This window comes from Somniosus microcephalus, chromosome 4, assembly GCF_052327205.1.
Source record: "Somniosus microcephalus isolate GS21.2 chromosome 4, FLI_Smic_1.0, whole genome shotgun sequence".
NCBI lineage: Eukaryota > Metazoa > Chordata > Chondrichthyes > Squaliformes > Somniosidae > Somniosus > Somniosus microcephalus.
The window spans coordinates 182,416,531-182,553,014 of record NC_140990.1 but is presented as its reverse complement, the minus strand read 5'-3'; the positions used below and the strand labels follow the sequence as shown (position 1 = coordinate 182,553,014).

Genomic DNA, 136,484 nt, shown 5'->3' with positions numbered 1-136,484 from the left:
CCCCTCCTCCCCCTCCCCCTCCTCCGATCTCCCCTCCCCCTCCTCCCCCTCCGATCTCCCCTCCCCCTCTCCCCCTCCGATCTCCCCTCCCCCTCCTCCCCCCACTCCTCCCCCTCCGATCTCCCCATCCCCTCCTCCCCCTCCCCTCCTCCCCCGATCTCCCCTCCCCCTCCCCCTCCGATCTCCCCCTCCCCCTCCGATCTCCCTTCCCCCCCTCCCCCTCCGATCTCCCCTCCCCCTCCCCCTCCGATCTCCCCTCCCCCTCCCCATCCCCTCCTCCCGCTCCCCTCCTCCCCCTCCGATCTCTCCTCCCCTCCCGATCTCCCCTCCCCCTCCTCCTCCCCCTCCGATCTCCCCTCCCCCTCCGATCTCCCCTCCCCCTCCTCCGATCCCCCCTCCCCCTCCCCCTCTGATCTCCCCTCCGATCTCCCCTCCCCCTATCTCCCCATCCCCTCCTCCCCCCTCCCCCTCCGATCTCCCCTCCGATCTCCCCTCCGATCTCCCCTCCCCCTCCTCCCCCTCCGATCTCCCCTCCCCCTCCTCCGATCTCCCCTCCGATCTCTCCTCCCCCTCCGATCTCCCCTCCCCCTCCGATCTCCCCTCCCCCTCCTCCCCCTCCGATCTCCCCCCGATCTCCCCTCTCCCTCCCCCTCCGATCTCCCCTCCCCATCCTCCCCCTCCGATCTCCCCTCCCCCTCCTCCGATCTCCTCTCCCCCTCCTCCGATCTCCCCCTCCCCCTCCGATCTCCCCATCCCCTCCTCCCCTTCCAATCTCCCCTCCCCCTCCTCCCCCTCCGATCTCCCCTCCCCCTCCTCCGATCCCCCCTCCCCCTCCGATCTCCCCCTCCCCCTCCTCCCCCTCCGATCTCCCCATCCCCTCCTCCCCCTCCGATCTCCCCTCCCCCTCCGATCTCCCCTCCCCCTCCCCCTCCTCCCCCTCCGATCTCCCCTCCCCCTCCCCCTCCTCCGATCTCCCCTCCCCCTCCCCCTCCTCCGATCTCCCCTCCCCCTCCTCCGATCTCCCCTCCCCCTCCGATCTCCCCTCCCCCTCCTCCCCTCCCCCTCCGATCTCCCCTCCCCCTCCTCCGATCTCCCCTCCCCCTCCTCCCCCTCCGATCTCCCCTCCCCCTCCTCCCCCTCCGATCTCCCCTCCCCCTCCGATCTCCCCTCCCCCTCCTCCCCCTCCGATCTCCCCTCCCCTCCCCCCCTCCGATCTCCCCTCCCCCCTCCGATCTCCCCTCCCCCTCCTCCTCCGATCTCCCCTCCCCCTACTCCCCCTCCGATCACCCCTCCGATCTCCCCTCCCCCTCCTCTCCCTCCGATCTCCCCTCCCCCTCCGAACTCCCCTCCCCCTCCTTGCCCCCTCCCCCTCCGATCTCCCCCTCCTCCCCCCCTCCGATCTCCCCTCCCCCTCCTCCCCCCCTCCGATCTCCCCTCCTCCCCCTCCGATCTCCCCTCCCCCTCCTCCCCCTCCGATCTCCCCTCCCCCTCCTCCCTCTCCGATCTCCCCTCCCCCTCCTCCCCCTCCGATCTCCCCTCCCCCTCCTCCGATCTCCCCTCCCCCTCCTCCCCCTCCGATCTCCCCTCCCCCTCCTCCCCCTCCGATCTCCCCTCCCCCTCCGATCTCCCCTCCCCCTCCTCCCCCCTCCGATCTCCCCTCCCCCTCCTCCCCCCTCCGATCTCCCCTCCTCCCCCTCCGATCTCCCCTCCTCCCCCTCCTCCCCCTCCGATCTCCCCTCCTCCCCCCATCTCCCCTCCTCCCCCTCCGATCTCCCCTCCTCCCCCTCCGATCTCCCCTCCCCCTCCTCCCCCTCCGATCTCCCCTCCTCCCCCTCCGATCTCCCCTCCTCCCCCTCCGATCTCCCCTCCCCCTCCTCCCCCTCCGATCTCCCCTCCCCCTCCTCCCCCCCTCCGATCTCCCCTCCCCCTCCTCCGATCTCCCCTCCTCCCCCTCCGATCTCCCCTCCCCCTCCTCCCCCTCCGATCTCCCCTCCTCCCCCTCCGATCTCCCCCCTCCGATCTCCCCTCCCCCTCCTCCGATCTCCCCTCCCCCTCCTCCCCCTCCCCCTCCTCCGATCTCCCCTCCCCCTCCTCCCCCTCCGATCTCCCCTCCCCCCCTCCGATCTCCCCTCCCCCTCCTCCCCCCACTCCTCCCCCTCCGATCTCCCCATCCCCTCCTCCCCCTCCCCTCCTCCCCCGATCTCCCCTCCCCCTCCCCCTCCGATCTCCCCCTCCCCCTTCTCCCCATCTCCCTTCCCCCCCTCCCCCTCCGATCTCCCCTCCCCCTCCCCCTCCGATCTCCCCTCCCCCTCCCCATCCCCTCCTCCCGCTCCCCTCCTCCCCCTCCGATCTCTCCTCCCCTCCCGATCTCCCCTCCCCCTCCTCCTCCCCCTCCGATCTCCCCTCCCCCTCCGATCTCCCCTCCCCCTCCTCCGATCCCCCCTCCCCCTCCCCCTCCTCCGATCCCCCCTCCCCCTCCCCCTCTGATCTCCCCTCCGATCTCCCCTCCCCCTATCTCCCCATCCCCTCCTCCCCCCTCCCCCTCCGATCTCCCCTCCGATCTCCCCTCCGATCTCCCCTCCCCCTCCGATCTCCCCTCCCCCTCCTCCGATCTCCCCTCCGATCTCTCCTCCCCCTCCGATCTCCCCTCCCCCTCCTCCCCCTCCGATCTCCCCTCCCCCTCTCCCCCTCCGATCTCCCCTCCCCCTCCTCCCCCCACTCCTCCCCCTCCGATCTCCCCTCCCCCTCCTCCGGTCTCCTCTCCCCCTCCTCCGATCTCCCCCTCCCCCTCCGATCTCCCCATCCCCTCCTCCCCTTCCAATCTCCCCTCCCCCTCCTCCCCCTCCGATCTCCCCTCCCCCTCCTCCGATCCCCCCTCCCCCTCCGATCTCCCCTCCGATCTCCCCATCCCCTCCTCCCCCTCCGATCTCCCCTCCCCCTCCGATCTCCCCTCCCCCTCCCCCTCCTCCCCCTCCGATCTCCCCTCCCCCTCCCCCTCCTCCGATCTCCCCTCCCCCTCCCCCTCCTCCGATCTCCCCTCCCCCTCCTCCGATCTCCCCTCCCCCTCCGATCTCCCCTCCCCCTCCTCCCCCTCCGATCTCCCCTCCCCCTCCGATCTCCCCTCCCCCTCCGATCTCCCCTCCCCCTCCGCCCCCTCCGATCTCCCCTCCCCCTCCGATCTCCCCTCCCCCTCCTCCCCCTCCGATCTCTCCCTCCCCTCCCCCTCCTCCCCCTCCGATCTCCCCTCCCCCTCCTCCCCCTCCGATCTCCCCTCCCCCTCCGAACCCCCCTCCCCCTCCGATCTCCCCCCTCTCCCCCGATCTCCCCCCTCTCCCGATCCCCCCCCTCCGATCTCCCCCCCTCTCCAATCTCCCCCACTCCTCCGATCTCCCCCCTCCTCCGATCTTCCTCCCTCTCCCCCCCTCCTCCGATCTCCCCCCTCTCCTCCGATCTCCACCCCCTCTACCCCCCCTCCGATCTCCCCCCCTCTCCCCCCTCCTCCGATCTCCCCCCCCCTCCGATCTCCCCCCTCCTCCTATATCCCCCCCTCTACCACCCCTCCACTGATCTCCCGCCTCTCCCCCCTCCTCCGATCTCCCCCCCTCTCCCCCACCTTCTCCGATCTCCCCCCCGCCTCCGATTCCCCCCCTCCTCCGATCTCCGCCCCTCTCCCCCCCTCCGATCTCCCCCCTCTCCCCCGATCTCCCCCCCTCCTCCGATCCCCCCCCTCCGATCTCCCCCCCTTCAATCTCCCCACCTCTCCCCACCCCCACTTCGATCTCCCCACCTCTCCTCCCCCCCCCTTCGATCTCCCCACCTCTCCTCCCCCCCCCCTCCTCCGATCTCCCCCCCTCACCTCCGGTCTCCACCCCTCCCCGGTCTCCTCCCCTCTCTCCCCCCCCCCCCCCCACCTCCGGTCGAAACCCCTCTCCCCCCCCCCTCCAGTCTCCACCCCTCTCCCCCCCCTGCCCGCCCCGGTCTCCCCCCTCCTCCTATCTCCCCCCCTCTTCCCCCCCCTCCTCCGATCTCCCCCCTCTCCCCCCCTCCTCCGATCTCCCCCCCCTCTCCGGTCTCCACCCCCTCTCCTCCCCTCCTCCGATCTCCCCCCCTCTCTCCCCCCTCCTCCCATCTCCCCCCCTCTCTCCCCCCCTCTCTCCCCCCTCCTCCGATCTCCCCCCCTCTCTCCCCCCTCCTCCGATCTCCCCTCTCTCTCCCCCCTCCTCCGATCTCCCCCCCCTCTGATCTCTGCCCCCCTCCTCCGATCTCGCCCCCTCCTCCGATCTCCCCTCTCTCTCCCCCCTCCTCCGATCTCCCCCCCTCTGATCTCTGCCCCCCTCCGATCTCGCCCCCTCCTCCGATCTCCCCCCCTCTCTCCCCCCTCCTCCGATCTCCCCCCTCTTCCCCCCCAATCTCCCGTCTCCCCCCTCCTCCAATCTCCCCCCGTCTCCCCCCCTCCTCCAATCTCCCCCCTCCCTCCGATCTCCCCCCTCTTCCCCCCTCCTTCGATCTCCCCCCTCTTCCCCCCTCCTCCGATCTCCCCCCTCTTCCCCCCCTCCTCCGATCTCCCCCCTCTTCTCCGATCTCCCCCCTCTTCCGATCTCCCCCGTTCCTCCCCTCCTCCGATCTCCCCCCTCTTCCCCCCCTCCTCCGATCTCCCCCCTCTTCTCCCCCTCCTCCGATCTCCCCCCTCTTCCCCCCCTCCTCCGATCTCCCCCGTTCCCCCCCTCCTCCGATCTCCCCCCTGTTCCCCCCTCCTCCAATCTCCCCCCTCCCTCTGATCTCCCCCCTCTTCCCCCCCTCCTCCGATCTCCCCCCTCTTCCCCCCTTCCTCCGATCTCCCCCCTCTTCCCCCCCTCCTCCGATCTCCCCCCTCTTCCCCCCTCCCATCTCCCCCCTCTTCCCCCCCCCTCCTCTGATCTCCCCCCTCTTCCCCCTCCTCCGATCTCCCCCCTCTTCCCCCCCCTCCTCCGATCTCCCCCCTCTTCCCCCCCTCCTCCGATCTCCCCCCTCTTCCCCCCTTCCTCCGATCTCCCCCCTCTTCCCCCCTCCTCCGATCTCCCCCCTCTTCCCCCCTCCAATCTCCCCCCTCTTCCCCCCTCCTCCGATCTCCCCCCTCTTCGCCCCCCCTCCGATCTCCCCCCTCTTCCCCCCCTCTGATCTCCCCCCTCTCCGATCTCCCCCCTCTTCCACCCCTCCGATCTCCCCCCTCTTCCCCCCCCTCTCCGATCTCCCCCCTCTTCCCCCCCCCCTCTCCGATCTCCCCCCTCTTCCCCCCCTCCGATCTCCCCCCTCCCCCCCCCGATCTCCCCGCCTCTCCCCCCCTCCTCCGATCCCCCCCTCTCCCCCACCTTCTCCGATCCCCCCCTCTCCCCCACCTTCTCCGATCCCCCCCTCTCCCCCACCTTCTCCGATCTCCCCCCCTCCTCCGATCTCCCCCTCCTCCGATCTCCCCCCCTCCGATCTCCCCACTTCCCCCCTCCTCCGATCTCCCCCCCCCTCCGATCTCCCCCCCCTCCGATCTCCCCACTTCCCCTCCTCCGATCTCCCCCCCTCCGATCTCCCCACTTACCCCCTCCTCCGATCTCCCCCCCTCCGATCTCCCCACTTCCCCCCTCCTCCGATCTCCCCCCTCCTCCGATCTCCCCCCTCCTCCGATCTCCCCACTTCCCCCCTCCTCCGATCTCCCCCCTTCTCCCCCCTCCGATCTCCCCCCCTCCGATCTCCCCCCCTCTCCCCCCTCCTCCCCCCCTCTCCACCCCCCCGATCTCCCCCCCTCTCCCATCTCCCCCCCCTCCACCCCCATCTCCGATCTCCCCCCCTCCACCCCCATCTCCGATCTGCCCCCCTCCACCCCCATCTCCGATCTCCCCCCCTCCACCCCCATCTCCGATCTCCCCCCCTCCACCCCCATCTCCGATCTCCCCCTCTCCACCCCATCTCCGATCTCCCCCCTCTCCACCCCCATCTCCGATCTCCCCCCCTCTCCACCCCCATCTCCTATCTCCCCCCCTCTCCACCCCCATCTCCTATCTCCCCCCCTCTCCACCCCCATCTCCGATCTCCCCCCTCTCCACCCCCATCTCCGATATCCCCCCTCTCCACCCCCATCTCCGATCTCCCCCCTCTCCACCCCCATCTCCGATCTCCCCCCCCTCTCCACCCCATCTCCGATCTCCCCCCCTCTCCACCTCCATCTCCGATCTCCCCCCCTCTCCACCCCATCTCCGATCTCCCCCCCCCTCTCCACCCCCATCTCCGATCTCCCTCCCTCTCCGATCTCCCCCCCCTCCACCCCCATCTCACCCCCGATCTCCCCCCCCTTCCCATCTCCCCCCCCTCCTCTGATCTCCCCCCCCCTCTCTCCATCCCCTCCTCCGATCTCCCCCCCCCTCCCCACTTGGGTGAAATGTTGTGTATTCTGTAAAAATGCCATCAGTTGTTTGTTTTGCATAAAAATTCTGATGGCAACTTCTGCAGTTGTGGCGTGTGTCATTTTGCGAATGGGGCTGGAGATCCTCTAATGCCAAGAAGGGAAGGGAAAAAAAGGCCTCCCATGCTTCTGGTAGATGCCTCAGTTGAGTAAGCGCTGAGTGAAGCTGGCGAGAGGGGTTTCGCAGGAGGTCACACTAGAGATGTGTGTGAGGCTCCAACCTTCCACAGGTGTGGTTAAGCCTGGTAAAAGTTGCCCAGGCCTGAAACAACAAAGTCCTGCCACCTGCAAATGATGGCTGATCAAATCTCCTCTTTATTGGTGGAGCTGCAGCTGATAGTCAGCAAGCCAATAGTGCACACACCAGGTTTCACAGGCGTGATCCCCACTAGGAGTGTTTTACGTGGGAAAAGGGTTAAACAGGCAAGGGCCTGTTAAAATGGGATTATGAAGGCCAATGAGTGCTGTGCGGGACTGATTCGGGACCATCAGACACACCTGGGTTAAAATGGCTAGGTGTCGGGAACCAGGCTGTTGGGGGGGGGGGGGGGGGGGGGGGGTCCCGGCCCCCAGGTTTTGCGATTTTAGCCCCCCACACACCTCAAAGCCCACCTAACGGCCGAGTTAAAATCAAGCCCACAAAGTGCAATACCTGTACAACAACAACTTGTGTTAATATAGCAGCTTTAACAGAGTAAAACGTCCCAAGGCGCTTCACAGGAGTATTATAAGGCAAAAAATTTAACACCGAGTCAAATAAGGAGAAATTAGGGCAGGTGACTAAAAGCTTGGTCAAAAAGGTAGGTTTTAAGGAGCGTCTTAAAGGAGGAAAGAGAGTTAGTGAGGCGGACAGGTTTAGGCAGGGAATTCCAGAGCTTAGGGCCTAGGCAACAAAAGGCACGGCCACCAATGGTTGAGCGATTATAATCAGGGATGCTCAAGAGGGCAGAATTAGAGGAGCACAGATATCTCCGGGGGGTGGTTGTGGGGCTGGAGGAGATTACAGAGATAGGGAGGGGAGAGGCTATGGAGGGATTTGAAAACAAGGATGAAAATTTTGAAATCGAGTCATTGCTTAACCGGAAGCCCCGGTTTTCCCTCACCCTTCGTTACTTTATTTCTCAACCTAAAGGCTGAGGAGGTAATCTGCTTCCCAGCCAGTCAATGGGAGCATCCTAAGAGTGACAGGGAAATTAACTCGCCTTTCTTCCCTTGCCTGCTGCGGAGTGGCAGCGGGTGAGGATGGAAGTGGCCCACCTCCACTCTGCAGGAACTCACCGCATAGGTGACCAGTGCTGCAAACTTACATCCTGCCAGTCAGGACATGGGTACACATAACCCGCACTTAACAAATTCCAGCATAAGTCATCAATCAGACTAATCTGTTCCCTCTTTGTAATCCAGCGAACAACGGGGCTGAAATGTTAGTAACACTAGCTTGAGTGCTCAAAAGATTAAAACAACGGAAAGGCATGTGAATGGGCCTTCAAATTTGGAATTAAGTCTTTATTTTCGTTCCCAAAATCCTCTGCCTTGTGCTGTCCAACAACAACAACATTAATGTAGTAAAACGTCCCAAGGAGCTTCACAGGAGTGTTATAAGACTAAAATTCACACTGAGCCACATAAGGAGATATTAGGACAGGTGATAAAAAGCTTGGTCCAAGAGGTAGTTTTTAAGGAGCATCTTAAAAGGAAAGGTTTAGGGATGGAGTTCCAGAATCTAAGGCCCAGACAGCTGAAGGCATGGCCGTAGGAAATGGGGGTGCACAAGAGGCCAGAATTGTACGAGCGCAGAGATCTTGGAAGATGGTAGGACTGGAGGTTACGGAGACAGGGAGGGGAGAGGCATCAGGGCATTCGTAGAGAAGAATGAGACATTTAAATTGAAGGCGTTGCTGGACCAGGAGCCAATGCAGGTCAGTGATGGGTGAATGGGACTTGATGCGAGTCAGGATACGGGGTGCAGAGTTCTGGATGAGCTGAAGTTTATGGAAGTGTAAGGTGGGAGGCCGGCCTGGAGAGCACTGGAATACTCAAGTCTGGAGTTAACAAAAGCATGGATGAGGGTTTCAGCGAAGATGGGCTGAGGCGGGGTGGAGACGGGAGATATTACGGAGGTGGAAGCAGGCGGTCTTGGTTATGGAGAGGATATGGGGTCAGAAGCTTACATTTCCATGGATGGCACAAGTCAATCAGCCTGCCGACACTCACACGTGAAGAACTAGAGGGGCTCTGCCAGTACTGGTGGAATCCTGACCCAGTAAAGTCAGCACCTTCAAAGAGGAGAGAAACTATGGGGGGGCGGGTGGGGCAGGGATAGAGCAAGAAACAAGAGTCACTCATGAAACAGGGTCAACTCCAAATAATGTGGGAACATCACAAGGTTAAATTCAAGACTGTGCCAGCCAAACGACTTATGAATCCATGGGCATGAAATATTCCATCTGAGGAAGTTATGATTAGCCATCAATTTCTTTTTTAAGATTAAGTATGGGTTTTGCCATTTCAAAAATCCAAGTATTACTGCAGGTATCACACTCTGCATCCTGCAAAACATTATGCTACAAAAATGCCACAACACATTAGGAAATCACAGGACACAGCACCGAGGAAAAAAAGCAGTGATATCTCAACCTGTCAGCCTTAGCTCAGTGACAGCACCCGGAATCAGAAGATTGTGGGTTCAAGTCCCACTCCTGAGACTCGAGCCCATCATTTATGCGGACAGTCCAGTGCAGTACTGAGGGAGCGCTTCACTGTCAGAGGTGCCGTCTTTCAGATGAGACATTAATCAGACTCTGTCATAAATAAAAACAGAACATTTAAACAGTGACTATAATTCAGAAGTACTTCATTGGTTGTAAAGTTCTGAGGTCGTGAAAGTAAATGCAAGTCTTTCTTTCTTTTCAATGGCTTTAAAATTGGCAGAGAATTACAATCGCCAAACAGCATTAAATATGCACATAAGTGATGCGGAACAAGTAGAGAAATCAATACAGCAAAACCATCATGAGATTATACAGCCCTTCCATATTATTCTTTTGGACCTTAAAGTAAATCCAAAATTGACTCCCAACGTAATTCTCCTGCATTTCAATGGCCTCTTGATTTCACTCAACAAATCCGTGCACATTGCAAGCCTCACAATGCAAAGCTACAGGTCAATTTTGTGATCTCAGCACAAGAACTGCAGGCTGCATTGCACAATGGTGAGCAGGGCTTATTGAATATTGCACGCCTAGCTTGTGGACATTGGCCCAGAAATTCGGGTCCCAACGCGTGAGTACGGACGGAGTGCTCACGCGTGGACCCGATGGAAGTGCCGGTTTCTTGCACGCACTACGCATGCACGGGAAACCGGCATTTCCGATCCTCTGAACCAAGGGGTTCAGAGGTCGAACGCGTGCGCGCGGGAGTCTGCGCCTGCGCGTTGAACTTCCTCTTTTTTTTTTTTACAGGTTTTCCTGTGCGTGAAGGCCTCTACTTTTTGCACATTTAAAAACCAGGCGTAAGGACTTCATTTTAAAAGGTAAGTGGTCAATTAATTAAAATTAGAATTTTTTTCCCACAGGTTTATTATTTTTAAATACTTTACAGTAAGGTAAGTGTATTTTTAGCCCCGATTTTTTATAAAATTATTTTTTTCAAAAATTTAAATTATTGTTTAAAATAGTTATTTAATGTTATTTATAGTTGATTTAAATAGTGTGATTTTTTTCCAAAATTATTTTAAGGTTAAGTACTGTTTTGGGTGCCCGGAGTTTTCGTGAGTTTGACAGTTCTTTCTGTCAAACTCATGAATGGACTTTTCCCTCCTCCGATTGGTTGCCCAGTGCTCACGTGATCCCAGCCGACGCATCGCACTAACTATGCCGCTGGATCATGCAAGCACAGCGCGCCGGGAGCTGGACCAGGCCACAGACAGGAAATCCACGCAGGCCCAGGCCTCAACTGCCGGCGCGCTAGGTAAGTGTAGGTCGGGGGCTTGCACCCGTGGGAAGCCCCCGACCCGAATTTCTGGGCCATTATTTACACAAGTTCTTTGCACTGCTGCTGCCGTGCGCATGTGAAATGGCAGTGGGGGGTGGGGGGCAGGGGTGAAGAAATGACGGTCAAGGACGAAAGGTCAGGGAGGCAGCAAACAGTCCGTCAGCAAGTGGCGAGTGCGGTCCTGACTCCCTATCTGATGACTGGCACAGAGAATGTGCTGCTGCGTAAGGTGGGTGCAAAGAGGGTTGCTCTGTTGAAACTCAAGAGGATGGCAGTGCACCATGCCTGGAAGAAAAAGCCAGCCAGCCCCAACGCATCTATCTGCGGGACATGAGAACAGATGCAGAAGATAGCACAGTTTAAGGAATGTAGCAAGGTAAGATTACTCAATTCTGCCATGTACAAAGTAAATGGATCAAGATTCCATGTCACAAAGAGCAGCCCAAGAGCGGACCTGAATTAAAGCAGTGGTGAGAAGATAAAGTGCGGCCCGAGAGTGGACCTAAATTAAAGCAGCGGCAGCAGCACTGGCGAGAGGATAAAGAGCAGCCCAAGAGCGGACCTGAATTAAAGCAGCGGCAGCAGCATTGGCGAGAGGATAAAGAGCGGCCCGAGAGCGGACCTAAATTAAAGCAGCGGCAGCAGCATTGGTGAGAGGATAAAGAGCAGCCCAAGAGCGGACCTGAATTAAAGCAGCGGCAGCAGCATTGGCGAGAGGATAAAGAGTGGCCCAAGAGCGGACCTGAATTAAAGCAGCGGTGAGAAGATAAAGTGCGGCCCGAGAGTGGACCTAAATTAAAGCAGCGGCAGCAGCATTGGTGAGAGGATAAAGAGTGGCCCAAGAGTGGACCTAAATTAAAGCAGCGGCAGCAGCGGTGAGAAGATAAAGAGTGGCCCAAGAGTGGACCTAAATTAAAGCAGCGGCAGCAGCGGTGAGAAGATAAAGTGCAGCCCGAGAGTGGACCTAAATTAAAGCAGCGGCAGCAGCATTGGTGAGAGGATAAAGAGTGGCCCAAGAGTGGACCTAAATTAAAGCAGCGGTGAGAAGATAAAGAGTGGCCCAAGAGTGGACCTAAATTAAAGCAGCGGCAGCAGCGGTGAGAAGATAAAGTGCAGCCCGCGAGTGGACCTAAACTAAAGCAGCGGCAGCAGCATTGGCGAGAGGATAAAGAGCAGCCCGAGAGCGGACCTGAATTAAAGCAGCGGCAGGAGGATAAAGGGCGGCCCGAGAGCAGACTTGAATTAAAGCAGCGACAGTGAGAGGATAAAGAGCGGCCAAAACCCAGGAGAGTTCAAAAGCAACGGGAGCGGAACGAGAGCGCCAAAACCCGGGAGAGTTCGGGAGCAGCGCGAGAGCGCCAAAACCCGGGAGAGTTCGGGAGCAGCGGGAGCGGAGTGAGAGTGCCAAAACCCGGGAGAGTTCGGGAGCAGCGGGAGCGGAGTGAGAGCGCCAAAACCCGGGAGAGTTCGGGAGCAGCGGGAGCGGAGCGAGAGCGCCCAAACCCGGGAGAGTTCGGGAGCAGCGGGAGCGGAGTGAGAGTACCCAAACCCGGGAGAGTTCGGGAGCAGCGGGAGCGGAGCGAGATACAAAGAACCGGTGAGTGTAAAGAAGTAAAAAGTAATCGAAGTGTGACATCACCAGAAAGCAGGTAAGTGATTGGTTAGTGAGTATTTCTCTATTTCTCACTTTTTTCCCCCAACTTGAGTGTCTAAATTTAAGTGCCTTGGCGTAGATTAAAAGATATAAGTGTTCCAAATTTTAAAACTAATTAATTAATTGAGATGGGAGACCAGGCAATGTGTTGTTGTTGTTGCATGTGGGAGCTCGTGGACATCATTGAGGTCCAGGGTGACCACATCTGCAGCAAATGTTGGCAAAATACTGCGGATGCTAGAAATCTGAAATAACAACAGAAAATGCTGGAAATACTCAGCAGGCCAGGCAGCATCCGTGGAGAATGAAACAGAGTTAACGTTTCAGGTCTGGGACCCTTCATCAGAACAAATGAGTATTTCCAGCATTTTCTGTTGTTATTGCAGCAAATGTTGGCTGCTCAAGGAACTTCAGCTCAGAGCTGATGAGCTGGAGTCCGAGCTTCAGACACTGCGACACATTAGGGAGGGGGAGCATTACCTGGACACTATGTTCCAGGAGGCAGTCACGCCCACTAGAATAATTACTTCCAATTTGGCCCAAGGTCAGGGACAGGAGGGTGTGACTACAAGCGAGGCAGGTATTGAGATCCAGGAGGTAGTGGTGGAGGAGCCTCAGCCCTTGGCCTTGTCCAACAGGTACGAGATTCTTGCTCCCTGTGTGGACGAGGCCAGGGACTGCAGGGAGGATGAGAAAACTGACCACAGCATCATGGTACAGGGAGCCATTCAAGTGGGGGGAGCAAAAAGAAATGTTGTAGTGATTGGGGACAGTATAGTGAGGGGGATAGATACTGTTCTCTGCAGCCGAGAGCGTGAGTCCCGAAGGCTGTGTTACCTGCCCAGTGCCAGGGTTAAGGACATCTCCTCTGGGCTGGAGAGAAACTTGGAGTGGGAGGGGGAAGATCCAGTTGTCATGGTCCACGTAGGTACCGATGACATAGGTAGGACAAAGAAAGAGGTTCTGCTGAGAGAGTATGAGCAGCTAGGGGCTAAATTAAAAAGCAGAACCACAAAGGTAATAATCTCTGGATTACTACCTGAGCCACGAGCGAATTTGCAGAGGGTAAATAAGATCAGAGAAATGAGCGAGTGGCTCAAAGACTGGCGTGGGAGAAATGGGTTTCAATTTGTGGGGCACTGGCACCAGTACTGGGGTAAGAGGGAGCTGTTCCGTTTGGACGGGCTTCACTTGAACCATGCTGGGGCTAGAGTCCTGGCAAATCGAATAACTAGGGCTGTAGAGAGGGCTTGAAACTAAATAGTGGTGGGGGGAGGATCCAGGTGAGCGGGAAAATAAAAAGTCAATGAGAAATGAGAAAGCAATAGAGCAGGCTAGAGATAGGGGAAATAATAACCAGAGTGTGACAGGAAGGGGACAGAATGTTTAAAAATAAGAGTGTAACAGAAAAAAAGGCCAAAACAAGGAAAAAATGGTAAAAAGACACAGTTCAAAGCTCTATATCTGAATGCACGCAGCATTTGTAACAAGATAAATGAGCTGATGGCACAAATAGATACAAATGGGTATGATCTGATCACCATTACAGAGACGTGGTTGCAAGGCAACCAGAGCTGGGAACTGAATATTCCAGGGTATATGATAATTCGGAAGGATAGAAAGAAAGGAAAGGGAGGTGGGGTGGCTTTGTTGGTAAAAGATGGGATCAGTGCAGTGGTGAGAAGTGATATTGGCTCCGAAGATCAAGATGTAGAATCGGTTTCGGTGGAGATAAAAAATAATAAGGGTAAAGTGTCTCTGGTAGGCGTAGTCTACAGGCCCCCGAACAGTAGCAATGCTGTTGGACAGAGTATAAATCAACAAATAATGGAGGCCTGTAATAAATGTACGGTAATAATCATGGGTGATTTTAATCTCCATATTGATTGGACAAATCAAATTGGCCATGGTAGCCTGGAGGAGTTGTTCATAGAGTGCATCCGGGATGTTTTCCTAGAACAGTATGTAATGGAACCAACCAGGGAGCAGGCTATCTTGGATCTGGTACTATGTAATGAGACAGAATTAATAAATTATCTCACAGTAAAGGATCCTCTAGGAAAGACTGATCATAGCATGGTTGAATTTCAAATTCAGTTGGAGGGGTGAGAAAGTTGTATCTCAAACCAGTGTCCTGATCTTAAACAAAGGCAAATATAATGGTATGAGGGCAGAACTGGCAAAAGTGGACTGGGAAAACAAATTAAAGGGTAAGAAAGTTGAAATGCAGTGGTGGACATTTAAGGAGATATTTCATAATTCTCAACAAAAATATATTCCAGTGAGAAAGAAAGATTTTAAGAGAAGGGAGCACCATCCGTGGCTAACTAAGGAAGTAAAGGATGGTATCAATTTGAAAACGAAGACATAAAATGTTGCCAAGATTGGTGGGAGACCAGAGGATTGGGAAACTTTTAAAAACCAGCAAAGGATGACTAAAAAAATAATAGAGAGAAGATGAATTGAGAGAGTAAGCTGGCAAGAAACATTAAAATGGATAGTAAGAGCTTCTACAGGTATATAAAAAGGAAGAGGGTAGCTGAAGTAAATGTTGGTCCCCTAGAGGTTGGCAAACGGTAACTAGTGGGGTGCCACAAGGATCGGTGCTGGGGCCCCAACTATTTACAATCTACATTAATGACTTGGGTGAAGGGATCGAGTGTAATGTAGCCATGTTTGCAGATGATACAAAGATGGGTGGGAAAGCAAGTTGTGCAGAGGACTCAAAGAATCTGCAAAGGGATATAGACAGGCTAGGTGAGTGGGCAAACATTTGGCAGATGGAGTATGATGTGAAAAAGTGCACTTTGGCAGGAAAAATAAAAAAGCTAACTATTATTTAAATGGAGAGAGATTACAAAATGTTACAGTTCAGAGGGACCTGGGGGTCCTTGTGCATGAAACACAAAAAGTTAGCATGCAGGTACAGCAAGTAATCAAAAAGGCAAATGGAATGTTGGCCTTTATTTCAAGGGGGTTGGAGTATAAAAGCAGGGAAGTCCTGCTACAACTGTACAGGGTATTGGTGAGACCACACCTTGAGTACTGCGTACAGTTTTGGTCACCTTATTTGAGGAAGGATATACTTGCATTGGAGGCAGTTCAGAGACGATTCACTAGGTTAATTCCAGAGGTGAGTAGTTTGACTTATGAGGAAAGGTTGAGCAGGCTGGGCCTATACTCATTGGAATTTAGAAGAATGAGGTGTGATCTTATCGAAACATATAAGATACTGAGGGGGCTCGGCAGGGTAGATGCAGAGAGGATATTTCCCCTCATGGGGAAATCTAGAGCTCAAGGGCACAGTCTCAGAATAAAGGAACTGAGATGAGGAGGAACTTCTTCTCTCAGAGGGTCATAAATTTGTGGAATTCTCTGCCCCAGAGAGCTGTGGAGGCTGGGTCATTAAATACATTTAAAGTGGAGATAGACAAATTTTTTGCAAGTGAAGGGTTATGGGGAGCGGGCTGGGAAGTGGCTTTGAGCCCTAGATCAGCCATGATCTTATTGAATGGCGGAGCAGGTTCGAGGGGCCAAGTGGCCTATTCCTGCTCCTACTTCTTATGCTCTTATGTTAAAGACTTGCTCTTCAACCTGTTCACCTGTTCCAAATCCTCACAGAACTTTTACAGCTCCGTCATTGAATCGCACTAATACATTCAAGATGTAACAGACAACTGAAAGTCTTGTCAAACTTTCATCTTCCAAGGGCTTTGTATATCAAATCATCCCACTTTCTCATTTCCATGCCGCCCCCCAGTGGCATAATTTATGCTGCTAATACCCAGCTCTATTTCTCCATCACTTCTTTAGAGCCCATGGACAACTGAGTAGTTTTGCTTAAAAGAATCTGATGGTATAAAGTTTAAGGCAGTTAGAAGATGTCTGCTGGTCGGCCTTAAGGAGACAGCATAGATCTGCGATAGCCTCCTTTGTGAAGTGGAGTGGCAAACACAAGTCCCGTTTACACATCACCCCTGTGCTAGTGACTTCCCGGTCCGGCAACGCCTCGATTGTAAAAATTTTCATCCTTGTTTACAAATCCCTCCATCGGCTCGCCCTTCCCCATCTCTGTAACCTCCTCCAACCCTCAGATTTCTGCATTACTCCAATTCTCGCCTCTTGTGCATCTCTTGATTTTTATTGCTCCATCATTGGCGGCTGTGCCTTCAGCTGCCTAGACCCCAAGATCTGAAATTCCCACCCGAAATCTCTCTGCCTCTCCACCTCTCTCTCTCCTTTAAAACACTCCTTAAAACCTACCTGTTTGGTCACCTGTCCTAATGTCTGGTAACACTTCTGTGAAGCACCTTGGGTTGTTTTACTACATTAAAAGAGCACAAATGCAAGTTGTTGTTGGTCGCATCCTCAGTACTTTCCAACATTGAGCTTGCACAGATGTACTGGCTACAGAAGAGTTTTATTAAACTGCCTTTTTTTCCTGCTAAACCTTGCAGGTCTGCAAATTTTGACTGGATCCTGGAAAAAGGCCAAATGTAGAAAATGCTTGGGCACTCCTAAATCGTACCCTTACTCCCCAGCCCACACACCTTGAGTATTACCCCACAGGAAAAGTGGTCCAACCGTGGCTAACAAGAGAGGTTAAAGATAGTATTAGATCAAAGGAAGAGACTTATAATGTTGCCAAAAATAGTAAGCCTGGGGATTGGGAGAATTTTAGAATATGAGAGTAAACTAGCGAGAGACATAAAAACAGACTGTAAAAGCTTCAATAGGTATGGAAAAAGGAAAAGATTAGTGAAAGTAAATGTGGGTCCCTTACAGGCTGAGACAGGAGAAATTATAATAGGGTATAAGTGGAAATAGTAGAGAACCAAGGGTTCAGCGAGAATGAGGAACTGAAAGAATTTAGTATTAGTAAAAAAATAGTACTGGAGAAATTAATGGGACTGAAAGCAGATAAATCCCCTGGACCTGATGGCCTACATCCTAGGGTTTTGAAAGAGGTGGCTGTAGAGATAGTGGATGCATTGGTTGTCATTTTCCAAAATTCCATAGATTCTGGAACGGTTCCCGCGAATTGGTAGCAAATGTAACCCCACTATTTAAGAAAGGAGGGAGAGAAAACAGGGAACTACAGACCAGTTAGCCTGACATCAGTAGTGGAGAAAATGCTAGAATCTATTATTAAGGATGTGGTAACAGGGCACTTAGAAAACAATAATAGGATTGGGCAGAGTCAACACGGATTTATGAAAGGCAAATCGTGTTTGACAAACCTGTTAAGAGATTTTTGAGGTTGCAACTAGCAGAATCGATCAGGGGGAACCAGTGGATGTGCTGTATTTGGATTTTCAGAAGGCATTCGATAAGGTGCCACACAAGAGGTTATGAAACAAGGGCTCATGGGATTGGGGGTAATATACAAGCATGGACTGAGGATTGGTTAACTGACAGAGAGCAGGAATAAACGGGTTATTTTCAGGATGGCAGGCTGTAACTAGTGGGTACCGCAAGGATCAGTGCTTGGGCCTCAGCTATTCACAATCTACATCAATGATTTAGATGAGGGGACCAAATGTAATATATCCAAGTTTGCTGATGATACAAAGCTGGGTGGGAATGTAAGTTGTGAGGAGGATGCAAGGAGGCTTCAAGGGGATATAGACAAGCTAAGTGAGTGGGTCAACATGGCAAATGGAATATAATGTGGAGAAATGTGAAGTTATTCACTTTGGTAGGAAAAATAGAAAAGCAGAGTATTTTTTTTAATGGCGAGTGATTGGGAAATGTTGGTGTTCAGAGGGACCCGAGTGTCCTTGTACACGAATCACTGAAAGTTAACATGCAGGTACAGCAAGCAATTAGGAAAGCAAATGGTATGTTGGCCTTTATTACAAGAGGATTTGAGTATAAGAGTAAAGGCATCTTACTGCAATTATATAGGGCGCTGGTGAGACCACCCCTGGAGTATTGTGTACAGTTTTGGTCTCCTTACCTAAGGAAGGATATACTTGCCATAGAGAGAGTGCAACAAAGGTTCACCAGACTGATTCCTGGGATGGGGGATTGTCCTATGAGGAGAGATTGAGTAGACTAGGCCTATATTCTCTAGAGCTTAGAAGAATGAGAGGTGATCTCATTGAAACATACAAAATTCTTACAGGGTTTGACAGGGTAGATGCAGGGAGGATGTTTCCCCTGGCTGGGAAGTCTAGAACCAGAGGTCACGATCTCAGAATAAGGGGTCGGCCATTTAGAACTGAGACGAGGAGAATTTTTTTCACTCAGAGGGCGGTGAGTCTTTGGAATTCTCTATCTCAGCGGGCTGTGGAGGCTCAATCGTTGAGTATATTCAAGACAGAGATCGATAGAATTTTGGATATTAAGGGAATCAAGAGATATGGGGATAGTGCAGGAAAGTGGTGATGAGATAGAAGATCAGCCATGATCTTATTGAATGGCGGAGCAGGCTTGAGGGGCCAAATGCCTACTTCTGCTCCTATTTCTTATGCTCTATACTGGATACCAATTCATATAGCTCCACTTCAGAACATTTAACTCAGGAAACTTTAGTGATCTCTTCTTCATCTTCAATAAATTATTAGATGATGCCATAAGGAGCAAAGGGGAAAGAACATAACTGTGGCAGAAGTTGCAAATAAAGAATGAATTCTAGTTTCAGATGAAAATATCACTTTAGGTTCTTCTCCGGGGATGAAATGCTGACAAGAAAAATTAAACTACTTCAGCATAGGAGTCGTCCCATGGCATGTTATAAATGGCAATTGTGAATAAGCATGAACAAAGGAGAGAGATATTGGAAAATGAGGAGCAAAACTTAGCTCAAGAGATGGGTTTTGATAAAATGTTTGAAGGTAGAGACAAAGAGCTCTAGGAAGAGAGTTCCAGAGAACCAATGCAACTAAAGGCTCTATCACCAATGGCGGGGCGAAGGGAGGGATGACCAGAAGGCCAGAATCGGACAAGCCAAGCAGTCAGAAGGGCTAACAGAGATGGAAGAGTTTGCAAAACTTGGTGCACAAGTCGGTGGGGAAATTTATAGATAAAACAAGGATTTAAATTGAATAGATCGAGTACTGGACAAATCGTAGTCTGTGAAGAGGAAGATGAGAGACCAGCAAGGAAAGTTGAATTTGGAAATGACAGAGGTATGTATAAATGTTTATGGGGCAGAAAGACTGAGGTAAGGGTGGAGGGAGGCAATGTTGGAGATGGAAGTAAGCAACCTTGGTGATGGGTAGGATGTGGGGTTTAAAGCTCAGCTCACTCTCCTTCGTGGAGAGGAAGTAAAACGAATATATTCCTGCCCTCAGCCCCCAAGGACCATTTGCAATGCATTGATCGAGAAGTAACACCACCAGCTGAAAATACATCCCACCTTCTCAATCAAGGATAACTATAATGTAATGGTGAAGGGGATGGCAGAGCAAGAGAATAATCTGAGTTTGTTAATTCAAACAAGTGACTAGGTCTTCAGTTGATCACCAATAGCTTGATAATACATTGAACAACAGGAAGGCAGGAGTTATTAAGAGGTAATACATACCTGGGTTTGCAAGCGATTACAAGCCTGAGTAATGAGATGCATCGCTCCCGTCTGCTGTCTATACCACAACCAGCTGTTATTTTGTACAACGTATACAAATTCCTTCTTTATCCACCTACCTCCTTATATACCGTATTTATAATATGGAGCTGCTTCTAAAGGAAACAATCCTGTAGTACGTGCCAGTTCCCTTGGTGAAGACTTGCATTTCTATAGCACCTTTCACGACCTCAGGATGACCCAAAATGCTTTACATCCAAAGAAGAACTTCTGAAGTACAGTCACTGTTGTAATGTAGGATACGTGGTAGCCAATTTGCGCACAGCAAGATCCCAAGTGATAATAAGCAGGTAAATTGTTTTGGTGATGTTGGTTGAGATATAAATATTGGCCAGGAAACCAGGGAGAACTCTCCTGCTCTTCTTCGTATAGTGCCATTGGATCTTTTACATCCACCCTAGAGGGAAGATGGGCCCTCGGTTTAACATCTCATTTGAAAGACAGCACCTCCGACAGTGCAGCACTCCCTCTGTACTGTACTGGAGTGTCAGCCTAGATTATGTGCTCGAGTCTCTGAAGTGGGACTTGAACCCACAACCTCACAGCTCAGAGACGAGAGTGCTACCCACTGAGCCTCGGCTGACACCAGTACCAAGTTCTGCAACAGTGGGACACACAGAGACAATATTTGGGCGTGCGTTATTGCTCAAAAGTCACATGCGTCACATTCAAAAAAAAATCATTCTGGTTGTGGACCTTCCCAGATCTTGAGGCAAGGTCTCCCCAGGCCAGCAACATTATTATTGCTGGTCTGCGCGGGCTCACATCCAGAATCAAAAGGGAAGATCTGCTGGCTGCCACTTGCTCTTGCCTCTGGGAGGTACAGAACACTGCCTACAATAGCAGTGGCATTGGAACACAGGAACAGGAATAGGCCATTCAGCCCCTCGAAGCTGTTACACCATTCATTCAGATTATGGCAAATCTGTACCCAACTCCATTTACCCACCTTGGTTCCATATCCCTTAATACTTTTGCCTAATAAAAATTTATCAATCTCAGTTTTGGAATTTTCAATTGACTCTCAGCCTCAAAAGCTTTTTGGGGGCAAGTGTTCCAGATTTCCACTACCCTTTGTGTGAAGAAGTGCTTCCTGACATCACTCCTGAACGGCATGGCTCTAATTTTAAGGTTATGCCCCTTTGTTCTGGACTCACCCACCAGAGGAAATAGTTTCTCTCTGTCTACCCTATCAACTCCTTTTATCATCTTAAACATTTCAATTAGATCATCCCTTAATCTTCTATACTTAAGAAAATATAAGCCTAGTCTATACAACCTGACCTAATTTAACCCTATTAGCCCCGGTATCATTCTGGTGAATCTGTACTGCACCCCCAAAACTGAATGCAGTGCTCCAGCTAGGGTTTAAGCTTTATATAACTGTAACATAACTTTCACCCATTTGTATTCCAGTTCCCTTGAGATAAAGGCCAACATTCCATTCGCTTTTTTATATTATTGCTAGATAATTACATGACAGAGTTACTTCTAATGGCCTGCTGGTCATTGGAGGCAACCTTAACCTTGTACGGTATGCGGAGCATTGAACAATATTGGGCACGTTGGCTACCAGCATGTGGAACTGGTTTGTTACAAAGCACACTGCTCTTCTTCGCTCTGAAACATCAGGCCCATCAGAGACCCCTCCCAAAGCGAAAGGTGCAAAATGACAGGAGAATAATCAGGCAACAGCTTCAAATTTTATCAAAAAGTAAAAGAGTGTGAGATTTGCAATGCAGCAAAATTATTTAAGAAATGCACAATGAAGCACTGCTTATTCTCTTCATCAGCAAGACATTTATAACTCACCAGTGATAAGTTAGGAGATTGCCCTTTGAGCAGAAAGAATCATCTGTCTCACAGCACCTCATTATACATCATCTATCAATGCAGATAAATCACCATTTTTTTGGTCAGAGGGTGGGGCAGCAAAATGTTTCAAAACTGCAATAAATTAACATAATACTGTGGAAGTTAAATGTGTCTCATTGTTCTCAGAATGCTGCAAGATAGTAAAGAAGTGTTATTATAAGAGTCTGTGAGATAAGCAACTGAGAATTACACCATTGTGTGACTGGGTAGGGTGGTATTACAAGGTTGTTTAGTAATCAGCTCCATGCAGTATTGTACATACCTCGAGTTAGAAGGGATAAACTCCATAAGCACTTATCTTAACGAATGTCCTGTGTAACATGGATATCAACCAGACTTATTTTGGCACAGCAAATAAACGACAGCTTGTGAAGGCTGCAGACTTTGGAAGTATCGAGCCAGTATACTTCCAAAGTCTGCAGCCTGCATGGGCTGCCCGGACACCACATCCTCCTATTCCTTCTCCCTCCCCATCAACACAGTCTTCGATTCCTTTCTCCATGATGTACTTATCAAGCCTCCCCTGAAATGCATCTATGCTATTCGTCTCCATCGAGATAAAAACAGAGCGAGACAGGGCCCGAGCGAGACAGGGCCCGAGCGAGACAGGGCCCGAGCGAGACAGGGCCCGAGCGAGACAGGGCCCGAGCGAGCCACAGCCAGAGCGAGCCACAGCCAGAGCGAGCCACAGCCAGAGCGAGAGAGAGCGCGAGAGAGAGAGAGAGAGAGAGAGCGTGAGCGAGAGAGAGAGAGAGAGAGCGAGCGAGACAGAGCCAGAGCGAACCAGAGAGAGGGCGAGAGCGAGCGCGAGAGAGCGAGAGACAGAGCGCGAGGGAGAGCGCGAGAGCGAGAGCGCGCGAGCGAGAGAGAGAGCGAGCGAGAGCGAGAGCGAAAGCGAGAGAGCGAGAGAGACAGAGCGAGACAGAGCGAGCGAGGTGGAGACAGAGCGCGAGAGCGAGGCAGAGCGCGAGAGCGAGGCAGAGCGCGAGAGCGAGACAGAGCCCGGAGAGCGAGACAGAGCCCGGAGAGCGAGACAGAGCCCGGAGAGCGAGACAGAGCCCGGAGAGCGAGACAGAGCCCGGAGAGCGAGACAGAGCCCGGAGAGCGAGACAGAGCCCGGAGAGCGAGACAGAGCCCGGAGAGCGAGACAGAGCCCGGAGAGCGAGACAGAGCCCGGAGAGCGAGACAGAGCCCGGAGAGCGAGACAGAGCCCGGAGAGCGAGACAGAGCCCGGAGAGCGAGACAGAGCCCGGAGAGCGAGACAGAGCCCGGAGAGCGAGACAGAGCCCGGAGAGCGAGACAGAGCCCGGAGAGCGAGACAGAGCCCGGAGAGCGAGACAGAGCCCGGAGAGCGAGACAGAGCGCGGAGAGCGAGCGAGCGAGAGCGTGAAAGCGAGAGAGAGCGAGAGAAAGCGAGAGCGAGAGAGAGAATGCGAGAGCGAGAGCGAGCGAGAGAGCGAGCGAGGCAGGGAGAGGGCGCGAGCGAGGCAGGGAGAGGGCGCGAGCGAGGCAGGGAGAGGGCGCGAGCGAGGCAGGGAGAGGGCGCGAGCGAGGCAGGGAGAGGGCGCGAGCGAGGCAGGGAGAGGGCGCGAGCGAGGCAGGGAGAGGGCGCGAGCGAGGCAGGGAGAGGGCGCGAGCGAGGCAGGGAGAGGGCGCGAGCGAGGCAGGGAGAGGGCGCGAGCGAGGCAGGGAGAGGGCGCGAGCGAGGCAGGGAGAGGGCGCGAGCGAGGCAGGGAGAGGGCGCGAGCGAGGCAGGGAGAGGGCGCGAGCGAGGCAGGGAGAGGGCGCGAGCGAGGCAGGGAGAGGGCGCGAGCGAGGCAGGGAGAGGGCGCGAGCGAGGCAGGGAGAGGGCGCGAGCGAGGCAGGGAGAGGGCGCGAGCGAGGCAGGGAGAGGGCGCGAGCGAGGCAGGGAGAGGGCGCGAGCGAGGCAGGGAGAGGGCGCGAGCGAGGCAGGGAGAGGGCGCGAGCGAGGCAGGGAGAGGGCGCGAGCGAGGCAGGGAGAGGGCGCGAGCGAGGCAGGGAGAGGGCGCGAGCGAGGCAGGGAGAGGGCGCGAGCGAGGCAGGGAGAGGGCGCGAGCGAGGCAGGGAGAGGGCGCGAGCGAGGCAGGGAGAGGGCGCGAGCGAGGCAGGGAGAGGGCGCGAGCGAGGCAGGGAGAGGGCGCGAGCGAGGCAGGGAGAGGGCGCGAGCGAGGCAGGGAGAGGGCGCGAGCGAGGCAGGGAGAGGGCGCGAGCGAGGCAGGGAGAGGGCGCGAGCGAGGCAGGGAGAGGGCGCGAGCGAGGCAGGGAGAGGGCGCGAGCGAGGCAGGGAGAGGGCGCGAGCGAGGCAGGGAGAGGGCGCGAGCGAGGCAGGGAGAGGGCGCGAGCGAGGCAGGGAGAGGGCGAGAGCGAGGCAGGGAGAGGGCGAGAGCGAGGCAGGGAGAGGGCGAGAGCGAGGCAGGGAGAGGGCGAGAGCGAGGCAGGGAGAGGGCGAGAGCGAGGCAGGTTCAGGGCGAGAGCGAGGCAGGGACAGGGCGAGAGCGAGGCAGGGACAGGGCGAGAGCGAGGCAGGGACAGGGCGAGAGCGAGGCAGGGACAGGGCGAGAGCGAGAGCGAGGCAGGGACAGGGCGAGAGCGAGGCAGGGACAGGGCGAGAGCGAGGCAGGGACAGGGCGAGAGCGAGGCAGGGACAGGGCGAGAGCGAGGCAGGGACAGGGCGAGAGCGAGGCAGGGACAGGGCGAGAGCGAGGCAGGGACAGGGCGAGAGCGAGGCAGGGACAGGGCGAGAGCGAGGCAGGGACAGGGCGAGAGCGAGGCAGGGACAGGGCGAGCCAGAGGGAGGGACAGGGCGAGCCAGAGGGAGAGCGAGAGCGAGCCAGGGACAGAGCGAGAGCGAGCCAGGGACAGAGCCAGAGACAGAGGGAGAGCGAGCCAGAGACAGAGGGAGAGCGAGCCAGAGACAGAGGGAGAGCGAGCCAGAGACAGAGGGAGAGCGAGCCAGAGACAGAGGGAGAGCGAGCCAGAGACAGAGGGAGAGCGAGCCAGAGACAGAGGGAGAGCGAGCCAGAGACAGAGGGAGAGCGAGCCAGAGACAGAGGGAGAGCGAGCCAGAGACAGAGGGAGAGCGAGCCAGAGACAGAGGGAGAGCGAGCCAGAGACAGAGGGAGAGCGAGCCAGAGACAGAGGGAGAGCGAGCCAGAGACAGAGGGAGAGCGAGCCAGAGACAGAGGGAGAGCGAGCCAGAGACAGAGGGAGAGCGAGCCAGAGACAGAGCGAGAGACTGAGCGAGAGCGAGACAGAGCCAGAGGTTCCACTCAAGTTGTTCCATTGCTCAAATAGATCTTTTTCTGTCACGCACAAAAATAAAAACATTTGATGATTTAGTTTATTTCCAAACTCAGGTTATGGAGAAACCGCTTCCATAACCTAGCCTTGCTCATTTAATCAACAAAAATTATAGGCACCTAACAAAATTCTGCAATTTGGAATGTAATTTATTTTTTTTCAAAATCATCATTCTTCTAATTAATAACTGAGCAGCCAATTCCATATCAAATGTGGAAAATACTGGCAGTTCTATTTTACAGTAGCAGTTTTAAAACCAATAATACACTATAAATTAGAGTGATCAGATCGACACACCACACATACAGATCAGACATATCAAGAGAAAAAGACAATTACATGATCGAATCTCTCTGAAGTAATAAAGAACAGAAAGTGCTGGAAACACTTAGCAGGCCAGTCAGTGCCTGCGGCAGAAATTCGAATGGAGTAAGGTCACTGTACTTCTCCAATACCTCAGTGGGTAAATTGCAAAGATGGAGTAAAAAAAAAAGAGCATAATGAAAATAATCTCATCAAGGATTCAGACAACAAAATAAAAACACTCAAGCTTCACACTTAGTGTTCAGGACATCATCGGAACCAGCCAGGAAGATTTATTTTTGTTGGAATCACTCCCGTGTCCTTATTTGAACGTGCTGGTGACAGTACTCACCACTTTGAGTTCTGGCACAGATCGGCTAAGCGTCCACTCTTGGCTGTTCACAAATGCATCTGCAAAACACAAGGCCATAGCCAAAGTTAATAAACTCTGAAAACCAAGAGATGCAATATTTGAAAAAGGCTAAGCAACATTAAGACTGCCCTTTGAAAATATTTCAATTTTGGGAGCAAAGATGGGAAGAGGCTGGCAATTGTTATACAAGGCTTGCTAAGTACTGAATCTACACCCCCATCCTATAGGCTAACCCCAATCTTCACATAACTCATTCAACAAAGTTCGGCATTTCCCCCCAAAACTGATATTCTCTGCCCATTTTTACAATGCGAAGTCTGCACTCCACAAAACTGAAATGAACGAAAATAGCTGATCTTAAAGTTTGCTCACGATGTTACAAAACACAAGATCTGTGTTCAGTGTATAGGGCAGGGTAACGGGTTTCCTTCCACAACTCCCCACGCCCCAAGTTTCTGATCTCAGCTGTGGTGTCAGAGCAAGTCAGTAGAGGTCAGACGCTTTCTCACGAGAGAATCAGTCCAGGCACTCTCGAACACCTGGCTCAAGATCATGGCTCGGGTGCTCTCTGCATACTTTTTCCTAGTACTCAGCACAAAGAATTTCTTCTACAGACAAGTCCACGATCCCCTTAAACTGAAACATGACATGCACGAACTAATCTGGAAGGTAGCATAACCCAAGTGAACAATAATCCCACTGATGCAAAAACAAAAGACAGACGTGCATTCTCTGCTCCCGAGGAATTAATATTAAACTCCCCTACTCTTCTTCAAATAGTGCCATGGGATCTTTTACAGCCACCTGAGGAGGCAGATTTAACATCTCGTCCGAGAGATGCACCTCTGACCGTACAGCACTCCCTCTGGGAATGTTGACCTCAATTTTGTGCTCAAGTCTCGAGTGGGACTCAAACCCACAAGGTGTGAATGCTACCAACTAAGCCACATCTGAAACATTTTATAGGACCATCAGAAAAAATACCAGACCAAAAAAAACATATTCAGTGAAAATGGTGATTAAAAACCTCTACCTACCCATAGTGCAAATTAAAATGTGTAAAGAACATCTTAAAACTATGTACAGCAGCTCAAATGTCGTTATTTGAGTCCCGTTTCTAATCCATAAATCCACACCAATGGTTGTAACCATCTTCATTTACAACAATGACCCAGGGTCCATAATAGCAGCCCCAGACACAAAAATGTTAAAAGCTGCCAGGAATTTCCCCCCCCAAAATCAGTCAACTGCCTGGCAAAGTGATTCGAGAGAGGAGCCTTCATACTGGTTCCCAATTATACTGACTCTTTTCCTTGAAGACACAACTGGGACAACAGGAGATCAAAAATGTGTCGTTCACAAATACCGCCGTCAAAAAAAAGATAGGTTTCAAAAACACACAGACTGTTCGACAGGTTTCCCTAATATAACGTTCATACGTGTGAAACTAAGCAACTGTCAGAGGAAATGGTAACTCTCCCCCCTCCCTCCTGGGTCAACAATCCCAAACCATCAGCTCCGTCTCCTTCTGGCAGCCCAATAATCAATATTAACTCTAACAGATGGATGAACTTTGCATCGCACACTTGATAGGCAGTTTATCGAGACAGAGGTGATGCACCTGCCTTTGAAGTGGGAGCCGACAAACAAGCCAGCATTGTGAATATCCTCTATAGACCTTCTGGGCCCAGCAAGCAGTAACCACTTTAAAATAATCACCAGCCTGCCAGCAACCATAATCTAAAAGAAATATTATAAGTGTGGTCTTCTATGATTTGAAACGAGACAAATCTCCAATCCGTCGCAGCCAGCATTGGCAGAGGTTATGGCATGGGTCTCTCCTACTCGCTCCCTGTGGACCAGGAGACTGTGGGGTAGCCTATTGTTCCTATTTATGAGAAGCCAGCAGAGAATTAATGCCTTTACCAACATAGCTGGCCCCTGTATTGGCAAAGGAAATAAGACTAGATCACATTCTATTACAGAGACATATCCCTTGAGTAAAGTAAATGGGTCAAATTATAGAGACTGATGAAGAAAAAAATATACTGTGGAATAATACAACCTGACTCGAAGAGTTTGTTAATGAATGTTCGTGCACAAATTGAACCCTTGGGCTACAAGTAATGGTACCTATTCATGTTAGAGATATCATATAGTGCAGGAAACGATTTACAATGGAGAGGAAAGTACTGCCAGTGAACACACTTCATTACAAAGCCATTACAGGTGGCTGGGGAAATCGAGCAGCCTTCTCAGTGAACCATGTGCAGGTTAGTGTAGTCTATGCTCTTTATGTCGTGACTAGCCTGATACCTGAGTCAGGTTTGAATTCCCTCCTGAGACAGATCCAGTTAATCTAAGCACAGCTCTCCCCAACAGCTGGTCACTTGGCCGGGAACGAAAGCAGCAAACATTTCCAATTAGTGTCACATTACAGTAACAAACTGCCACACTGATCTGCTCCCTCATTCAAGAAAATCAAATTGCTGTTTCAACGTATGACACCGTGTACGAGAAGTGATCTTTCATTGTGACTCACTTCATGCCAAGACAGAATATTTTCCAACCATTAATGACATGTGTAGAGCTAGGATCAAATTGCGCAAACACTGTTTTAATGCTGCAGGACATTCTTAAAATGCCAATAATAAATCAGGCAACAATGAATGCTTTCATCAAGGGCCCGTGGCTGAATGGGCATGTGCTGGCAACAGCAACAACTTGCATTTATACAACGCCTTTAATGCAAGGATAAACACATCCAAGGCACTTCACAGAGGCATAAGGAGAAAATGGATACTGAGCCAAAAAAGGAGCTATTAGGAGGGGTGGCCAAAATCTTGGTCAAAGAGGTATGTTTGAAGGAGGGTCTTAAAGGAGGATAGGCTGGAATTCCAGAGCATGGGGTGTAGGCGGCTGAAGGCACAGCCACCAATAGTGGGATGAATGGAGGGGGGGGAAAGAGATGCATGAGAGCCAGCATCAGAGGAACGGAGAGTTTGGGAGAGGTTGTAGGGCCAGAGTAGGCTAGAAATATAGAATGAGCTGAAGTGTGAAGGATGGGAGGCTGGCCAGGAGAACATTGCAATAGTGGAGTCTGGAGGTGACAAGGGCATGGATGAGTGTATCAGCAGCTGATGAGCTGAGGGAGTGGCAGAGACCAATGATGTTACACAGCTGAAGTGGGTGGTCTTTGTGATGGAGAGGAATGGGGTTGAAAACTCAACTCAGGGTCGAGTAGGATGCTAAGGTTGCAAACCGTCTAGTTCAGCCCGAGACAGTGGCCAGGGTGTAGGGGGGTGGCGTGTGCCCAGTCAGCTTCACCTGACTGTCTGAGCGGTTCGAATTGCTCCCACACCCCTGGGTTCTAGACACCGGACTTAGGTACAGGCGGCGATACAGAAAATCGAGTAGACAACTGGTTTGGTACAAGAAAACTGCAATTTTTATTAAAGGCACAATAAAACACAATCTTACTGAGAATTACTGATATAGTTACAGGTATAAACAATTACACTTATATGGGAATGGGGAACACACGGCACATCGAAGGAAACAAATAGATTAAAAATCCCCTTATCCTACCCCCAATACCTAACTAGATTAAGCTACGAGGGGCCAGGAATTCATGCTCACCAACTCGAAACCTGTTGATTTAACTGATTGTGGGTTTTGAGGTTCACTCTTGTTGTCCTTTGGGGTTTGTCATTGCCACGTGGTCACAGGACGCGGCGATGGAGTTGTTTGTGCGACGCACCCTCCTTTTCCTCCGTTAACGTCTTCGTTGGGTACTTTGTCACGATGGGTCTTCTTCTTCTTCGGGCGGTCACCGACGGTATTACTGCGGTTGGGGTTTGGTTGGCGGTTTTTACCGTTAATGATTTTCCTACCCAAGCTTCGAACGCCAGTTTATTCTTAATTGGACTTTACTGTCCATGCATCAAACGCCAGCTTATAACTAGGCCGTTTGTCTTGATTTCACTATCCATGCTTCGAACGCCAACTTATTCGTCAAACGCCAGCTTATAACTAGGCCGTTTGTCCCCCCCAACGCGTCTTTCCGCTGCCCTTCTCTGCCTTTACCAGTTTTACCGTTTTCCTTGTCTCGTCTGTTTGTGGCCCAGTGTGTCCTGTGCGTCTTCGAATTCGGGTCTCGTTCTCCTCCCACGTTTGGGTCCCGGTGTAGTAATGGGCGTCCTTGGTGTCGAGCGGCGCAGGGAGGGAGAAGAGGGCCCGCCACGAGGCACGAAGCGACAGCAAGAGGCAGGAGCCCGGAGCAGGAGGCAAGCGGCGAGAGATAAGAGCAAGAGAGCAATCACTACCGATGGGCCTACAAATATACCTGGTTCTCCACCCCTTATCTGCGCGCCAAATCAGGTCAGTCCTTTGTCTAACTTTTGGCGGGCTCGTTTAAAATGATTACAGCCATTTACTTTAACAACTTCTGGGGTCTCCTTGTTTAATGGCTTCGATATCCTGGCTGTTTGTCATTGATGAAACTTAATTGGGTTTCCTGGCTTGGCAGCTACCTGTGAGCTGTTACCGATTATTTATGCAAAGAGTTGATGGCCTTCAGATTAGGGCCATCCTGACTTGATCTGTTCCAAGGTGAAGAATGCATATTCTGTGTTTACCTAGCTGTCTGGCTTTACAAAGTCTTTTCACAGATTCATGCATGTTAGGTTTCGTTTCAGGGCCTGCCTTTTTGCAGGGCCTTGCTTTTAAAAGCCTGTTGGTTTTGGTCACGAGGTCTCAGAAACCATTTTGGGTACCCTTTTTAATAACTTGTCCATACAGGGTCCCTTTATCCATAACTTTTCGGGGAATGTGGGAATTTTGAGAACCCTACAAGGGATGTTGATAAATCAGTGGCGAGGGATTAACAAGGACCTACAAGTACTTCACCTACATGGATGAAAATTGCCAGTTACAACTATGTATTTGAAATTAAATTACAGATCAAAGACAAATTGAAAGAAAGAACCAACTTGTATATGTATAGGACCTTTCACGTCCTCAGGACATCCCAAAGTGCTTCTTAGCCAATGAAGAACTTATGAAGCGTAGTCACTGTTGTAATGCAGGTAACGCAGCAGCTAACCAACGCACTGCAAAATCCCACAAACAACAATGACCAAATCATCTGCTTTGGTCTTTTTAGTTGAGGGATAAATATTGGCCAGGACACTGGGTAAACTTCTCGGCCTGGAGTTTCTGCTCGGTTCCGCTGGTTTTTCAGCCCAAACGTCCAAAATCAGCCAAACCAGAACAAAAGATCGAAGAATTTTAAGCACAAAATAAGGTCCAGTGAAAATCGAGTTTCCACAACCTTTTGTGCTAGTTTAAAAACATCGCTCTCGAATCCAGCCCTGCCCACAAAACTGGCCATGCCCAGAGGTCGAATGAATCGCCACAGTGAGGTTCCACTAATTGTGCTCATTTGCGGCCCTTCGATGAGGCTCTTAAAATTAAGATTTTTTTTTTTTTTTTTTTTTTTTAGGCGCGAGGACACAAAAGGCAAGTTTTAAAAGCTTTTTTAAAAAATTTACTAAGAAACTGTGCACCAATGTAACTAGTAAATGGTTCTATATAGTTTTTTTTAAGTAATTTTAGTTACTTAAAATTGAGTTACTCACAGGTGGTGGACTAGACACCGATTAAAAATGCTTAGTTTTTGGTGATAAACCTTTTTTCAGCTGTATTAATAAAACTGCAGCAGGTTACTACTCTTAAATACATCAAGGAACAGTTTTAATGCAAATTTTAAAAAAAAATTACATTCTAAAACGCTGCCCGATTGCGCTGGGTCATGGAAGATTTTACATTTGATGATATGCAAATGAGTTTGAATGGAAAATTGAGGGAAAAAACACACTTGTGAAAACTAGCGCAATTTTGAGCACAATGTGTGGCCGGATTGCCGATTGTGCCCAAAGCGAAAACTCTTGGTCCTCTTCTTTGAATAGTATGGTGAGATCTTTTACATCCACCTTAGCGCCTTAGAGCGTAGATGGATGGGGCTCAGTTTAACGTCTCATCCGAAAAACAGCATCTTCTTCCATGAATGATAAGTGAATCTAATGAATAAGGTCAGAGAATGCGGAGTCAGGGGAGAAGCAGCAGAATCGATTGCTAGCTGGCTTCAAGATAGAAAGCAAAGAGTGGGAGTAAAGGGTAGCTATTCACAGTGGCAGAAGGTGGGTAGTGGTGTTCCACAAGGATCAGTGCTGGGACCACTGCTGTTCACGATTTACATTAACGATTTAGACTTTGGAATCAAAAACACAATTTCTAAATTTGCGGATGATGCCAAATTGGGGGGGGGGGGGGGTAGTCAATACTGAGGAGGACTGCAACAAATTACAGGAAGACATTAATAAACTTGCAGAATGGGCAAATAATTGGCAAATGAAGTTCAACACAGATAAATGTGAGGTATTACATTTTGGTAGGAAGAATAGGGAGGTCACTTATTACTTGGAGGGTGCGAGTCTAGGTGGGGTAGAGGAACAAAGGGATCGCGGAGTACAAATACACAAATCACTAAAATTTGCGGTTAGCAAGACCATTAAAAATGCAAACCAAGGTTTATTTCTAGAGGGATAGAATTGAAAAGTAGGGAAGTTATGTGAAACCTGTATCGAACCTTGGTTAGACCACACTTGGGAGTACTACGTGCAGTTCTGGTCGCCATATTATAAAAAGGATATAGAGGCACTGGAGAGGGTGCAGAGAAGATTTACAAGGATGATACCAGAAATGTGAGGGTATACATATCAGGGAAGGATGAACAGGCTAGGTCTCTTTTCTCTTGAAAAAAGGCTGAGGAGTGACCTAATAGAGGTCTATACAATTATGAAAGATTTTGATAGAGTGGATAGAGAGAGAATGTTTCCACTTGTGAGGAAGAGCATAACTAGAGGACATCAATATAAGATAGTCACCAAGAAATCCAATAGGGAATTCAGAAGAAACTTCTTTACCCAAAGAGTGGTGAGAATGTGGAACTCGCTGGTTGACGTGAACAATATAGATGCATTTAAGGGGAGGTTGGACAAGCATATGAGGGAGAAGGGAACAGAGGGTTACGCTGATAGATTTAGATGAGGAAAGACAGGAGGAGACTTGAGTGGAGCATAAACACCGGCATGGACTGGTTGGGCCGAATGGCCTGTTTCTGAGCCACATATCCTATGTAATGCTATGTAATCCATAGTGCAGCAGTCTCTCAGTAGTGCACTTAAGTGTCTGGCTAGATTATGTGCTCAAGTCACCGGAGTGGGGCTTTAACCTACAACCTTCTGACTCAGAGGCAAGTCAACTATCACTGAACCATGGCGGACACTTCAGCAATGGAATATATTTTTAATTTGTACTGCTCTAGCAGGTGCCATGCTGTGTGTAGCTCAAGCCTTTATACAGATCAAATACAACCTTTTTGCTCAGGCTTTTTACTGTACATAACACAACTAAGTACCTACAGAAGATAGGCAGGCGTTAATTTAAGAAATGAGAAATTCGCTCTTCTTTAACACGTGTCAATTACTGTCAGTTTCTAAATATCTGCACAAACGAGCACAAAGCAATGAGCAAATGTCATGGCCAAATACAATTGAAGAACCATCCGCACACTTAAACATAAACACTACTGGACTGCTGAATCTATCCATTAGTCCAGCGGATAAGAACATAAATTGAAAATAAGAGTATAGTACTGGGAAAAGCGCAGCGGAATGGACTGAGTGGACACATCTTTCAAAGAGCTGGTACATGCAAGGTGGTCCAAATGCAGTAAGATTCTATGATACTAAGCCTGTTCCTTCCACGTGCAATCCATCAGGGACTTTACCCAAATAATATAATCCTCTGGGAAAATCTCTCTCTCTACCGCATTAAATCAACCAAAAACCTAGAATATCTTATAACCTTATACCCTATATTGTTCAGTCCAGACTCATTTCTTTCTTTGGCATTTCCACTTTAAAAAAAGAATTTTCTGGCAATGTTTTCTCCTCCCATTGTGAAATCATCAACTCCCTTGATGGAGTCCAGTCCCATTGGTAGATCATTCTTCACGCGTGAGCCTTGACAGCAAGTGTTCCATATTGGAGGTCATCACAGCTGAACTTGATCCTGCCCAGCCTGACATTCACACACATGCACTTCCAGCAACAGCTAGTAGATGAGGAGCCAACTCCCATGCTTCGTTTTTCTCTTCTCTAACCCATGGTAAGGCAGCCACTAGTAGTGCCCAACAACTACTATGCCCCACTAAGGTTTGACCTTACCATGCTCAGAAACCATCATCCTCTACGAAATATTTAATCATCTCTATTAGTTTAAAGTTTCTGCTTTGGGCATAATCGGGAAATTGTGCCCAAAATTGCGCTGATTAGGTTACAATTTAAGTTTCCGATAAAAATGATTTGCATAATCACAAACGTAAAATCTTCCATGAACAATGCAATTGGGCAGCGTAATAGAATGGAATTGTTTATTTTTTATGTTTTATTTTGCATTTAAACAATATTCCTTGATGTATTTAAGAGTTTTTTCACAAAAACTAAGCATTTTAATTTAAAAAGTGTCCAGTCCTCCACCTGCGAGGAGTCCAATTTAAAAATCACTGAAAACGACTTAAAAAAAACTATACTGAACCAGTTACTACATTCATTACTAGTCAGTTTCTTAGTGAATTAAAATATTTTTTGATAGGAACAAACTTTTAAAACCTGCCTACTAGTGCCTGTGTGCCTATGTAAATGTGCATAACTTGAAGAGCCTTCCCAAACCAGCGTAATCGGCAGAATCTCGCAATGTCGGCCTGGGGGCGTGGCCAGTTTTGTGGACAGGGCCTGATCCAGCAAATTGAATCTTCAACCAGCAGAAAAGATAGTGGAAAACACCAACGTAAGTGGTTTGGGATGCAACTCACTTACGTTTAAAATTCCCCGATCTTTGCGCTGGTTCGGCCGATTCTGCCCGGATTATGCAGATATTACTAGCGTAAACTCGACCCCATATCCTTCAATTCCATTATTAACCAGATAACCACCCAGTTTTTTTTTTATTTGTTAAGTGACATATTAGTTACTCTTACTTGGAATCTGTTCCATATATCCAGTAAGGGAAAAAAAGTGCTTCTAATCTTGAATCTTACTTGAAGTTTGTTAATTTTGCACTTGTGTCCTCTGGTCCTACACGGACAATCTAAGGTAAATAAGCTTCTTTCACATCAAAATTTCCAATCTCTCATCTCTTTAAAGACCTGGATACTGCCCCCTCAATTTTTTTCCAACAAAAACCAGCTCTGTTCTGTGTCTCTTCTCATAACTTAAGAGTCTAAGTCCAAGAATCATCCTTGCAACACATTTTTCTGAAGGAAAGGTTCCCAAAATTGCCGTGTTTTAAACGTGATCGCACCAGTGATCTATCAATTTAATCTACTTCAACTAGCAATGAATGGCTTTAAGCTGCATGCTAGCACTTGATTATGGGTTGAAATGAACCCAGAACAATAAAGATGGCAAATTTATTACATCAACTAACCAAATTTTACCATACTACAGGTATCCATCACGAGACCCAAACTCTTTCACGCCACCTGCACGATGAGCTTAATGCATACACAGAAAGAAAATAGAATTTAAAATTTTCAAAAATGGGTTTTATTTTGAATTATCACAACCACCAAATTATTCTATCACTGGCTACCCTAAGCAACTTTTACTATAAAATGCTAGGTAAAGAACGTTTCAGTATTAGCAACCCAGGTCCGTCAATCAGAGTTAAATCGCATTTACTAATCACTGTGCTAGAAGATTATGCAGCCACCAGAAATGTGCTAGATTAAAGCTGATCTGTAAACTAATATGACCTTTTTTTTTAACATGTGCATACAGAAAGACTGCGTTTCAACAAGGTTTCGATTAGTGGACTAATAGACCAATGCCAATAGTCTGTCACTGCCGTTGCAATATTTTCATAATTCAAAATGTGCAATGTAGTTAAATGCACACTTTGTGGCCACTGGGCAGGCATCCATTTTCAATGTTTCACAACAATCTTCCTTCTAACTAGATCTGTAAAAATCCCAGGACTGTTGCATGGAGCTGGCTCATACACAAGAGATTTGAAGAACATCTGCTTTCTCGTGGCCCAAATACAATCTTGGAAAGTTGCTGGCTCTAGTGCAGTGCAGTGCTAGGTAGTAACTGGCACAACGTTACATCTACATGGCAATGACAGCAAGCCACTGAGCCAAACAATGACAGGCTAAGACTGTGCACAGCAAAATTAGTGCTGTATGTGTGATGCATCACCTGCCAATTGTGGAGCCTTACCTACACAACAGGACAGTGCAGATATATTCCCGCTGCAGTAAATAAGGATTTACAAATCAAAAAGCACATTTATGGATATGCAAAAGTAGAAATGCAATGCATCGAGATTGAATTTCATGAAGTATATCAAGAATAACTTTGCCAAATGTTGGGCGTTTCAAAACAGGTTCAAACATTACCTCAACATGCCCAGTCTTTAATACTGGGACTGCAAAGTAAAAATCTGATCTCCAAACCAAAAATAAGCTCTTGTGTTACAGCAAAGAGCTACACATTTAATAAACCACAGATTGCCTCAAGAGAAGAGCCTATTGTCCTATACATTTTGTGAAAGAAGGTTTGTCACCATGCTGAAGGACTGAGAATAGGGAGGGGGGGTAAGGAAAATTATTTTTATTGCCTCAGGCATTAATCTTACATTGTGACTAGATACTGGATTGCAGGGCTATTCTACACCATAAAGACCAATTTTTACCATATGTCATTATATAGTGTATATTATAAATTGAATTTAAATTGAAAACTTTGCTACAATTAATAAAAAATGTCCCTAATCAATGGGATCCATTTTCCTAGACACACTTCCCAGTTTGTGCTGCTGTAGACTATGTACAAAGTCCCCAAATGAACATTAATATAAGGTTCTCCAAGGTCAAAAACTGCAGATCGCCAGTTGGAGCCCATCGTCAAGGGCCAAAATGGTACATCGCCGTGCTCTAGGTCAGAGTGCGGCTGCAAAACCCAGCTCACGAAAGGGAGACATAGTGGTGTGTGTTAATGTAGGTCGCATATTAATGCCTCAATGTTCAGAGTTACAATATGCGCACAACACTGGTTGGTGCCCATGATTACCTGCAAAGCAAATTTGTATCTCAGCCAAGGCTATTGAGAGCAGGGTGAAATGGAGGTAGAGAGGAGATGGTTTCTACATTGTTAGGCTTTGGTTACATATATCTGGTTGAAGACCAGCAGAAACATTGGAATAGGTCACAGAAAAAAAAAAAGAACTTGCATTTCTGCAGCGCCTTTCATAACCTCAGGATGCCCCAAAGCATTTTACAGCCAATTAAGTGCTTTTGGTGTGTAGTCACTGTTTAATTTCGGAAAAGCAGCAGCCAATTTGCGCACAGCATGCTCCCAAAAACAGCAATGTGATAATGACCAGATATTCTGCTTTGAAAGATAAATATTGGCCAGGACACCAGGAGAACTCCCCTGTTCTTCTTCAAAATAGTGTCATAGGATCTTTTACCTGAGAGGCAGACAGGGCCTCAGCTTAACATCGCATCTGAAAGACGGCACCGCCAATAGTGCAGCACTCCCTCGGTACTGCACTGAAGTGACAGCTCACTCACAGTATGTGCTCACGTCTGTGGAGTGGGACTTTAACCCAGAACCTTCTGACGCAGAGGCGAGGATGCTACCCACTGAGCCACGGCTGACAAGTACCTATCATATATATTTCACATATCTGTGAAACAGTGTATGCACAAAATAAACCCGAGTGGGAAGAAATATCTTGAAAAATATGTGAATTGATAAATAAATGAAAGAACTATGTTTGGTTTTGAAGTTCTCGAGTAGCAGCACATAAAAGCATAATTAGAAATACCACGAAAACTAGAATTTGGCGGCATTCTACTGCTCAAGGCATATGAAAATAGTACGCAGTCAAATAAATACTGGTGCCTTTGTTGGTGTGCTGTAACATCCCAATACTCTGTAGGCTTTGTCTCGGCAAGTGACAGCCATCTTGTAAAAATAGCCAAAATGTATGATTTTTACACTAAATACATTAAATGCCAACCCTGGCTTGGCTTTAAACAAAAAGAGGTTTTCAAACCGAGATTCCTGGGCCGCAAGAGATCTTCAGGTATCTGTATATTTTTGGTTACGAGCAACATTTTAATGTTGCTGCATAATAAAAAAACATTTTTGCAATGATAGCACTGTTTTTCTCTTGCGTAACTGACCTTGCCATTTGGAAGTTAGGGATGGGGTTCCAAGGGAGTGCGTCAGTAAAGGTTTCCTCACACACAGTTTTGAAAACCACTGTTCAAAACAACAGGGTGCATAAACAAAATAAATCGGAGCCAGCCCAACCAAGGGAAATATTAGGTGCCAAATTATTCTGTCCACCCATAAGGACATATTGTATTCATTAAGTGTGCTATTTCAAAAATCCCAATTAAATCTATAAACTCTAGTGCAGGATTAGCCAAATAGAGAAGTGGTTGACTCAACTAGCTAGTGACATGGTACCTGGCTAAAAAATAAACAATGTGTAAACTCATGAAACATTATTCTAGTGTTATAAGTCAGGGCAAATTGTGCACAGCTCGCCTACAGACACTTAAATCTCAGCCGTTTTCAAAGGCAAGTCATTAGCAAGTATGTTACCATGGTAACTGTACAGTTTGGCAAACTGAACACATATGCTTTCATCATCACAAACCTCACTTCTCTCAAATCTTCAGAAACATTCAGGCTGCCTCCAGTAGGTTTCTTGATAAGACTGGCCATCAGACGAGCGACACGGCATATTCACATGACTCGGATGTCGATGTAAAGGCTCAAGATAAGATTTTGGTTTTTTGCCTGAAGGTGTCTCTCATCCCGACCGCTAACTCTGTGCAGCTTTTGTTTCCCACTGAGACCCAGTTATGCTCATCAGACATGCAGAGGGCCCAGGACGCCTTCCCAGCATGGGATCAGCCATAAGCTTACTCTGAACCACGCCAAGCGTATGAAGAGGTGCTAATTGAAGTGTCTCTTCATTTCACCCTATTTATTAACCTGTTACCGTTTAAAGCAACCTTTAATATCATGGATGCCATGGTAACTGAATTTGAATTTCTGATCAACTCCGCCCCAGCTCCCAAGCATCGTAAAATCGTTAAAACAGAAAGGATCAGAAGCCATACTCAAAAGATATTAATTATTCAGAATAAAATAAAGCCACCTTGAAAATGATTGAGGTTTACGAAGAATCCCAGATCATTACATAACGACAGCTATTATTTTCCAACAATAGTGGTATAACATCACAAATGCTCTCCAGCTTGAGCTGCATTTAAACAAATTGATCTCATGCCATTTACACATGAGAATATTGCTGGATTCTTACTGCAAAGAGCATCAAATCAAATTTGAATGAGAATTTCTTTAAATGGGGGCGGAAATCTTGCTTAGGCCAGCTGTGTTCAAGTTCCAGAATAGAACCACATATTTTAGGCACAATGAGGCCAGAATCCTGGGACTCCCTCCCGAACAGCACTGTGGGAGTACCTTCACCACACGGACTGCAACGGTTCAAGAAGAAACTCTCCACCACCATCTCAGTGCAACTAGGGATGGGCAATAAATGCTGGCCTTGCCAGCGACACCCACATCCCGAGAATGAATTAAAGTATCATTGGCTACTGTCGTTCCCCATCTGGAATAAGCAAATTCAATGTGGACCAAGGAATCAGTAATCTTCCTGTACGCACTACATCACAAGGTCTACTTCTCACAAAGCCACCAGATTAGCCCAGTTTTAATTGTTCATATAATTTTTTTTGTTCTAATTCTACGGTTGATAATTACCCAATTTTCCCCATGTAGCACTGAAGCAGCATGCAGCACCCCATCGCTCTGAAATAACCTCCCTAAACCTCTCTTTCCTCATTTAAGACACTACTTAAAACCTACCTCTTTAACCAAGCTTTTGGCCACCTGTCCTAATATCTCATGTGGCTCATTGTCAAATTTTGTCTGACTACACTCCTGTGAAGTGCCTTGGGACATTTTACTGCGTTAAAGATGATATATAAATGCAAGTTGTTGTTGCATTGCGATGAACAAACCTGTTGATGGGAGACCAACACCGTTGGAACTCACTCCTAGGATCATATTACCTACTTCACATCCACAACAATTCCAAGCGTGGATGTACAAGATACATTTTATGATTATAAAAAATTTTGGCATAATCTATACAGAATTACAGAACATTACAGCCTTAGTATGAAGAATTTTTTTCTAAAACTCTCCTTCAATTATTTGTGTGATTATCATAATTTGGTGCCTTCCCGTCATCTCATTGACCATTGGCAACAGTTATCACCTTGTCATAGCTTTTCAGAATCTTGAACTCAGGTCGCCGCTTAATTATATTAATTATTATAGAGAAAAAGCACCAAGTCTCTTCATAACTGTAATCCCGTATCCCTGGTAACATCCTAGATAAATTGCGCTACACCTTTTACATTGCTATTGCATCCTTATTATAACGGGGTATGCAAAACTGTACACAACACTCCAATTGCAGTCCAACTCAGATCTTGCACAAATTCAACGTTACCTCCTTACTTTTCCTATGCCTCCACATAGACAATTAAAAAACTCCTATGCTCTCCAAATAGTTTCTCTGGTTAAGGTGCTGTATTTTCTCACCTTGCCCCCTCCTCCACATTTATGGAAATTCTAAAGCATGTGAGCTAATACAGCACCATGCAATATTGTGAAACATCCGACAGCATCATTTCAAAGAACAACAGGACACAGTTATAGCTCATGATCCAGGAGAGATTTATCATGGAGAAAAAGTATAATCAATACACCCCCACTCTAAATAGGAGTTAAGAATCTTTAGGTAAAATGAAAGAACTTGTATTTATATGGTGCCTTTCATGATCGAGACGTCCCAAAGTGCTTTACAGCCAATGAAGTACTTTCTTTTTTAAGTGTAGTCACTGTTGTAAGGTAGATTGAGAGATGTATGATCTGTGCCTGTCACTGGTTTTGTTCAGTTACCTATTGAGTGATATGACTTGCACATAGAATGGTCATGCCATTGGGCAAAGTTCCAGTAATTTCTCTGTAGTTTTATTTTTAAACCGAGTTCTGGAGTGTGTGCACTGATGTATATATTTTACAAAACCGCTGGCAAGTTTCGGATGTGACTGTGCTCGCACATGGAGCAATGCAGGTCACAGAGTCAAGGTAACTCATTCTTCTTGGTCTCTGGGATCAGTCGTGTCTGGGAATGGGATTGGTGGGGGGCAGGTGGTGTTGAAGCCCTGCTTAATCGTCAGTGTCAGTTGACTCCATTGTCAGTTATTTTTGTTTTAAATAACCAGTTCTGATTTGTATTGGTTCTCTCATCCTCCTGTCAGTTCAGTGTTTTGATCTCCAAATTCTGTTCAGTTTTCAATAAAGGCATCATCATAACTTCATAGGCAGTTAGGATTCTCCTCTCTGTTGCAAGTGGTGCTTTTAAACCTTCTGAATTAAATCTAACCTGGACTAATCAACAAATAGTTTTGAAATAAGTAAAATCAGAGTGAGCTCACTGAAAATCACTCGGGTAATAGTAGGGCAAGGGAGATGGCGGGAGAGAGAGAAAGAGAGAGAAAGAAAGAGAAAGAAAAAGAAAGAGAGAAAGAAAGAAAAGAAAAAAAGTGAACAAGCACAGGGCTTTCATCCGAATTCTATTATTTCACTTTTTGGCAGCTATCCCCAGCAAAGATGTGGCCAGACTTGCTACTGTGCACTTCAGCTTCGACAAAGTAAAACAAAATGTGAACATCTTAATCATTTGACATCCTGACAAGTGACACAGACAACGCATTAACACGCGACTGACTGCATATTTTGTTTTTAGGATAAGGAGGCGGAAAACAGACTTGCACCTGAAATTGCAATAAAGCCATGCTCTGTCAGGCACATGGGAAGGAGAAAAAAATAGATTTTTGTTGTCTGTTTAACTCATTTGCTCTTGGTAAACATGAAGTCAACAGATGCACTGGAAAATGTTTTTCATGCTCATGAAGTCCAGTGTTGACCTGAAAATAAACCTTCAGGAAGCTCGTTTCTTTCCCCGCACATTGCAAAATGCTGAGTGAAACCAACCGATGAGATGATCTTGCACACAATTATGAATAAAGCTGTACAGAAAAGTACATAATAGATCTCTGATTGGGCCAATTCAGACACATCTACTTAGACGTACTGTACCAAATACAGCAGCATGAGCCCAGGTTCTGAACGGAAAAGTCTAGGCGATCATGACTGGGAATGCGTCCCACAGTTGCCATCGTGTTACTGGAGCAGAAACTTCATGACCTCACATCAAAGAAAGTTATAGAGAAGTGTCTTCTCTCAAGCTAACTTGCAGTTGTAACAGACATGTTGTGAACAGTCAGCAGAATTATTGACCCACTTGCTTTTATATATTTTAAACATGTTAAGTTCAAATGTTTTCTTTAATTCATTCATGGGATGTGGGTGCAAGGCCAGCATTTATTGCCCATCCCTAATTGCCCTTCAGAAAGTGGTGGCGAGGTGCCTTCTTGAACCGCTGCAGTCCATGTGGTGAAGGTACCCCCACAGTGCTGTTCAGGAGGGAGTTCCAAGATCTTGACCCAGCGACGATGAAGGAACGGCGATATATTTCCAAGTCAGGATGGTGTGTGACTTGGAGGTGGTGGTGTTCCCAAGTGCCTGCTGCTCTTGTCGGAGCACAACTTAATTTTTCTCCATCTAATCAGGTTGTAAATAGGAGGATTGCAAAAGACCCTTCCACACTGTCAGTTTCCAAGGAATAACAGTGACTGGATCAGTTTGTGGTCATGGAAACTAGCAATGGCAGTAATTCAGGGCTACAGTGGTGGCTTCATCCTAAGGGAATGTGGAATGTTTACATCCTTAATTCCACTGTTTTGTTAAGGAACTAACTTTGTTTTGGGGAAAAGCAATTTAGGATGAGGTCAGCATTTTGGCAATATATTTAAAGAACCAGGACAGAGTGCAGAGATGATCAGTTTCTTGTGCATAATGTCAAGTTATTGGCAGGTCCATCAGAATTGGGCAAATCCAAAATGGACATTTCCAGTTACAAATCGGCACTATGACCAAACATTGACCCACAGCAAAAAAACAACATGGCTAAAAGCAACAAGTTGTGCCCTTGTCCCAGGGAAGGGCCTATATTTTAATCTGAGCTCAGTGTTGCCACTGTTGCTATCATTAGCAGTGTGAGCACCTCACTTTTCTGGGAGTTGCCCAGCATCTGCTTGTACAGTAGCACGACCCAGGAGTGTTACAATGAAATTCGCTCCTGATTGGGACTGGATCTGGGTGCCTTCACATGTGGTTCTTGAACCTCTCCGAAAGCAGCTCCAGTCATCACTAAATGAGGCAAAGTCTTATTTGAATTGTAAGCTGCTTTATGCCATCGTAGGGTGTAACATAGAAAACAACAGCAATGACCAGGGTCACGTGGCTCAAACAGTACATCTTATATTCGTGTAATAATACAAAATAATGAACACACACTTTCCCACTCAAGTGGGGACTTACTTAACTTATACAGAATAACGTCTCTTTCTGTCCTGCAGTGCGGGACAGAACCACTCTTCGCAGCCTCTTGTTGTTTGACTGCCTCTGCAGCCTTTGTTATAAATCTCATCATCATGAAGAAACGACTCATGAAATAACACTGGACAGCCAGCTGGTGGCGCCGTCCAAGGAGTATAAATACTCGGGCGTGGGCCCAGCTTGCCCAGGGACATTTTGTAAGACAGGAACTAGTGAAGTACAACTAGACCTCCATGTTTTGAAACAAGTTGATTAAAGCCTTGCTTTGTACTCGAACCAAGTATGTAGTAAGTTTTATTATGTCAATTTAATCAACTTGATATCGACTCCACGCTCTGAGTGATTTCGGGAACAGCCAGCTACGACTTCAACTGCAGAAGGGAACTCCGGCGTAGTAACCAATCCATCATGGACAAACTACTCAGGCCTGTCGAAGTTTCGACTGTTCAATAAGACTCTGTGAAACAAAGTGATCGTCAAAGGCAGACTTTATTAACTACTTGCTAGCAAGGGGAGCTTCGCGTAGGCAAAGGCTATCGTGACTTCTCCGAATACATGGACAAAAACACCTCTTTTTATACACAAAGATCAAAACCTTTTATCACATGGTATGGTATTGAGACACAACTAAATAACATTAAGGAAGAGATGAGTAAGAAATGTTTAAGGTCAACAAGAAGATGACTAAAGGGTCAGCAGAGCCTCGGTGTCTTAAGATAAGGTTAGCCCATAGATAATCAAAAGTCATGATGCAGGAATACCTTTAGATAAAGTTAATTAATTTTATACAATGGAGACGGTTTGTCTCTCACTTTGGTTCTGGACATTCATACGAATGTTTACAGTACATGTCCTTTGGTTTATCATGCTTTTGTTCTGTTAAGCTTATCTTGTTTATGGAACTGTCTAGCCTGCAAGCTACAAAGGAGTCACATCCTCTTCCTTAAACCGTTTCCTAATATGGGCCTGCCCGTTTCCCCTTATGTTATACTGTGTGAAGCCATTTTGGCCTGTTGAAACAGTCCCAGACTCCATTTTAATATAAGAGAGTATGTGTGCTTATTTTATACTAATATGTGTGGATATATATATCTATGCTGATGCACTTCTACAGGCCCGCCCGTCTTGACCTGGACCCGAACTCACCTACAACTGCTAAGGTATGGAAACACTGGTATCATACCTTCAGCAACTTCCTCAGGTGTGTGGTGAGAATGTTCCTGATAAATTAGAGATACTTGCCAATTATGTATCTCTTCATGTGTTTGACTATATCGAAGACTGTGTAGACTATGACTCCGCTATCCTAATATTACAGTGACTGTATGTTAAGGCCCCAAACAAAATTTTTGCTCGGCATCTACTGGCCACAACTCGACAGCAACCCGGGGAATCACTTGACGAATTCCTTCAGAAGCTTTGCAGGCTCAGCAAGGATTGTAATCTTAAAACTGTCACAGCTGAGCAGTACCAGGAGGAGTTAATTCGTGATTCCTTTATTAATGGGATTGCGTCTCCCTTCATACGCCAGCGTCTATTGGAGAATAAAGCCCTCGAGTTACAGGCTGCCTATGACCAGGCATGTTCCCTGGACTTAGCAAAGAGGAATGCAGATACCTACCTTTTACCTCGTGCACGGGCTGCTGCTATCACTTTTAATGACATCTTCGATAGGTCTCGGGCGGAAGCCCTCACCGATGATGACTCTAACCTAGTGGATGACAACCCTACCCTACAAGCCTTCACTGATGACGACCCCACCCTAGCGGCATCTTGGCAATCTGGAAGGAAGTGTTTCTTCTGTGGAGGTGCGTTCCATTATAGGAAATTTTGACCTGCTCGTAACACAACCTGCAATCATTGCAGCAAGAAAGGTCACTTTTCTAAGGTATACCGGTCGAGAACTCCTGTTAGTTTTGCAGCTACTATCTGTAAAACTGCTCCTCCCCCAAGAGCCACTACTAAGGTTACAGCTGTCAAGGGTAAAACTGCTCCTCCTCCCATCACAGCTGTTTTCCCCCAAAGTCTGTCCCATGCAGCCACGAAGGTTTCGGTAAATGGTCACATTTTGAGCGAACTAATCGACTCATGCAGCTCTGACAGCTTCATTAGTGAGCAGGCTGTCAGTAAGTTAAAACTGCGTATTTACCCCTCAGACAGGGAAATTGCAATGACTTTGATGACACTGACCACCAACTCTTCCGGCTTTTGTCTTATCGACCTTATTCTCAATGGCCGCACTTATTTCTCCGCCCGGCTCGGGGTCCTCAAAAACCTATGCAGTGATGTGCTCCTGGGACAGAATTTCCAGAAACAACACAAAAGACTCACTTTCGAGTTTGGAGGGTCAAAGCTGGAGCTTACTATTTCCAAAGTACCGTTTTGTGCGCTTTCGGCGGCTTCGCTCGACGAGCCCTCCTTGTTTGCCGATCTTTCCTCCCGATGTAAGCCCATAATCACTAAATCGCGACGTTTCAGCCAAGATGATCGATCCTTTATCGAGGCAGAAATCTCTCGCCTTCTAGCTGACGGTATCTTTGAGTCATGTTCATCTTCCTGGCGGGCTCAAGTCGTCGTTGTTAAAAATCCTCTGAAGCAACACAAGAAATGTCTTTGCATCGATTAATCGCAAACTATTAACCAGTATACCAACCTGGATGCCTACCCACTACCACGCATCGATGATATGGTCAATAACCTTGCCAACTACAAGGTATTTTCAACTTTTGATTTAAAAAGCGCAGATCATCAAGCACCATTAAAGGACTCTGACAAAAAGTATACGGCCTTTGAGGCCAATGGTCGGCTTTATCAGTTTTGTCGCCTTCCATTTGGGGTCACCAATGGGGTGGCCGTCTTTCAACGGGCAATGGATAGCCTAGTCAAACAGGAGAACTTAACGAACACTTTTCCATATCTAGAAGGAGCATGATGCCAATCTCCAGAAATGTTTTGACGTTCTCCATCGTTGCAACTTAACCTTAAGTTAGTCCAAATCTGTGAAATCAGTACCATTAGTCAACATCCTTGGCTACTGGGTGGGCAATGGTGTCATCAAACTGGATCCGGAGCGACTTCGTCCACTTCAGGAGCTCCCTCCCCCTACGAATCTCGGCTCTCTTCGTCGGGCACTCGGCATGTTCGCCTATTATGCGAAGTGGATACCCCACTTCTCTGACAAGATCCAGCCCCTGCTTCACGCGAAGTCATTTCCATTGGAGGCAACGGCTATTTCAGCTTTCAACCTCCTCAAGCGACAACTGGAAAAAGCCACGCTTCCTTCCATTGATGAAAATCTTCCTTTCGTGGTCGAGTGCGATGCATCGGAGGTGGCGATCTCTGCTACCTTGAATCAAGGTGGTCGATCCGTTGCAATTCTGTCCAGAACTTGGCAGGGTAGCGAGCTCCATTATCTTCCTGTCGAGAAGGAGGCTACGGCCATCATCGAAGCAGTACATAAATGGAGTCATTTTCTCGCTCGTTGCCATTTCACACTTATAACCAATCAGCGCTCTGTGGCCTTTATGCTGGATAACCGGAAACGCACTAAGATCAAGAATAACAAAATACAACGCTGGAGGATGGAATTGGCTGCCTTTGGATACACCATACATTATCAACCCGGCAAATAGAATGTGCTACCGGATACCCTCACGCGGGCATTCTGCTCTTCTATGTCAACTTCGAGTCTTGCGGATCTTCATACTGACTTATGCCATCCTGGCGTTACCCGTATGTTGTACTTTGTGCGATCTAAAAATCTCCCATTTTCTACGGAAGATGTGAAAAGAACAAGCTCCTCCTGTAGAATTTGTGCGGAATTAAAACCGCAATTCTTCCGTCCATCGGATGGCTCGCTCATACACGCTATGCAGCGACTCAGCATTGACTTTAAACATAGAAACATAGAAGATAGGAGCAGGAGTAAGCCATTCGGCCCCTCGAGCCTGCTCTGCCATTCAATGCGATCATGGCTGATCATCCAAATTCAGTACCATCCCTGCTTTCTCCCCATATCCCTTGATCTCTTTAGCCTTAAGAAATATATCCAACTCCTTCTTGAATATATTTAATGAATTGGCCTCTACTGCCTTCTGTGGTAGAGAATTCCACAGGTTCACCACTCTCTGGGTGAAGAAATTCCTCCTCATTTCTGTCCTAAATAGCTTACCCCTTTATCCTTAGACTGTGACCCCTGGTTCTGGACTCCCTGACCATCGGGAACATCCTTCCTGCATCTAGTCTGTCCAGTCCTGTCAGAATTTTATACGTTTCAATGAGATCCCCACTCATTCTTCTAAACTCCAGCGAGTATAAGCTCAATCGACCCAATCTCTCCTCATATGTCATTCCTGCCATCCCAGGTATCAGCCTGGTGAATCTTCGCTGAACTCCGTCCATGGCAAGAACATCCTTCCTCAGATAAGGCGACCAAAACTGCACACAATACTCAAGGTGTGGTTTCACCAAGGCCCTGTACAACTGCAGCAAGACATCCTTGTTCCTGTACTCAAACCCTCTCGCTACGAAGGCCAACATACTATTTGCCTTCTTAACCGCCTGCTGCACCTGCATGCTTACCTTCAGCGACTGGTGCACAAGGACACCTAGGTCTCGATGCACTTCCCCTTCTCCCAATCTATTGCCATTCAGATAATAATCTGCCTTCCTGTTTTTGACACCAAAGTGGATAAACTCGCATTTATCCACGTTATATTGCATCTGCCATGCTTCTGCCCAATCACCCAACCTGTCCAAATCATCCTGGAGTTTCTCGGCATCCTCCTCACAGCACACACGCCCACCTAGCTTTGTGTCATCTGCAAACTTGGAGATATTACATCTAGTTCCCTTGTCTAGATCATTAATATATATTGTGAATAGCTGGGGTCCAAGGACCGATCCCTGTGGTACCCCACTAGTCACTGCCTGCCACTCGGAAAAAGAGCCGTTTATTCCAACTCTTTGCTTTCTATCTGCCAACCAGTTCTCTATCCAAGTCAATACCTTGCCCCCAATCCCATGTGCCTTAACTTTACATGCTAATCTCTTATGCGGGACCTTATCGAAAGCCTTTTGAAAGTCCAAATATTCCACATCCACTGGTTCTCCCTTATCTATTTTACCAGTTACATCCTCAAAAAATTCTAGTAGATTAGTCAAGCACAATTTACCTTTTGTAAATCCATGTTGACTTTGTCCGATCCTGTCACTGTTTTCCAAGTGCTCTGCTATTACATCTTTTATAATGGACTCTAGCATTTTCCCCACGACCGATGTCAGGCTTACCGGTCTGTAATTCCCCGTTTTCTCCCTACCACCTTTTTTAAATAGTGGAGTAACATTAGCTACCCTCCAATCCATGGGTACTGTTGCAGATTCCATCAAATGTTGGAAGATGATTAGCAATCCATCTACTATTTCTAGGGCCACTTCCTTAAGTACCCTAGATGCCTTCCTCAACGCGAAACACCTACTTACTTACTATGGTTGACGAATATTCAGGCTTTCCCTTTGCTTTCCCCTGTCCCAATATGCTTACTTCCACAGTGATCAAATGCCTTGATCAAGTCTTTTCCCTTTGCGGTACAGCCAATTTCATCCACTCTGATCGGGGTCCCTCCTTCATGTCAAGCGAACTCAAAAGTTATCTTTCCCAACGGGGAATCGCCACAAGTAAAACAACACCGTACCACCCCATCGGTAACGGACAGGTTGAGCGGTACAACGCTATCATTTGGAACGCTGTTCGTCTTGCACTGAGGTCACGCAACCTACTAGACCAGCAGTGGGAAACTATGCTCCCTGACGTGTTGCATTCCATCAGGTCTCTTCTTTCTACGTCCAATGTCACGCCTCACGAGTGATTCTTCAGGTTCCAGCGTCGCTCCACTCATGGGACGTCCCTACCGTCATGGTTGGCAGGTCCCGGCCCCGTGCTGCTCCGAAGATTCGTCCGATCTTCCAAAAACGATCCCCTCATCGACGAGGTGGAACTCACCAACGTTAATCCCACGTACGCGCACGTGCGGTACCCTGGTGGCCGGGAGTCCACCGTTTCGCTCAGAGATCTGGCTCCCTGTCCAACCGGTCCCATGGACCCAACTGATAGAGGGACCCACGGTAATGATGCCGACACTCTGCGCACCTTTGAAGATGACGCCCTACTTGGGACATCAAGCGATCTGCCGGCTACCCCACCGGATCCACTCAGGGAGCCGAGCGCTCCCCGTGGGATGGCCACCCGAAGCCAGGACTCCGGTCAATTCCCGGCTTTCAAACAAGATGAAGCCAGCTCTGCGCCTGTGGGGACCCGCACCTGGAGTCACGATCTCCCCAGTCTCCGTCAGGTCGATCAAGGTGACACAGGCCCTGTCGATCCACCAGTACGGATCAAGCGGCCCAGGGACCAAGACACGGTCTGGGGAGACATGCCTTCCAGCCATAAACAAAGATCTAAAAGACTGCGGCTATTCGTGGTCCGCCTAATCCGTTAGGAGGAAGTCGTCGGACTTCCAAATCTTTTAGGCAGGAAGAATGTTATAAACCTCATCATCATGAAGAAACGACTCATGAAATAACACTGGACAGCCAGCTGGTGGCGCCGTCCAAGGAGTATAAATACTCGGGCGTGGGCCCAGCTTTCCAGGGACATTTTGTAAGACAGGAACTAGGGAAGTACAACTAGACCTCCAGGTTTTGAAACAAGTTGATTAAAGCCTTGCTTTATACTCGAACCAAGTGCGTAGTGAGTTTTATTACGTCAGCCTTATTTCCAAAAAATAGGCTGTTCTCCTTGGTGTGTGTTCTGCAGCAGTCCACAGAAGATCAAAAGCTCTCCCAACACAATGGGTGGAATATATTTATTTCTTGCAAAGACAAGCGACTGAATTACTTATTGTTGAGTCTCTAAGCAAAAACATCCAATTGGCATATTAGCCACCTTTCTTCTGACTTTAGATTCCCAATCCATCATGGAGCAATCCTGAGAAACTAACCCCTTTAAAGATAACTTTAACTCAAACATCTTATAAAATAACAGATACCTAGGCTAGATCCTATCCACAGCAAAGCAGGCAAAGACACCTGAAACGCAATCGTTTCTGCGTTATTCTAGTGACATTCATGGACGGATGTCATACACTTTTTTAATGTAATTACTGCAGGCTTTAGAAATAACATATACAATGTTTTAAAAGGGAAATTGCAAGGACTGAGTGATAGATCAGGTTAGACACAGACTTTGTACCCTCTGGGACCTGGGTTTAGATTAATTCCAGTCTGATGCAACAGTATCTCGTGTGTCTGCTGGATATTAGGGTCCTATGTAAAATGAGTTTGGACAGTGTTAATCCAGTTTCTAATGTTCATGGGCCCAGAGTACAAAACAGACCCCAATTCTCCACATACTGTCAATCTCATTCAGTAAAAGTACAGGATGGCTGGTGTGGGAAATGGAATAATGCCACACTAGTGTTGTACGAAGATGTTCTTCTGAGGTTGAGACTAAAAGCACATTGTTGGGAAGGAGAAGAGGGAGCTTTAAAGCCTCCATCTAACTTGCTGTATCTAGCCAGGGTGTCTGAAATGTAATTCCCCAGCAATAGGACACTTAGAATCTTACACCATAGAAGGAGGTCATTTGGCCCATCATGCCTGCTCTTTGAAAGAGCTACCCAATTAGTCCCACTCCCCTGCACTTTCCTCATAGCCCTGCCAATTTTTCCTTTTCAAGTATATATCCAATTCTCTTTTGAAAGTTACTATTGAATCTGCTTCCACCACCCTTTCAGGCCGTGCATTCTAGATCATAACAACTCACTGTGTAAAAAAATTCTCCTCACCTCCCCTCTGGTTCTTTTGCCAATTACCTTAAAACCGTACCTTGATGAATACAAAAGCAATTTACACAAATTCCATATACAACCATAAACAGCACACAACCAGATACATTCCTGCCCTCTCCGTGTGCACTAATATACCTTTTCTACATTGCTCCGGCACATCAGCTTCTTGACTGCAAGAGATCGCTGGCATCTGCACAACACAAAGCCAACTTTCATCTCATCTACATCAATATAGTTCAGCTAAAGAACAGCACTGGTCAGAAAGGATAACCTTTCACCCTTGCAAGGGATATTTATTCAAAAAAATAATTTCTTTGAAGTCAATATCACTTTAGTAAGGGCAAAGGTTAGATACATCCTGCACGAAGATCCTTTGAGGTTATTAAAATCAACTGTGTCTTTTGAACTTGGTAGTAGGCCTTTTATAAATTATACGTTGTGCTGCCATTCTGATTTTGTGCATTTTTCAGTCGTTCATACGGAGAGCGAGGACATGAGTTCAACCCTCACAACTGTGAAAGTACAAGAGCACCAAGAGTACTGCTAGAGCCAAGTACGACACGAGGTTTATATACAGTATCATTTGGGGCGGGAGAGAGAGGGTAACTTAGACTGCTCATATACAGTTTCTCATGGCCACACAGCTCGATACTGGGCTAACCTGAGGAATCGTGCGTGGCGCATAAAGAGGAGGATAAAGAAATAAACACATTATATACTGAAGTTACTCCAACCAAAGACTATTCATTGAAACTGCATTTGGTTAAGGCACATACAGTCCAGTGTTATTTGGAATACTACACCAGATTTACTGGATTGCCTTATTTTAAAAAAATCAGTAACTGCCTCAAGTAGCTGATAATTGTGGCCTAAAATCTATATTTCGAACCCAGCTAACTTATTTTCAGGCTTTTGTTGGGGCTTTGGAAGCCACAGGTCTCAGTTTAATTTATATTCTTCCTCTCACCCCCGCACCATCAGAATATAATGGAAACCATGACAAAGCGACGTTAAATCATCGTGACAAAAATAAACCAAGTGCAGATTGACTGGAGCCAGATGCAGAGGAACTTTACACAAAAATTCAACTTTTCTGTTAAACAAAAAGCCACAAGGAAAAGATGCAAACTGTCCGAAGGAATCACCTAAAGGCAGGCACTGCTCTCCACCTTCTGGTTCAGTTGTATTGTACGGGCCTGTGTGTGCAACCCCTGCCATTAACATTCCTCTCACTTTACACCTGGATATATTGCCACCATTGTTCTTGGGCATCACCGGTACTGCCTACTCCATCTTACTAAGTGCTCAATCTGGGGGCAGCTCTTTGTCTCTCGTACTGTCAAGCAGACAGATACAGCGTGCTTCTAATTATATTTAAACGTACGAGGCCTTGGAGATCCACTCCTAATCCATTCCAGCATTATTAGGCTACTGTCTTTGAAAGGGCGAATGGAACTCAGAGGAACAAAAAATTTTGAAAAATGGACATGCAAAAACACACAAGTTTATGTGCAGAAATCCCAACCAAATTAAATGGCCTCCTTCAGTACCATTAAATTCTTTCAACTGATAGAATAGAAATTGGCATTATGCAAATTCCTCAAGATATACTGTACAATTCAAGCAGTGGGGTCCAAGGTGACTCATCTACTGATCAGAATTATGGCTGGCAAATAAATGATCCTAATATTCAAGAAATTTCAGAGTACTACTTTTAATTTCAGTCACACAAAAATGTACATCTCTAATAAAGGCAAAGCACGGAGATAAAAAGTATCATGCTTATTTTTGACCTCAGCGCTCAGCATGACACTCTTTTCTACATAATCACAGTTGGCCGATTAACAGCGGGTGAGGTGAGTGAGGGTGAGCGCGAGGTGAGCGAAGGAGCGCGAGGTGAGCGAGGGAGCACGCAAGTATGTTGAAGAACCTGCTCTCTCAGGTGGATGTAAACGATCCCATTGCACTATTTCGAAGAAGAGCAGGGGAGTTATCCCTCAATATTTATCCCTCAATCAACATCACTGACAAACAGATTATCTGGCCATCATCACATTGTGCACAGCAAGCTCCCACAAACAGCAATGTGGCTGTCTTGTTTCCTACATTACAACAGTGACTACACTTCAAAAGTACTTAGCTGGCTGCAAAGTGCTTTGGGACATCCTGAGGTTGTGAAAGGCGCTGTATAAATGCCAGTCTGACTTTCTTTTAACATTCCAGGCTGCGCTGTTTGGTGTAAGGCTTGCCCTCATGGCTCATGACTCCCACACAAATAACTCAACTCTCATTGAGTACAGTGCTTCAGAAACAGAGTCTGTGGTTAGCTAGGTAACAGAAACAAACAGTTTTCCTTTGCATTACTTCCATCTTTTTGAAGCAGAATCAACATGAAGAGTTTCATAAAATAAACAAGATACCAACAATAATTTAAATCTCAAACTAGTTTTCCACACATTTCTAACTATCTTAAACTGTCCAAAGTATACAATTAAAAAACTGAGACACATTTGATTCCCCCTCATTTCTGTGGGTCTTCCCATGCTATATACAGGCCTTGGCCAAAACTAGTTCTGATTAAGGGTCATAGCCAAACAATTAACATTTTTTCCCTTTCAGATGCTAGTGGACCTGCTGTGCATTTTTTGTATTTAGTTCAGATTTCCAGATCATGGTTCTTTTTATCACTGCCAATTTGGAGCCAATTTTATTCTGGTAGTGATTTTGTTAAGATCTCAGGATACCGGCATCCAAGAGCTGGTACCCAGCATTTACAGAACTAAATGCAGTTCCCTTATTCTGGTGGCGTAATCATAAAACCACAAATAGCTCCATCAGCCACGAGAATGAGTGAGCCAGATTTAGTAATGTAAACAACACTCAGTCTCCCAGAATCCAAACTAAAACAAGACCATGATAAAAGCAGCTAAGCTCTGGGAAAAGCATAAAGTAGCTTGTGCTGATTTACTACCCCATCGTCCTTCATTCATGAGGCCCTTCCCCAATAGAACAGCTCAGATTAGCAACTCCCTGTGTCAGAATTACATACATGCAAATGGAATCTTGTTATAGCAAGTAAAAGAATTCTTTCATGGCTCATCATTATATTGTCCTTCAGTGTTCAAAGTACTTTTTTTAGTTAAATCATACAGGCTTCCTGAAGGTTTTGCAAAATCATTTTAAAATGCAGCCTAGGCACACCTAGAAAGGAGGGACCAGGCTCTCCCATTGTCTGTGGGTAAATGCACCAGTGTGGTGCTGAAACATGCACTGTGGAACTGCTCAAAGTTGTGACCAAAAAATGTAATGGAATGGAGATTTGGAACGAGCGGGAGGCGGTGGGGGGTCACATGATCGTCCTAAAATAAAAAGGTATTCCAAACTCTACAGCATATAGTCTGAATAGCTGCAGCAAATGTGCATTATTTTAATTCTGGAGCAGAATCGCTTATCAATCACAGAAACCCCACAGTGCAGATAGAGGCCATTTCGGCCCATCAAGCCTGCACCGACACATATCCCACCCGATTCCCGTAACCCCTACACCAACACATATCCCACCCTATCCCCGTAACCCCACGTATTTAATCCCCCTAACACTAAGGGTCAATTTATCATAGCCAATCATCCTAACCCGCACATCTTTGGACTTATCTAGGAGGATCTTCTTGCAACAAAAGAGTTAGCCGTGACTGCGATAGTTTATTGCAAAATTCTACGGTAATTGAAGGCAGGATCAAGAGTGTGGTGCAGTTAGTTGGCACTCCTTCTCCATCTTTCCTCCGCAGGCCCAATATCAACAGTTAAATTGGGCTTTTTTATTGCATTATTATAGACAATAAATTGAGGCCTTTTCAACGCAGTAAAGAGCATACAATAAAACCTTTTTGGTTTGAAAAATTTCCACGTAATAGAAGATCATAAAGCTATTCACAAGTGAGATAAGCTACTTTATGACTCATGTTAAAGTAATCGGTTTCTGTTGACATTCCAGAGATAGGTGTTAAAATCAGAACACAGAACTGTGGAACTGCAGTACCTGGTCAGGTAGAAATGTTACCAGGTGGGAAAGGGAGCATACCTGTGTGTGTGCGCACAATGCCCAAGATCTTTACAGTAAAACCTGTGGTTTTCAGTCGAAAGAACAAATCACCTGCTTTGACAATCTTGAAGAAAATAAAACAGCAATTACTACAAAGCCTCAAACAAAATGGAACAGAGTTCTCCGATGGCTGAGATAGTAAACGCAGTATGTTATTGACCCGCACAGACCAAGGTGGTCCCAGGTTCAATCCTTGTTCTGCACTGAGCTTGCTGATCTCAGTCACAGCAATAGTTGGACTGTTAATTATTGGCCTCTGCACCCTTGGACTGGAGGGACGGGCAATCAGTCAGGAATTCCCTCATTACTACCAAATGCTGCCTGCTGGAAAGTTCACATCTTGACCATTGATCGTCTGACAACAGGATCAGGTTTCCTTTCTTCGGGTAGCCTGCTGACAATCACTGTCTACTGCCAACGTGAAAAATCGCCACTTGGGCAAGGTACCAGAGGTTGCCCTGTACCCATCTCGTGAAATCCAATCATGATTCATAGCCTACAGAAGAGGAAATAATTAAAGAGGGGGGAAAAAAGAGAAATTCTAAGAGATGAACAGTTCTTGCAGTATGTAGCTCTCATGTCAACTGCATTTGAAACAAAAGTTTTGCGGTATATTTAAGAAGTAGAATTTGCTTAATATTGAAGTCCAACCATGTTTAATGACTTTAGAAAGGAACATCTGTAAAATTACATTATTTAGCAATCCACTTTAAACCTCTCAATGGACTGTGGGTGTGAAAGATCATCATTAAAGTCGGGTCTTACTAGAAATGTTCACAAGGACTCAATCACAATTGGTTAGTTGTGAAGACTTTTTTCCATACATCTCAACCTGTAAACATGTAAATCAGACACAGTCCTTTAAAAACACGGAGGAATGGCATGTTGCATAGATCCATGAATATTCAAATAACCTAATATTTTTATTTGTATTTATAATGAGATTAATGTACAGGAAACTTTCGATTTACCGGCACCTAAATAACCGGAAATCTTGGTTAACCGGCAAAATTCAGGAGTAGGTTCAGGTAAGTTTTACTTCATATTGTACTTGCCTTCCTCGATCTGTTGCTGTGCAAGGGTGTGGCTACAGCTGTTGCTAAGCAACAGAGACGCTTGGAACTTGTGGCCATTGTTCTCAACCTGTTGCTTTATACGGAGCTCTCAGCTCTCCGTATCTTTTACTATAGCTTTCGGTTATCCGGAATTTTTGATGAACTGGCACCACGTCGGTCCCGGATAAAAAAAAAGTTTCCTGTACGGTCATGTTCTTCGCAATTCCAAATGACAATTGAAAGCATTTATGGCTATAAAGTGCTACCAAGCTCATTAAGCTCTCCCTGCAGTTATTTGACAAAAGAGCAGGAACAGTGCCCTCTTGACCCAGTTTTCCAACTCTTCTACAACACTGAAGAACTGCCTTGGCAGAAAGGTTTATTGCAAGAGAAGCTCCCTAAACCTCCCAACAAAGGCTGGGCAAGCTTTCTATCAGATAATGTTCCTGCGGGGACACAAAGGGCTGGATTTTCATTGAGTCGTCGGGACTACAACTTTTGGGGTTGTAGTCCCACCTCCATCGAGTTCTAGCCAACCCACGCGATTTTGACTTGATTGACCTTGTTGAGCCCGCCCAGCGGGCTCAGCAGGCCAATTAAGGGCCACCCGGCAACAGGTGATGTCACAGATTGATATTTCATCTGTCAAGACCTTTTGACAGATGAAATATCAGCGTTTCACACTGACAATCTGTATTCTAAGTTAATTTCTTCCTCTCAGGATGATTTAGAGATCTCCCCGGAACAGAAAGCTGAATGCTGCAATTTTTGACAGCTCGCAGCCATTCTGCTTTCTACATAAGAACATAAGAAATAGGAGCAGGAGTAGGCCAATCGGCCCCTTGAGCCTGCTCCGCCATTCAATAAGATCATGGCTGATCTGATCCTAACTGCCAATCCACTATCACAGAACCATCTCCTGAATCTAACAGAATTAGACACACGAAATAGGAGCAGGATCAGGCTACACGGCCCCTGGGCCCGCTACGCTACCCACAGGGCCATGTCCGATCCGAACCAAGACTCATGTCCAAATTCCTGCCCGCTCCCCGTAACCCTTAATTCCCTTTACTTCTAGGAAACTGTCTATTTCTGTTTTAAATTTATGTAATGATGTAGCTTCTACAGCTTTTTGGGGCAGCATATTCCATGGGCCTACCACCCTCTGAGTGAAGTAGTTCCTCCTCATCTCAGTTTTGAAAGAGCAGCCCCTTATTCTAAGACTATGCCCCCTAGTTCTAGTTTCACCCATCATCGGGAACATCCTCCCCGCATCCAACCGATCCAACCCCTTCACAATCTTATATGTTTCAATAAGATCGCCTCTCATTCTTCTGAACTCCAATGAGTAGAGTCCCAATCTACTCACCCTCTCCTCATATGTCCACCCCCTCATCCCCGGGATTAACCGAGTGAACCTTCTTTGCACTGACTCGAGAGCAAGTATGTCCTTTCTTAAGTATGGACACCAAAACTGTATGCAGTATTCCAGGTGTGGTCTCACCAATACCTTGTACAACTGAAGCAATACCTCCCTATTTTTATATTCTATCCCCCTAGCAATGAAAGCCAACATTCCATTGGCCTTCTTAATCACTTGCTGCACCTGCATACTAACCTTTTGAGTTTCGTGCACCAGGACCCCCAGGTCCCTTTGTACTTCAGTACTTTCCAGTTTCTTGCCATTAAGATAATAACTTGCTCTATGATTTTTCCTGCCAAAGTGCATAACCTCACACTTTCCAGTATTGTACTCCATCTGCCAAATCTCTGCCCACTTACTTAGCCTGTCTATGTCCCCTTGCAGGTTTTTTATGTCCTCCTCACTCACTACTTTCCCCCCCATCTTAGTATCATCTGCAAACTTTGATATGTTACACTCGGTCCCCTCCTCCAAATCATTAATATAGATTGTAAAGAGTTGGGGACCCAGCACCGACCCCTGCGGAACACCACTAGTTACTGATTGCCAGTCTGAGAATGAACCATTTATCCCAACTCTCTGCCTTCTGTTAGATAGCCAATCCTCTATCCATGCCAGAATATTACCCCAATCCCGTGATTTTTTATCTTAAGCAATAATCTTTTGTGTGGCACCTTGTCAAATGCCTTTTGGAAGTCTAAATATACTACGTCCATTGGTTCCCCTTTATCCACCCCTATATGTTACTTCCTCAAAGAACTCCAGCAAATTTGTCAAACATGGCTTCCCCTTCATAAAACCATGCTGACTTTGTCCTATTAAATTATGATTATCTAAATGTCCTGTTACTGTCTCCTTAATAATGGACTCCAAAATTTTACCTACCACAGATGTTAGGCTAACCGGTCTATAGTTTCCAGCCTTCTGTCTACTGCCCTTTTTAAATAAGGGTGTTACATTAGCAGTTTTCCAGTCTGCCGGGACCTTTGCCGAGTCCAGGGAGTTTTGGAAAATTATTACCAATGCATCTACAATCCCTACCGCCACTTCCCTCAAGACCCTAGGATGTAAGCCATCAGGTACAGGTGATTTATCCGCCTTGAGTCCCATTATTTTACCGAGTACCACTTCCTTAGTGATTTTGATCGTGTTTAGCTCCTCCCCCCCTATAGCCCCCTGTTTGTCCAGTGTTGGGATATTCTTAGTGTCCTCTACTGTAAAGACTGATACAAAATATTCATTCAGTGTTTTTGCCATCTCCATATTTCCCACCATTAATTTCCCGGTCTCATCCTCTAAGGGACCAACATTTACTTTAGCCACCCTTTTTCTTTTTATATCACTATAAAAACTCTTACTATCTGTTTTTATATTTTTTGCTAATTTACTTTCATAATCTATCTTCCCTTTCTTAATCAATCTTTTTGTTACTTTTTGCTGTCTTTTAAAGTTTTCCCAATCCTCTATCCTCCCACTAGATTTGGCTACCTTATATGCCCTTGTTTTTAGTCGAATACTATCCTTAATTTCTTTACTTAGCCACGGATGGCTGTCTTTTCTTTTACACCCTTTTCTTCTCAGTGGAATATATTTTTTTTGGAAGTTGTAAAATAACTCCTTAAATGTACACCACTGATCATGTATCGTCTTACCCATTAATCTATTTTCCCAATCCACTCTACTCAATTCCGCTCTCATACCTTCATAGTCTCCTTTATTCAAGCTTAGCACGCTTGTTTGAGATCCAACCTTCTCACCCTCTAATTGAATATGGAATTCAACCATGTTATGGTCACTCATTCCAAGGGGATCCTTTACTAGGACATTTTTAATTAATCCTGTCTCGTTACACAGGACCAGATCTAAGGTTGCTTGCCCCCTGGTCGGTTCAGTTACATACTGCTCAAGAAACCCATCCCTAATACACTCAATGAACTCATCCTCAAGGCAGCCCTGCCCAATTTGATTTGTCCAATTAATATGATAGTTAAAATCCCCCATAATTATAGATGTTCCCTTATTACAAGCCTCAACTATTTCCTGATTGATACTCCGTCCAACAGAGTTGCAACTGTTCGGAGGCCTATAGACTACACCCACTAGTGTTTTTTTTCCCCTTATTATTCCTTATCTCCACCCAAACTGTTTCATTATCCTGATCTTTTGACCCAATATCATTTCTCTGTATTACAGTGATTCCTTCCTTTATTAACATAGCCACCCCACCTCCCCTTCCTTCCTGCCTGTCCTTCCTGATCGTTAAATAAGCTGGCATGTTTAATTCCCAGGCATTGTCACCCTGCAGCCATGTTTCTGTAATGGCCACAAGATCATACCCATATGTAGTTATTTGTGCCGTTAACTCGTCTATTTTGTTACGAATGCTACGTGCATTCAGATAGAGAACTTTCAAATATGTTTTGTGACACTTAGTTCCTGCTTTTGCCCTTTTTATTACTTTACCTTTTACTCCATACCTTCTGCCTCTTCCTGACACGCTCTGGTTTTTAATTTCCCCACTGCTACCTAAGACAACCTTCTCTGTTGTCATTTTTATTATTTGCTCTCTAGGAACCTCCCCCCCCACTAGTTAGTTTAAAGCCCTCTCTACAGCCATAGTTATATGATCCGCCAGGACTCTAGCCCCAGCACTGGCCAAGTGAAGCCCGTCCCAACGGAACAGCTCCCTCCTGCCCCAGTACTGGTGCCAGTGTCCCAGGAAGCAAAACCCATTTCTCCCACACCAGTCTTTGAGCCACGCATTTAACTCTCTAATTTTATTTGCCGGTGAGATGAGGGACTCCCGAGACCTGAAGGAAGGAAGGCTGTAAAGGTAAGTAAAGGTATGTAAAACTTCTTTAAACACTTTACGCACACCAAACACACTTACCTTTGCACTCATGCACCCATCACTCACCTGAACACTCGACCCCTCCAAGCCCTTCATCCAGACGGTCCGCCTCCTCTAACTTGGCGTGGTTTGGAGCTGTCGGAAATCCCACACTTCAACATTAAAAATAGGGATTAGGCTAAAAACTGCCCGTTAACTACCTGTTAACAGGCAGTTAATTGGCACTAATCCCCTTCCCGCCTCAGGGAGGCGGGTCCCAGTGCGGGCGGGTACCCGCCTCCTTTGAAACTGGCATGGAGGCGGGTTGGGGGCAGGATTTTAACCCCCCACACCCCTGCCCAAAGTCTTTAAGAAAGATGAATACACTTTTAAGCTAATTGCTTCCCGAAGGGTGGTCTTAAAAAGCAACTGCGTTCCGACTGCGCAATACTGTGAATGGCACTTGATGTTCTTGGCAGCATCAGTTCATCCTAAATGCAGATACTGCAAAGGGAAGTAAAGAGAGTCCACCATGAATCTTCATCTTTACACGATTATTAAAAGCAGCACTGTTGGTGAAACTTTCATTTTCAGCAATTAGTTAAAGAAAGACAGAACTTGCATTTATATAGCACCTTTCACAATCTCAGGACATCCCAAAGCACTTTACAGCCAATGAAGTACTTCTGAAGTGTAGTCACTGTTGTAAGGGAAACAAAGCAGACAATTTGCGCACAGCAAGCTCCCACAAACGGCAATGAAATAAATGACCAGATCATCTGTTTTAGGTATTGGTTGAGGGATAAATATTGGCCAGGACAACGGAAGAACTCCCCTGCTCTTCTTTAAAATAGTGCCATGGGATATTTTACATCTACCTGGGAGGGCTTAACGTCTCATCCAAAAGAAGTTCAATTGTTACAATGAATTATAACTTTAATAATCTTTTCTCAATCAGCGTCTGTTGATTGCTGACGTTTGGAAAAGAATAACTTCTTAAAGGACAGTCAGCGTGGATTCAGCATAAGCAAGTCGCACTCATCTAACCCACTGGAGATCTCAAGATATTACTGACAAGGAAGCACAGTCGATAGTGTACATACAGTTTCGCAGAAAGTTTCTAACAAGGTTCCACATCAATAATTGACAGCGAAGGAAACGAGTCACGTCTATAGAAATAACATGGTACTAGATAGGTAATTGACTTAAAAACAGGAAAAAGTGTATAGTAATAAATAAGAACTTTTCAGGTTGTTAAGAATTTACATGGGGACCGCTATTATTGCTAATAAACATTAGTGACTTGGATGAAGCAAAACATCCAAGTTTGCAGCAGATACCAAAACAGTGGACAGAGGAAATAATCAAACAATGCGAACACATTCAGAAGGACTCGGAGCTCTAAAGTACCAGTTCAACGTGGATAAGTGTAAAATAATTAGTAACGAAGCAAGGAACAAAAGAGGAAACAAATATTAAATGAAAAAGTTCTACAATGCGATCAGGAAAGAGATCGAAGGGCTATTGTGGATAAAACTATAAAATGGAGAGTTCAATTCTTGGCCTTGGTAAAAACGTAAAGAGATACTTGGCTGCATTAGCAGAAGGATAGCATACAAATCTAAATAGGTTGTATTGTTGCTGTGTAAGGCACTGAAATACTGTGTGAAATTTTAATCAGTCGATCGTAAGAACATTATCCTCGAGAAGCTACAGAAAGCAAATTTACAAAGAAAGGTTAAGTGAGTCAGGCTTAATAGGAGGATTCAAGGTAATTTACCTAATTTACATGTTCATGATTATGAAGGAAATTGACAAAGCTGATTCAAGTAAATTGTTTACTATGGTAAAAGCTTAAAAGAGCAGGGTACACAAGTTTAAAAAGTGGGAAGATATAAGTAATTAAAGAAGTCAAACAAGTATTTCTTTACCCAAAGGGTATCAGAGTTGTGGGACAAGTTACCAAAGAAGAGATAATCAAATAAATTTTGAGAGCAAGAGGGAGATAGAGAGCTGGTGAGCAGGCGGGTAAGTGGGGTTATCTATCAAAGAAGGATGGGCTTATTGTGCCTAATGTCCATTTCCTGTTCAGCAGAACGTATACATTTTTAGAACAGGGAGTGTAGATGATATGGAGGAACCTAGCTCAGAAGGGTTACTGATCTCCACAGTGAGGGATTGGATTAAGATCAGCAATCCAAAAATAATTTTCAAAATTATCAAATGGTTATTCATACAAATTAAAGAGCTCTCAGGGCAACTCTGGCCTCTTTGCACTTTAATTCACTATTAAAATAATTGAAAATGAGGAAAAAGGGCCCCTCTTCGCAATTACATAGTACCCTCTCATCACAGTAACTGTTGGCATTGATGACTGGTTTGATCAGTTATTCAAATATCCCTTTATTTGAATGGAAGTCAAATTTAAATAAACATTGCAGTGCAATTCTTCTTAAACCATCCTTTTTGTGGTATATGGTAACAGAGCAAGCAAATATGTGCCTAGGCTCAAAGTGCTGTTTTAAACTAGAATTGTACGCCTTCCTCCAATACTGTTCCATTAACAAATTGGGGGATTAACTTAAGTAGATTCCAATAAACAAACAAACAAAGAAAGAAAACACATGAGAAAGATCCTTCAAATTGCCCAGCTGGAAGTCTCCTGAGCAGGTAGCATGACTGAATCACTTCTGGACTAGGTTCAGTACTCACAAGCTATGTGCTTGCATTCTGAAGGAAAGCAAGAGACATCACATCCATCTCACTGTGGCAATGCCTTTACATGGAGGTGGTGAGAGTGGGGGCAAGGGGCACTGCCTTATTTATACTCATTGCAACTGTGCACTAACCCTATCAACAAAGGAAAGCATGAGTTTGCAATTCAGAACTTCCAAAACAGTACTTATGAAATAATCATCACTTTGGAATGTTGGCAACTCCGATGCCCACACTACCATTCTCCAAACACAAGGCTGAGCTATGGGTTCCAGACTGTAAGCAAGATGTAGGAATGATTGTGTTTAAGCTAGATTTAGGGAACACTGATCATTGCATGAATGTGTACAAAGGAAGCCATTTCTTAGAAAAATAAGCCTCAATTTAAAATACTGTACACTGTTGAATTATCTGATTGTACAGTCGGGGATCATCCAGGAACTTGCACTTTCCAGCTAGGACCACTGGACAGAAGTGGGAATTCTGAATTGATCTTTCCCCTCTCTAGCCCAGGGATACTGAAGCCAATTCTGCACTGCCTACTTGGCTGAAATCAGCTAGCTCGGCATAGACCAGGGATCTAATCTGGAATCTTCCTGGCCTCAGCACCACACCATATTGCATATGTATCCACATGACAGGAGCTTGCTTTTGAAGGGAAACTTCAAATACACTGGACTGAATTTTGTGTGGAAACTGAAATCTAGCCAACTGAATATTTAACATTCACACAACCCTGTTACCTCCACTTTAGAATCAATGTTCTACAGTTAGTCCTTTAAAGTACTATTTATTTTCTGATATTTCGCCTATCAAATACGTCAACAAAACCAAAGGGTTAGCTTTTCCATTACTTTTTTGTGAAGAGTTCAGTTCCCTGTTCTACAAAGTTTCTCTTGTTTTGATCCTGAGAAATTCGAGTAAGATTCGCACACACTTCACTGCAATAGGGCAGTATTCATGGATCAAACTGTCACATTCAGACTTATTGCTCCCAATGGGATTTCAATAGAGTGCACAGAAAAAAAAGTGCTTACAAACATCGAGAATGAAGCAGAAAGGCGTAAACACTTCAGTCTTGGGCTGCTTTAAGGACCTCATTTACAAATACTGAACATATCAGAACAATTCTGTTCCGACTGAAAAAACTGATAGTGAAAGTTAAAACATTTTTAGCAGTGAAGGAGTAATGCAGCCTTTATTCTGGTGAAAGGGTATTCTGTATACATTACATTTTCTTTATCGGGTGCTGAGGCATGGGAGGGAGGGGGAGGAGATGGGAGGAAGTAGGGGGTGGGATCCCTGCTCATCGAGGTAAGGGATGTCAGTGCTGGGGCATAAACACTTTACACTTCTCATGCTAACTGTCCAGATCAAATACCTGCAGGTCAGCCTCTTCCACAGACAGGAAAAAACAGCAACATTTTCTCTACTTTGCTACAAGATGCAACTTAACCTCAGATGTGCTCCTATAATTGACCACAGTGGTATTTCCTTTTCCTACCCCAGTTGCCATCACTTAGAGCAAGACAATTTGTGAAAAATTGTACTCAATTATGAGCAGTTCTGTGCTGATGAACTCACATCTACAAGAAGCTGAAACCGTCACACACTCACTTCACATAGGATACTTCAGGTCAAATAGAGATTTATCGAATCAGCCTGGACTGAATTCTAAACTCAGGTATTAGAGAAGAAAAATTTGCAATTCCACTGCATCATTCAGTCATAGAAACATAGAAGATAGGAGCAGGAGTAGGCCATTCGGCCCCTCGAGCCTGCTCCGCCATTCAATGAGATCATGGCTGATCATCCAAACTCAGTACCCTGTCCCTGCCTTCTCCCCATATCCCTTGATCCCTTTAGCCTTAAGAAATATATCTAACTCCTTCTTGAATATATTTAATGAATTGACCTCAACTGCCTTCTGTGGTAGAGAATTCCACAGGTTCACCACTCTCTGGGTGAAGAAATTCCTTCTCATCTCTGTCCTAAATGGCTTACCCCTTATCCTTAGACTGTGACCCCTGGTTCTGGACTCCCCGACCATCGGGAACATCCTTCCTGCATCTAGTCTGTCCAGTCCTGTTAGAATTTTATAAGTTTCAATGAGATCCCCTCTCATTCTTCTAAACTCCAGCGAGTATAAGCCCAATCGACCCAATCTCTCCTCATACGTCATTCCTGCCATCCCAGGTATCAGTCTGGTGAATCTTCGCTGCACTCCCTCCATGGCAAGAACATCCTTCCTCAGATAAGGCGACCAAAACTGCACACAATACTCAAGGTGTGGTCTCACCAAGGCCCTGTACAACTGCAGCAAGACATCCTTGTTCCTGTACTCGAATCCTCTCGCTACGAAGGCCAACATACCATTTGCCTTCTTAACCGCCTGCTGCACCTGCATGCTTACCTTCAGCAACTGGTGCACAAGGACACCCAGGTGTCGTTGCACTTCCCCTTCTCCCAATCTATTGCCATTCAGATAATAATCTGCCTTCCTGTTTTTGCCACCAAAGTGGATAACCTCTCATAATTCCAGATTGTATGTCTCATCACCCCTGTGCTCACTGACCTACATTGGCTCCCGGTCTGGCAATGCCTCAAATTAAAAATTCTCACCCTTGTTTTCAAATCCCTCCATGGCCTTGCCCTCCCTATCTCTGTAGCCTCCTCCAACCCAACAACCCTCCGAGATCAGTGTTCCTCCAATTCTGGCCTGTTGTGCATTCCTGATTTCCTTCGCTCCAGCAATGGCGGCCATACCTTCAGCTGCCTCTGCCCTAAGCTCTGGAATTCCATCCCTAAATCTCTCTCCCCTCCTTAAAACCTACCTCTTTGACCATCTGTTCGAATACCACCTTACGTGGCTCAGGGTCAAATTTTGTCTGATAACGCTCTTGTGGAGCGCCTTGGGACGTTTTACTACGTTAAAGGTGCTCTACAAATGCAAGTTGTTGTTTTAACAATGAGTTACACAAGATTTGAGTGCCTACAGGCACTTCCAGGGATAAAGATGCATCACAGCTTCTTTTTAAAAAAAATAGGCTTCCTGGCACTATTCAATCCATGCAGAGCCATACAAGTACAATACTCCTCAGATTACAAAGAAATACCCTGGGATCTTTCCAAGGATCACAATTTACTCTCTGCAAATATTTCTGTTGAGAGCCCTGTGCTGTGTGGAGCACAGTCCAAAGTGTGCAACATTACAGTCCAGTATTTGTCAAGTTTTATATCAGAGGCCAGGAGCTTTTTACTCTTAGCCTGGGATTTGGGATACAGGTAGTAACAGAAAACCATCCTCTGCATCGTTCTCCCATATTATACTGCCCATCACCTCCTGCCCATCCACTGACCTCCTGCTGGAACTATGGGCTGGATTTTGTCAGCTCCGAAGAGACGGGTATGGTGGCGGGACTGCCGGTAAAGTAGTGGGATTTGGGGGCGGCTGGCAAACCCGCTCCCAACCCGCCTCCATGCCCTTTTGCCAGGAGGTGGGAAGCCGTCTTGCCCCGGGTCCCCTCTCCTTGAGGCAGGAAAGGGATTAAATCCTATTAACTGCCTGTTAACAGGTAGTTAACAGGCAGAAAAAAGGATTATCCCTATTTTTAGCTCCAAGGTGCAGGCTTCCCGACCTCGGAGAACCCCGCCAGGGTGCAGGAGACAAGAAGCAGGTCTGCGGGGGTTGGAGGGGTCTGATAGTGAGATGTAGGGGTGAGTGATGGATGCAAGTGTGGAGTGGTAAGTATGTAAGGTGAGTATAAAGTGTTATAAAATGCTCACTTACCTTTGTTTCTGCCTACAGCCATCAGCCGCTGTAGATCCGGAGTCCCGACATCTTCATTGTAGATTTCACAGGCTGGCTGTTGGATCCTCCGAACCAACAGCCAGGTGATTTCTGCAAAGTTGAAAGGTTTGATGAGTCCTGAACACAAGGACTCATCAAACTATACAGAATGTCAGTGTTTGACAGCTTCACAGAGCTGTCAAACGCTGACATTTCTTCTTTCAAGAAATCTTGACAGATGGGACGTCAGACGTTGACGTGCTCCGTCAGTGACGTCCCCCTAATTGGCCTGCTGAGCCCGCTGGTTGGCCAGAAGCTGACGGAGGCGGGTTTGAAAGCCGGCAAGCAGCAGTCCCACCTCCAAAAGCTTCCCATTGACAAAATCCAGCCCTATGTGTTTACGGGCACAGGAGCAAGCTGAGTTGGGATGGTACCACTGGTCTGAGAGTCCAAAGATGCTCGCTGTCCAGATGCATACATAAAGAACAGCTACATGGCCATGGTAAACACCATGACATATGCTCTGGACACAGGCATGATTGAAAACCCACATACATATATAACTCCAAATTTACTCTTGCTGTTACAGATTGCAAGGTCTCACTGTCTAGATATCATAGTTGAACAAAATTTCAGGTTATTTCAGCTATAGTACAAAGACTACATAAAAAATAATAGCAATGACATTATATTCAATATAGTGTTAAGAATTAAGCATTAAGAAAGCACACAAGATTCCACTTCCCATACATATATTGTTCATTATACAATAACCTAATAAGCACAGATACTGTTTTTAATCTCCTTAATCTAATAAAAGCCAACTGCTTAATAACTTCACTCCTTATTATGCCACAACACAATAGCTTATTTAGTTAGATTTGGTTCTAAAGAGAGATCAGGTGTACAGTAGATATCGTCAAGGTTTTCACACATACAGTGAGGTGATAAATCAGCCATAAATCTACCTGACTATACAATAAAACATATCCAACACAAGCCTTGTTCCACTAGAACTAATAAACCAGGGAATGATCAGATTTATGCTGCCATTTGATGTCCTGTTATATATTACATTAATTAATCATCAAAATATGTCATGCTTAGACCTCAGGACATATATGGACCTCAGTGTGAGCAATTCTAATGTTTAACTATTAGTCAATATGTTATATTCACATCGCTCATATCTAGAGGATTTACACCCTTTTAACTCACTTGCATCTAATTATTTTTGAAGTTCAATTCTTCAGAGCTTCTTGCTTTTGACATTTTTTTTAAAGGGGGAATTACCATTTCAATCTCAATATAAAAACACTGAACACAGCTCCAAAAATCACTCCTACTGAAAAACATACAGCCCAAATGTTAGCTGGATGTAAACATATTTAAATATAAGCTGTAATTTATGAAAGCACATGCCTGAAGTAACTCATTAAATTTATGAGATAACATTAGTTTAAGAAGGTGTCACCTCTTCTCACTTCCCTTATTTAATTCGTACAACAGCAATTCCACTTATTACAGTTGCTGGGCTCCAGTTGCCAGGGGCACAAAACCAATGTGTGTGCGAGAGAGAGAAACGTGAGGTAGTGAGAAAGAGAGAAAAAAGAGCACTACAGAGCAACAGCAAGAGAGAAAGAGAGAGAGAAAGAAAGGAAGAAGTTATATTTATCTCCTATATATGTACAGCTCCCAACCCAATACCATTCTGCATCAGACACCATATGAAAATGCAGTCATCGGATCCAGTAACAATTCCCAAGACTTGTGTAAAAGTGAGCTCCCACTGCTGCCCAAGCACGGTCAATCAGTGCTGTCACACTGCTCGGGCACCTGATGCTGCAAGAGTGATGCACGTGGCATCGGTAGTACTTTATTAATAGAAAAATGCCAAAAGAGCGTGTTCTATCAACTCGCCCTCAAGGAAGAAGAAACTCTAGGTTTACAGAAGCTGCGCCACTGTCATTTTTTATTTTAGCCGAAAGGTGTTACACTTTCTTAACTTTGAAAAGTGTTTAACCATTATTAACCAAGCTATCAAAGCTTCCATGCCTTGAATAATTCAAATTATAGTCTAAGTGACTTCACGTTAGGAGTTGTGGTATAAACAATGATATAGAAAGTTTACAAAAAGGTTGCAATCTTCACAATAATGCAAAAATCAGAATTGCATTATTTGAGTTGCGACTCATTGAAAATCTCATGCAATTTAACCCTTAACATTAGTGCTTTGAACCATAAACAAGTCTCCAACAGGGAGGCTGGGGATGACAAAAGAAAAGATATTTAAGCTTTGTTAGCAACCATGTAGTCCACAACACTGCAACCTGACATTTAAAGCCTGTGTGATCATTCACCGTTCAACTAGATGCCCTCAGCCTTCAGATTTACAAAATGCACCTAAATACTTGGGTTGTGCATCACAAACACATACACACTGAAGATGGCCTCTACAATGCGCTTTTGTCATAACCTTTACTCTCAACCATCCAATTATCTTGCTTAGTGGACTAGGCTAGAACTGGTTTGATTACTCAAACATGTACAAGCAACACAAAGCATTGCAACTACAGAGCTTCCTAACCACAGCACAGAGTACACTGCATCGCAGTAAAGATGGAGTGCCGACCAAACCAGAGCCAACGTGGCCCTAAAACAATACTCTTAGTAGACTTTTAACTTTTGGTCAGAATTGTTATTATAACTCATTCATAATACATACACAAAGCAAAGTCAAAAGCGTAAGTATCTGTCTGCTAGTTATTACTTTGCACAAAAAAAATTCTAAAATTAATTTTCCCTTTAAAACCATTCTAACCTCAGTACAACCCATGGAGGACTCACCACTTACATCGCCTTGGAAAGAGGGTCAAAATATTTCTGCCCCAAACTTATACAATTTCTGAAAGCGGAGGGACTGGACACTGAAGTCTGCTAAAACACTTGTTTTTGCTATGTGGATTCGAGTCCAAGCTCTCTCCCTCCGTTGGCTGCAAGAGTACTGTACCACCTGCAGTGAATGTGGAGTACTTAGTTGATATGGGCCCACAGCACAAAATCTGCCCCTAATTTGACAAAAATTGTATTCAATTATAAATATCAATAGCTCAGAGGCTTTACTTTGAATCTGCCGATGTTAGATTGAGTTGAAAGCACTAAGTGACAATGCGGAGTGCAAAATGTGTCAGCACTGACATCCGTCATGTTGATGCATGCATTCATGCAAAAAAAAATTTTAATTCCAAAATGAATCTCAACAGATATAGGAGATTAATAGCCAACAATGGGAAAGAATTGAGCTTTTTATGGGACGGGGGAAAACTATCATTTTTGGCAGAAACAGACAAGAAATGTTTTGCAGCCAAATGGCTAAAACCTTAAGCAATTATGTGAAATGCTGAACAAAAAGACTGAACAGCTGAGATGTGCATGTCAAATCAAATGGTCAGAGCCTTGAAAGTAAAAGGCAGTCTCTCCATTGCGGAGTTAAGGTGGTACAAGGAATGCACACACAAAACATTTACCTACTTTCTCTATAGCCCCAGTATAAGATCTTGGCCTAGAAATTGGGTATAGCCCCGCTTGAGGCGTTAGAACTGGCGCTGCACAAAGTTTATAGCCAGACACAGCTTATCGCCGCCTGGCGCGATATTGGGTTGCATCGTCCCTAAAGGGGATTGAGGCGCGAAGTCAGGCATTACACGGGGCTCCTAAGGCGCTAATCTTCCGGCGCAACCCAATATCGGAGCGGACGGGCGCAGCGGCTCTCTATTACCGATGACCACGAGACTTCCAGGCGCCGGCCAGCTCTTAAAGGGGTGGGTCAGTCAGCTTCAGCATGCACACTCTTCGCCTTGCAGGCCTCAGAATCGGTGCAGGCCCTTCTCTGGCGCTAAAAACTTGGACCAGATGGAGAAGGTGAGACAGGGAGCAGAGCGCTTCACCAATGAGGCTCTGGAGCAATTGGTGGCCGCAGTGGAGCGCCGGCGAGATGTTCTCTACCCAGACAATGGCACGAGGCCGAATCATAAGGACTACCGACGAGCTTGGAGGGATGTATGCCAGAAGGTCAACTCCAGCAGCATGGTGACCAGGAGCCCTGTCCAATGCAGAAAGAAATTCAACGACCTCGTTCGGGTCATGAAGGTGAGTGTTTCTGCAAACTTCTGCATCCCCTCATTTGCACCTGACATTATGGCTACAGGGTGGGCTGTGCCCCATTGGCCATCTGCCAGCAAGCACCCATGGCCCTTTCCGGGCACACATGCACATTTGACTCAAGGCGTCATGTAAGGGCTCTTGCACCATGGGGGTCATGAGATGATCACTCAGGGCATCATGTAAGGACTCTTCCACCATGGGGGGCATGAGATGATCACTCAGGACATCATGTAACATAACTTCCCCTCCTTTCCCCTGCAGTCCAAGCTGGCGAGGATTGGCAAAGACCAGGTTCGCACCGGTGGAGGGCCTCCACAAGTGGTCACTCTCACGGGTCTCGAGGAGAGAGTCCACCAGATTCTTGGAGGACGTCTGAGTGGTCCTGTAACCATTGCAGCTGCCGACCCCATTGTCAACAGTGATGGTAAGGTTCTCACCTTTTACAACTGTCTCCTTCCACTTGTTCCCCCCGCCAGCATGCTTTCTCACTGTGGACCCATGTCATAGCCTTGCCGCAATCTGGCATCCCTTGCTGCCAACCTGTCCTTTTGCTAAAGCCACTCTTCCAATCAATCAATCAATCAACTTTTATTGTCATTGCTAGTGCACAAGTGCAGTACAACGAAATGTAGGCTTGCGGCTCCCGAGAGTGTACATTTAGATTAAGACATTTAAACATTCAACATTCATTTGGCTTGTAATACATTAACATATAAACATAATAAAGTGCATTGGCAGATGTGCAGGCTTTAGAGTTTATTTGTGGAGTTCAGTAGGATGACAGCCCTGGGAAAGAAGCTGTTCCTAAATCTGGTCGTTCGGGTGCGAATGCATCTGTAGCGTCTCCCAGATGGCAGGGGGGGCAAACAGACTGTGGTTGGGGTGGGTAGGGTCTTTGATGATGGTCAGTGACCTCCGTAAACAGCGTTTCTGGTATATGTGCTCTATGGTCGGTAGCCGGTAATGCGTTGGGCAGTTTTGACTACCCGCTGCAGGGCTTTCCGGTCATAGTAGCTACAGCTGCCATACCACACTGTGATACAGTTTGTCAGGATGCTCTCTATTGTGCAGCGGTAAAAGTTAGAGAGGATCAGGGGTGACAGGTTACATCCCTTCAGCCTCCTTAGGAAATATAGGCGCTGCTAGGCCTTCTTCACCAGAGAGGAGGTATTGAGGGACCAGGAGAGGTCTTCCGTGATGTGGACTCCGAGGAACTTAAAGCTGTCCACCCTTTCCACCACAGCCCCATGGATGTGGATGGGGGTGTGACTTCCGTCTTTAGACTTCCTGAAGTCCACAATGATTTCCTTGGTTTTCTTGACGTTAAGGGCCAGGTTGTTATCGGCGCACCACTTCACGAGATGCTGGACCTCCTCCCTGTAGGCTGACTCATCGTTGTTGGTGGTCTGGCCTACCACCGTGGTATCATCCGCAAACTTGATGATGGTGTTGGAATCATGAACAGCCACACAGTCGTGGGTGAAGAGGGAGTAGAGGAGGGGGCTCAGCACACATCCTTGTGGGGCCCCCGTGTTCAGGGTCGGGGGGGGGGGGGGGGGAGGTGTGGTTACCTAATTTGACAGACTGGGGTCTGTTTGTTAGGAAGTCCAGGGTCCAGTTGCAGAGGGAAGTGTTCAGGCCAAGAGTGTGGAGTTTGGTGGCCAGCTTGTTGGGGACGATAGTGTTGAATGCTGAGCTGTAGTCTATGAACAACATTCTGATGTAGGTCTCTTTACCATCTAAGTGATTCAGTGCCGAGTGTAGAGCAGTTGTGATTGCATCCTCCGTTGATCTGTTTGCACGATAGGCAAACTGCTGTTGGTCAAGAGAGGCGGGAACACTGGCTTTGATGTGAGCCAGGACCAGTCTCTCGAAACACTTCATTATGATGGGTGTGAGTGCGACAGGTCGATAGTCGTTCAGACACGCCACAGCCGTTTGCTTTGGCACAGGAATAATGGTAGCGGTCTTGAAGCATGTAGGGACTACTGCCTGGGCCAATGACAGATTGAAGATGGCAGTGAAGACATCAGCCAGCTGATCAGCACATTCCTTGCGTACCCGTCCAGGGATACTATCCGGTCCAGCAGCCTTTCGTGTGTTCACTCCGCGTAGAACACCCCTTACGTCGGAGGTCGACAGAGTGAGCACCTGGTCTTCCGGGGGTGGCAAGGCTTTGGTAGCCGGCTCCCTGTTGTCCCTGTCAAAGCGAGCGTAGAAGGTGTTAAGCTCCTCCGGAAGGGAGGCATCGCTAACCGGGGGGGGCTGGTGTTTTTACTCTTGTAGTCAGTGATGGACTGGATGCCTTGCCACATGCGCCAGGGGTCCGAGTTGTTGTGGAAATGATCCTCTATCCGCAGTGTCTGTTTCCTTTTGGCAGTCCTGATACCCTTTTTTAGGTTGGTCCTAGCTGCACTGTAAGCCGCCGCGTCGCCAGATTTAAATGCTACATCACGTGCTTTCAACAGCGAGCGGACCTCCCCGTTCATCCAGGGTTTCTGGTTGGGGTATGTCCTGATATTTTTATGGGTCGTGACGACCTCGACGCAACTGTTGATGTAGAATAGCACTGTGGATGCGTATTCCTCCATGTCATTATGGGCAAACATGCTCCAATCAGTGCGTTCGAAGCAATCCTGAAGCTCTGAGACTGCCCCCTCTGGCCATACTTTCACGGGGCTAGAAACAGGGAGAGGTGGTCAGACTTCCCAAGGTGGGGGCAGGGAATGGCCTTATAAGCATCTACAATGCTCGTGTAGACTTGATCCAGTGTGTTCTCCCCTCTTGTGGGGCAGGAAACATTCTGGTGGAATTTCGGGAGTACAGATTTTAGGTTTATGTGATTGAAGTCCCCCGCGACGATAAAAGCTCCGTCTGGGTGCGCAGTTTGTTGTTCGCTGATGGCCACCTCCCTGCTTTCAGATGCTGCATCACCAGCTCGGGAGCCGGGCCCTCAAGCTGCCAGTGCCAGTGCCTCCGAAGGCTCAATGAGAAAATTACTGTCCAACAGAAGGTCAGCAACTCTCTCCAGCAACGATCAGAATGGCCAGCCCAAATGGCTGCAGCTTTTATACTAGTGCTGTCCCCTTTAAATAGCGCCCCCCCCCCCCCCCAAGTCCGAGAAGGGCCTGGGAACGCTCCATCCAACTGTCACTAATAGCGCCAGGCGAAAAGGTTGCGGGCACCACCGAATATCCGGTCCGGGGCGCCAAAAAGGCGTTGCACACTGAAATGACATCATGATCTGCCTGCGCCCGCGCGAAAAGAGTTAGCGCCGGCGCTAAAAGGATACTCAATATGGGAGGTGGCGCTATATTCACTGCGCCCGCCCGAAAATTGGGTAACGCCCCAATTCTCGGGCTCTTTAGGCGCTAATCGCTGGCGCTACCAACCGAATTTCTAGGCCCTTAGCTTTAAGCTCCAAATTACAAACCCTCTCTCAGCAAAATATTCAAGTAACTGAAGAGAGAAACAAATATAGCAACGACTGACATGAACAAAAACCATTTAAACTACAGATAGAGAATTTAAACAAAGGATTAAAAGCCAATCGTCCTTGAGTAGAGTCAACCAACCAAAATGCAATACAGGTATCACAAAAACATTCTCAATAACTTGCTTGCTAAAAAATTGAAACACTCTTGCCATAAAACTACCCTAATTACTGTGGGCTATCAAGGACACAAATTGTCACAGTGAAGGGTACAATCCTACATCAAACAGTGAAATAGGTACGCTTCAGAAGGCAGTCTGTGGGCAAGCCTGAAAATACAGAGTAAATACAATGATCATCTGATCCCAGCCCTCTCATTCCTCGTGAATTGCATTTAACATAACGAATGTTATGCTGGCCACATCAATGCAGTGCAATAACAGCCATCTCAATATCAAAGCTCCCAGGAGAAAAATATTTTCTTTCATTTTGACAATTCAAAACTGCATTCCATTATCCCAGGTGCCCCCACCCTTACTTTTTCAAAACCAAAAATTACAAAGATAACAGTTACCTCTATTTCTTCAATTGGATCATAATATTACAAAGTACATAAAGTAATGAGGTCACAAATCACCAATAATTACAGAACGCAGTCTTGAAGTTATTTGCATGCTGATTTTGACTGATATTACTATAGAAATGATAATGGCGCTCTCTGTGAGAAGACAGTCATCCTACTGAAAGATTCAGATGTTGTTCTAAACAGAGAACGCAAAACTGGTGCTGTTTATGAAAGTCAGTCCCCAATACTGGATTAGTGATGGCTTCATTTTGCAGTATTATGGATAATTACATAAAACAGCAATTTAAAAAAAAATTGTTTGCCATATTTGTTTGAAATAGTAACTTTGTGTAGCTGTCTTTCGAGGACGTATTACAAGAGATGGGATAAAAGGTGGTTACTAATCTCACGCCTTAAGACTACAGGTTTTGGATCACATGGCAGGACTTCCAAACATCACCCCGCTTCTCCTCAAGACAAGGGGTTCATGTTGGACGCTGGATTGGCTAACAGCTCATCCGTGCCTCATCTAAGGGACCATTCTTCATATGAATCTTAATATTGAGGGTCTCAGACCAAGGGAGGGGAGTCACAGCCACAGACCAACCTTGCTCTCACCCGATAGCCACACATATGTCTCAGTGGGATGGGAAAATCAACCAAGGTTCCCACTTCAGCCATATTTATAGCTGCTCAGAAAGGTACCGATAACACAATTTGTGTAGCAGGACATAATGGATAGCAATCAGGTGCAACAGGAACCAGAGTTGATCTTCCCATCCCTCCAAAGTGAATCGTAAGCAACTCCCAAATCTCCAGTGCTGTGCCTTAGAAACATTAACAGCAAAGACAGGGATCAAACCTAGGACCTGGCAGGTTTATAAGACTCAGTACCATACAATGCAGCATTTATTTTTACAGCAGCTTCGAGAGAAATGTCCTACCTTATATGTTCAAAAGTATTATTTTACTGCAACAATGTACATTTAAGTTATCGAACACTATTATTGTAAACATTATTACACAGTCTTGAGACTGCAGGCATTAGGATTAGACAAGATTTATGGAAGAATTACATTTCTGCAGCTTTATCTTCCAAGTTTCTCATTTTCGCATAATACAAGTCGGAATACAGAAGTATATATCCTCCAAGTTTATTGCATAGTATTTTCAAATTAACAGAATCCTAGTCAAGCATTGTGAAACTCAATGTGATAGGGTTTAAATGGAAGAACTGATTCAAGGAAGCCTGGCTGCATTATCATACACAAGTGGATATCTGGGCTTGAGCTAGTCATCAAACCTATTATTTGTACCAGTGCCTTTTCATGCAACTGCTAACAGAAGGATGATTAAACCCTAGGAGAGTGACAAGTGCAGAAATCCCACCATCACCACACTGTAGCATTTTGCTGCTGCAATTAAAATAGCACCTCCCAGGAAGGAGGGTAACAACTGCCAGAATCACTTCATCATCCAACACAGGTGAGAAAATTATCATGCAAGTTTAGCCATTAGAAAGACAACCACAATGGGGTACACAATACCTTTTTTTCTCTTCTTACATGACAGAAGGTTACTCTCCTCCTTCCGTAATTAATCTCTGGTAGAAAATATGAAAATCAGAGCGAGTATTTCATAATATTTGTGAACAGTGTCCTCCAGTACTGTATGCTACTCTAAGTGGAACCAAAGTCTTTTGACTTCTCCACTCTTTTGGGTGATCCAACTTGAAATGAACCCCAACTGAAAGCATAGGAAGAAATTCTCCATCTTTTTGAAGCAGCTGTGAAGAACTTACATGAATGTATGTAGACAATGGCCCATGGTGGACAAAAGAGAAACAGCATTATTAGGGATTGAGGAGGGATCATAAGAAATAGGAGCAGGAGTAGGCCATTCAGCCCTTCAAGCCCACTCCGCTGTTGAAAAGATAGGTTTTGAGGTTTTTAAAGATAGGGAGATAATACGGAAGGGTTTAGGGACCGAGTGCTAGAGAGTAGGGTCAAGATGGTTGAAGGCTGTACCTCTGATGGTGGTAGGGAAAATTACTTTAGGAAATCTTAACCCGCTTCCAAGTGGGTGCAAGTCCAAAGCATAAAACTGCCTTGAGCTAAGCACAAACTGACACATAATTAACTGCCTCACTCAAGAAAGGCCACAAGACTGGCCAGTGTGGGATGCAGCAACAGCACTGATGCAGGAGGGAAAGCGATTAGGGAAATGTGATGCACTTAATTTGTCACCTCAAATTGCTCGCATCATTACTTCCACCAGTGGTGGACCTATAACCATCAATATTTCATTCTGGTGTTACATTGTTACACTTTCTCTTTCCCAATACAAGTTTGAAAAGACAATCTCTAAATGTACTGCTGGGTGTCCCTCACCATTCAAATCCTGTAATATTACAATTAAATGGTTTAAATAATGTTTTTACATATAATACAAATATATGTAAAGACATCCTGTGAGGTATGATTTATAGTTAACTCATGGCACTTCGCATTGCTCTCACACCCACTGCTCATGACTTACCAGGCCAGTGTTCCAGTGAGGTATAAATCGGATCTCCACAGCTTCACAACAGATCTTCCATTTCTCATACAACTCAAACTATTGTCAGCCATAAATGCTCTTTTTAATTTAACCAGACAAAGCAAGGTGCAAACTGCAATTCTGTTTATTAAATGTGCATCACTCCCATAATCCACAACACCAGAACAATCGGTGTAGGGAGGAAGAGGAGAGCTGCAGGCTTTCTTCAGGCACAAGCAATGACCTGAGACAGGTCTTTTTTTTGGAGGGGCCTTATTTTTGCCTAATGATGTAGATTTTATCTTTTAAACTCATCAAGCAAACAAACACATCTGACAAAACAATGGAGCTTGATGAAGCACAGCACAGCTATGAAAGGAAAGAAGGTGGATGGGTCAATGAGCAGCGAGATGCCTGAAAAGGTAGATACAATGCTGCATTCCAGAGATTGTTCACTGATAGAGCAAGGGGGGGAGGGGGGGTGGCAAACAAAGGGGGGGGGAGGGGGGGTGGCAAACAATCAGTAAATCTTCCTCTCCTGCCCACTGGCAAAAAATACTAAAAGCCTTTGCTGTAAAGACACATTATTATGTAACATAATTAAGTATTGCACTGAAAAAATATGAACATGTACATCAAGCCTTCGGACAAGCATTTTGCAACACTGACAATTTTCCTTTCCCTTTTAGGTTACAAATGCTTATTTTTTTTTAAAAAACATTACAGCTATCAAGCACTTTTTAATAAATCTAAATCTTTGACTATACAATAACATTCACTGAACTTCAAAAAATAATTCATTGTACGTTGAGGGGCTTTCAGACCTGTGCAAGAAATGTGATAAGCCCCCCACATAACTGAAATCTTTCTGTCCTTCCTTAAGGATTTACAACAGTGACTACACTTCAAAATGTATTGGCTGAAAAGCACTTTGGGACATCCGGTGGTCGTGAAAGGCGTTATATAAATGCAAGCCTTTCTTTCTTTAAAATAAACAGTTTGCAATTGCCCCAAATACAATGTGTACATTGCTGCTGAAGTTCTAATCACCAATAAATGAGAGGGACCATCAATTTGGTTTGTCTGGTGCACGGCTGGAATAGTGCAATAGTGGAAAGACATTACTGAATGCACATTACTGAAGTAGCTTAACAGTTGATAGACAAGTCAATAAAGCATGTAGAATCATGAGGTACAGTGGCAGCTTAAAAGTATTCGTAATGTGGAACATAATAAACAGCATAAAATTTAATATATTCAAAAAAGTCAACTTGTAGAGTACAATGTAAAAAATGTCAGACAAAAATATCTTGCTGCAGCACGTTCTTCATTCCAATTAATTAATTAAGAGCGCTAAAAGAACATAACTAATGCATTCCTAATATGAAACATTGAAAAGCCATTTCTGCAATCAACTGGAATCTAATGGGCAACACCTTTTCTTTGTTGATGTAGCTATAAAACTACAATTACTGTTTCATTAGCTTATACTGAAATAAATATTAGCATTCAAAATAAATCTCTCTCCACACAAGAACTTTTTGGGGATTCTGTAATGCCAGGACACTGACTTATGGTCGTAAATCCTGATTACATAATCTGTCAGGTTATTAAAATTGCAAATTTGGTAATCTAGCCAAGAATCTGGTATTTCTGCTTCTAAAGTAGTAGCAGCAGCAGGAAAATACAAATATAATAGGCCGATGGTCATCTTGTTAGGGAATTATAACTTGGGAATCTCCTGCTGCTTACAATAATAGAGTGGGGGACAGCCGTGGAGAGCAAGAGCAGACTCCAGTGGAAGGAAAGGAGCTGGAGCACTTGAGGAGGTGCTTGGGGCATAAAAGACCAAGCGGACCTTAGAAGTGCCAGCATAACTTGGTTTTAAGAGGGAGAAGAGTGCCAGGTTGAACAAGGAGGATTCAAGAAGAAGAGTGTCCCTATGAAAGGGTGAGGAGTTGGGTGGAGGGCTGTGTTTCTGAATGGAGTCTGGGGGGTGGGTGGGTGTAGAGTGCTTTTGTGAACTGAGGGGGGTTGGAATGCAGGAGTGTGATGATAGTGACATTTTTGAGGTAAGTTACAATCTGGTTAGTTTGTTAAAAATACAAACGTCACTTTGCTTCTCCTTTCTTTAAAAATGATTTAACATCTACTATTATGATGAAATTTAAAAGTTCTTCAAATTAATCATAGCGCATCATTTCTAATTTAAAAAGTCACATTCGCCAGTGGAGCATGTTCCTGGGGCCCAGTCGAATTGTAGGTCTTAATTTTTAAACTTAAATTACATTCATTTTACTTAGACATTTCAACATTTAAATTTCCCCTTGAGGTTTTCACATACTTATTATTTTATTCTGACAATACCATTTAAGCTCCAAAGCCAGTGGAACTACTTGTTTTCAGGGATGTGCTTCAATTGGTAGCGTGTTTAGAAGTGGTTGGTCAGCTTTTGATAGCTTTCTAGGTTGGCATGTATGAAGGCCCTGATTGAACGTTGCCACATATCTGCCTACCACAACTAACCATATCTGTCACTCAACACCCAACAGCCTAGCAAGCTGCTTTCAAGAAGCCAGTATTTGTTGCACAATGAACAGAGACATAGGACTCACATCACTAAAATACCTCCCAAAATATCAGTGTGCAGGTAGTATTTTCCCACCATGTTCTCCCCATCTCTTTTGAAAACGCGGACACGTCTTGGGTACAGTTCCACTGGTACCTGATCCAAGCATCCATTCCTTGTCTAGACAGTAACCGTCAGCAGGATATCTGCTGATGGGAGAGCATCACAGTTGAACTCTATCCTGTCCTCACCCACTGTGCACACAAACGCAATTTCTACAGCACGGATCACTGGAGGTCGGTCAGGAGTGGTCACTCTGGCTGATTTTTCTCTACCTAACCCAGAAGCACTGCATCTCTAAATGCAACTACAACTGAGAACAGCTATCGCAGTGCACACAACTCATTAATCTTGATTTGTAGGGTTCAGTTCCACACAGGACAGTGTGGGCATTTAACAGCATACTGATCTGGATGTAAGGCAATATTGAGAGAGTTCGCACAGGGTTTATTTTAATTATAAAAGCAAACAAATGTACATCATGACACACTCAATAGGTTTATTTTAAGATAAATTAAATTGGTTTAATTGGAATAATATAAATCACCAAGTTCCAGCAGTATGACACTGCATGGTATAACATAAATATAAAGATAAACCTGCACAGAACATAAATTTTACATGTATAACACTGAAGTAATTAATTTGTCCACTAAATTCTATCAGGGTACACCATATTCACTTCAAATTCTCAAACTGATTAAAGCTCTTTCCATTCTTAAGCAAAATTATATCAGATTACCCATTATTTTCAATGGCATACTTGAAATTCCAGTACTTGTGGCTTAAACCTTTAAGTGCTGTGTCAGAGAAGTTTAGTCTTTGAAGTTAAAAATATGAAGACGCCACTCTCCTGCTTTTAAAAAAAGAGAAAACAGTAAAGAATCTCATATATTGGGGTCCAAAATGAGCAGAAATGACAAACACTTCACTTTCCGTATGCTTGTGATATTCACAGTCTAGTATTAGTAAAATGCTAGAAATACTTCTGAAACACCTTTTTCACATGCATTTTGTTCTCACTGAGGCCAGGTATAGCAGTGCTAGGGAATGCAACATTTTCAGAACACAATTAGATGCGAGTGAATTTTCCTTTAATCACAGCTAATCTACGTCATTTGGTAAAACTCGTGTGTCTCAATCAGAAGGTTCTGGGTTCTAGACTCATTACAGGACTTGAATTCATAATCTAGTGTGATACACACAATATTCAGGATAACGTTCCCTGTAAGCTGCGCAGCCATGCAGCGCTCCAGGGACCCCGCGCAGCTGGCTTTTCAATGAGGAAGAACTGCGCATGCGCGGTATTTTGAATGGCCCGCGCAGCCCCTTAAAGGGGCCGCACAGCACCAAACAAAATTACAGTGCACATTGTTGAGGAGTCATGCATTTTTGGAGGTGCTGTCTTTCAGATGAGACATTAAACTAAAAACCATCTGCCTCGTCCTAATTTTCAGGTGGATGTAAAAGAGCCCATGGCACTATTTGAAGAGTCGCAAGGAGTTGTCCCTGTACCCTGATGAACATTCCTTCCTCAACCAACACTACCAAAAATGAAATAACTAGAGATTGATCTCATTTGCTATTTTGGAGAGCATGTTGTGTGCAAATTGGTTTACATATTTGACTAAATAACAACACTGACGCTTTGGAGCGCCCTGAACACATTAAGGTGCTGTACAAATGCAAGTTCATTTTTTTTTTTTTTTAAATACTCACATCTGCCCAACATGCCATGTTTCCATTTCTCATGCAAGCTATCCTGTGGCTTCATGGAGATTGTCAATTTAGTGCTGAATTCAGGGCAGTGTTGTGATGTTGTTCAAATTCACCAGGAACTGGTTGCAGACAGTGAAAACATATCTTTTTATGTAGGGCTCTTGCAGCCAGCACACAGAGGAGACTTTGATCCCATCAGTTTCGGGTAGCTTTGAATCTAGGTCTGAGAAATAAAATGTCTACGTCTAACCTTCTGCACCACCCAGCCCCCAAAAGCTCAGCTTCTGATATATGTACTTACACACCTTTGTATCAACAGAATCATATCGTGAACATGACACAAATGAGTATCTGCAGAATGATTTAATAAAACCGTTTCAGAAGTGGAGTACTGGGTGTGCAATACTTCAGACTTTTAGCTTGGAAAAGTGAACACTCATTCTGGGAATTGTCGCAGGAATTAAATGATTAACTCACCAGAATACAACCATGTTGTATAAACTTTTATATTCAGACCCTGAGATACAGTGCCATAATTTATTGTAATCTATACTTCCATAAGAATATACTTTCTTTGTATTATGTAAAATCCTGATCATCTTCCCCCACCCCACATCTCCCCCTTCAAGGGGGAAGTAAGGATATTACAATGGAGACTGCCTATGGTCAACTCGCTTAGGAGCCAGGCTTAAACCATTTGTTTGTACTCCCTCACCCAAATAACTTGCTGAAAACTAGAGCCATTCTCATCATGAAACTCGTACAGCAAACATTTGTTCATGCTGGGATTTAAATCCAAATCTCATAAGGAATTGTTGAAATCAAACTTCAGTAACAATGCATAATTCTCTCGCCACCCTGCCCAGTAACTAATGGGTTAATTTTCTACAAAACCAACCACCAGTTTCCCCTCTTTGCTCTCTGCCTTTCATCTCTGTGCAGGTCACCAAATGACCCGATGCCTTCCGTCTCTCTGCAGTCCCACACTAGAAACGAGCTCTGCGTTCTCCTGATCCAAGAACACTACACAAAAGAGCAACACCAGTGTATTGATTTAGAATTAAAGAATACCTACATTATTTTTGAATTAAATATCAAAAGTGAATTCAAACTGATGATAGGAAACTAATTCTATTCTTTAAATATTGATGTAGGAGTTAAATAATGGTGCTTTCAGTTTTTAATGGTAAATCATTTGAAGTAGCATTTTCAGTTATTATTTGGCCTTGAGATGTGACCAAATGACTTTTCACTTTTCAAATTTAACAGGGGATTTTCCCCTAGCCACTGCAGATGACAATGCAACATCAAATTAGGATTTGACTTTTGCCAAGCTAGTACCCTATACTAACCCTCAGCATCTGGCATGTCTTTGAATATTCATGCTGGCTTCAAACCCTAAACAGATCCTGACCTTAATTCTATCCGACCTTAATCATCTGTGGATAAAGATCTCAACATGGCAGAGACCCCAATGCCATTCTCCATGTGACTACCAAATTACAAGGCTTTCTACAAATCAAATCCCACTTCTGACGATAGCTTTTTAGAAAAGGAATACCGTACCCAATTCTTGATGGGATAGAGGATCATTTCCACAACAACTCGGACCCCCGGCACATGTGGCAAGGCATCCAGTCCATCACTGACTACAAGGGCAAAAACACCAGCCCCCCGGTTAGCGATGCCTCCCTTCCGGAGGAGCTTAACAACTTCTACGCTCGCTTCGACAGGGACAACAGGGAGCCGGCTACCAAAGCCTTGCCACCCCCGGAAGACCAGGTGCTCACTCTGTCGACCTCCGACGTAAGGGGTGTTCTACGCGGAGTGAACACACGAAAGGCTGCTGGACCGGATAGTATCCCTGGACGGGTACGCAAGGAATGTGCTGATCAGCTGGCTGATGTCTTCACTGCCATCTTCAATCTGTCATTGGCCCAGGCAGTAGTCCCTACATGCTTCAAGACCGCTACCATTATTCCTGTGCCAAAGCAAACGGCTGTGGCGTGTCTGAACGACTATCGACCTGTCGCACTCACACCCATCATAATGAAGTGTTTCGAGAGACTGGTCCTGGCTCACATCAAAGCCAGTGTTCCCGCCTCTCTTGACCAACAGCAGTTTGCCTATCGTGCAAACAGATCAACGGAGGATGCAATCACAACTACTCTACACTCTGCACTGAATCACTTAGATGGTAAGGAGACTTACATCAGAATGCTGTTCATAGACTACAGCTCAGCATTCAACACTATCGTCCCCAACAAGCTGGCCACCAAACTCCAAACTCTTGGCCTGAACACTTCCCTCTGCAACTGGACCCTGGACTTCCTAACAAACAGACCCCAGTCTGTCAAATTAGGTAACCACACCTCCCCACCCCCCCGACCCTGAACACGGGGGCCCCACAAGGATGTGTGCTGAGCCCCCTCCTCTACTCCCTCTTCACCCACGACTGTGTGGCTGTTCATGGTTCCAACACCATCATCAAGTTTGCGGATGATACCACGGTAGTAGGCCAGATCACTAACAACGATGAGTCAGCCTACAGGGAGGAGGTCCAGCATCTCGTGAAGTGGTGCGCCGATAACAACCTGGCCCTTAACATCAAGAAAACCAAATAAATCATTGTGGACTTCAGGAAGTCTAAAGGCGGAAGTCACACCCCCATCCACATCCATGGGGCTGTGGTGGAAAGGGTGGACAGCTTTAAGTTCCTCGGAGTCCACATCACGGAAGACCTCTCCTGGTCCCTCAATACCTCCTCTCTGGTGAAGAAGGCCCAGCAGCGCCTATATTTCCTAAGGAGGCTGAAGGGATGTAACCTGTCACCCCTGATCCTCTCTAACTTTTACCGCTGCACAATAGAGAGCATCCTGACAAACTGTATCACAGTATGGTATGGCAGCTGTAGCTACTATGACCGGAAAGCCCTGCAGCGGGTAGTCAAAACTGCCCAACGCATTACCGGCACCCGGCTACCGACCATAGAGCACATATACCCGAAACGCTGTTTACGGAGGTCACGGTCCATCATCAAAGACCCTATCCACCCCAGCCACAGTCTGTTCGCCCCCCCCTGCCATCTGGGGGACGCTACAGATGCATTCGCACCCGTACGACCAGATTTAGGAACAGCTTCTTTCCCAGGGCTGTCATCCTACTGAACTCCACAAATAAACTCTAAAGCCTGCACATCTGCCAATGCACTTTATTATGGTTATGTTTATGTTAATGTATTACAAGCCAAATGTATGTTGAATGTTTAAATGTCTTAATCTAAATGTACACTCTCGGGAGCCGCAAGCCTACATTTCGTTGTACTGCACTTGTGCACTAACAATGACAATAAAAGTTGATTTGATTTGATTGATTTGATTAAACTGTATTAGATTTCCATTTATTTATAGGAGTCTTTATGATTATCTACATGCCCACCCAAGACTCATTGCTACAAGCTCACCCAAGATTCGTTGCTACAATATTTTCTCTTTCAAAAGTGCACATTTGATTAATACCTTGCAACCAGAAACTCATTTTCATTTATCAGTCAGTTATGATTTTATCCGAAATATAATAACTACAGAGAATAGTGTGTAGCATATAAAGGGGAGATTTAAAACTAAAGAAATGTTGGGTGGGAGAATATGTTTTTAAGTTTCAAGATCCTATACATTTCAAACTTCATTTAAAAGCATTCAAATTTAGCTATTTCCTGAAAATATTTTTGTAGATATTACAGGATACATGTCTTACAACTATAAAAGCTATCCAATACACAAGGGCTAAATAGAAATGCACACAATTCTCATTTCTCAATTTTAGCCAAATGAATGATAAAAATTCAACTGAAGACATTATTTCTAATCGCAAATATTTCATCCATCAAATTTTTTTTTTTTTTTTGTGTAGTAGAAACCCAGACAACTGTAATGAAATAAAATACTCCTCCATACAATTTCACAAAATTGTTGCCTTCTGCTGCTCATAAAATGCTACACTTAACATATTTTCATCCTGCAATTACAAGCTTTCCAGCACCCATCATGTGGATTACTGAATGCACAAAAAGTACCTGCCATCTCAAAGCTAATTGTCTGGATTTTTCTCGTCTGAAAAGGGATGGCATAAAATCCATTAGGTGTTTACATGCTCGGAACTAAAAACCCTTGTGCTACTGTAGAAAACACCTCAGCGTCAATCATACATCACCAGCTATTAAGGCAAACATTTCCTCCCAACTGACTTAAACACAGTATGGTAATGTATTTCATTAATTAATTGTTTCCCATCTACATTAATATAGGACCCCAGTAATCATTTGTTAACCTTCTGATTTGCAACCCAGTGGTGTCCTCTATTTATTTTTTGAAGACTTGCTAGGTTACATGAAATCATGCAAACCTACTGAACAAATTTTCAGAACATTTCTAAATTATCAAACATTACACAGTTTCATCAAAGAGCAAAACACCATCAATGCCATACCGTTTTGAGAAGTATTTTCATCAATGCTCTCACTGCTGGACTGCTCAAGGGTTGGTATACCCTTCTTCTGGCTGCTAGCATATCCTTTGGATTTGGCAACATAATCCCTGTGTGATTTTCCATAAGGACTTGTAACAGGTGTTGAAGTACCATCGCGCTTTGAGAAAATACCACTAAAAAACCTGAAGAGTTTGTGCTCTTGGGAACTGGACCTCACAGCACCTGTTAAAAAGCCATCCTTCCCCATCTCCAGGTTTTCAGAAAGCTTGTGAATGTCACTATTGTCTAAAGTCCTGTTCTTTCTTTTCCCCCTCTCCCAATGGCCAGGCTCGGAGAGTGGATCCGTTTTGTTCAGCACTTCCCCAACATCCAAGGTGTTCCGCTTCTCATTCGTTAAAGATTCCCCACAGGAAGACTCGGGCTTTTGGATTTTGAATTCACTTCCAGCTTCCACACCAGAGAGACAGCTGGAGCTGCCATGATGTTTTGTCTTTGATAACGCTTTAAACCTCACTAGCTCTCCATTCCAGTGCCTGAAACTGAAGCTTCTTCTGAGTAAACTTGGATGTCTCTTGTCTGTTGCCAAAGACGTCGGGGGAGTTTGTTTGATGGCATCTATGCAAATGGATGAACAATCAGATGGCAGAGATGATCCCACTACAGGGGCTACTGATAGTAAACCATACTCTCCTTTAGGAACAAGTTGCTTAGAAAAGTCAGGCTCTGAACCAGGAGAGGACACTGTGATTAGCTCCTTATCCCCTAAAGGACTCTTCAATGAATCATTTGAGTTTCTTTTGATGGTTGTCTCTATTTTCCTCAAAGCCGATTTGCCATCTGCTCTTGGTGATTTCCTTGGATAAAGCGCCTCTGTATCAATGGACTGTAAAGGTGCCGTGAGCTCCTTCACACAAATGGCTCTGGCCGCATCTCCTTGTTCACTTCCTTCAGTGCTACCTCTGCCTTCTTGGTGATCCTTTCCCTGGTTTGAGATATTGATAGTCCCAGTAACCTGTTCTCTGGGTTGAGCCCCTGTCCTCAACCTCTCAGTGCAAGGGCTCCAATTTTTTTTGTTCTTGAATTCCACATCCACCGTCGCCAGCATGCTGCTCGGTCTGGTTGAAGTCCCATCTCTGCACCTTAATGTGACCAGGTCTTTGGCTGGATTGTCCTTGAGTTTGAAGCCCAGATCGCGAGACCTCCTGGCCACCTTCAGCCTGCCCAGTTCCAGGTGGCCGGTGCTGAAGGTCCGAAAGCTCCGAAGATTCGCTTGCGGCTCGAATTCGTCCTCAGCTTCGCTACACTCGGCCGGACACGGGCTCCCAGGCTGGTGGGCACCGTCGGGACAAGCCTCGGATCGGGGGGAAGGAGAAGGTTTGCCGCCGGCCTCGGCCGTGGTGGCCTCCCGTTTGACGAGAGTGAGGGAGATCCGATAGACAGTCTTCCTCTGAGGAGTCCCCCTCTTCATCATCTCGGGGTACGGCTCGCTGTCCAGCAGGTACATGGCTCCTTCCACCGCCTCTGTACCTAGAACATCCAACACCAGGCGGATCAGCGGCGGAACATCCAACACCAGGCGGATCAGCGGCGGAACATCCAACACCAGGCGGATCAGCGGCGGAACATCCAACACCAGGCGGATCAGCGACGGAACATCCAACACCAGGCGGATCAGCGGCGGTACATCCAACGCCAGGCGGATCAGCGGCGGAACATCCAACGCCAGGCGGATCAGCGGCGGTACATCCAACGCCAGGCGGATCAGCGGCGGTACATCCAACGCCAGGCGGATCAGCGGCTGAACATCCAACGCCAGGCGGATCAGCGGCGGAACATCCAACACCAGGCGGATCAGCGACGGAACATCCAACACCAGGCGGATCAGCGGCGGTACATCCAACGCCAGGCGGATCAGCGGCGGAACATCCAACGCCAGGCGGATCAGCGGCGGTACATCCAACGCCAGGCGGATCAGCGGCGGTACATCCAACGCCAGGCGGATCAGCGGCTGAACATCCAACGCCAGGCGGATCAGCGGCGGAACATCCGACACCAGGGGGATCAGCGGCGGAACATCCGACACCAGGCGGATCAGCGGCGGAACATCCGACACCAGGCGGATCAGCGGCGGAACATCCGACACCAGGCGGATCAGCGGCGGAACATCCGACACCAGGGGTATCAGCGGCGGAACATCCGACACCAGGGGGATCAGCGGCGGAACATCCGACACCAGGCGGATCTTAGGTGTCTGTAAATCGACTTTCTACAGGATGCAGCACAGAGACAGACTCAGGTGTGTGAAGAGTCCGAGCTCGGAGATTGAATGCCATTAATTCCCTTCTTCCTGGGAACTGCAGACGTGCAGTGGGTTCAATGTTACACCGCCCCCTGTGAGCGGGGGCACCGGGCAATGAAAGAGTATGTCTGGGCTCGGAGCAAGCCGAGCATCTTCCCAATGAGCCGAGAACCAACTACAATCCGCCAGCCCGGCGTGTACAAGCACCGACTCCCGGGGGCGGGGGGAAGAGGGAGAGAGAGAGTGAGCTCCAAACACCGGCCTGGATCTCCTCCACACCATGGGAATGGACTTATAAAGGGCACAAACCTCCGGCTTTTCAAATAACATGACACCCTCTTTAAATAAAATCAATGTTTTGCAACACTAAGGCTAACCTACTCCGCTTTTCAAAACGCAGAAATGACATTTTTTAAAATCTATTAAAGGACCACGGAGGTTGTTGACTCGTTTACTCAACCATCTGCAAATCTCGCTGTATTTTCCGGTCTGTAATCTCACCTGGTGCCACCTCTGACAGGAGCCCTGGCCGTAGAATAATAGCCTACAAATTACTGTAGAATAATAGTCTGCAAATTACTGTAATAGTTCGAGCACAACAAGCTCCCATCAAACTCCGAGCTCAAGTATGTTAGTAGAGGCACTGACCATTTTATTTTAAATGCCTACGTTAATAGTAGAAAGTATGAACAAAAGTCAACTACCTGCATGATTCCAACAAAAGAGTATCACTTAAGGACTCCAATAAAGTGAAGTTTAAACTATATCCATTGAAACTGTGAAAATAATCCCAAAACTGCAAGCCTCATCAAACCGGTGTTTGACTCTTCATTTCAATGGCTCCAGCCAAAATTAATACTAGGAAGAAATGTTGTCTCAGTGCACTATGTGCTGTAATATGAGGTGTTGTCTCAGTGCACTATGTGCTGTAATATGAGGTGTTGTCTCAGTGCAGTATGTGCTGTAATATGAGGTGTTGTCTCTGTGCAGTATGTGCTGTAATATGAGGTGTTGTCTCAGTGCAGTATGTGCTGTAATATGAGGTGTTGTCTCAGTGCACTATGTGCTGTAATATGAGGTGTTGTCTCAGTGCAGTATGTGCTGTAATATGAGGTGTTGTCTCAGTGCAGTATGTGCTGTAATATGAGGTGTTGTCTCAGTGCAGTATGTGCTGTAATATGAGGTGTTGTCTCAGTGCAGTATGTGCTGTAATATGAGGTGTTGTCTCAGTGCAGTATGTGCTGTAATATGAGGTGTTGTCTCAGTGCACTATGTGCTGTAACATGAGGTGTTGTCTCAGTGCACTATGTGCTGTAATATGAGGTGTTGTCTCAGTGCAGTATGTGCTGTAATATGAGGTGTTGTCTCAGTGCACTATGTGCTGTAACATGAGGTGTTGTCTCAGTGCACTATGTGCTGTAATATGAGGTGTTGTCTCAGTGCACTATGTGCTGTAATATGAGGTGTTGTCTCAGTGCACTATGTGCTGTAACATGAGGTGTTGTCTCAGTGCACTATGTGCTGTAACATGAGGTGTTGTCTCAGTGCACTATGTGCTGTAATATGAGGTGTTGTCTCAGTGCAGTATGTGCTGTAATATGAGGTGTTGTCTCAGTGCAGTATGTGCTGTAATATGAGGTGTTGTCTCAGTGCAGTATGTGCTGTAGTATGAGGTGTTGTCTCAGTGCACTATGTGCTGTAATATGAGGTGTTGTCTCAGTGCACTATGTGCTGTAATATGAGGTGTTGTCTCAGTGCAGTATGTGCTGTAATATGAGGTGTTGTCTCAGTGCACTATGTGCTGTAATATGAGGTGTTGTCTCAGTGCAGTATGTGCTGTAATATGAGGTGAAACCAATCAGGAAGGTCTTGGGTTCCATCCCAGGTGTTTGCCAAGTTAGTTGATCTCAGGCACTTCATAGGAGTGTTATCAGACAAAATTTGACATAAGAAGATACTGGGACAGGTGACCAAAAGCATTTTTGGAGGAGGATGGAGAAGCGGAGAAGTTTACATAAGAACATAAGTAGGAGGAGCAGGAGTCGGCCATACGGCCCCTCGGGCCTGCTCCGCCATTCAATAGGATCATGGCTGATCCGAACCTAGACTCACGTCCACTTCCCTGCCCGCTCCTCGTAACCCCTAATTCCCTTATCAGCTAGGAAACTATCTATCTCCATTTTAAATGTATTTAATGTCGTAGCTTCCACAGCTCTCTGGGGTAGCAAATTCCATAGATTTACTACCCTCAGTGAAGAAGTTTCTCCTCATCTCAGTTTTGAAAGGGCAGCCCCTTATTCTAAGATTATGCCCCCTAGTTCTAGTCTCACCCATCAGTGGAAACATCCTCGCCGCATCCACCTGATCAAGCCCCCTCACAATCTTACATGTTTCGATAAGATCGCCTCTCATTCTTCTGAATTCCAATGAGAAGAGGCCCAACCTACTCAAACTTTCCTCATAAGTCAAACCCCTCATCTCCGGAATCAACCGAGTGAACCTTCTCTGAACTGCCTCGAGAGGAGGGAATTCCAGAGTTTAGGACCTAGGCATCTGAAGGCACAGTTGCCACTGGTGGAGCGATGAAAATTGGGGATGGACAAGAGAACAGAATTGGAGGAGCGTGGAGATCTTGGAGGGTTGTAGGACTGGAGAAGGTTAGAGATAGGGAGGGATGAGACCATGGAGGGATTTGAACATAAGGATGAGAATTTTAAAATCGAGGCATTGCTGGACCAGGAGCCAATGTAGGTCAGCGAGCACAGGGATGATGGTGAACGGGACTTGAAGAGCATTGGAATAGTAAGTCTAGAGGTAACAAAGGCATGCCTGCAGCAACACTCAGCTACAAAGAGAAATCTTCAGCCTTGGTCCTGTATAGTGACCCAGCGAAAATGTGCACATGTATGTCAGATGAGGACAGAATTGGAGCGGTATCTGATCTTCCGCACTATTAAATAGTCCATTAAACTTTCAGGAGTAGAAGTTGAAAATTGGGATGGGTGGAGAAAGAAATTAGTTTTACATGGCAAAATATATTTCCTACAATGTTCCTCCTCCCTGCTCTGTTGAGTTAAACTTTCCCCTATATGGTTCTCTCTGTACAGTTACACTGAGGAGAGGAAGAAAATCTTAGGGCATACTGCAATGCTACAATCTAGATTGCTTTACATGCCAAAGACTAGAAACACACGATTCTTTCAGGAGCTAGTCATGCTACTGCTTATTCAGAACCAGAGCAATAAAATCCATATTTCTGCTGCACAGAGTTATTTTTATATTATCTAGAAGTTTGTATGCAAACGTTTTTAACCAAGTGAGAAAGTGCTTGCAATCAACCCACCCTTGGTGAGATTTAAAATTTTGTTAATACGATCTCAGTGCCAAAAAAAAAATTTGAACACAAAAATAATGTATGGCATTAAAACATGGGAAAAGTAACTGGAATTCCATTAATATAAGATGTATCCAATAATAACTAAATGCTACGGTATAAAATATTACTGATACTCTAGAAGAAATTAGAAAATACATTATTCACAAAACAAAGAATTTCCAGAGGTTAATGAGTCCCTTATTAATAGACTGGGACTGATTGCATTTATGGAGCTACATTCATCACTGAGAGCGTCAATGAAGGAAAAGTCAGCTATATTTGTAATTAAAGCCATTTAATGCTCCATAAAAGATATTGCCCAAGTTGTATACGGACACTGTAATGTTCTGTGTCACTGAGTGAAAGGGAGGTTCTCTGGGGAAGGGGCGGTTAGTACACTCCTAAATTACACACATGATGAATTCCTAATCTTAGTGATGCCATCCAGGGAGATACCAAGTTACAGGGAAGTAGAAAAAAGTGTAAGTCAGCAACCAAGTCAACTTCTGTCCCTTTTGCAAATGTCCTATTCGTTAGCTCAAGTGAGAAACAGAATATTTTTGATTTGGAAAATTTATGTTAAAATATTCAGTTTTAGTCATTAACCATGACATAAACAATTGAAAAAATATATATCAGTCACTATCCAGCATTTATGAGATCTATTTTTGTAAGAACTTTCAGCAATTACCAGAATGGGAGCAGGAAATAATTAGAGACTGAGAAAGTCTGAGTAAACAAAATTAATTTCTTCCCCTTCCTGTATTTTTATTAGTCTTATTTGTTGTAGTTTGCCTTTGTGACATGACAAAACTTTTTAAGTTTAGTAATTTGTAAGATTCCAATAGGGGTGCAGAAACCTGCACCAGCCCTCCTTGTTACAAGTTTATAAAGAAAAAAAAATCACTGAGCAAAGTAAAGCAGCTTTAAAAAGAGAAAGAATGAAGATATTAAAGGAGAACTGAAACGGTATTACAAACAGAAAGACACAAAAAGGAAACAGTATTTGAAGAACAAATACTGATCTATGCGGAGAAAGCTTACGTCAGTCAGAGCAGAAATGCAGCAAACTATTGTCCCCAAAATGTAATAATTTTTTGAAACAAAACATATATGTGGCAGATTTGGTGGTCTCTGGATGTTCACTAGCCCATGAGCTAACCTCACCAGAAGGTCATCAAATCAAATCTATTGCAATCTCATCCTCATGGGAAATTCCAAACACAAAGTCTTTTCCCTTGAAACACAAAGTTAATGGTGTACGGGACAAAACATAATGCAATTACATTAAGCTAGACTGTAAAGCTCCACACAGCCTCAAAACCAAGGACTTATTGCACTAGTATCGTGTGAATAGGACTGCCAAAGAATCACACCCTGCTAGATGTAATTACTTCCCAGTCCATGTCCCACTCACCCCTGTCCTTGCTGACCAACATTAGCTCCCGATCCCCAACACGTCAAATTTAAAATTCTCATTCTCATGTTTAAATCACTTCATTACCTTGCCCGTCTATTCGTAAACTCCTCCAGCCCTATCACTAGACTCCACCAGAACTCTCTGTTCCTCTGACTCTGGCCTCTCATGCATCCACCTCTTCCTTTTGCCCCACCATTGGCAGCCATCCCACCCTCTCGCCTTTAAGGCCCTCCTTAAAACCAAAGCCTTTGGTCACTCTCCTAACATCTCCTTTGTCTCAGCATCCATTTTTGTCAGATTACACTTCTGTGAAGCATTTTGGGACGTTGCTCTACGTTAAAGGGGCTATATAAATGCAAGTTGTTTTGTCGTCATTCTATACAATATTTTTGTTGGCATTGCACAGCTTTTTCATTTTCCATTTCAGTAGGTTTTCTTCTGTATTAAAATGAGACTTACAAGATAATTAATTTTCAAATACTGCAGGATGTTACCTTAGATTCAGCAGTAAGATTAGGCAAAGGTGAGAGAACATAATTCTGACATTACATTGCTGCATTACAAATAAGATGGTGCTCGTGTCTCTAGCAGGAAGAAATGCCAGCTTAAACAATGGTTTTCCTTCACACCACTAAAGGTATTGTCCCAGAGACACATATAGACAGCAGCATTCTTTCTGGCCGCATGCAAGCTCTCTTGCCTGGATCATTGAAGGTGGACCACAACCAGCATATTAAAGCTGCACTTTTTATATCATCATCAGCACTCTGAAACCCTTACTGCAATCCAAATGAGGCAGATTCTAGAGCACTGGAGCTAATACAAGCAGGCCTGCTTCAACTTCGTTCTGTACAGTATAAACTGGCTGTTAGAAAGATATACTGCAGATAGGATAGAAAGGACTTTAATTTATATAGCGCCTTTCATGACCTCAGGATGTCCCAAAGCATTTTATAGCTAATTAAGTGCTTTTGAAGTGTAGTTACTGTTGTAATGTTGGAAACGTGGCAGCAAAATTGCACACAGCAACGTCCCACAAACAGCAATGTGATAATGACCAAATAATCTGTTCTAGTGAAATAAACACAGAAAATGCTGGAAATACTCAGCAAGTCAGACAGAGTCTGTGGAGAGAGAAATAGAGTTAACGTTTCAGGTCGATGACCTTTCGTTCTGGACTGGGACCTTCTGACTCAGAGGCGAAAGTGCTACCACAGAGCCACCCACACCTGTCATGGTGATGTGATGATGGGAGTAAAAAAAAGCAATACAGGCAGGCCAAGCTAACAAGCGAGACAAACCCAAGCAGGAGCAGAGAACGAGACAGAAACACAATTGAAATTACACGGTGGCAAATCCAGAAGAGATCAGACAGAATACAGAAGTATGCGACTTAATGCTGAGATGGGTATTTCAGATATGTAGTGATGCACTATCAATTACTCATAAAAGACGGAGAGTTAGGAGAGTAACTAAAAGGCTTTTATTAACAAAGAACAGAGCATGCCTCTCGTGGTTGACTGGTTTCCAAGAAGGCAGGGGGCTGCAGAGCAGTCACCTTTATACCTGGGCATGTGGGTGGAGCCGGGGCGGAGCCAGCTGAGGCATGCATAGATACAACAGTGTGCAACAACAACAACAACGGTGAACAACAATAACAGTGGTTTACCACATTCACCCCTTGTTTAAAATTGAGTCCAGCGGGGTGAAGTGTACTAAAGGTTCGTGTAAGTAAGTCTATCAGGTGGCCTTGTATGCCGTCCTGATCGTCGTGGTGGCGGCGGTGATGGTGCAGCATCCAACGTTGAATCTGGCGTCTCATTGAGTGGTTGGGTGGTCAATGACGGGTCCTGGGGCTGCGGCATGCCGTCTAGCGGGGTTGGGTTGTGGGTAGTGGTGGATGGCAATGGTAGTGTTTCAGGGGCACCCGAAGGTGCGAGGTCTCGTATGGAGACTGTGTCCTCCCGCCCGTCCGGGTACGCCACATAAGCATACTGGGGGTTGGCGTGGAGGAGGCTCACCCTCTCGACCAGGGGGTCCGTTTTATGGGACCTCACGTGCTTCCGCAGTAGGACGGGTCCTGGAGACGTCAGCCATGCCGGTAGCGAGGTCCCCGATGTGGACTTCCTGGGGAAAGTGAACATTTTTTCATGGGGGGTGGCATTGGTGGCCGTACAAAGCAGTGACCGAATGGAGTGGAGCGCCGCAGGGAGGACCTCCTGCCAGCGAGAGGTCGGAAGGCCCTTTGATTTTAAGTTTAAGAGGACGGCCTTCCAAACCGTCGCGTTCTCTCTTTCCACCTGGCCGTTCCCCCGGGGGTTGTAGCTGGTGGTTCTGCTTGTAGCAATACCTCTCGTGAGCAGGTACTGACGGAGTTCGTCGCTCATAAAGGATGAGCCCCGGTCGCTATGGATATAGCTAGGGAAGCCGAACAAGGCGAAAAGGTCATTCAGACCTTTAATGACCGTGGTACTGGTCATGTCTGGGCAAGGGATGGCAAACGGGAAACGGGAGTACTCATCAATTATGTTGAGAAAGTACACGTTGCGGTCAGAGGAGGGGAGGGGCCCTTTAAAATCGACGCTCAGGCGCTCAAAGGGGCGAGTGGCCTTGATCAGGCTTGCTCTGTCTGGCCTGTAAAAATGCGGTTTGCACTCGGCACAGATTTGGCAGTTCCTGGTCATGGTCCTGACCTCCTCGATGGAGTAGGGCAGGTTACGGGATTTGATGAAATGGAAGAACCTGGTGACCCCCGGGTGCCAGAGGTCATTGTGGAGGGTCTGCAGTCTATCAACCTGCGCGTTGGCGCATGTACCACGTGATAGGGCATCTGGGGGCTCATTGAGTTTCCCGGGCCGGTACAAGATATCGTAATTGTAGGTGGAGAGTTCAATTCACCACCTCAAGATCTTGTCGTTCTTGATTTTGCCCCTCTGCTTATTGTTAAACATAAAAGCTACTGAACGCTGGTCAGTGAGCAGGGTAAATCGTTTTCCGGCCAGGTAATGCCTCCAATGTCGCACCGCTTCCACAATGGCCTGGGCCTCCTTTTCGACAGAGGAGTGTCGAATCTCGGGGCCCTGGAGGGTCCTTGAGAAAAAGGCCACGGGTCTCCCCGCCTGGTTAAGGGTTGCAGCTAGGGCGAAGTCGGATGCGTCGCTCTCCACTTGGAAAGGGATGGACTCATCCACTGCGTGCATTGTGGCCTTCGCAATATCTCTTTTTATGAGAGTGAAGGCTGCACATGCCTCTGCTGTCAGGGGGAAGGAGGTGGACTTGATGAGGGGTCTGGCTTTGTCCGCACAGTTGGGCACCCACTGAGCATAGTAAGAGAAGAACCCTAGGCATCTCTTCAGTGCTTTTTGGCAGTGGGGGAGGGGGAGCTCCATAAGGGGGCGCATTCTGTCGGGGTCGGGGCCGATGACTCCGTTCTCCACTACGCAGCCAAGAATGGCGAGGCGCGTGGTGCGAAACATACATTTGTCCTTGTTGTATGTTAGATTCAGCCGCTGGGCCGTACGGAGGAATTTCTCTAGGTTAACGTCATGGTCCTGCTGGTCGTGGCCGCAGATGGTGACGTTGTCTAGATAGGGGAAGGTGGCCTGCAGCGCGTTCTGGTCAACCATTCGGTCCATCTCCCTTTGGAAGACCGAAACCCCGTTGGTGACGCCGAAGGGGACTCGGAGGAAGTGGTAGAGACGACCGTCAGCTTCAAAAGCTATGTACTGGCGGTCCTCAGCCCTGATGGGGAGCTGGTGGTATGCCGACTTCAGATCAATCGTCGAGAACACCCGGTATTGTGCTATCTGATTGACCATGTCAGATATGCGGGGGAGTGGGTATGCATCTAACTGGGTGTAGCGATTGATCGTCTGGCTGTAGTCAATAACTAGGCGCTGTTTTTCGCCAGTCTTCACTACCACCACTTGTGCTCGCCATAGGCTAGTGCTACCCTCAATAATCCCTTCCTTCAGGAGTCTTGCTACTTCGGATTTAATGAAGCTCCTATCCCCGGCACTGTACCACCTGCTTTTGGTAGCGATGGGCTTACAGTCGCGGGTGAGGTTAGCGAACAAGGGGGGGGGGGGGGGGGGGGGGAGACTTTAAGCGTGGAGAGGCTGCAAATGGTGCGCGGCGGGCGATTTAAAAGCTGCTGGCTGCAGACTGTGAGTGGGGGGAGGGGTCCGCCGTACGTTAATGTGACACTTTTAAGGTGGCACTGAAAATCCAACCCCAGTAGAACGGCAGCGCAGAGATGGGGCAGGACAAGAAGTTTAAAATTTTTGTATTCTGTGCCCCTTACTGAAAGGGTCACTACACAGTAGCCACCGACGTCTGCTGAATGGGATTTGGAAGCCATAGAGATCCGATGGCGCGTTGGCAGGACCGGGAGAGAGTAACTGCGCACCGTGTCGTGGTGGATAAAGCTCTCCGTGCTCCCGCTGTCGAAAAGGCAGGTAGTGGCGCGGCCATTTACCGTAATGTCCATCATGGACCTGGACAGTTGGTGAGGGAGAGAGTGGTCCAGCGTCACGGAGGCCAGCGTATGGTCAAGCGAGTCGCTGTGGTCGTCAGACGAGGCGGTGGTTGAGTCCGGGTCACCCGCAATTGGAGTTGGAGGCGTCCAAGATGGCGGACAAAATGCTGCGCCCATGATCCCGATCCCCACGCGGCTGGAGGTGTCCAAGATGGCGGACAAGATGGCTGCCCCCACGGTTCACACGCGGCGCTGCTGGCGTTAGCGGTTTTACCTTTGCAGGCGCTGACGTAGTGTCCTTTCTTCCCGCAGCCAGAGCAGGTAGCGTTTTTCGCCGGGCAGCGTGCTCTGGGGTGTTTTGCCTGGCCACAAAAGTAACATTTCGGGCCCTTGGACATCGCTGCAGCAGTTGGTGCCGGGGGTGGCGGTCCCATGACCCAAGGTTGCGGCGTCCACGGTGCGGAGCGGTTAGGGGAGAATGCGTCCATATTCCGGTGGGCCGCGTCTAGCGAGAGCGCAAGGGACACTGCCTTCTTCAGGTCGATTTCGCCCTTCTCCAGCAGTCTCTGCCGGGAGTAGTCGGACTTGAGGCCCGCGACGAAAGCATCTCGGATAAGTCCCTCCGTGTGTGTCGCGGCCGATACCTCTTTACAATCGCAGGCTCGGCCGAGTATCTGTAGTGCCCGTAGGAATGCCTCCACCGATTCCCCGGACTGCTGTTTGTGGGATCTCAGGAGGTGTCTGGCATAAACCGTATTTACCGGGCGTATGTATTGTCCTTTTAGCAGATCGATAGCTGCCGCGTAGGTAGTCGCGTCCTGGATGAGCGTGTAGACTTGGTGGCCCATCTTGGAGGCCAGGATTTTTAGTTTGTTTCCATCTAGTGTCACGGCTGAGGCTTCCAGGTAAGCTTCGAAGCAACGCAGCCATTGTGCGAACTTGGTAGACGAACCCGCCTCTTGAGGGTCTAGGTCCAGGCATGTTGGTCTGAGGGCATGCAGCAGCGCCTGCTGCTCAGCGTTTGGTGCCGTCATTTGCTGCAGCGCCTGCTGCTCAGCGTTTGGTGCCGACATTTTGTTTTTGTTAATAAAATTGATGCGCTATCAATTACTCATAAAAGACGGAGAGTTAGGAGAGTAACTAAAAGGCTTTTATTAACAAAGAACAGAACATGCCTCTCGTGGTTGACTGGTTTCCAAGAAGGCAGGGGGCTGCAGAGCAGTCACCTTTATACCTGGGCATGTGGGTGGAGCCAGGGGCGGAGCCAGCTGAGGCATGCGTAGATACAACAGTGTGCAACAACAACAACAACGGTGAACAACAATAACAGTGGTTTACCACATGTAGATGATCAGAAATTGAAAATCTCAGGTTTCCTCAGTTGAAAGATAAAACAAATCTTGAGCAGAGTTTGAACAGAATAGCTGAGACATATCTGTAACGGAAAACCTCCATACAGGTTTTTAAAGTGCTTTATTACTGAACCATGACAACTCTATTTAACAGGGTCCATCTAATTCGGTTTATAGAATACATTCTGCCCAGTATTTATGGTGTGATAGAGGGCCCCCAAACATTAACCAACCTTATATTGGCTGTTGGTTCATTTATACCGAGACCAGTAGTAATAGTATCAGTTCCAGCCAGGTAGTACCTCATTTATAATGCCCAGCCCAAACTACAATTCTACTGGCCAAGACGAAGCTTTACCCTTGCACCTACACACTCAACATTTAAATCACTCCAGGCAGATTTACAAAGGTCCAAGAGAGGCTCCCGGGCATTTTTTAAAGCAGGTTTGGCACTAACTAAGCTGGAGTTAATGCGATGTTAAATGTAAGTTGTTTGAGACAGCTTCCTCCAGAAGGTCTCGCACTGCTCCTCCCTCATGTCAGATGGAGCCATGACTCCAGGGTTACATTGCAACTTGCATGCTGTTTCACAGCGGCATTAAAGATGCAGTTATAGAAGGATAGTTAGCGCGACTATGTGTGTAGGAGTGGACTTGTGTACGAGTGGACTGTTCTTGTACTTCGTTGTTTAGCAAGATACAAAAAATATAATCAGAAGACACCTTTTGACTGATGCGACGTTTAATGAATATTAATGAAACTCTCACAAAGAGGCTGTAAGAGTTGCTTACTAAAAACAAGGTTTGTGAATGAGCCAAATTTTCTTCAGGGAGAGGAAAGGAACTCACAATCTGTAAGAAAGTAAACAGCCAAACAAACCAAGGCACTTGGTTTCAGGCCAAATACTGTTACCTTATTTGAAGAAGTTTGTTTCACTGCTACCTAAAAACTTGACTATTGCAATGATGTTGACAAAATAATTGAAATCAGCTGGCTGAGTTGAAAGGGTGGAAGACTTGTAAAAGGAACTTTTTAAAAAAATTCCCCATAGCTTTTATTAATTTCTATACTTTTATATATTTCTAACACATGCACTGCAAACAGACCTTACTGTTGAGCCAAAATAAGTCACAAAAACAAAACAAAAGCCCACAATAACTCCTCCTAAGACACAGCCATCACTTCATTCATTATTCATTCACGGGATTTGTGCGTCAAGTGCTCTATGAAACCCATTCTTTCCTCCTACCACATACAATTTGTCCTATGCTTGGAATCTTCTGAAGAAAAATTAAACTAGATTTCTTCTTCATCGCAAAGATAGTTGAATAAAACTCCAAAATATTTATCTACCCTTAACCTGACCAGTTACTTTGGAAGTTTGACATGTCCATGGTTCCTTCTGTAGCATGTAAGCCATCATGTTCCATAGACTATTTGAAATTATCTGCCTATACTGAAGCTCTTTCCTGGCTTTTCACTATATTACTTTTATGCTTTCTTTCTTTCCTCACCATATGTTCTTCAGAGATGCACCCTGCTGATATTACCAGAAACTGACAGGTTGCAAGAAAGCATGTTGGCAAGGACTACTGCAGGCAGGAAATGATGTGCATCAGCAATTCCTGCACACAATCTACCAGAAGGAGCATGATGCTGTGGTACTCAGGAGCTGATCTGCAAAACACAACGGTTCTATAAAGCAAAAAGCATCACTGTATTTCCCATTGTCATCCTTCCCATCATATTTTGCAAGACAAAGTAATCAACTCCACCCTTCAATAATGGGAGACAGATGAACATTTTGAATCTTACACCCAAATTATAGTCCTTCATAGGTTCAATTTTTAAAAATTCACTAATCAATTTTCTTTTTGCTTCCTGAAGGTCCCGACTGTTGAGTACACTTCCGTGAGCTGGCACCTTGCCCGAATGCTACTTGAGTGAGCCCAGTTTTGTCCTGACCCAACATCCACATCCTTTCTAGCATTGTCATTGGAAAGCAATCAGGAGCAAGGATTCTAGCTTATTTTTAACCCTCCCTAACACAATTGGCCTCAGAGGTCCTGGAACACTCCAACTGCTGGCCCAGCTGAGATCATTGACCAAGAATCAAACTTGGTACTTTCCTGGTCTGTAGGCCTCAGTTTTTTTTTAAAAATATTTGTTCCTGGGATGTGGGCGTCGCTGCTAACGCCAGTATTTATTGCCCATCCCTAATTGCCCTCGAGAACGTGGTGGTGAGCCGCCTTCTTGAACTGCTGCAGTCTGTGTGGTGAAGGTACTCCCAAATGCTGTTAGGGAGGGAGTTCCAGGATTTTGACCCAGTGACGATGACGGATCGGCAATATATTTCCAAGTCAGGATGGTTTGTAACTTGGAGGGGAACTTTCAGGTGATAGTGTTCCCATGCGCCTGCTGCCCTTGACCTTCTAGGTGGTAGAGGTCGCGGGTTTGGGAGCTGCTGTCGAAGAAGCCTTGGTGAGTTGCTGCAGTGCATCTTGTAAATGGTACACACTGCAGCCACGGTACGCCGGTGGTGGAGGGAGTGAATGTTTAAGGTGGTGGATAAGGTGCCGATCATGCAGGCTGCTTTGTCCTGGATGGTGTTGAGCTTCTTGAGTGTTGTTGAAGCTGCACTCATCCAGGCAAGTGGATTCCATCACACTCCTGACTTGTGCATTGTAGATGGTGGAAAGGCTTTGGGGAGTCAGAAGGTGAGACACTTGCTGCAGAATACCCAGCCTCTGACCTGCTCTTGTAGCCACAGTATTTATGTGGCTGGTCCAGTTAAGTTTCTGGTCAATGGTGACCCCCAGTATGTTGATGGTGGGGGATTTGGCGATGGTAATGCCATTGAAGGTCAAGAGGTGGTGGTTAGACTCTCGCTTGTTGGAGATAGTCATTGCCTACCACTTGTGTGGCGCAAGTGTTACTTGCCACTTATCAGCCCAAGCCTGAATGTCTTGCTGCATTCGGACATGGACTGCTTCATTATCTGAGGAGTTGCAAATGGAACTGAACACTGTGAAATCATCAGCAAACATCCCCACTTCTGACCTTATGATGGAGGAAAGGTCATTGATGAAACAGCTGAAGATGGTTGGGCCTAGGACACTGCCCTGAGGAACTCACTCAATATCACACAATGCAATGCACCTATCCACTAAACCACCAAAGGAACTATGAATTAATTATATAAGAACATAATAAATAGGAGCAGCAGCAGGCTATTCAGCCCTTCGAGCCTGCTCCGCCATTCAATGAGATCATGGCTGATCTTCTGCCTCAACTCCATTCACCGACCCTATCGCCATATCACTTGATGTCCTTGCTAGTCAAAAATCTATCAACTTCTGTTTTGAATATGCCCAATGACTGAGCCTCCACAGCCCTCTGGGGTAGAGAATTCCAAAGATTCACCACCATCTGTGTGAAGAAATTTCTTCTCATCTCAGTTCTGAATGGCCTACCCTTTATCCTGAGGCTGTGGCCCCTGGTTCTAGACTCCCCAGCCAAGGGAAACATTCTCCCAGCATCCACCCTATCAAGACTTGTAATAATTCTGTATGCTTCAATGAGATCCCCTCTCATTCTTCTGAATTCAAGAGAATACAGGCCTAGTTTACTCAATCTCTTCTCATACGACAGTCCCGCCATCCCAGGAATCAATCTCATGAACCTTCGTTGCACTCCCTCTATGGCAAGTATATCCTTCCTTAGGTAAGGAGACCAAAATTGTACACAGTACTCCAGGTGTGGTCTCACCAAGGCCCTATATAATTGGAGTAAGACTTCTTTACTCCTGTACTCAAATCCTCTTGTAATGAAGGCCAGCATACCAGTTGCCTTCCTAATGGCTTGCTATTGAGATATTCTTCAGGATAGCCTTTAGTACAACCATCCATTATTACCATCATAGCATTTTTTAAAGTTAAAATGAGCTCAAATTTTCTTGTTCGCCCCCCCTCCCCAAATAATGAGGTTTACCTATAGTGCAGAGAGACAGGAAACAGGTCACAACACCCATCATTTCCAAAAACGCAAGATCTTGCTCTCAGTCCCTTCACTGTATGAATGACAGCAAAGTCAAGACACTTTATAACTTTATAAAATTTGGTGCGCGAATCATCTAAGGCTGTCTTGCACAATTCCTCCAAGCCATTAGCCCATGTTTGGGAATAGGTTGCCCAACTGACCTGTCAAGAAAGGTACATGATGCAAGGAAACCTAAAGAGGGAAGTTTCAAAAGAAACTTCACAATGGATTAAACACAACATAAACAATTTGAATCCTAAGAATGAATTCTTCTTAATACTCAGGCGTTACTGGGAATCTAAAACACATGGGCCTAGAAATTGGGTATAGCCCCGCTTGGGGCGTTAGAATTGGCGCAGCGCAAAGTTTATAGCCAGACACAACTTATCGCCACCTGGCGCAATATTGGGTTGCATCGCCCCTAAAGGTGATTGAGGCGCGAATTCAGGCGTTACACGGGACTCCTAAGGCGCTAAACTTCCGGCGCAACCCAATATCGGAGCGGACGGGCTCAGCGCAGGTGCTCTCAATTACCGATGACCACGAGACTTCCAGGCGCCGGCCAGCTCTTAAAGGGGTGGGTCAGTCAGCTTCAGCATCCACACTCAGCGCCTTGTAGGCCTCAGAATCGGCGCAGGCCCTTCTCTGGCGATAAAAATTTGGACCAGATGGAGAAGGTGAGACAGAGAGCAGAGCGCTTCATCAATGAGGCTCTGGAGCAATTGGTGGCCGCAGTGGAGCGCCGGCGAGATGTTCTCTACCCAGACAATGGCAGGAGGCCGAATCATAAGGACTACCGACGAGCTTGGAGGGATGTATGCCAGAGGGTCAACTCCAGCAGCATGGTGACCAGGAGCCCTGTCCAATGCAGAAAGAAATTCAACGACCTCACTCGGGTCGTGAGGGTGGGTGTTGTTCCTGCAAACTTCTGCATCCCTTCATTTGCACCTGACATTATGGCTACAGGGTGGCCTGTGCCCCATTGGCCATCTGCCAGCAAGCACCCATGGCCCTTTCTGGGCACACACATGCACATTTGACTCAGGCCGTCATGTAAGGGCTCTTGCACCATGGGGGGCATGAGATGATCACTCAGGGCATCAGGTAACATAACTTCCCCTCCTTTCCCCTGCAGTCCATGCTGGCGAGGATTGGCAAAGACCAGCTTCGCACCGGTGGAGGACCTCCACAAGTGGTCACTCTCACGGATCTCGAGGAGAGAGTCCACCAGATTCTTGGAGGACGTCTGAGTGGTCCTGTAACCACTGCAGCTACCGACCCCACTGTCGACAGCGATGGTAAGGTTCTCACCTTTTACAACTGTCTCCTTCCACTTGTTCCCCCCGCCAGCATGCTTTCTCACTGTGGACCCATGTCATAGCCTTGCTGCAATCTGGCATCCCTTGCTGCCAACCTGTCCTTTTGCTAAAGCCACTCTTCCACCTCCCTGCTTTCAGATGCTGCATCACCAGCTCGGGAGCCGGGTCCTCAAGCTGCCAGTGCCAGTGCCTCCGAAGGCTCAATGAGAAAATTACTGTCCAACAGAAGGTCAGCAACTCTCTCCAGCAACGATCAGGATGGCCAGCCCAAATGGCTGCAGCTTTTATACTAGTGCTGTCCCCTTTAAATAGCGCCCCCCGAGTCCGAGAAGGGCCTGGGAACGCTCCATCCAACTGTCACAAATAGCGCCAGGCAGAAAGGTTGCTGGCGCCACCGAATATCCGGTCCGGGGCGCAAAAAAGGCGTTGCACACTGAAATGACGTCATGATCTGCCTGCGCCCGCGGGCGCGCGCAAAGAGTTAGCGTAGGTGCTAAAATCATACTCAATATGGGAGGTGGCGCTATATTCACTGCGCCCGCCCGAAAATTGGGTAACGCCCCAATTCTCGGGCTCTTTAGGCGCTAATCGCTGGCGCTACCAACCGAATTTCTAGGCCATGATGTTAAACACACAGAGGATAATTTTTCCAATTAACTGTATGGTGGTGCCAGCTGAAATTCACAAATCTAGCTATCAGTCAGAAAAGAGAGACTCAAATTTATATAGCGCCTTTCGTGACCTCAGGAAATCCCAAAGCACGTTACAGTCAATAAAGTTCTTTTGAAGTGCAGTCACTGTTGTAATGTAGGAAAACGCAGCAGCCAACTTGTACACAGCAAGATCCCATAAACAGCAATGTGATAACGACCAGATAACCTATTTTTGTGATTTTGATGGAGGGATACATATTGGCTAGGACACCGGGGAGAACTCCCCTGCACTTCTTCGAAAGGGTGGCATGGGATCTTAAACATCCACCTGAGACGACAGATGGAGCCTCAGTTTAATGTCTCATCCAAAAGACAGCACCTCTGACAGTGCAACACTCCCTCAGTACTGCGCTGGAGTGTCTGCCTAGATTTTGTGCGCAAGTCTCTGGAGTGGGACTTGAACCCACAGCCTGCTGACTCAGAGGTGGAAGTGCTACCAACTGAGCCACAGCTAACAAATGGTCAGAACCAGAATGCTAGATGGAAAACACTGAAGATTTATTACTGGCCTTCCCCTACCATCTCTTTCCTTCCAGCCTCAAGCCAGGAACTCATCCCACAAGCACCAGCAATCCTCCCGTAACTCACCTAAATAGCAATTCTTCATTTCTAAGCTTAGGCAGGGAATTTTGTGGGCTATCTGAATAGATTCCATTACATTGGTGCAAATGACCTACTTGAGTAAATGCATCATCTACTGAGTCATACAAACCATGAAGGTCCCAAGTAGAATCCAGATCTGTGTTGAGTTAGCTGATCTCAGGCAGACAGGCAGTAGATGCATTGCAACTGGTCTCTATACCCCAGGGCCAGGGAGGGGCAAAAAGTCAGCAGAGGTGCTGCTGCTAACTTCTATCCAATGACGCCTGCTAGGTGTGTGTATGTTGGACGACAGTAAGATCGGAATCAGTTACCATGACCGCTGTGGTTGAATAGATCATCACTCACAGATGCGGCTCCTAAATGAATAATGCCCACTTGGGTGAGATACTGAGGGGTGCCAAGCACCAATGTAGCCATACCCGATCAATGAGTCGCTGATTTCAGGAGAGAACAGAAATCTGGTGGGGAATTTTTTTTTGGCATTATCAGATGCCTAGTCCACTAGCTTTCCTAGATTTGCATTGTCAAAGCCTTGTAGGATTAGACTTGTTTATGTTGGTTTCTGATGCCAGAATCTGAGACGGCTGCAGTTTACACCTGTTTCCACCAGAAGCAGCTTTCTTCAATGAATGCCAATTACACTAGTTTGTGGAAAAATATAAAAGATTGTACTGCACAAACATAACCCACCCAGTATTAACCGATGCCATCCCCATCACTGTGTGAAGCAGCGTGGGGCATGCAATCCAATAATTAAGATGCAGGCAACTACACTGCAACTGGATGCTGGACAAACTACAAGAAAGACTGCTGCTATCCTTTCCAGAGTCTTAGCTTTGCATAGCTCGCAATGAAACTGCAGCAGCTATAAAACATACCATGGGCCAGTTCCCAAAGTGCAGTGAGATAGAAGTCTCAAGTCCAATGACTGGATTCTTCCAACTCAGATTCCCATAAAAGTGCCATTTGCAGATTAACACTTGTCAGGAGCCAGCTGAGGTGCAGATCCTGTAACATCAGCCGTTGCGAAGTGATAGATAGCATTAGCATTTTTCCCCATTTAACACTCTCCACAGTTGTACATACATTAAGCACTAGCTCTCCTCTCCAGCAGAGCAGAGAGCAAGCAACAGAATGTTCCTCCTCAGAAAAACTGTCAAGCATTTTGTTTTTTGATGGTTGTAGCAATCCATTAATATTGGTTCTAAACTTCAAGTTTTAGTCATTTGGACAGAGTGCATTTCCTGTCAATTGTTTCCATTATCAGTTCTTATATCCACATTTAAAATAGAAACTGCCTATGTAAACTTTTCATGCCGCAATTTGCACACCCGCGCGAATGGAAATATAAAAAAGGTTAAAATGTCTAACTTTAAAAAGAGGACTGAATTATGGCTTCACACTTTGGTTCAAGTACCTCCCGGCCTGACCCCACTTCATCTGAAGACTACATTTGGTCTTGACACCCCATGAGCAACACTGCGGAAGATCTTGGTTAATCTCCTGTGGCATTGCACACATTAACTGAAAATCAAGTGTAGTCTTCAGATGAAGCGGGGGTTAGAAGCCGGGAGATAAGTGGGCTAGGCTGGACAGATTTGCGCCCAATTTTAAGTCATACATTCTGTCCTTAATTTTATATTTGCATTGCAATCTCCTGTGTCCACATTTAAAGTACCTCAGCACAGCCTCAGAAGCACGTCCTACTGTACTAGTGTATGGTTTTCCATTTCCCACCAACCATCTCTAGGCCTGAGTGCCACTGCCAATTAGTGCAGAATTTGGGGCAGTTATGTGCTGTAGGCCCACACTCACTAGGAACTGAAATTGAAACTGCCCAAACTTATTTCACATGGGACTTTTACAGCCAGCAGACAGAACAGACTTCATTCAATTAGTCTGGGAAAAAAGTGAAAAGTCACTGTCTAACCTTCCATATCATCCAGTTCTCCAAAGTATTAAAAATGTAGAGAAAAAACTGTATTCTTCAGTAAAATAATCTTCAAATTAACACCAAATTTTCAGTTTTTCACTTTGTTTAGTCACTTTTTCCAGAAAAGCTTCCAGTGCAAAATGCCTTTGACAAAACACTCGCTCTGTGAGCAATGATTACATGTTTAAATACATTTTACATTTCTTTGTACAACAAAAACTGAAATCCACTTCTTATTTTCCAGCAATCTTTAAATGAGCTGTGTGAGGAGTCTGGGCCAGTTTCTGGAAGATACCAACTTTCAAATAAAACAGGGAGATCCTGAAGCTTTAGGTTAACTTTATGCCAAAACTGGATTTCTGCAATGCTATATTCCAAAATTGCTACCAGATGAATATGCAGATTTACAATTTTCTCTAGATGCAGAATATACAAATACTGCAAAAGGTAAATCCACATCTACCTGCACCATTATAAAGGATTAATAAGAAAATGAGACACTTGCATTGGACTACAGCAATTCTCCAATATTCAGAGTCTGTCACAGGTACACAGATTTTGCACTGATGAAACCTTACATTTCTCTGCAAAGATGATTTATTTAGAACATTCCAAGACCAAATTTAATTTGGGAGTATTTGCTGCAATTTTACCAGAAGAATTAGCAAGAGGGCATCTAATATTGCAATGCAAAGCATGTCATTGCTTTATGAGGACTGAGTGGTGTAGTCCAACAGAACATGGTGTATTTATTCACTGTACCATCAAGGAAGCAAAATCTAACATTTAAAAAGGTATCCATTAGGTGCTGTAAGTTTCACAGCAAAGAACAATTTTAAGAGCTGCCAGGTACTGCATGGTCATGCCACCACTCTGCTCTGCACTCTGCACAGCGAGCCCAGGGTTAAGCATTTCCACAACTGCACATTTACACTGAAAAGTCTGAATGTTATCACAACTGATGACACGAAGCAGAAAAACAAAGCAGCTCCTTATCTGGGGGTAACCAACACAGTGCGTCATGGAATGATAGGATGCAGGTTAGATCCTTGCACTCTGCCGAGTTTCCATCTACGCTTCATTGTTTGGGGGGGGGGGGGGGGGGGGGAGAGAGGGAGTCATCTTCCTGAGCTGCTTCAATATACCTCCTTGAAGCTGACCCAAAGCAGTATTGACAGAGGGCTGAAAGCAGGTCACCACCTGCCTGCCAACCCATTTAGTCTCTTGGGCACTGGAGATGCATGGCCTGGGGAGCTGATAGAGGGATTTCACACTATATTGGCTTCTTTACTTCCTACTTTTACAATGGCAAAATTTAATCACAAGGCAATTGTGAGTCAGTTTTCTCACCAATAGCACGCACTCACTATTATCAAGGTAAAGACAGCTACTTTTTTAACAATTAATTTACTCTGTGGATAAAGAATGAAATTGACTGATTAACAGATTTCACAAAAAACTGCATAAGAACAAAGAGTGGGCTCACTAGGCCACTAGGGGTATCTGAAGTGATTAAAACCTTTGAAAATGCTTTTGAACCTAGAAAGAGATTATGTACTTTCCAAAGAGGAAAGCTGATTGATTCCTACATCTGCTGATTGCCATTCATAATCTATCTACGGCATGCATTATGAAAAGGGTTTCTCGACAGCGACAACGTGCTGCAGGAAAAATACAAAACCCAAATTATCACTCAGGGTTTTGCCTACACTGGTGAAAAAAATAATGAACCGATGGCTTTTAAAGCTTTGGATCATAATTTAGTTTGGCCACAATTCTCTTTACTTGATTTTAGGCAAAACAGTTAATAAAGTTGACCTAAGCTTCGAGTCCTCATCATAGAACAATACAGAACATAACTGAAAAAAAAGAGAATAGTGCTTTAATCAGCTTGGCAAAGGAAAAGTGGTCACTATGAACCTCACTTATATAGCCCATTTGTTCACATTCAATGCATATTAACAACCAGACATGTATCCACCATTGATTTCTGGGAAGTCTGAATGACCTTTATGTAAAATAATTTGGAGTCAATTTACTTGTTTCAGAAACATTTTATATTCACAAGCTGCTCTAGTTTTTTTCCCTCAATAAACATTTCTTTCTTTCAATTCTCAAAGACATGGGGGGTTGAATTTCTGCGAGGGAATCTCCGATCGTCCAATGTAACTTCAGTAGATGTTCTGTGGAAACTTGGAGAAAACGTGTCAATGCAATTTAAGCTGTTTCTCTGGTGTTTCCACAGATCTCCCGCCAGTTACAGTGGATGTTTGGGTGAAACCCCCATTGAAATTCAACCCCATTGTATTTTCATGCACCTCCTTAGTCTAATTATCACCTTTGATATCTTCATCTTCCGTCCTCCTTCATTTATCAACATCCATGGTCTCGTTATCTCCTATGACCTCAAGTGGAACTCCTACATCCCCTCCATTGCTAAAGCTGCTTTTCCTCTTTCAGCCAAACACATTTTTTACTCAACAACTTTAACTGTCTCTGAAGCCCATGTCTGTCCAAATTCTCAATATTGCTCGCTCTTCTAGCACTTGTACTCCTAGTTTATCAATCTGATAGGAGATCCCTCTCGCACCTTTAGAGGTCGATTTTAACTCAGGTGCGGGGAATTGTCGGGTTCCCCAAATTTGGTGATTCCCACACGAATCTAAATGGGTGTGCGAGATTGATGCAATTTTAACTCAATTGGCCAATTGATTTCCAACGTGTGGGAACCCTTGGCAAATGAGTATTTCCAGTCAGAAAGTCACATAATATGACGTCATTATTGCTGCTGCATTTAAGGTCTGCAACAAGCCTTGCTTCTTCTGCAGGCTGCCAACCTTCTGGCATTTGTTGATACACTGAGCTGGAAGCAGAATGGCAAGAGAAAGACCGAGGTCTGCACCCCGTTTTGACGACGTTGCCCTGCAGGCTTTAGTGGAGGGAGCAAGAGCTCACAAGGAGGTGCTCTTCCCTTCATCAGGGAGGAAGATGCCTCCCCAGCAGACAAAGGCTGCGTGGCTGCAAGTGGCAGAGGAGGTCAACCCCTTATCGGCTACCCACAGAACCTGGATACAGTGCAGGAAGAGATTTCATGATTTTCAGCACACTGAAAAAGTGAGTATGAAGTTCCCATCACTCTCAATCTGATCCCCATTGCCTCTCCTCACCAGCACTCAGCTTTAGCAATCTCTTTCTCCACATCCCACTTGACACTGACATCCATGCACCCTTACCCATTCCCTCTCTATCTATGCTCACATTCACCTAACTATTCGACTATGCAGCCCTCACACTCCCTATCACTCTGATACTATGAAAACAACTGACAACACACAGGGAGGGCCCTTGGTCTTGACACCTCACTCCATCTTTGTCTCCTTCTAAGCATCTATGCTATGGATTCTCTACACTCACTCCTTCATTCCCACTCAAACTCCACTTGTCTCCCTCATTGCAGGAAAAGAGAGCTCACAATAAAAGAGAACGAGCGAGGACAGGAGGAGGGCCACCATCAGTAGCCCACCTCACCCCCTGGGAGGAGGCGGTCCTGGAGATCGTAGGACTGGAGGATGAGGCCCAAGTGGGGGACGGACAGACGGGTGCATCACAGCAAGCTGGTGACAGAATAGTTTTCCATCTCTCTCATTGACATTGCATGAGTCGCTGATAATGATTCTGAAGCTCTAACAGATGGACCTATGATCATCTGCAATATGCAATGTGCATGTAACCTTGACCTCACATCTCTAACTCTTTCCTTTACTCCCCCACAGGACCATTGCAAGCACCCGTCCCCACTGTCCAGGAGGAAGAGCCTGACCTTCCAGACTCCTCAGAGGAATCTGCAACCTCTGAGGGCACAGCGTCAGCAGAATTCAGCGCACCCAGCACCAGCGCAGACACTCACACCTCGGTGGGACCTTTGGGACATAGAGTAGTGTTGTCACCTGGTGTATCACAGCTCACAAGTGAGCATCAGCAGATTGTGGAGACAGGGACAGCGGTGGAGAGTGCTAGTCGGAGGGCACAGGACTCTGCCAGCTCAGCTCAGCTGCACGTCGACCCTCTGCCTCTGGGTCCATCCATAAGATCAGCGGGGCTGGAACTCCAGGAACAGATGCAGGAGTCTCTGGCAGGTTTTGTCTCCAGGGTTGATGTGAGCATGGAGCGAATGGAGGAGTCCATAGCGAACATGAGCAGAGCCTTTGTGGAGTCATTGGCGCATGAACGCATCACCATGGAAAGGATGGCAACCTCCATGGAGGTGGTAAGTCGCCAGGGTATGGAAAACATGGTGAGTGTTCATAATAGAATAACATCTCTTGAGGAGCGATGGGCATCTATTGAACAGAGAAACCAGATCCTCATGGAAGTCCTTCTGAGTAGGACTGCCAGTGCAGATACAGGTCCCCATGGCCCCCTGATGTGCAGCAAGGTGCTTTCAAGCCACTTCCAAGCGCTGGCTCCTTCTGGCCTGTGCAGCTTCACGTGGGTGAGCAGTAGCCTGGCGCTCCTGTTGTTCCTGGTTCTGCGGCTGGTGTTCGAGCTCATCAAATGCCCAGAAGGGAAGGAAATAAATAGTTCCCATGCTTCTGGTATATGCCTCCATTGAGGAAGCGCTGAGTGAAGATGGCGAGTGGGGTTTCCCAGGAGGTCACACTGGAGATGTGTGTGAGGCTCCAACCTGCCACAGGTGTGGTTAAGCCTGGTAAAAGTTGCCCCAGGCCTGAAACAACAAAGTCCTGCCACCTGCAAATGATGACTGATCAAATCTCCTCTTTAATGGTTGACCTGCAGCTGATAGTCAGCAAGCCAATAGTGCACACACCAGGTTTCACAGGCGTGATCCCCACCAGGCGTGTTTTACGTGGGAAAAGGGTTAAAAATGCAAGGGCCTGTTGAAATGGGATTATAAAGGCCAATTATTGCTGATTAAGGGCCTTAAAGACCAGTCCCGCCTGTTGGAGGTGGGTCTGATTCAGGACCATCAGACACGCCTGGGTTAAAATGGCTCGGGGTCGGAAACCAGGCGGGGGGGTCCCGACCCCCAGTTTTTGCGATTTTAACCCCCCACACGCCTCAAAGCCCGCCTCACGGCTGAGTTAAAATCGACCCCTTAGTCTCTCTCTATTTTATTGGCACTATTATGGTCGATGCTCCATCTCACATTTTTTCTAAGTTCCACATCTGCCACCTTGCACTCTTCCTCCTTCCTGCATCCCCACATGTTGAAATCAAGACTCACTGGGCAATCTTATACACCAAATTGTTCTTTCCTACAATCTCAAAATTGTGGAACTCCTCAACATCCTCCATCCTATAATTTTCAAGCTTGGCATCAATCTATTCACTACTTTTGTGAATTATCTTGTCTTCTCTTTCATTCCTTTTAACCTTGGTGATGTTGTGCACTATGGCTCTTCATCTTTACAAGGGATCCGGCAAGAACTGGCGGGGAAATTAGGGGAGGTGATCAAAGGCAAGGTTGAATGGATGGTTTTGAGGAGACGTTTGAAAGTTGGAAGAGGGGTAACTAAGTGGAAGGGTTTAGGAAGAGAATTAAAAGTTGACATTTTGTCAAGTGTTTGAAGCAACAACTGGCGATAGTGCTAAATCAATTCTAACGATTAAATAGTCGCTAAAATGGAGCAAAGGTATCAACTGCATGTTCTGGGTATATCCCCGACAGATAGAAAATAAAGGGTTTTGTAAGAATTCCTTTAAAACAACCTAAGCCTGTAGCACCACTCTATAAAATTTACTGCACTTCTCCCTGAACAGTTTAATGACTGAACTGGGGGCAATAAAGCCTCAACGCTTCAAAAATTGATTGTTAAAGGGGGATATCGCTTGATTCGGAGGAAGGTGGAGGGAGAAGTAATTTAAATGTGAATTACTGGCCTAGAAACGCTTCTCAAAAATGATTGACATATCTCTTTCTAACAGATGCTGCTGTTTGTTATCATTTAAAAGTGGCCTCATGGAGACTAGTCATGTCAAATCTCCCAGTCAGAAGGGACACCACTACTCAAACACTCGACTCTTCGTCACATACTCAATGCTCTGCTTGCCAGCCTTTCTTTACCTTACATGAACTTCAACTTATACCCTACTGCTTGTAATCAATCCCGTACTAAGTCCTGCACTTCTATCACCTTTCTCCTCACTGACCACCACTGACTCCCAGTGCATCGACTTAAAATCCTTACTTTCAAATCCCACATATTCTCCCTCCACCCTACATCCCAGTATGCACCCACAATTCTTTTGACCCAGGTTTTCTGTTCTTCCCCTTCCTCTCCACTCAGCTCTAAGATAGGTGACACAGCTTTCAACCGCGGTGCCCCTCTACTCTAGAATTCTCTTCCTAAACCCTCCCACATATCTACCAACTTTCAAAAAAGCCTCCTCAAACCCATCCCTTTGACCTCGCTTTCAGCCACCTCCCCCAAGTTCTCTCCCTCTTCCTGTCCAATTCCCTGTCAAGGAGCTTGGGAGATTTTATTGCATGAAAGATAATATAAAAGCATAGGATGTTGTTGGATGATGCATTCAGTAGGACTGTCTCAATCCGATGCTACTGAGGTATGCAGGGATCAGCATCCTGCTTAAGCGACTTGGTCACTGTAGGTGGTGGAGAGGAGGTAAGCCACTCATCAGAGTATCCAGCCTCTTCTCTGCTCTTGTAGCCATAGTGTTGATATTGCTGGTGTAGTTAAAGTTGTGGTCAATAGTGACACCCAGGTGGGGACTTGGCAATGGTAGCGTTGTTAAAGGTTGGGGGAGATAACAGGGCTTTTCTTATTGGAGATGGTCAGTACTTGGCACTTATATGGCACACGAATGTCACCTGCCACTTGTCAGCCCAAGCCTGGATGTTGACCAGGTCCTGCTATAGGCTGGCATCGGCTGTCCCTTTCTCACAGGAGTTTTAAATGGAGCCAAAAACTGTAGAACTGTCAGTGAACAGTCCTACTTCTGATCTTCAGACAGAGGAAAGATCATTGTTGAAGTAGATGAAAATGGTTGGGGCCAAGGATGTTGCCCTGAGGATCTCCAACAGTGATGCCCTAGGGCTGTTAATTGGCCTCTGAAAACCACAAGCATCTTCCTATGTCAGGTATGATTTCAGTCACTGAAGGAATTGCCCATTAACCTCACTTTTGCTGGGGCTCCTTGGTTCCATACTGGGTCGAAATCTGCCTTGATGTCAAGAGCAGCTTTTCTTACCTCTACTGTGGCATTCAACTCTTGTGACGGTATCTGGATCAAGGCTTTGATGAGGTCAGAAAAAATTGGTGCTGTCAAAACTTCAATTGAGCATCGGCAAGGTTATGAGAGAGTAGGTGTGCTTGATGACAATACTAATTACTTCTTCCATCATTCTGCTTATGATTGGGAGGAGGCTGTTAGGATGGTAATTGCCAAGATTAAATTTATCCTGCTTTCTTTACATAGGACATATCTGGGAAATGTTCCAGTGTCAGGTAGATGCCAGTGTCACACCTGCACTGGAATAGCCTGGCTAGGAAACCAGAAAATTCTGTTGTGCAGGTCTTAAGCATTACATCTGGGATGTTACCAGGGCCCAGCTTTGCTGTGTCTAATAAATTCAGCCATTTCTTAACATCACATAGACTGAACCAAATTAGCTAAACACTGACACCCAAGGTGGTGGGGACCTCAGAAGGAGGCAGACAGGATCATACACTTTGCACCTTTGGCTGAAGCAGCTTCAAAATTGTTCAGCTTCGTCTCTTGCACTCACATGCTGAACAGGAATGTTCTTGAAGACTCCTCCTCCTGTTAAGTGCCTGATTGGTCACCTTAATTTTGACTTGATGCAATAGGGCTACAGAACGTTGCTCTTATCTGTTGGTTGTGGGGATGCTTAGCTATGTCTATAACTATCTGCTGTTGGGTGTTTAGAATGCAGATAGCCCTATGTCATAGCTTTATAAGGTTGGTGAGGTTAATATGCTTTAAATTGCACGGGTAAATAACTTACTTTTATTTAGGGCATAAAAACACACATGCATTGATACAGTACATTGGTACAGTATTCTGTATGTTTCTTGTATAGAAAAGAATACTCGAATACATGTAGTATCAGGCGAGTTGTAACCTTGCCCTGATATCTTTCCCTATATCTACATTAATAACACAAGCACTCTCAAAGAAACTTTGTAATTCATTTCAAAATGCATCAGTACTAACAGGAGGTATACTTAAATATGTGATGCATTTGGTACACAAATCTTTTCTTGTTTGCTACACTTAGAATTAACAAAAAAGTTGCAATTAATTTGCTTTAAACAGAGACTGCAGTAATAAACACCCAGGCCTAGAAATTCAGTAAGGCACCGCCAGGTCCTCAGCGCCCGAAATTTAGCGCTCGCCCGGATTCCCGCAGCGCCCGCCTGAAATTCAGTTGCCACGGGCGAAGACGGAGGCGGGCGCTACTGCAGGGTTTGGCCGCCTCGATTGGGGCGATAAACGTCTATTTCAGCCGTCCAGCTGCCGCTGCGCCACCCGATGCGGTGCGGCAGGCTGGAGTACTGCAGGCCTCCTCCTTCTCTTAAGGAGGAGCTGCCTGCAGCCGTGAGATCGCCGTTGGATTCTCCCGGCAAATGAGCCCGGCACCACGGAGAAGTGCCGGGCTCGCGGGAGTCAGACAGCAATGCAGCGGGGGGGTGGGGCAGGAGTCCGGGGAGGGAGGTGCGGCCATGCAGCCGCCGGGAAAGCGGCCGGCCGCCCCTCCACCTTTATGCGCCGGCCTTTCGGAGCTGCAAGGCACCGTTTTCAAAACGTTGTTTGCGGCCGCTGCAGGCGAGGCGGCCGCAACTGAAGTTGGCTTCGGAGCGGAATCGCGTTGTAACCGGGGCGCTGCGCACACCGATGACGTCATCGGTGCCGGCGCAGCGCTACCGGCTAACGCCGATGTTAGGGCCCAACTTAATTTCGGGCGATAAGAAACTTTAGGCGCAAACCACTTTATAGCCAATAAGTGGGCGCTAACGCAACTGAATTTCTAGGCCCCAATGTATTAGCTAACAGTCGCAAAACGAGTGTCGAACCCATTGAAAATTCATCTGATTTAACAGTGGCAGGAGTCAGAATTGCAACTTCCAAAGTGCCTCTGAAATGGAGACACTCACCTTCATGAGTGGTCTCAGAATCAGAACCACTCAAAAACATGGAGGCTGGCCATTCTGAACACGTAAATCCTCGACACTGAACAACAAAAGTTCCTTCACCAATCCAACAGCTTCATACCTTTCCAGAGCTGATTTGGCCTCCTTTTCCCATCACTTACCGAGATCACTGCTTCTGCTCCCTGTACAACACAACCTTTTAATGAAATGTCAGGACTAATGAAATATCTTCACCCTTGGCTTGCCTTTTCTTTCATATGCAGACTAGCCTGCTGTATATTTCTGCTATTTTATGGTTTTATTTCAGATTTCCAACATTCATAGTTATTTAAAAAAAACAAGAATTTCTCTGTGGACATTTCCCCCCCCCCCCCCCCCCATTATCTGTGAATACATGCAGGCACAGATCATAGAATGATACAGTACAGGAGGCTATTCGGCCCATCGTGCCTGTGCCGGCACTTTGAAAGAGCGATCCAATTAGTCCCACTCCCTGCTCTTTCCCCATAGCCCTGCAAGTTTTTTCCCTTCAAGTTTTTTCCCTTCAAGTATTTATCCAATTCTCTTTTGAATGTTACTATTGAATCTGCTTCCACCACCCTTTCAGGCAGTGCATTCCAGATCGCAACAACTCGCTGTGTAAAAAATACAGATACAAACTTCATTTCAAATCGAAACAAGGAGCAGAAATTGTTGCTCAGGTGAGCGGTGAGGGAAAAGAGATAAGAAAACAAGCGGATTTCAAGATCACAATTTCCCCTCCTCTGCCTCACAAATATTCCTTCATTATAAATAGGGCAGTTTCAGGAGCGACCAACTGGTGCTTTTGAATACACTGTCCCTCATTTATGACCTGAGCAGGCATTTGATTAAACCAAACTTAAAACTAACAAATTGCCTTATTGAGCCCACAGGAGAAACCATCTCATTTTAATTATTTGTACTAATTCTGATAGGATTTTGTTTAATATATGGGGGGGTGGGGGAGAAGAAAGAGAAGACCATGATGGAAGATTAACAGATAGCAATAGATTTGCTTTAATCCAAGCTCGCAGCTCCAATTAAAGTCAAAGATTTCCAGCACAATGGACATTTGCTAATCGCATCTGACCTTATTTGTAGCAAAAAAAAAGATAAATACATATCCTGAAAGTCCATTTTTTCAGTTAAATTAGGGTTATGAAAAATAAATTGTTTTAAGGCAGAGAGCTAGTCAAAAAGATCAAAATCTCATAAGTTGACCTAAAGGAAGTCAGTTTTCTATAATTGGAAATAAAGTTCCATTCTTGGCTTTTGCTGCTTAAAGCTAGTGGATAAGCAGTACCAGCTGTCCAGGAAATACCATAATACTTAACACAAGACTGTATGGTGGGAAAAAAGATTTTTGTCCAATAGTTTAGTCACTGTATGCAGCAGTGATCCTTAACCATTCATGGTTCCCGTGTCCTTAACATCCATTTAGAAAGGGATGAGTGTCTTGTACACATGGCAATTCTTGTCTCGATCCACATTGAAACTGGTAAGAAAAGGCCAAAAGCCAAAACAGAGCAGAAAAGATTGATATTCACAAATTACTTGTATATTAAGAAAACTGAGCTGTAGGTTGGATAGAAGATAGCCTTCATAATCATAGCATCAACTGACATATACTAAAATCGGAAGTTTGCCTTCAGCACTATCTGGTCAGTAAATTTCAGATTACGAGTGGTACCACTTGTACTCACTCAGTGTATTATACTGCAAAATGAGCTAGACAAAGATAATTAAAAGGAAAATGTACCACCTGCACCAGACAGACCAGGAAGTCTCGGTCTCAATCGCTGGTTTATGCTAAGTTAGTAAATTTCAGCCCAGGTAGTGACAGACACTACGATTGGTCTCAGTGTCCCAGAGTTCCATGCCTAATTGCTACCCATGGTCACTGTGGGAAACTGCATGTGTGGTCATGAGGGGAGGACAGGTTGGGCTTTGCGGTGATGCCATGCACGGTTTAATGGCCTGCCTGTACTCACTAACAAGGTTCACAAGCGGTCATTTGGGGGAAGTATCAAAGCCATCAATGCGTGTGAAACCATAACATCACTGCATGAATCAGAAGAGGGGGGAAGAAAGCTAAAAATATTGGGGAAAGAAAAAAATGCAGAGAATCAGGAGCCCAGCAGGATTCACTTGTCTCACCAGTGTAAAAATTGTACATGTCCCACAACCCACTCCATAAAATCTGATTTCGAACAAGATGTATAAACTTGTGCATAATGCAAACAAACACTGATCTGTACAGGCAGCAGACAGGAATATTATTCACTATACAGAAGGAACACTTTCACCCAAGGAGGGCCGATCATACACAATCGCACAGGCTACCTCAACAAATGCACAGCTCACATTAGATGTTTCCTTATGCAATTGCCACCTTCCATATATAAAGGTCATCGCAACAATCAACAACTTTTCAAAATACTGCAACAACAACAGAAATACTCAACATATTAGTTTACATTTTCCAGTCAGTGTTAGTTTAACTCTGGTAAAAACTGATTTCAAACAAACAGATTAACACTGGTGTTAAAATAACAGATTGGAAAAGCTAGGCTCATATTTAAAATAATAATTAAAACTTCAAGTAAAGTAATTTATATAAAATAACACAGTGGAGGCATACATAACGTACTCCTTTTGAAAAACAAGATTTATTACAAGTAAATGCAAAACCTGGTGTGGTGAAGAACCTTACAGATCAGGAAGATTCCAGATTCAATTCCAGGTCTGTGATGAGTGAGCTGATCTCAACTATGGCAGCAATGGGGACACTAGAATTAGTGTCAGCGCTCCAGAGCTAGGAAGGGGGACATCGGGTAGAGTTCTCGCTCCTGGTTACTGGGCAGTAACCTCTGCTGAAAAGAGTGTGTGTGTGTGCGCGCGCGCGCACATGCATAGCAGGTGAGGCGAGGATCAGGTTTGGCTGCATGAGCACTCACGATTCTGGCTCACACATTAAACATCATCGCTTGCCACGGTTAGAAGGGCTGCCACTGGCTGTGGGTCAGTCAGTACCCCAGCAAAAGTCAATGCCTTCAGAAGAGGGAAGAAAATGAAACCGGACAGCACAAAATATTTCCTTTGTCAAGAACATTGCTTCTCAGATCCCTTGCACTGCTTTGCATACAATTTAAATGGTTTAAGTGAATAGAAGATTGATGTTCAGAGGTACATAGGAACTGAAGAGGCAAAAGAGAAAATGGTGGCATGATTAGAAATAAACTAAAAAATGGGAAACTGAAGTAAATGAAAGCAGAGTTTCTTGTAAATTAGCTCTCAACTAAAAATATCAAAGGGAAAAAATATTGAACATGCCACCCTAGTTTCTCACTCTCTGTGCCTAATTCTAACAAAATACTTTTACCACAGCATTCTGACACAATTCGGTTTTAATTTTCTAACTACATGTTACTAGGACAATGGTGTAAACCCCAAAAACACAGAAATAAAAATCCACAAGCTAATCCCTGACTAAGTATTACCCAGCATTCAACATAAATCTAATGTTTGGGCTTTTATTTTTACACTTTTTCCTAACTGAATTACTGAATGAATAATTAAATTCTAGTGTGAAAATCTGCAAATTGGTTACACTTGTTCCTTTATAGAAAGTCTAATCCTGACTGGAGTGTAGTATTTCTTGCCATACATTTAGAAGTTGCGTTCAGCTCCAGTAAATGTTAAGGATCCTAATCTGCACACCAATTTGGACAATCAGAAAACAATTCAATTTGCCTTTCAAAAGGGTTGATCCTTAATTGTAAGCATTTACTTCCCTTTTTTTTTACATAATCTCTCACCCTTTTGAAGTCCCCTGCTTTGGTTAAAAGACAGGGCAAGCAGACGGAGCTCATTCTCAGTCGCCGACCACGGCTACTCCTGAACTAAAAAAAAGTCAGAAAATATACAAACATACTGTGAGTTGACCTCTGTACGGTAGGTAGCCTTACCAACCCTCCCATAATTCTTAGGAGCCTCCCTCGGAGGATGACACTTGAACTCTCGTGTGGTAATTTTTGCTTGTGAAATTCTTCTCAAGTGCCAGAACTTATCACCACCACCGCTCCCGCCCTCCACCCTCAAATTTCATCAGGGAAAATGTAGATCAAAATGGCAACAGATCAAAGTGTTAAGTTAAAATGGTGGCTGCTACTAACCCATTCCAATAAATATCCAGGAGTTGCAGAGAACTGTGCTACTGTTACATCAGTGGAAATGGCCTTGGCATTTCACGTGTATGTTTTGTTTGCTGTGCAGAGCTGAGCAGAAACACAATACAAAATGCAGTGAATGGTTCTGAATAGACTTTAATGAAAAAGACATGGAGAGAGAAAATATTGGTGGATAAATAGAAGAATGAAGTGAAGAGGAAGGGAAGCAGAGAAAAACTGGCAGCCAATATAAACTACAATTCTTTACTCCCACATCAACCTGGCATCATGCATGGTCACAGTAGCCAACTGCCTTCCCAAGGTATCACGTTTGGGATTGGGATCAGACAATGTGGGAAAATTATCAATATAAATCCACTTCAGAGTTGAATGGGTTTGAGCTCCACTATGCTGTGGTACTGTGCTCCAAGTCATAGCCTCAACCCCACCACGTGTTTTTTCTCCCAAAGCATTTGCAAGTCTTCTGCCTGGTGCCTCCTCCATCGGAGAGTAGGAATTTCCTATGTTGGGAACTATGGGAAATCATCACAAGCCAATCCTTGAATGGCACAATGGCACCCTAATAATAAATATTTGAATGAACGTTAGAATATCTCATGGCAAACTGTCCAATGGGATTTTTACTCCCACTCGCGAGACTGACCACGCAACTGAAAAGTGACCAAGCTACAAGTGAGTTATTATCCTTTCAAGTTGGAGTCGCTGCATCAGATCTTACACATTTAATGCATTGTAAAGTTTAAAAGTTACCCAAAATACATATTTAACATTTTTACATTAAGTTTTGTTTCAGCTTCAGAAAGAAAATCTAGGTGACAAGTAGTCAATATGGAATGAAGAAGGAACTAAGATTTCCCTTCTTGTAAGATTGTCTTAATTTTTTGAATAGAAACATAAATGTTCCTACATACATCTCGTTCAAGTCAAAGCTTGTGTAATACATGAAACCATCTACACACCAATTCCAAACACTTCGTAGAATTTAACCTTTCTTCCTGGTTTGCATCAATCTAAATTAGATTCTTTGAACAAAGTGGATTCAGTTTTAATCCAATCACAATCCAGCCTTTTGTTGAATAACTTTGCACGTTTTAATTTTTTAAACTACCAAGCTTCCATTTTGTGGTTTCTCAGGAACCGCAAAGACTCATTGATGGTGATCAGTGCTGCTGTACAGTGACTTGCATCTCACAGAATCACAGAAACCCCACAGTGCAGATAGAGGCCATTTCGGCCCATCGAGCCTGCACCGACACATATCCCACCCGATCCCCGTAACCCCTACACCAACACATATCCCACCCTATCCCCGTAACCCCACGTATTTAATCCCCCTAACACTAAGGGTCAATTTATCATAGCCAATCGACCTAACCCGCACATCTTTGGACTGTGGGAGGAAACCGGAGCACCCGGAGGAAACCCACGCAAACACGGGGAGAATGTGCAAACTCCACACAGACAGTCGCCCGAGGCCGGATTAGAACCCGGGTCCCTGGCGCTGTGAGGCAACAGTGCTAACCACTATGCCACCGTGCTGCATAGTGGCATAGTGGTTAGCACTGTTGCCTCACAGCGCCAGGGACCCGGGTTCGAATCCGGCCTCGGGCGACTGTCTGTGTGGAGTTTGCACATTCTCCCCGTGTTTGCGTGGGTTTCCTCCGGGTGCTCCGGTTTCCTCCCACAGTCCAAAGATGTGCGGGTTAGGTCGATTGGCTATGATAAATTGACCCTTAGTGTTAGGGGGATTAAATACGTGGGGTTACGGGGATCGGGTGGGATATGTGTTGGTGTAGGGGTTACGGGGATCGGGTGGGATATGTGTCGGTGCAGGCTCGATGGGCCGAAATGGCCTCTATCTGCATTGTGGGGTTTCTGTGATTCTGTGACTGAATCAAGCATATTTTTGTTCAGAATAGTCAGTTAATATATTAGTGACAATGCTTAGGATTTCACCTCAGTGCCCGAAGTTTTTTCTCATTCTGAACTCCACTGTATTCTCTACCCCAGGATTACAGTAAGAATTTTAGCTTTTATGTACCAATGTAACTAAGCTATGTGTGCCTTGGACTACTTTTTTTTGCCTTCTAATCCATTTTTTTTACATCACACCCCATCCTTTCCCACTCAGTACAGAAACCGTTGGAGCCCGACACCGGTACAAAGGCAGTGATAATGAAGGAGAATTAAGCTCAGCAACAGATACTCCCCGTAGATAAAATATTGCAAAGGAAAAAGGAAAAAAAATGTAAATGTTTCCAAAGCATCACTTACAGAAACAGAAAAGAAAACTCACAAATATCTAAATCCATAATATTCACCACTGTCCTATAGACCTGAACATCTAATACAAACTTCAATTCATCCTAAATTAAAATCAATTTGTCTGAGGTGTTTCAATTTAAGAATATCGCTAATTTTCCCCATCCACTTCACTAAACACATTAAAATTAGAAATGGTCTGGCACATAATGACAGAATGCATGCAGAGTGACAAGCTTTTGTCTGTAAAATGTGCTCATCCATTTTAGGTTAAAACAAAGAAAATCGCTGATAACATGTGGTGCCCGACTTCCACACACCCTCCATTACCACCCAAATGGTCTGGCACATAATGACAGAATGCATGCAGAGTGACAAGCTTTTGTCTGTAAAATGTGCTCATCCATTTTAGGTTAAAACAAAGAGAATCGCTGATAACATGTGGTGCCCGACTTCCACACACCCTCCATTACCACCCACACACGGCTGCAGGCAAAGAATCTCTAACCAGTCTGCTTACACCAAACAACGCCCTGCATTTGCTAAGAAGGATCTTTGTAATATAACTGGGAAAAAAACCCACAAAAGTTCCTGTCTTTTTAGCTGCAAAGTCAAAGCCAAGTGCCATTGATCGGACCTCTCATACTTTCTCAGCCAGAAGACACTGGAAGATTACTATAAACCTGTCAATGAATTTCAGAATCTCAGGAAACTATAGATAGATGGTCTGGGACAGATCTGTGTAATTCATGCACAGTATCAAGTTTCCATGCTGTCTTAATCACTACAACTTGCATTTATATAGCACCTTTAACATAGTAAAGCATCCCAAGGCACTTCACAGGAGCATAATCAGACAAAATTTGACACTGAGCCAAAGAAAGAGACATTAGTACAGGTGGCCAAATGCTTGATTAAAGAGGTAGGTTTTAAGGAGTGTCTTAAACAGAGAGAGAGGTGGAGAGCAGGAGAGGTTTAGGAAAGGAATTTCAGAGCTTATGCCCGAGACAGCTGAAGACACAGCCACCAATGGTGGGGCGAAGGAAATGGGGGATGTGCAAGAGGCCTTAGATAAACGCAGAGATCTCAGAGAGTTGTCAGGCTGCAGGAGGTATCAAGTTTCCATGCAGTTTTAATAACAACAACTTGCACTTATATAGTGCCTTTAACATAGTAAAGCATCTCAAGGGGCTTCACAGGAGCGTGATCAGATAAAATTTGACACTGAGCCAAAGAAAGAGACATTCGGACAGGTGGCCATGGAAGAATTTGAACAAGGATGAGAATTTCACATCTGGAGTTTCAATGCAGAAGCCACAAGGCCTGCAGGAACAACTGGGCTATTTGTTTCCATTAGCTTATGAATTCCTGTCAAAGTCTCTCTACACTGCCTGACATCCATCCCATCAAAGGCGGTGGTCATAAAGGAAACTTTAATAGCAAAGAGACAGGTTTTCCTGGGAATTTGATTCTGTCTGACATGGAAAATTTAAACAGTGGGTGCCCTATTTTACACTGAGGGACATGCATCAAATTTGTTATCGTAACTGTTTGGGAGATGCAAGATTATATGCTCAATAACATTAACTTACAGAATTGACTGCTGCAGTACCTGTTTCACAGACACAGTGAATGGGTTAAATCCTGCAAATGCATTAACTCAGGATTCTCCAGAGGAAAAAAACAAAATACATGTGGGAGGGAAAGGGTGATCTAAACGTTTCTACTTTTACATCTAAACAGACTTTCCAGCACTCTGTCTTCAAGATTAAATCCTTGAATATTTGACACTAGGTTATAACTAAGTACTTTTCCATGTTTGTATCTGCAACTTAAATTTCTTCTTCTGCTCCGTAACTGTACATTCACACATGTCCGATAGTGGTCGGCAACAAAATTAAGTACTTGGCTCCTGATCATTTTCTGTGATGCACTAAAGTTACTTTAACATCGTCTCATGGGATTTCAAGGGATTGCTGCTCAAATGGAAAACCAGCAGCCTCTGTGGGCTGCTCTCCCACATTTATCTTGCTTTTCGCCACCACTCCAATCAAAGCCCTATGGAGGCCAGAGACCTGGGATTCTCACCACTAAACAGTATGGGAATTCAAGTGTTTACTTGTAAGTGGAGCCCTACCAAGATCCAGGTTGCCAAAGGCCTTGCAGTCAGGTGCTTTATGTTGAAGTGTGCCATTGATCGTGCTCCTTCAGTGTAGAAGTGCCTTTAAAAAGGTGTAGCAAAGTTTGAATTTCCAGTTTCATTTACACCTTGGTTCAAAACAGAAAATTTGGTTGTTTCCTTGATTTTGTTAACAACAAGTTTTTTTTAAGCAAAAGTAACTGGTTTGTTTCATTGTGAAGATGTGTGTGTGTTTGGCACAGATGTGCAAAGCGTGCCTATCTTCCTGGATACTCACCATTGTATTTGTGATATCTGTTCCCTCCTACTTGGATTTATGTAAGTAGTCTTGTTTGGCAACTTTGACATCAAGCAGTTAACAGGAATGTTGGTCTTGATATCAAAGGGTTGAAAGCTGGGAGCATGAAACAGTACAGGAGTTCTTCCAAAAGCTGGTGTCTACCCAGAATGAGAGGCTCGGTGTCCCTTCCAGCAGCTTAATAGACAAACTCATACAGATGTTTAGTTAGAGAATCACACAAGCTGAATAAGTCAGGTAAAAAGTATTAGAGTCTCGAATTACAAAAGGTAATTGGCCCATTATTGACTTTTTCATTGTATGTGTTTACATTTATTGCATTTCCAGTATTTGCAGATTGTTATGCTATTACTATTTGCAAATATATTAGTTGCTTCAGTCTGTAATATCTGCCATTTCATAGAGAACTTCATAGAGTAGTAGAACACTGGTTATGTAGAGTAAGCTGATTGCTGCAAGGGGTGTAACTGTGATTCATAGGTCTAAGAGGACAGTATACAGAAAAGCTGTAGCTTCTGGATAGTAGATGTTAAGGTTTACTTATGGGTAATAGACCTCAGACAAGACAGTAAAAATCCCAAAACTGTAACAGAAGGCTTCTTGTGTCTTTCCTTACAATAAAACAATTCACACGTTTTCTTCTTGTTTTTTTTAATACTTGATGCGCTATCAATTACTCATAAAAGACGGAGAGTTAGGAGAGTAACTTAAGGCTTTTATTAGCAAAGAACAGAGCATGCCTCTCGTGGTTGACTGGGTTCCAAGAAGGCCGAGGGCTGCAGGGCAATCACCTTTGTACCTGGGCCTGTGGGTGGAGCCAGGGGCGGAGCCAGCAGAGACATGCTGGGGCATGCATAGGTACAACAGTGTGCAACAACAACAACAGTGAACAACAATAACAGTGGTTTACCACATTCACCCCTTGTTTAAAATTGAGTCCGGCGGGGTGAAGTGTACTAAAGGTTCGTGTAAGTAAGTCTATCAGGTGGCCTTGTATGCCGTCCTGATCGTTGTGGTGGCGGCGGTGATGGTGCAGCATCCAACGTTGAATCTGGCGTCTCATTGAGTGGTTGGGTGGTCAATGACGGGTCCTGGGGCTGCGGCATGCCGTCTAGCGGGGTTGGGTTGTGGTGGATGGCAATGGTAGTGTTTCAGGGGCACCCAAAGGTGCGAGATCTCGTGTGGGGGCTGTGTCCTCCCGCCCGTCCGGGTACGCTACGTAAGCGTACTGGGGGTAGGCGTGGGTAGTGGTGGGTGGCGAGGGAGGTGTTTCGGGAGCACCCGAAGGTGCGAAGTCTCGTATGGAGACTGTGTCCTCCCGCCCGTCCGGGTACACCACGTAAGCATACTGAGGGTTGGCATGGAGGAGGCTCACCCTCTCGACCAGGGGGTCCATCTTATGGGACCTCACGTGCTTCCGCAGTAGGACGGGTCCTGGAGAAGTCAGCCATGTCGGTAACGAGATCCCCGATGTGGACTTCCTGGGGAAGGAGAACATTCTCTTGTGAGGGGTAGCATTGATGGCTGTACAGAGCAGTGACCGAATGGAATGGAGCGCCGCAGGGAGGACTTCCTGCCAGCGAGAAGTCGGAAGGCCCTTAGATTTCAAGTTTAAAAGGACTGCCTTCCAGACCGTCGCATTCTCCCTTTCCACCTGGCCATTCCCCCGGGGGTTGTAGCTGGTGGTCCTGCTTATAGCGATACCTCTCGAGAGCAGGTACTGCCGGAGTTCGTCGCTCATAAAGGATGAGCCCCTGTCGCTATGAATATAGCTAGGGAAACCGAACAAGGCGAAGAGGTCATTCAGACATTTAATGACCGTGGTACTGGTCATGTCTGAGCAAGGGATGGCAAACGGGAAACGGGAGTACTCATCAATTATGTTGAGGAAGTACACATTGCGGTCGGAGGAGGGGAGGGGCCCTTTAAAATCGACGCTCAGCCGTTCAAAGGGGCGCGTGGCTTTGATCGGGCTTGCTCTGTCTGGCCTATAAAAATGCGGTTTGCACTCGGCACAGATTTGGCAGTTCCTGGTCATGGTCCTGACCTCCTCGATGGAGTAGGGCAGGTTACAGGATTTGATGAAGTGAAAAAACCTGGTGACCCCCGGGTGGCAGAGGTCATTGTGGAGGGTCTTCAGTCTATCAACCTGCGCGTTGGCGCATGTACCACGTGATAGGGCATCTGGCGGCTCATTGAGTTTCCCGGGCCGGTACAAGATATCGTAATTGTAGGTGGAGAGTTCGATTCTCCACCTCAAGATCTTGTCGTTCTTGATTTTGCCCCTCTGCTTATTATTAAACATAAAAGCTACTGAACGCTGGTCAGTGAGCAGGGTAAATCGTTTTCCGGCCAGGTAATGCCTCCAATGTCGCACAGCTTCCACAATGGCCTGGGCCTCCTTTTCGACAGAGGAGTGTCGAATCTCGGGGCCCTGGAGGGTCCTTGAGAAAAAGGCCACGGGTCTCCCCGCCTGGTTAAGGGTTGCAGCTAGGGCGAAGTCAGATGCGTCGCTCTCCACTTGGAAAGGGATGGACTCATCCACTGCGTGCATTGTGGCCTTCGCAATATCTCCTTTTATGAGAGTGAAGGCTGCACAGGCCTCTGCTGTCAGGGGGAAGGTGGTGGACTTGATGAGGGGTCTGGCTTTGTCCGCATAGTTGGGCACCCACTGAGCATAGTACGAGAAAAACCCTAGGCATCTCTTCAGTGCTTTTTGGCAGTGGGGGAGGGGGAGCTCCATAAGGGGGCGCATCCTGTCGGGGTCGGGGCCGATGACTCCGTTCTCCACTACACAGCCAAGAATGGCAAGGCGCTTGGTACGGAACATACATTTGTCCTTGTTGTATGTTAGGTTCAGCCGCTGGGCCGTACAGAGGAATTTCTCTAGATTAACATCATGGTCCTGCTGGTCGCGGCCGCAGATGGTGACGTTGTCTAGATAGGGGAAAGTGGCCTGGAGCGCGTTCTGGTCAACCATCCGGTCCATCTCCCGTTGGAAGACTGAAACCCCGTTGGTGACGCCGAAGGGAACTCTGAGGAAGTGGTAGAGACGACCGTCAGCTTCAAAAGCTGTGTACTGGCGGTCCTCAGCCCTGATGGGGAGCTGGTGGTATGCCGACTTCAGATCAATCGTCGAGAACACCCGGTATTGTGCTATCTGATTGACCATGTCAGATATGCGGGGAAGTGGGTATGCATCTAGCTGGGTGTAGCGATTGATCGTCTGGCTGTAGTCAATAACTAGGCGCTGTTTTTCGCCAGTCTTCACTACCACCACTTGTGCTCGCCATGGGCTGGTGCTACTTTCAATAATCCCTTCCTTCAGGAGTCTTGCTACCTCGGATTTAATGAAGCTCCTATCCCCGGCACTGTAACGCCTGCTTTTGGTAGCGATGGGCTTACAGTCGCGGGTGAGGTTAGCGAACAAGGAGGAGGGGGGGGGGGACTTTAAGGGTGGAGAGGCTGCAAATGGTGCGCGGCGGGCGATTTAAAAGCTGCTGGCTGCAGACTGTGAGTGGGGGGAGGGGTCCGTCGTACGCTAATGTGACACTTTTAAGGTGGCACTGAAAATCCAACCCCAGTAGAACGGCAGCGCAAAGATGGGGCAGGATCAGGAGTTTAAAATTTTTGTATTCTGTGCCCCTTACTGAAAGGGTCACGACACAGTAGCCACCAACGTCCGCTGACTGGGCTTTGGAAGCCAAAGAGATCCGATGTCGCGTCGGCAGGACCGGGAGAGAGTAACTGCGCACCGTGTCGGGGTGGATAAAGCTTTCCGTGCTCCCGCTGTCAAAAAGGCAGGTAGTGGCGCGGCCGTTTACCGTAATGTCCATCATGGACCTGGACAGTTGATGAGGGAGAGATTGGTCCAGCGTCACGGAGGCCAGCGTATGGTCGAGCGAGTCGATGTGGTCGTCAGATGAGGCGGTGGTTGAGTCCGGGTCCCCCGTGGTTGAAGTTGGAGACGTCCGAGATGGCGGACAAAATGGCGGCGCCCATGGTCCCGATCCCCACGCGGCTGGGGGAGCCCAAGATGGCGGACAAGATGGCTGCCCCCACGGTTCGCACGCGGCGCTGCTGGCGTTAGCGGTTTTACCTTTGCAGGCGCTGACATAGTGTCCTTTCTTCCCGCAGCCGGAGCAGGTAGCGTTTCTCGCCGGGCAGCGTGCTCTGGGATGTTTTGCCTGGCCACAAAAATAACATTTCTGTGCCTTGGACATCGCAGCAGCAGTTGAAGGTGGCGGTCCCATGACCCAAGGTTGTGGCGTCCACGTTGCGGAGCGGTTAGGGGAGAAGGCGTCCATATTCCTGTGGGCCGCGTCGAGCGAGAGCGCGAGGGACACTGCCTTTCTCAGGTCCATTTCTCCCTTTTCCAACAGTCTCTGCCGGGAGTAGTCGGACCTTAGACCCGCAACGAAAGCATCTCGGATCAGTCCCTCCGTGTGTGCTGTGGCTGATACTTCTTTGCAATCGCAGTCTCAGCCAAGTATCCGTAGTGCCCGTAGGAAGGCCTCCACCGATTCCCCGGGCTGCTGTCTGCGGGATCTTAAGAGGTGCCTGGCATAGACCGTATTTACCGGGCGTGCGTATTGCCCTTTTAGCAGATCGATAGCCGCCGCGTAGCTCGTCGCGTCCTGGATTATTGTATAAACTTGGTGGCTCACCTTTGAGGCCAGGATTTCCAACTTGTTTTCGTCCAGGGTCACAGTTGAGGCTTGCAGGTAGGCCTCGAAGCAACGCAGCCAATGCGCGAATTTGGTAGCCGAACCCGCTTCTTGGGGGTCTAGGTCCAGGCATGTTGGTCTGAGGGCTCGCAGCAGCTCCTGCTGCTCAGCGTTTGGTGCAGCAGCCTGCTGCTCAGCGTTTGGTGCAGCAGCCTGCTGCTCAGCGTTTGTCGACATTTTGTTTTTGCTAATAAAATTGATGCGCTATCAATTACTCATAAAAGATGGAGAGTTAGGAGAGTAACTAAAGGCTTTTATTAGCAAAGAACAGAGCATGCCTCTCGTGGTTGACTGGGTTCCAAGAAGGCCGAGGGCTGCAGGGCAATCACCTTTGTACCTGGGCCTGTGGGTGGAGCCAGGGGCGGAGCCAGCAGAGACATGCTGAGGCATGCCTAGGTACAACAGTGTGCAACAACAACAACAAGTGAACAACAATAACAGTGGTTTACCACAATACTTCAACTTTCAAAGAGAATAGTTTATTCAAAAGAAGTGTTGTGCAAAATCATGGAATGGTTACTACACAGAAGGAGGCCATTCGGCCCGTCAAGCCCGTGCCAGCTCTCTGCAAGTGCACTTCAGATAGTCCCCTTCCCCCGCCCTTTCCCCGTATCCCTGCAATTTTTTTCCTTCAGGTACTTATCCAATTCCCTATTGAAAGCCATGATTGAGTCTGCCTCCGCCACCCTTTCAGGCATTCCATTCCAGATCCTCACCACTCGCTGCGTAAAAAAGTTTTTCCTCGTGTCGCCGTTGGTTCTTTTGCCAATCACCGTAAAGCTGTGTCCTCTGGTTCTCGACCTATCCGCCAATGGGAACAGTCTCTCTCATCTACTCTGTCTGGACCCTCATGATTTTGGACACCTCTATCAAATCTCCTCTCAACGTTCTCTGCTCCAAGGAGAACAACCCCAGCTTCTCTAGTCTATCCACGTAACTGAAGTCCCTCATCCCTGGAACTATTCTTGTGAATCTTTTCTGCACCCTCTCAAAGACCTTCACATCCTTCCGAAAGTGCAGTGCCCAGAATTGGACACAATACTCCAGTTGAGGCCAAACCAGTGTTTTATAAAGGTTCAGCATAACTTCCTTGCTTTTGTACTCTCTGCCTCTATTTATGAAGCCCAGGATCCCATATGCTTTTTTAACCACTTTCTCAACCTACCCTGCCACCTTCAATGATTTGTGCACATATACCCCCAGGTCTCTGTTCATGCACCCACTTTAGGATTGTACCCTTTAGTTTATATTGCCTCTCCTCGTTCTTCCTACCAAAATGTATCACTTTGCATTTTTCTGCGTTAAATTTCATCTGCCACATGTCCACCCATTTCACCAGCCTGTCTATGTCCTCTTGAAGTCTATCACTATCCTCCTCACTGTTCATTATACTTCCAAGTTTTGTGTCATCTGCAAATATTGTAATTGTGCCCTGTACACCTTAGTCCAAGTCATTAATATACATCAAGAAAAGCAGTGGTCCTAGTACTGACCCCTGGGGAACACCACTGTATACCTCCCTCCAGTCTGAAAAATAACCGTTCACCGCTACTCTGTTTCCTGTCACTTAGCCAATTTTGTATCCATGCTGCCACTGTCCCTTCTATTCCATGGGCTTCAACTTTGCTGGAAAGCCTATTATGTGGCACTTCATCAAACGCCTTTTGTAAGTCCATGTGCACCAAATCAACCGCAGCGCACTCATCAACCCTGTCTGTTACCTCATCAAAAAACTCGATCAAGTTAGTTAGACACGATTTGCCTTTAACAAATCCATGCTGGCTTTCCTTAATTAATCCACACTTGTCAGAGTGTTAATTTTGTCCCTGATTATCGTTTCTAAAAGCTTCCCCACTACCGAGGTTAAACTGGCTGGTCTGTAGTTGCTGGATTCATCCTTACACCCTTTTTTGAACAAGGGTATAACATTTGCAATTCTCCAGTCCTCTGACACCACCCCTGTATCCAAGGAGGATTGGAAGATTACAGCCAATACCTCCGCGATTTCCACCTTAACTTCCCTCAGCATCCTAGGATGCATCCCATCCAGTCCTGGTGACTTATCTACTTTAAGTACAGCCAGCCTTTCTAGTACCTCCTCTTTATCAATTTTTATCCCTTCCATTATCTCCACTACCTCCTCTTTCACTATGACCTTATCAGCATCTTCTTCCTTGGTGAAGACATATGCAAAATACTCATTTAGTACCTCAGCCAGGCCCTCTGCCTCCATGCATAGGTCTCCTTTTTGGTCCCTAACTGGCCCCGCCCCTCCTCTTACTGACACTTTTTTTGTCTTTATAATTTTCCTCCAATTGTTCCATCTCTTGGGTCCTCCAGGGCTGACTCCCACCATCTAGCTTCCTAATAAATGGGAAAAAGAGGGAACAGCAGGCTGGTTGCATACATTCCCACAGGTGCCAGACCCATCAAAGGCATGCTGATCAGCCAACAGAAGATGCTTGCCCTTTTGAGGTTTAACCTTGTCTGATGATGTCCTTCACCTTGTTATTTAAAATGTGAAGTTTGCAGAGAAGGAGCAGCTTCAGTTGCATATTTTAAATAAACCAGTAGGGGTGCTGCCGGGTTGCCCCAGTGGCGCTAACAGAAAGGCAGCTGCACAAGTGCACCTCAAACTGAGGAGGCACCGCTAATATAATTAAACATGAAATCTAATAAATCTCATGAAACTAATGTAAACACCGACTTTAAACCACAACATTATAATCGGTGTCGATAAGACACTCTATGCCTTGCGATACCCACCGGTCACAGAAAGCACCAAGCATACCGATGGACACGGTACGCTCCCTCTCCAAGGCCACCCGGGCATAGACTAGACCATGAAAGAGGGCTAGGCAGCCAGAACGACCCTCTCTGTAGGTCACACTCGTCCTGGACCTGGAAATGGCCGGCTTCTCCAGGCACAGGAGCAGATCCACAAGAAGGTCCTCCGACTTACCCACGACACCTCTCCGCATGGGGTGGCCGAAGATCCGACGTGTTGGGCTAAAATGTAGCCAGAAATTGAGGAACAGCCCCTTAAGTAATGGAATAGGGCTGCAGCCTCCCAAACTCCCTGTAGACATGGAAGATCAGAGAATGGCTACAGCACAGAAGGGGGCCATTCAGCCAATTGAGTCCATGCCGGCACTCTGCAAGAGCACTTCAGCTAGTCCCACTCCCCCGCCCAGAAGGTATTCATCCAGACTGTAGAAGTTGCAAGCTTCCTGGGTATCAGTAAAGTGGCTTAAAACTACATTGGCCGCTACTGCTCCGAAACACTCTCCACCCCAGATCCCCAATGGTGCAGGGAAGGACGCCCACAAGAGAGCCTTCCAATGTTGGTTCCACCTCGACGGGATGGCAAAATGGAACATCGGGGCATGTCCAAACAGCGAGATGGAAAACCAGGGCGTGTCCGGATAGTGAGATGGAACACCAGGGCGTGTCCGGATAGCGAGATGGAACACCAGGGCGTGTCCGGATAGCGAGATGGAACACCGGGGCGTGTCCGGATAGCGAGATGGAACACCGGGGCGTCTCCGGATAGCGAGATGGAACACCGGGGCGTGTCCGGATAGCGAGATGGAACACCGGGGCGTGTCCGGATGGCGAGATGGAACACCGGGGCGTGTCCGGATAACGAGATGGAACACCGGGGCGTGTCCGGATAGCGAGATGGAACACCGGGGCGTGTCCGGATAGCGAGATGGAACACCGGGGCGTGTCCGGATAGCGAGATGGAACACCGGGGCGTGTCCGGATAGCGAGATGGAACACCGGGGCGTGTCCGGATAGCGAGATGGAACACCGGGGCGTGTCCGGATAGCGAGATGGAACACCGGGGCGTGTCCGGATAGCGAGATGGAACACCAGGGCGTGTCCGGATAGTGAGATGGAACACCAGGGCGTGTCTGGATAGTGAGATGGAACAGCAGGGCTATAGTGTATGTACCTTTAAGAGAGAACTACTTTTACAGCTCCTGTATACTGTAGTACCGGCAGTGACCACACCTGTATATAAGCCTTGAGCATGCCTCTGTACTGTCAGTCTTTAGACTACCCTCCTCCAGTAAACACCTGTTGATTGTTAAGTTACAGCCTCCGTGTAGTTATTGGAAAACATCTTACTTTAAGAATCACGGATTCAACAGTGGCGACGAGGTCGATTCGAATCGACCTGCAACTCTGCATTTCCCTTCAAGGATTCGCTCCGGGAGGGCAGTGGAAGGAAGTCGAGGCCAGAAGCACAGGCGTCGACCACGAGCAACCGCCCAGTCATCCGGCAGAGAGTGAACATCGCAGGGGAGGCTGTTGCGAGCCGGGCTTGGTTCCCCAGCCACGGCGATCCAGCAACAGACTGGCAACAGGTACAGCGCAGACCCTTCCCGGACAGCAGCGGCTGGAGCCGACCGACGGCAGAGAAAAAGCCGAGCAGCGTCGACGGGGTAAGAGAGAGGGTGAAGCGCACAGGGTGCAGCCGGGGGTTGAAAACCGAGCGGCGTTGAGGAAAAACAAAAGAGAGAGAGGGTGAAGCAGCAGCTGGTTTCAGGACCGAGCGGCGGCAACGGGAAAGGCGCACAGGAGAACGCGCAGAGCACAGCCAGGGCTCAAGGGCTGAACAGCGTCCGCGGGGAGAAGAAGGGAGAGCGCGGGAGACGCCATTGAGCCGCGGAGAAGAAGGGAGAGCGCGGGAGATGCCATTTTTAGAAGCCGCAGCGGAGAAGAAGGGCGAGCGCGGGAGACGCCATTTTAGACAGTTAAATCACACCCAGGGATGCCGAAGAGTGGCAGTATCACTGCGTTCGACAATGAAGTTGAAGATTGGGCGACATATGTGGAACGCATTGAGGTGTACTGCAGGGCGAATGAAGTGCCAGATGCTAAGAAAGCACTGGTTTTGTTAAATTCCATGGGTGCAAAAACTTATGGCTTACTGCGAAACCTAATAACCCCAGTGATGCGCTATCAATTACTCATAAAAGACTGAGAGTTAAGAGAGTAACTAAAGGCTTTTATTAACAAAAGAATGAAGGTCTGCCTCGAGTGGTCGACCGGTCTAGAAATACAAAGGGCTGGGGAGCAGTCACCTTTATACTAGGACTTGTGGGAGGAGTCAGCCGAGGCATGTCCAGGCATGTACACAGTGGAATACAAACAGTGGTTTGCCACATTCACCCCTTGTTTAAAATTGAGTCCGGCGGGGTGAAGTGTATTAAAAGTTAGTGTATTGGAGTCTCTCCGGAGGTCTTGTCTGCCGCTGTGATCTGCGTGGTGACAGCAGGGGTAGTGGAGCTTCCGGCATCGAGTCCTGCGTAGGCTGTGGCACAGGCGTGTCGTCCTCGTAGATGTCGAGCGGGTCGCGGGGCCCAGGCCTGCCGTCTGCTGGGGCTGGATATCGGATCGTGGGGGGGGGGGGGGGGGGGGGGTGGTAGTGAGTTACTGCGGCCCCCGAGGGTGCAAGGTCTCTTATGGAGACTGTGTCCTCCCGCCCGTCCGGGTATGCAATGTAAGCATACTGGGGGTTGGCGTGGAGGAGGTCGACCCTCTCGACCAGGGGGTCCGTTTTATGGGTCCTCACGTGCCTTCTCAGTAGGACCAGCCCTGGGGAC

At 46.3% G+C, this 136,484-nt stretch overlaps 1 protein-coding gene across 1 annotated transcript; it reads right to left on the bottom strand.

Annotated features, from left to right (window-relative positions):
• Positions 1 to 25,024: 25,024 nt before the first annotated feature.
• Positions 25,025 to 89,812, bottom strand: LOC147120051 (uncharacterized). Its single transcript, XM_085985567.1, has 2 exons — positions 86,547 to 89,812; positions 25,025 to 25,578 (listed from the first exon to the last, which is right to left on the bottom strand). Exons 1-2 carry the CDS (start codon positions 88,048 to 88,050, stop codon positions 25,490 to 25,492), a joined length of 1,593 nt encoding a protein of 530 aa, XP_085841693.1. The 5' UTR covers positions 88,051 to 89,812; the 3' UTR covers positions 25,025 to 25,489.
• Positions 89,813 to 136,484: the final 46,672 nt, after the last annotated feature.

Excerpts from the sequence above, each read along its gene's own strand:
- LOC147120051 (XM_085985567.1), bottom strand. The coding sequence starts at position 88,050 with ATGTACCTGCTGGACAGCGAGCCGTACCCCGAGATGATGAAGAGGGGG. Across the intron at positions 25,579-86,546 it reads TGAAAATACTTCTCAAAACG|ATGCATTTGTGAACAGCCAA; the intron begins GTATGGCATTGA and ends TGTGTTTTGCAG.